Genomic DNA, 120,105 nt, shown 5'->3' on the forward strand with positions numbered 1-120,105 from the left:
TCAATGCAAATAAACCATTGACTATTTCTGCAGTGGTATTATTTATGGCATAATAAAGTGAGATGGCTATAAATACAGAGCTGTAATACTGACTGCCTCATCTGGTGCACTCTTTCATGTATTTAAAAAAAATAATAATAAAAAAAGCCTTGTGCACACAAGCTAGCAAAACATTTGTTTCCAGACCTTACTAATTTTGTAATTCACACTGAAGCCAACACCCTTCCCTGACAGTAATTGGGCTTCTAATTAAGGATTTAAGTCTGAACACATGCTCTGAACTCCTGGTTTAAGACTACACCGTGTGCTGCAGCTAGGTTATATGTTTTCCCGGCCCCCCCCCCCCCCCCCCCCCCAAGTAGGGTTAGCAGTAAGAGTTGGTTGCATTTGTTTCCCTGTGTTAGAAAGGGAACTGAGAGCTCTGGAAGAATCATGTTTTCAGGTATGATAGTGTGGCATACAAATACTTTTGTCATAGGTGCTTGAAGTTTTTAAGATTTCTGTTTTGCAGAAATAGTTTTCTAGCATCTTCCTTATGAGGAAAGGCTGAGGGAGCTGGGTCTCTTTAACTTGAAGAGGAGACTGAGGGGTGCCCTCATGTTTATAAATATGTAAGGGGTGAGTGTCAGGAAGATGAAGCCAGGCTCTTCTCAGTGACATACAGTGACAGGACAAGGGGCAGTGGGTGCAAGCTGGAACATAGGAGGTTTTGCTTAAATATGAAACTTTTTTGTTGTGAGAGTGACAGAGCACTAGAGGGACTGCCCAGGGCCTTGTGGAGTTTCCTTTAGAGACATTCAAACTCCCCAGGATATGTTCCCGTGTGACCTGATCTAGGTGTTCCTTCTCTGGCAGGGGGATTGGACTAGATGATCTTTCAAGGTCCCTTCTAATCCCTAATGTTCTGTGGTTCTGTGAAATAAGTTTACTGATTAAAACTAAAGGGGAAGGAATGTCCTAAGAAGGTCAAAAATGGATTAGCTGATCTGGCAGATGGCTTTCATGCTGGTGTTCCTTAGACCTCTTTTAATGGTATATGCAAATATTTATCTTATTTTGGCTTTGCTTTGTACAGAAAAGTAAAAAGCATCAAGAGGTTAAACAGAAGTTACTGTTCAGGTTAACTTAATGCTATTCAATGAGAAAATTTAGACTGCAGTTCAGTTTTAATCTGAAGGAACTATATCAGAACACTTACGTAGTTAGAAAACATAAAGTAGCAAATTCCTAATGAAAATACTGCTTCTCATCATGGAAAACTATCTAATTTGGTTTTCATCTGAAGTGAAATTGTCATTAAGATACGGTATGTGTATACCTATATATATATATCACTTTGTATCTAAGCCCAATATACCAAATAACTAATATTATAAAATTATATTGGGCAGTAATCATGTTTAGTATGACTTTTTTTTCTTTTTCATTAGTGAGTAATGAATTTGTGGTCACGTGTAGAAGTCATCTGTTAGCCTTCCTTAACTATGATATGAATTCAATCATAAAGTCCAAGCCAAAACCTTTTGTTATCTTGAATTATTCTTAAATTTTATTTTACTTTTAGCCATCCTGTAAATTAATTACTCTTTAATACTTTGAAATAATTGAAATTTTGGTGTTCTTCCTTGCCCCATTCTCATATTCTTATGAATGCGATACCTTCGAATAATCCTATGTAGAAAAGCTTCCACTGTATTATTTTGCGTATTTTTAGAGTGCATTGTTTAAACAAGTAATATAGGTCAGTGCTACAAGTGTTCCCAGTAATTTCTCAGTTTTGCAAAGAGAAAACAAATTATCCAACCTGTAAAATGAATTTGTTGATTCTGGGTCCTACCTATGTTATCACTGAGCAAAAGTGAAAGGAGTTTAAAAGGGATTGAGTAGATGGAAGTATTATTTCCTTTTCAATTTAAATGTATAAACTACAAAGCTAGCTTACTATCCAGGCTTTTTGTTTCTCTGGAGAGTAGTTGGATTAAAATAATAAATACCATGTCTGGCATGCTCTGCATTCTGCATCAGCATCTAATTTGATAATGCTTAAAAATTAACTTTGCTTTGGGACCTATTTCAGGGGCACTGATGTCAAAATCACTTTTTTTGCTACATTTTAGGACTGCAAACTGAATTCTTACAGCATTATCTGTGAATTGCTAATTGGCTAAAAATATATCCTGTCTCCCCTGTGATAATTTTCATCAACAGTGATGTAGAGATGTAAAATATGTGGCTGAAATCCCACAATTTCTTGTGGGAACTTTCCACTGTATTTCTTGAGCCCTCTTGATAAGGCCAAACTTGCATAAAAAAAAAAAAAAAGTTCATGCAAGACAAACTGAATTACTTCAAAGCAGGAAGGAGAAAACACTTTAAAGTAGCGTGCAAGGACACACAGCATTTCCAGACTGCAGATCAAGGGAATATAGTAACGTGCTGGGGGAAGAGTTTCTCTTTCATCTGAATAACTGTGAATGTACCAGATGCCAGCTTTTTCTTAACGTGGTGAGTGAGATTTTGCAGCCTTTGGAAAGGTGAGCATTCAGGTTGACAGGCTGCCCAGTGCATGGAAGAGATGTGTCAGTAAACAAACTTCAGTGGTCGCATGAAGTGCTGATACATGAGTGAAGTCAGGTTATCATGGTTTCAAGGTGTTATACAGGATAACAAGGACCTACGTATTCTTTTTGAAGAGGAAGTAGGGATAGAAACTGTTGAATACTGAATGTCATAGCTATGAATATTACTGTGCTATTTGAGGTCACTTTTCAGAAGAAAGTTGGAGGAAAAGCCCTCTAAAGTCTGCTTAACAGCTTTCTGAAAAATAGGGAAGGGAGGGGGGAAAAAGGGTGTAAACTCATTCGAGCAAGTATTTCTTTGGGTTGTTAAACTTGGTCATATTTCCCTCTGAGGTTTTCCTCTTTCCCTCGGGGACTGCAGTGCATGTTAGTATATCTGCTTTATGGCATAAGGACAAAAAGAAATGTTGTGCCTCAAATATGAGGCAAAAAACAAACCCTGTAATATAAATGAAATGGAACATACTGATTTTTTGAATGTGTTTATTCTATATTGTACTTTATTCTATCCTGAATTTAATTTTAAAGAAATATTAGTGATGCTACCGTCATCTAATATATATCCAAATGTCATAATGGTGTATATATAGCATGTGCGGGGACATGAATAGAGTAACATTTTCAGTATATTTTTTCAGAGTATAACTTTATATATATCTTATATATATATATATATATAAAAGATATATATAAATATATAAAGATATATTTATATATATCTTATATATATATATATTTATATATAACTTTTATATATATCTTGCATAAACAGATGAGATTAAAATTGTGCTTTTCATCAGGCGGCGTGTTTTTCTTTTTATGGAATACTTCATAAATATTTTTACTCCAAGTTACATTTCAAAGCAACAGTGATTTTCTTATTTTTATTATAACTTTGTTTTTGTGCTAAATTGAATATTTACTTTCCCTGTGTGTACGTATATTAAGTTAGAAGTCTTGAATTTAAGTCTTGAGCTTCATGAAGGAAACAAATGGTAATGTGATGTTTTATGCCAATACTAATCAAATACTACCTACTAGTCATCTTTCTTGCTTGTATCACTTCTGGCATGTACACAAAGCCTCCAACATTAATTCAGGCACACTGGATATGTATATTTCAGTGCCTGAGAGTATTTCCTACTACTACTGTTGCATACAAACACAGAAATGTGCCTTTTTTTTAAAAGCTCTTCCTGATAGAATGCTACCATTCAGCAATCCTTTATGTGAATGCAGAGCTGGTTAATGGGATCCGGCTGAAAGTGTTGTTTGTAATGACTTTAATGGAGATCTCTGATTTACAGTGCTTGAAGAAGGAAGCGAAAACATCTTATGAAGAAAGCTAGAGGATTGCTAAGTCATCTGTTTCAGAGAAGCATCGCATGCTGAAGTGAATTCAGCAGTCTGTGTAAAGGAGTGTGGTACTGAGAGTCCTGGAAAACCTGTGTACTCCTAGCTTATGAGTTTAGCCTGCAGCTCTAAGCTGCTCCTTACTGAAGCAGCTCAGTTACTGTTTAGTGAAGTGACTGAGCTGTGTTCAAACACAGTTTAGGAAAGGGTTGTCATTTCTGCTCAGCATCCTTGACATGCATTGTCAGTAATTTCTGCCAGGGTTGGGGTGACAGGTGGGTTCTGTAACTGCAGTCTGGGGCCTTTTTTGGTTTCATCTTATGACAGGCAAGCATCAGGGAGTGATTTAGTGAATAATCATGTAGCCAGTTGTATATAAGAAAATGAGTGTGAGTTTTTTTTGTAGCTCATCGCCTTTATGCTGCTTAAATACTATACACATCTATAGTCCATTTCTATATGCATGTACTACCACAAGTCATTAGAGGACATCTTCCTCAGAGATCAGTCCACCAGCCTTGCACACATCGAAACCATCACAGAGTCCCGTATCACTCTGTTGCATGATTCCTAGAAAGTGTTGCTCTCTGCCTGGCACAGAGGTGAAACAATCCCCAAGAGCAATAAATTACTAATTAGCCACATATTTTCATGAAATATTAACACATTAATCCTCCTGCATTGTGCTTAATGCTGCTAAATGAGTTGGTAACTGAATGAGTGAGTTAAAGCCAATACGGTCTATGTAGTACAGCAAAGTGCTGTTCGACAACATGATTACAAATTAGAGCAAAGGATAATTTATATCTTCTTATGGCCTCTTCTTGGCACATACCCTGATCAATCAATGTGTAATTTACCATACAGACTAGTTGTGTGCATGAATGTGAAGTGGAGATGTCGCTATTTGAGCTTGTGTAAAGCTGCTGCATGAGCTTAGGCAACTTTGCATGAGTCATGTGCTGTGGCAAATAATATCAAGGGAATAAAAACCACATTATGTCCATGAGCTTTCTAACATGATCTACAACTCCTAACACCACTCAATGATCTTTTGTATTCATTGATGCATAGTAAACAAGGGACTTGATTGAAAAAAGACTTCTTCTAATCTATAGCTGGTGCTTTTTTCTTTCTTGGAAGAAAGATGTCCAGACTGTTTTATTTTTCAGGTTTGTTGTCAAAGCATACCTTAAAATGGCAGTTAACTTCTCAGCCAGAATCATTAAATATTTTTTTTGTTTGATTGATTAGCAGTTGTACTGCAGGATTTACCCTGTATCTGGAATTTAGGCCATTCTTTTTCTTTTCTCCTTCCTCTCTGTTGCTTTACTCTTCCTGCAGACACTAGGAGGGATACAGGAGACAACCTGCATTTTATCTGGAGGCTTTATAAAGTGAATAGTGACAAGTCAAATTATTGCTAATGCTAGTACAGGGCTTATTTGGGACTAAACTCTGGGCTAAATGTGGGGTGGCAAAAATCTCTCAAAGTATGGGCCATTTAATGCTTTTTATCGAGAAAATGGTCAGTCAGTTTAGGAATAGGGAGGATAAGGAGTTGGTATTGTGTGCCAGCTGACACTACTGACTGATAGAAAGGATCTTGAAGTTTGCAGGTAGTGTGACACATTCTGAGACTGTGAAACTTTATTTGTAAATTTCTGTGTTCACACATTAAATCCTCAGAGATGCGAAGTCTTTCCCTCCCTTCACGGGGAAAAAAGTTTGTAGCAGAAGAAAGGCTTTTTAAATATATTTTTTTCTTTACTGGAGTGTGAGACAGGATGGGAGTGGCCGGTAAGATGCCTGGTGGCACTTATGTGAATCAATACTTTCACACATGATTAGAGTTCTGTTCCTTTGCAGGGAATCAGTTTCAGTTTAAATATACTAGTGGGAAGAGCCTGAAATGTATGTTTGTGGGGGCAGTGTACTGGGTCTGAGACAAGACAGTAGCTAAGAGACAAGTCATAACTCTGAGGGCAAAACATGGCAAAACTCTCTGCAGTAGCTCAAAGTTTTGTGACCTGCATCCCTAGAAAAACAGCTGCAAGCCAAAATAACAAATCAGATGTGAAGCTTGAGGAGCAGTTAGGGACAGGGAGATCAGTGGTTATTCAGACAACAATGTCTGGTGGAGAAGCTTCGAGTCATATTCTTAGCACTATGAGAACATGCATTAACGCGGCTTTATGAATTTAGCTGCCAAACAAATGCAGCACCACGCCTCTGTTCCTGAAGGGTAGAAATAAATATGGAAAAGGACTGATCTGAAAAGCTCTCTCCTTATATATTTCTTTTATTAGGTGAAAGGTACAATACGTCAAAGGTACAATACATATGAATCCTTTATGATACAGTTTTCACTCCAATCATATGGGATCAGCTGAGAGGATGAACTGAGCTCAGAGCTGATGCTCTACTGGGAAAATGAGTCTCACTGTCACTTCACTCCTTTGTTGTTCTAACAACCGTTTCTATTCATTGTTTCTCCATTTGAGTTTGACTCCCATATTCATGGCTATTATTTTAACATGCAGAAGTCACAGGAGTTTCAGGTGCATGTTAGAGATGGAGCACAATAACTTGAAAACTTGTCAGTCATGTCTGAAAAAATGTCATGACAAAGACAAGAACTGAAATAACTTCTTTGCAGAACAGTGTGGCTTTTTGAGTATAGCATTGAGTATGACCTGTGTCCTTGAGCAAGACATTCTTTTTCAGTGTTAGTTACTCATCTGAATGACACTGACACTAGTTTCTTTGTAAAATGCTTTGAGTTGTGCTGGTAAGAAGTGCAATTTCAAAGCAAGGATTCATTATTATTCTCTTTTATGTTGCACGATTTTCACAGAGCTGCTGCAAACAAAGGAATTATTAAGGCTTCTCGAGAGATGATGCAAGTATCTATTCTTATTCTAGTCCCCCATAGTGAGCTAGGCTTCAGCACAATTAAGAAAGGGAATTGGTTACCTCATTTTAAAATGCGACTCACTTCATTCTGGGGATTTTTATTTCCTTTACTCAACCTTTTTTGTGTTAGTCAGTATTGTGATTGAAAAGATTTTGGAGAACAAGCCCACAATTTTCCATGTTGTTTGGTTTATTATTAGAGGGAAAACATGAGAGGGATATTTTCAAAGCTTTTTTTTCTTCCCCTTTTGGAAGGCTAGAAGTTGTCAAACCAAGCAATTTTCTCATAGAAGTGGTGAAACAGGCCCTCTAACATCTTCTATTCTAGGATGATTCTCTAAAGTAGGAGAAAACAGTCTCCTTAGCAGAGAGACTTCATGAGGTGCACAGTTCTCTGAACTTGTGGCACTGAAGATGATCAGTGGCATTTCTATTTTGTTCATGAAAAAAAATGTCAGTAGTTATGAGAAATGGCTATCTCCATTTAGACTTTGAAGATCATTTTGCGTTAACTATGGACTTACAGCCTAGGATCCAAGAAAAAGCTAGGCTGACTCAGAAGGAGTCACATACTTACAGTGAAAACAGGTGATGTGTTTGCCTAGGCAAAACCCTCAACTGAATTGATATGTATGAGGACAGGTTCCATTTTAACTGAAGGTTTAGAGCAATTTCCTGAAACTATTATTCTTGGTTTAAATATAGAAAAGTGGAAGAGTTTGAATCTTGGTGTTCTACATAGTTTATGGAAAAATTCTGTACATTGATGTACAGCATAAAAGTACCATAGGATAGGAGATGTCCCAGTATTTCAAACTTTTTAGAGAAACACTGTTTACTTGATGTACATAAAGAGCAGAGTTCCTGGGTGTGAATCCCAAGAGATCTACTTGGAAAGGAAAGAATTATCCTGTGAGTGATTTGCTTTATTTTTGAGAACTATGCATCTCATCAGCGCTGATGGTCACTTAAGTAGGAAATCACTCGTTTTTATGGCTTGTACTCATACTGCTGAAAATTTTCTATGCATTTTTAGATGTGTTCTTTGCTTAAATTCTGCATTATTCCTTGAGTTTCACAAGCTTAAGTTAGACCTCTTATTGGCCTGAGCCTATGAATATATTGACCTCTACGTGCCTTTGATCTTGGAGCCAGTAACTGGATCATTCGGGGAGCAGAACTTGAAGATATTGAATGGGAAAGTAAAATGGTTAAGTGGAAAGTCCTGAACAGTGACTTTATTTATCAGGTAAATCAAAGATACTGCAACTAAGGTTGCAGTGAAAGCAAGATAAACCATGGAGAGTACTAAATGACGCATGATAGTGTGTCAAATTTAAACTTACAGCTAATAGGGGTGCTGTTAAGCACATATTGCAGTATTTCTATGCTCCTTGGTAGTCTTTAAAAAAAAAAAAAAAAAAAAAAAAAGAGACTAAATTCTGGGTGTTGGACTATACCATGTTGTCTTACAAGTTAAGCATGCACTTCTTGTTAAGTATGTGACTTTTGAACAGTTCAATCTTGCAAAACTTTGTTTCTTGTACGTGGCTTGAATGCATGTATCTATTTGAATTTGTATTAATTTTGTTAAATTGCCAGCGGGTGGGAGGGGAGGAGGGTATTAAAGTCGAGCAATAATCACTAAACATTATTCATTAGGTGAAAGTTCAGAATTACAAACACTGTAGGTAGAAATAGAAGGAAGAAAATCATAAATGGAAGATGTTTCACACAGTCAGTGGTGTGTTAAACTTTGCGGTGCAAGTAGAAGTGTTCTCAAAACAGTAACTCTGCTCATGTCATTGTGCAGTATGTCATCTACATGTACCAGCTTTAGATTGATTTGATATTTGCCCAACAAGTCTTCCAATTTCTCTTCAATGATATCTGAATTATTTAAAGGTTCTTTTCTTTTTTTTTTTTTGCTTTCTTTTCTTTTAGAGAGCAGAAATTTAGGAATCACTTGGCAGTGTGACCCTGACCATTAACATATAAATAATGTAAGCTGATCTGTACTTTGAGGGAGATGATTGGCTCTGTAAAGATATTTGAACAAATGTGTTCACTACTTAATCCTCATCCATACAAAAAGTAATCATACTAGAAGCAGCCTATGGAAGATAAACTAATAAATCTTTGCAAGAACTATGGGTGCCTGAGATATTTATTTTGAAAAAGCAGTGAATAAAGGGTATGTATTAGGGAGCAAAATATTGTTTGATAAACCTGTCATTTCTATGTGCTGAAAAAAATATGACTCTTGGGGACTTATTGATCTTACTGATGCAGAGATGATGGTCATTTTTATTTTAATAACAAATCATACTATGACAGATTCAAAGGTAGTATGTGATAAATAATGAGATAGGAAGTCTTAAGTGGCAAATCTGAGAAAACAGTCCGTTTATAGAATACTTATTGAATAACATTTACATTTAAGTTGTTTTAAATCAGAGAGGTATACTTGAAACTGGATGCTTGTGTGCTTGGGGAGAGAATATCAGGGTCTTAAGCCAAAGCATATTTCAGTGACCGAAGTGTGACGGAAGTGCAGGGCACTACTTATGTGACACTTTTACTTACTGGAAATGGATTTTACGTTCTAGTTCCTTAAATTAATTATTCAAAATGCTGAAACAACTAAATTTGGTTCATTTGTTCATTGACTTAGAAATGGCATGACCTACAGTGTGTAAAGCCAGGCCTTTTACTTCCATTTGCAGCTCTCCAATGATCTGGTCTGAGACCTAGTCTTGACTTGGTTTCCTTCCTTCTTTGACCTTCTTTTTGCCTTACATAGAGATTATGTCCTCTCTTATTAACAATTAACATGCAGATGATGTCCTCTCTTATTAACAATTTCTATCTATGGTGCTTTTTGAAGGCTGCTAAGTCCACCATCCAGGTAAAATGCTTTTATTTTGTAAATAAAAACCCATGAAAGCTGTTTCAGGTTTGGCTGGAAGCTGTGTTCTCACACGTTATTTGTGTTAGTAGATTGCCAAATGTTCCAGATTGGGTGCCTTGGCCTCCGGATTGTTTGTGACAACCAAATTGTAAGGGCTCATGCAGAAGGTAAGGAACTATACAAATTAGTGAAAGGAGGAGGATTGGTCATGTTGGAAGTCATTGCTATGTAGGCACACCTAATTGAACTGCCTGGTATGGTACATTCATACCACAAGATATTTCTTGTGCTATGAATGTATTGTGAATAGTGAGTAACAGCAGTGAGGCAGTGTTATTATGAAGGTATTGTCTCAAGTGCTGCTTGCTTTTAAGAGCTTCTGTTGAAACCTGAAGAAAGAAGGTGCACAGAAGGAAGAGTCAGGAGCAAGATGTCACTAGTTACCACCCAGTAGTGAAGCTTGGTAGCTTGCTATTGCAGATATTAAAAAAAAATAAAATAAAAAAATATTCTCAATACAAAAAGTTGCTTCCAATCAGGCCAGAAACTAAAGTAGTGAATATGCAATATTTTTAAATAAGTGTCTTATGTGATTAGTTATTGGAGTAATTCCCAGTATATTAAAGGACTAATGCAGTAGTTAATTTATATAGCAACCTGTTAGTACACTCAGTCTTTGGAGAGCTCAAAACATATTAGCAAAGGGAGTATAGAAGAACAGCACCTGACAGTAATAACTTGAGGTGTTTGGTCTTTAGAGTACTTTCAAATAAAATGTTAAGCTGCTGAATCTTGCCTTGTGTATCACAGTTTCTGGAGTTTTTAAAATTCTGGTACTACAGGTCTTGCCTTAAAGTTATGTCAAATAAGCATCTAAAAGCATGGCAATTCTGCAAAACATATATATTTTGTGCTCATGGGAATGCTTAAATTCATTAAATCATATCCTTTTTCTGCATAGAGAGAGAAACACACATACTTCCGTCTTTCCTTTGTCTGGACAGATAGGTAAATCAAGATAGGAGCTATCAAGAATCTGAGTTTGATTATTTTCAGATAAAAATCAGCCTTACATTGAATTTTACATTTTTCTTGTGTCTGGGGTCACAGTTTTCCTTAACAGAAAACTCTGCTGTTAATAATAGCAATAGCTGTCCCAATCCCCATACTTTATTTTCCCAAGCCAATTGATATTTTAAGTCTGATTTAGGTATTAGATGCTAGTAAGCATTCTAACTGAATTTATCAAGATAAAAAACTAAGCATGTATTCACTTTGTAATTTTCTGACTGTCTGGGATTTGGGTACAATCATAGCTTTCCAATCATAGGCTAATTTATTTTGATTCTTCTTTTTTAACATAGAATTTTTATTCTGTTTTTTTTTGTTTGTTTGTTTGTTTGTTTTGTTTATAATCCCATTAAGTGATGGTTAGTAAAAACACTGAAGACTTCCAATTGACAATGCAGCATGAGGCTTCCAAAACGAGTGACCCAATTTACATGCAGGACAAAAGCTAATTTCATTGTGATACTGGCTTTGAATCCAGTATGCTGAGAGAGACCTGATTTTGGGTTTGCATTAAAAACAACAATGAAGCATTAAGCCATCACTAAAAATATAATATTCTCTGGATTTTTAGTTAACCTTCAAACTGACTTAGTGTCTCTAAAAATGTTTCGCCTTAATTTGCACAGAATGAACAGTACATTTCTTAATAAAAACACAGAACCCTTGTAATGATTAGCAAAGCCTGTTTTTAATTTCAGTCACTTGCTAGTAATATATATATATGTGATTTTGTTTCTGATGTGTGTTGTGCTTCTGAAAAAGAAGAGGCCATCATTAGGTGAAATTCTGAAGACTGCATTTCTTATTGTCGCATTATGATGATTTCCTTGGGACTGCTTACAGAAAAAAATGGACTGATGCTGGCAGCTGTATTAGTGAGATTATCAACATTTTATTTGGTTTGGAAAAACAGAATTTATTTCAGCTTCCAAAAACTATAAATTCCCTGAACTGCAGAGTTTTTTTCTGTCATAGTACTGTGTATATAACTACATAATTTATGTAGAAAGAACAGGTTCATGTAATTACAAATAAGACTTGCTGAATATAGTGTTTCATTTATTTGAAAAAAAAATGCATTGCTTCTGATATGTGTATTTAACTAACACTTCATACAAGGAACTCAGTTTTCACAAGAGAATAAAGAAATTTTCAGAAGATATATTTCGTAGGATTGCAGCATATTAAGACCGACTTGTAGCTGAATAACACTGATTTAGTATTCAAAATATTTGAAAATGATTTGTATTATAATAGCAAATGCTGTGTGTCACCTCCCTAGTTTCAGCAAAAATTCAAGTTTAAAAGAAATTGAAATACAAGCAGCAAAGACGTGGAACTACAATGCTAAAAAAAAATAAATAAAAATCAAGTACTAAAAATATTATTATGAAAATGTATTGCAAAAGTTTTAAAATGAATTGTAGCAGATAATGTTTAAATGTAGGTCAGCATTGCTATTTTTATTATCTTTTAAATATTTCTACTTAAGCAGGAATATTAAATCTCTATCAGAAAGCTCCACAGAGAACTGCTGTACTCCAAACTGTACCTTTGTTTGAGGGCAGTAGGATGGCACTAGCAAAACTGCCTTTTTCCCCTTAATTTCCTGGTAGGTAAATGTTAGTACACCTTAGGAAAATTGTTGACCTTCTCAGCTGTGAGGAGTCTGAGGAGGAAGGAGGAGAGGTTGATATTCTGTTGAAATGAGTGCAATGAACCTATACGTATGGGTGCTATGAAGATGCACCCATAGCTGGTGTAGGATCACTGTGCATTTAGCATCCTTTGGAGATCAGGGAGGTTGAAGTAACTTAAGAGAGATGCCATTTTCTCGAAGCTCGTAACTGAGAACGTTTCTCTCTTGCCTCTATTTTAAAGAGGATTTTTTGAAGTGTTAAGTAGGATCTTAATGAAGTTATTTACACACACCATATTGCAAATGGTGTACAAAACTGAATCACAGAATGGCTGAAGTTGGCAGCGACCTCTGGAAATGACCTGCTCCAACCCCTTGCTGAGCAGGATCACCTAGAGCACACTGAGAACCCACATGGATGCCATCCTGCAGAGTATCTCCAGAGAAGGAGACTCCACAACCTCTCTGGGCAGCCTGTCTCAGTGCTCAGTCACCCTCACAGTAAAGAAGTGCCTTCTCATGTTGAGCTGGAACCTTCTGTGCTTCAGTTTGTGTCCATTGCTTCTAGTCCTGTTGGTGGGCACAACTGAAGAGACCGGCTCCATCCTCTCAACACCCTCCCTTCAGATAATTATATATATTGATGAAGTCTGCCCTCAGTCTTCTCTTTTCCAGGCTAAACAGGCCCAGCTCTTTTGGCCTGTCCTTGTACAACAGGTGCTCCAGTCTTCTAATCATCTTAGTAGCCCTCCTCTGAACTCGATCCAGTAGTTCTATGTCTCTTGTACTGGGGAGCCCAGATCTGAACACAACACTCAACTTAGCGATTGCTTCTCTGCTCAATTTTATGTAAGCAGAAGATACTAGATATAAAAGAAAACAGTAAATTTTCAGATTTGTTACACTTTAAATTGACAGATTTTTTTGTCAGGTCATAAGCTTTTCTGTAATATAAAAGGGAACAATAGTGCACTCTTTAGACATGAGGACATACTGTTTCCTATAAATGTAGGTTCCCAAGTTTATTCTAAAATAGGGAGTCAGGATAGGTATGAATGAATGAAATGAAAACAGCATAAACATTTTTCACCACCACTGGGAGCAAGATTCCTGTGGTAAAGTTTCATGATGCCAGTATGATCATAGAATAATCAGTACATTTAATAAGATAAATGTACTTATGTATTGCTTATTGTATTGCGTAATGTTTTATGTATTTTGTATATTTTGCTTATGTATTTTTTTAATTTTGGTGTCACTTAAGATAATTGTTTAAGTGTAGCTGAAGATTAAAGAGAAGATAATTTTAAAGTGACACAGCCAACCATTTCTTCCTCTTGCGCGCACACACACACACACACACACACACACACACACAAAGTCTTTCAGAAGCTGGAATAAAATCCAGAGATCCTTGCAAACTTTTGAATTTTCCTTTATTAAATTAGACATCCTTTGAATTCAATGGCTTTTGTAATGGTCTGTGTAAATGTAGATTTTGTACTCCTCAATGTTTTAAGTCCATAGCAATGCATGTTAGCTCCTCTTTATCAGCCTCAAAGGCCAATCCCATTTTACCCTTGATATAGAGCATTTGTAACACAGATGATTGCATTTGGCCAGATTTTATTTTTAAACATATGCAAATACCATTATGCAATTTTACTTCATTGGATTGTGGACAAGCTGATCCCTTGATGGTCGCTTCAGTTATCTGGTCAGATGACACTTTAAATGCAGAGGGGGAAAGCACTGGAGTGGCTTTCAGCAGCCTGCATCAATTTATGCTGATGTCTAGCACAGAGGCGGGCAGGTGGCTGGGGGTCTGTGAGCAGCCTTGAAGAGCCATGTAACTGTCCCACAGCATTTGCTTCTCAACAGCTGTTTACTTCTTTTCTATGCTCCTTGGAAGGATCAAAATATCAAGATTTAAAAATTTCTTTTCATACAAGTATCTTTGCCTTCAGTAGACAGACTGTATTTGTGTGTGAATGTCTATGTTCCTTCATGCCATGCTTAGGACAAGTCAGGTTAACACAATTTCTTTCAGTAATTCTAAAGATTTATTTTGGGAGCAGTGTGTTGAAGAAATGCATTGGCAGATGGTTGATAAACATCACTAAAGTTATTGCAGTCACTGCTCTTCCCCAGTACTACTTTTTGTCTGAGGAGTGGATTTCAGTATCACATATGACAAGTTAGCATGCAGAGTGCTGTCTCTAATCACATGTTTTAGGTGTCTACATTAGCAATATGTGTGTGAATAGTAAATTATTCTATTCAGTTATTATTCCTGATGACTAGTAAATTATTTTAATGACATTGACTATTCTATTCATGCATTACTTGAAAGTGATTGGAAGCAAATAGCTGTCAAAAGGCTTTGCAGCTGCAAAAAATTACACTTCTACTTTTTATTGTATTCCCTTTACCGCCAAATAGAATATTACTATTTCTATCTTTCCACTTGATTCAGCCAGCTGCCAGTCATGCATCCACAGACAATTACAATGCACTCCCATCATATCCCAGCTGCCTGTGATATACTATTGTTTTGCAGTGCAGTGTGTACAGGATAATATCTGAATATCCATCTCCTGCTGGTAACTATTCCTTCATAGGCCACACTTTTTTTTCTTCCAACCGAATTGAATGTGATGTACTGGGTACCTGACCGGAACATCTTTAATGTAAGATGATCTTTGTATGATCCCTAATACAGAGTTATCTAAAATGAGTATCTTACTAAAATTCCAAAAAAAAAAAGTTTCAAAAGTGAATTAAATAAGGTTTTACTTTGTAGAACTTCTAACAAATCACCATGATTTTTGTAATGAACATATTACATCACTTACATGATTACATACAGAAAACAAATTTGTTGCTTATTATAGCAAGTGATCTCTGACAAATGCCAATAAAGAACAATGCCAATAAAGAACTCTTCCTAAAACATGTTTTCTAAGAATGCATTACTTTCATTTAATTGTGTTTCCTTTAATTTCATGTTCTGTTTTAATCATGAAGTGTGAATAAGTTTAGTATTGCTCTGAGTATGAAGAACAAATCATTAAATGAATATGTAGGAAAAGGGAAAAAAAGTTGAATCTTACCAAATTGTGTTGTCTCCCCTTTCTTCTCTGAATGATCAGATTGGCAATAGTGCAACCCTAAATTTATCATACATTCGTTGTACTCTATAAAGCAACAAGAACGATGACGTTGGTGTGTGTATAGAGGGGCTTTTCTATTTATTTTTTACAGAAATTCAGGTAGCCAGATGTTAAGTGGCAATATTCTCGTTTATTGTAGACATAGAAAATACTATGTGCTACAGATTAAATCTGAACTCTTAAGTAAATGTGAAAGAAAAGTGACTATATCTTTAAATAATCAAAGAACAGGTTGAAGTTGGTAGAGGGGTCCAGAGGTCATCTGGTCCAACCTGTGCCCACAGGCAGAGACACCTAGGGCAGATTGTCCAGCCTCTGGACAATCTCTGGGTATTTCTCTGAGTATTAATGACTCTTTGGTTCAGGAGAGAACAACCTATCATGTAAGTACATGTAGTACATGGCTCGTTATGTGCATGCAAGCAAATTCTGGGGAACTGCTAGCTTAACAGGGCACACAGCTGCAAAGTGGATCTTAATCAACTGCACTACTAATCTACGAAGAAGTTAGTGCAGCTTTAAATTGCAAGTCATTTTTTTGTGGTATGATTGTTATTTTTAATTGATAGCTTTGTTCCAGAGAGAGAGTGTCAGAATTTTAAGACAGCTTCAGCAAAACCTGAGACTTCTTTCTTTAACAGTATGACAGACCTCTCCATTTGCCTGTTATTATCCTTCTTATGTGTTTTAAGCTTGCTTTAAATAAAAGCACCATCAGATATGGAAGTGATTTTTAAGTAATTTCAAATCATTATCACTTACAGTTAGACTTATTTTGAGAACTAATATACTTTATTAGTAATACTTCGCATTATCCATTGCTCTGAAGATAACTTCTAATTATTAAATGAACTTTTTTTTTTGAGGGTAATGTGCATATGCATCTTCTTCATATTACATAATTATGGTAGGGCATTTTTTAAAGTACTTTTCAACAGTCCTTTGCTTTCAGCATGGTTTCCAAACATCAGCTAATTACTTCCCTCGTGGTTGGCTGAGTTAAAATGTGCTGCTTCAGGTAGGCATGAGTTAGCACATAATTTAGCAGCATAAGATAGTTCCGCATAGCTTCCACTTTTTTTGTTTGTTTTGTTTTGTTGACATTGAATTATGGCTTCAAAAATACTAGAAGTATTAATGGGTTTTTCAACTCCCATTTTTTCTCCAATTCTTGATTTAAAATGGCTTCTTTCGTCCTTTTCCTCTTTTTTCCTCTTAACAGTTTTGTTTCAGGTTCAGATTATGAAGTTCAGCGAAGTCAGTAAATAATGTCTTTAGAATCAGTTGCGTTTAAATCATATGGCTTTTATTGTATTTCACTCGTGTTTGCTGACAAAGGGCGACATCCAATTAAACCTACAAAGGGCTGTGTTAAAAAGCAATGATAAATTTCAGTCCTTTCTTTGGCACTTTTAATGTAAGTAAAATCACAAGTAAGAATGAACTAGAGAGACTTCCATTGATTCATAATACATTATTTGTAATTTATTTTTACAAGGATAGGAGGCATCTTCTTTGAAAAGAAACCCGTAGGTGATTTGAATAAACATCTGTTTATAATCAAATCCAATAAAACATTATTTTCCACAGTGACTGGAATAACACAGTAAGATGAGCTGTTCTGTTTTTTTGTTTTGCTTTTAGATATTTGATATACCGTCTGCCACAAAAATGTGTGCCATTTCTTGATTTCCATTGGCATTGCCTTTGTAATAGCTCTGAGAAAGTGTTACTGGATTTTTACATAATGTTATAGATTTCTCAAAACCTTATTTTTATCTGGCAAGCAATACCCTTGCACAACCAATTAATTGCCACTGTTATTGGGGGTAATTAAGAAGATCTGTTTTATCTAAGTCAAAACAACTTTATAGTGATTCAGAGATAATTGTAGTTGTGGACTGCAGTGCATTTGACTTATTTTTGTTCCAATTTGTGTAGACAACCCAATTAGTGGGTTTTGACAGAATGCTTTTTTGATTTTCCTGAGCTTGCTCTGTAATTCATCTTCCAAGTGTTGCTCAGTGTTGCTCATCTTGCTCAGTGTTACTCATATATTCCTTGGGGTACTTCTACAAAAGCAATCATTTAGATTCTCATCACTTTATGGTCCACCAAGTGTTAGAGTGTTAGTAGTAAGTAGGCTTATCTCACTACTGTAAATTAGAGGAAAAATTTGAAGGATGGATGTTAATTTAAAATTTTGAAACAATAAGAGCTGGAGACCCAAGTAAAAATCCTAAATTAATGTGCTTTTTGTGGGTGTAGTTCATCTAATTGTATGTGCTAGGAAATGAACAATTTGTAGACTAATTAAAACTTAAATGAGGTATTTGGAGTAAATTCAGTACAGTAGTTGAGATGCTAAGGTATAGTCAATATAATGAAAGGCATAATAATTACTCATCGTAAAACTGAAGACAGGATTGAGAGCCTAGATTTTAGAGATGTGTGCCTTCTCAGATAATTAAATAAAGACTTTTTTTTTTTTTTCCAAAGGTGTTCATTCATCTTCCTTACTAATTTCAATTCAGGTAGAAATGTATAGTAACCTATAGTAACCTAAGGCATTATTTTCCTTTAGGAGTACAAGCTTGCACAATTTAATCAAAATCATGAAAATTTTGCTAAATAACTATTTAGAATTAATTGAACATGTAACTCAACATGCCTCCATGCCCAAGTTCCCTTTGTTTTATCCCATGTACTTGCCAACATAGACTGCCTGACATAGTTCTCCAATTCACTTTGTTGTCTTTTGAAACAAAAGTTCATGTAACATGTTTATATTGATTATACTTTTGGGTTTGATCATATTTGCTTTATAATGAAGTTCTAATATGCTTCATAATTCCTCATGCATCTCAAGGGAATGGTATGAAATCCAATGAGAATGTAATAAAGATTCAGATAGTCATATCCATACTTGAATACTAATAGCTTTAACCAAATATATTCAAAAAATAACTGTAGTCTGTTGCTTTGTCTTGGAGAATAAGAATGAAAAGGAATGGTGGTTTTAACCATTATAAAAACCCCCTCATGAAGGATGCATTTTCCTTGCCTAAGAGAAGCTTGTGACAACTTAATGGAATACTGAAGCTTATCAAAGGTCTGCATGTTGAATATAAGCTCACAAACAATGGCCTTTTGTTTCAAGATGAATGCTTATAAAGCAGTTATGAAAGTATGCACCGGAAAAAATAGCTGTTCTTCCACTGTATTACTATGTGATCATTATACCCTGGCTAGCTATTTTCTACCCTAGTCCGTAATGCTCATGTTTCTAGAGGCACACATCAGTACTCTAGAAAATGCAGAAAAGGATCCTTTCCTTCAGGCAAAACTATGTGGCTTCATTTAGATGGCTGCTTGTAGATGGAAATATTCTTGACGTTAATAGATCCTCAAACATTCTTCTAGGTAGCCGTGATTTTACATATTAAATAATTTTTTTAAAAAATAAGCTATTTTGTGAAACTTTAATGTAATTTGAGAACCATCTTCAAAACACTTATCATGGTTCCTTACATAGTTCCTTATATTTTAAGGATCAGGTTTTGAAATGTTTTCCACGTTATTTTCATGAGAACTGGATATTTAAACATTCATTGCACACACTAGCAACTCTTACTTACATTACGTTATCTCATGTACACAGCTCAAGTAGACACAAAAGAAAGTTGGTGAGAATTAATTAGTCCATTTTTTTCACAATCATATCTGAGAATTTAATATCTTTTTCCTGAACTAATTTCACTCTTCCAAGTAGTGTTTCAACAAATAACTGATAGACTTTGCTATTAAACACACTGAAGATAAAATTGAAGAAGGAAGCATTATTTGGTTTCCTTATATATCTTTGGTTCACTGACACCTTGATTGACTATGGAAAATACTTGTGCTTGCTTACTAAAATATTTTGTTAAGATTGTGGTCTTTCTGAAAAACTTATATCAAAGCCTTTTGTTCTATTCTAAAATGAGAGTAATAATATTTTCTTTTCAAAACAGTTTGGAACTTTTTTGTTCTCTTCCTCTCTTAACTGCATTCCTCCAAAATGTTGGTTTGTTTACCTTTTTGCTGGGAATTTTGGCATTCTCGTAATGTCTTCCTGTGCTAATGCATAATTTACAGTTCATACATCTCTTTGTTTTTATAGCTCTGTGTTTGCCAAAATTATTTCTCCTACAATTTGATTTACAGTTAATTTCCTTAAGAAGAGCTATAATACTTCATGTCCCCTTCAGGGAGTAGACCACTTTGTTGTTGCTTTTTTATTATTATTGTGCCTAGTCCTAAGTTTCTAACTAAGTCATATTGCCTCATCAATTGCAAAGGTAAAAGCTTCATTTCAATGGACTGTCACTGGGTAGGTAAAACCTGACCTATAGATCAACCTGAGAATTAAGGATTTGAATTGAGAATTGGTGGAAAGACTGGCACTTGAGGGAATACACTCATGGTTGCTTGGCCTCAATGAGATAATGAGCCGCTGGATGAGATGCAGACGAATGGCTCTGTCTACTATTTTCAGTCTGTCCTAAATAAAGTGAGCTGTGGTAATACGGTCTGAGTATGATGATGATGTGGTTCATTGTGGTTATTTGTTTAGTTCGACAGAATACATGCAGACAGTGGGGAGCTGCCATGGCAGATTTATTTTCTCAATACTTGAAAGAATTGGGCTGCTTCATCTTAAAAGTGAATTTGAGCAGAGCCCTGTGCCTTCAATTGCCTGCGAAAAACACGAAGAGACTCTCCCTTATTAAGATCTTATTAATCTTATTAATTAAATTAAAATAAGATCTTATTATCTTATTAAGATCATACTTACTTATTTGGTTTCTTCTTCCTTCCCATTGCACACAGAATAACTTAGCTTAGTGTACTTGCTTGGGAAATAGGGACCTAGTAACACATAACTTGGAAATCCAGCCACAGATAGCTGTGACTTCACTGTATTTTTATTTTTTTTTTCCTGATATTTTTTCCTAAGTTAGAGTAGACAGACTGAGAAGAGGAAGTATATTCAGGAATGATTTATACTATGAGCAATTTAAAAATTCATTTGTAAAGTATGCTTTACTTTATAAAGTTAAGAAATACAGTTTTCAGTTTTACTTAAAATAGCATTTAGAGCTTAAAATTTTCAGTGTCATTTGTTTTTATGTAAGCTTTTTGACTGTTTTGGCAGAAGCCTGACAGCATTCAGACACATGACAATGATATTTAATAGGGTTGTGTCATCAGGTGATGCCAGAGGGTTTATAAAATGATTGAAAACTTCAAAAATTTCCCTATTTTCCCTGCCAGTTGCAAAATTGGATAGCCTGGTTTATCCACCTTGTCTGTTCATAGATGGAAGATGCTGGGCAGTCCTTTGTTCCTTACCCAAGCAAAATTTTCTCATAGGAAGATGAAAATGGCTGTTACAGAACTGAATGTGAAATAGCTGAAGACCTCAGTACTCTTAAGCTTCATGAAAGATCATGCTTCAGACCATATTCTTTTCATGGGATGAGCTGTTAAGAGGTTACTAGGCTTTCTGTTTTATGAGGGCCTATTAGATAAATAATAAACCCTGGCCTGTAACTAACCGTTGCAATTACAGACTGGTAATATCCTACCAACTCTGGCCAGGCATGTTTGAGACATTTATTAAGTGAAGATTAAAGACTAAAAGCAACCCAAGAGGCCACATTAGGGGAAAGGTTTGTAATAGCTGTTGATAGCTGAGTGCCAACTATGTATGCTACACCTGATGGACTTTTTTTATTTCTGATGTCTTTTTTTTTCTTTTTCCTTTGTCACTTCTTTCCCCCCTCCCCACTCCCCTCAGACTGTAGCCATGTAGCCATCTGCTCAGGGCTGGACTGAATGTCTAAGTAACAATCTCGAACTGCTCAGTTGATCTGCATTTATTATAGGATGCCAAAATATGTGGTGTGCAGTTGGCTGTTATACCTCTAATATAAATTCGAACCAAGCGTTCTCCTTTCCAGGCAGACTCCTTATACTGCTAGGCTTCTTGATGTTCAGGGTACAGACAGTTCTCACATTTTGGTACAAGCTATACGCTACCCATGTAGCTCATCTTCTTAGAGCCATTCTTGCAGGAAAGCAGATGATTTTGGTAAAAAATGCAGATCTTTCCTTCCTTGTTTCTATTTGGTCCTTGTTAGCTGAAGCATATTTTACAAATCCCTTCACTATGGTCTTTTTTAATGCTATCTGTATCAGAATTAGTAAATCAGTAAGCTTGGAACTTGTGTGCACAGCTGCTAGCTCTCAAAAATCATGTGCACTCAAAAGGAAGCTGAGTGTAAGTCATTTCTCTGCAACTGGAGGAATGTATGTATTGACAAGGGGTCATTTGAAATATTTTAAAAAGTAATGACTGGAATATAAAGCAACAGCTGTTAAACTTATTTTATACCATACATCCCAATCTTGGTTTAAAAACAAAAATAAACAACAACAAAAATAAAGTTGAGCAGCTCTTCTGTGCCCCTTCTCCTAAAACCTTACACAGCTTGAGAGCTTTTAGCACATATATTCCAGGAGGGAGGGGGTTGGTGTGTAATTCTCCAAGCATATTGTGTATTCTTTTGAAGTATTATGACTTACATGTAATAAATGCATGTTCTTAGAGATGGTGTATGAATACTCACCTTGCCAGGCTATTTGCTTTTTCTTTTACCTAACAGTTAAACTAGAAGGTACAAATTTGTATGTGTATTTAAGCTAGAGTTATACATACATATATATATATAAATATATGTGTGTGTGTGTGTATATATAAGCACAGGAGTGTTCTAGGAGTGGCTGATGTATATTGAGTATCCTTAGTACTTCTAATAAATATGACAGCTTAAAATCCTGAAAGAATTACAAAATTGGGCTCTGGTTTCTTATGTTGTAAATTATAAGCACCAGATTGTTTGAATTTAACCTTTCTTGTTGACTTTTATCTTATTTTGAATGCTGGGAAATTTAACTAAAGCTAAATGCCCGGAGATCATAATATTTTAGATCCTCATCATCTTGCCAAGTAAAAGAGTTCGAATGACCTTCTGAAGAACATATGAGAAAATTGCCTGCTGTAGATAACACAGTAACTGTGATCAAGGACAGAAAGGACATGTAATTCTTTATGGTGAACTTTTTACTGGCTAGTGGCAATCTATTACTGATGGTTTGAGGCTAAAATGAATATCAGACAGTTTCAGTGAAAACTTGATCTTTCACATCTAAGGAAAGCCATGCACCTTTTGATTAGTACTGCATCAGGCTGTTCACCAGAGATTCAAACTCTTGCAAACAAGTGCCTTTAGATAAGGATGAGTGAACTGGCATTTCTGACAGTTCAGTTCAGCATGTAGTTCAACTCATTTTCTTTGGGGGGTGAAGAGGGTGGACAGGGAGAAGGAACCAGTCTTCTGGAGTCTTTCAGTACAAGAGAGAATGTCATCTGTGCCCCTTTAATTAGCTTATATATTCTTTAATCTCAGTCAGCTTAATCTAATTAGACTAAAAAGCTTATTTACTTGAGTGCAAAGACTTTTTTTTTGTTTACTGGGCATCTTGTTCATATGCTTCTATGAACACTTAGTAAACATTATGCCACCTGCATTCTGTTTTTTATGCTGCATAATGTATGTGAACCTGAATAAAAAATTCTACACCAATAGGGCTGGCTAATATGGCCAACTCCTGATCTTTCTCACAGAGACTTCATACATCTTTCAGGTACTTAAGCTTCTCTGCAGGCTGACCCTTCAAGCAAGTAGCTCTATGAAGGAAATTTCCATTTCATCTCTTCTGTCGTCTTTTGGTTGGCATTTCTGCCTGCCAGTAACTTTCAGACTTGGAGGGCAACAAAGCACTTTGGAAGAAATCCCAAGAAATCCACTAAATAGCTCAAGTCTCCTTGAAAAAAACTTATATCAGAGATGAGACTTGAAGCCTGTCCAACCTGAGTATTCTAAACAATATGTTTTGGAATATTTAATTGCTGCACATCTAGTCTTATCTGTCCATATATAGTGTTGTCCAGAATACACTTATTAATCCAGAAATGCATTTATTAGGCATGACAATACAGTTGCATATTAACATGATTGATATATGTGGTAGATAGATTGTCGAACTTCTCATTTAAATTTTATCTTGGCAAGGTCCAGAGTATTGATCATGCTAGAAAACAAAGCTATGCTTCCTTGAAAGTACCATTTTTGTATGGATAGATTGGCTGATGGGGTTCTCTGTAATTGATAGAAATTGATAGAATTGATAGAAATAGATTGAATTGATAGATCTTTTGCCCACTGTTCCTACTGGGGAGGTGGGGGGACACATATCAGTATAAAGGTCTCCCTCTGATTTTAGTCTGTTTCTGGAATGAATTATCTGAGCATGATCAGTTATAGCATGACATTCTAGCACTTCAATTTTCACTGCAAGTCATTTTCACTAATGAAATAAACAGTATTTTCCTGTTTCCAGTCTAAAGACAATACTGACAAAGAAGTATAGAGCTTTCCTCTTCCACTCTTTGTCAGCAAAACTTTTCAAGGTGGTAATTTTTTTACAAGTAATTACCATTAGAAAGAGCTTAAGCAAGTGTAAGCTCTTACGTTCGTCATGAGTCATTCTGTGTCAATATGATCTTCAAAGAATACCTTGTAGTTGCTTATAGATGACAGAAGCCTATACCTGGACTGGTGTGCCCAGTAGTTTTTGAGTCTTATTCTTGCTATAGCATTGCACACTGTTGGCTTAAAAAATAAAAAAATCAAGAACGTCTATGATGTAGGTCCCATCTTAGTAGAAAGATTGTCTTAGGTATCAGCTGAGATCACTCCCTATGCAATTTTGAGTACAAAGAAATACATAAAATATGTAGCTTTTTTAGAACCAGTCTCCTGGCTGCTAATGGAGATTAAAACACTTTTCTACTCATATTTTACCAGTACAAAGAGATCAATTTGCTACAAAGATTACTCTGTGGACAACAAATCTGTGTGGAACATTCTAGTGTTTCATTCTTGTTCTAATGTACATGGATGAATGTACATCACCTGCAGTTTATATATTCTTTTAATAATGCATACTTCTTACAATCTATGATGTAAATCATCACAGTCTGTTCTTTAAGGTCCACTTATATCTGATAAAGTATTTTTAGAATGTATTTGTGTCTTGGGTGATCAGTCAGGGAGGTCCAATAGTGGTTTTCAGCATCATCAGCTTTGGAAAATAGTATCATCCTATTTTCATCCTTCTGACAAATACTAAAATTAACTTAACATGCTGTTGTTGTCATGGATGGATAACTAACTCTTGTTTCTTCTCTGTGAATATTTCTACCCAATATGGAACCAAAGGAGGGACTTTATGTTTGGAAAAGATAAATCTGTTTTCTACTGAACTTCAAAAGTCCAAAATAAACAGTACCAATTTATTAGTCACAGTATTCGATTTTTCACATAGAAGCTTTATTTTTTTTTTTTTACATTATTTAATTCATGAATAAAGTTTGTAGCTGTTTAAGAAATCTTATTTGAAATTTTAATTCCTTTGTAGAATATCAAATTAATGAAATGAACTAGTGTTCTGCTATCAGCACAGATATTAAAATAAGCTACAGCAGGGTGAGCTTGTAAGGGGTGTCACTTGTTTTTGTTAATGTAGTAGGACAAGGCCCTGCGCAACCTGATCTAGTGGGTGGCATCCCCATAGATGTCCATGGCAGTTGGGTTGGAATTAGATGATCTTTAATTCCCTTCTAACCCCAGGCAGTCTGTGATTCTAGCAAAATATGAACTACGAAGTTCTCATCCAGAATGTGTTTCCTGACTTGTCCAAATCAATACTGGTAATGTTATCTGTAGTAATACAACTTGATGAAGTATTTGCAGTGTATTAACTCCAAAGTTTTATTTGTTCTTTTCGTTTTGTGATGTTCTTCCTACCCGTTTTTGTCTTCATTGGCAGATTTAACCATTTAACATTCTTTCCTCCACCCTGCCCCCATTTTAAGTGCATATTTCTTCACTTTTTCCTCACTGCAGAGGTGCTGTCCACCTTCCATGCCTCCACCAGTCTGCTTTTCTGATTGTTCTCTCTGTTACAAGAGCTATCAATTGTGGCACACCTTTGTGAACCCTGTCACACCCTAGCACAGCTCTTGCATCTAGCTGGACTGGATAGCACTTTGCTTTGTTGATAGCCAGACATCTTTTCTCTGTCTCTCATGCTGAAGCACTGCCAGAGTGTGGCTAGAGAAGGGAATGAATGGTTTTAAATGTATTTGTGTTTCAAATGCTCATGGAAAGGTGGAATAATCTCTAAAAAGCATGCTGTGAAGGCAACTAGCCAGGTATATGTAAGAAATACTAATGGCTATCTTTGGTGAATCAAAATTAAAGCACAGTCTCCTTGTATCTCACACAGAAAAAGGTAGGCTATTGTTACAACTGACTCATAAAGGTCTCACCATTTCCTAAAAGAGGAAAAAAGAAACCAAAACAATAACAGCAAAGCAAACCTATCTAGAATCTTTTGTGCTTGGGAACACAATGACATGCTCCAAAATAAATAAATACATCAGCCCATCCTTGAAAACATAATAGAAAATGATGGTATTGAGAAACATAGGGCTCTTGTGATTCTCCACATTTCTACTACTATTTTATTGTAGCAAGCTGTAGCTTTGTCAAAAACTTGTTGCAGAATTTTTGTGCAGGTGACAGAGGAATGGTCTGTGGTCTTTTGGGGACAGTATTTGATGTGTGGGCTTGATGATCTATCATTTGTTTTTAGCTCGCAAATTGTGTAATTTGTAAGAGGTTATGTTCTGGAACTCTATAACAAGGAGGTTATTGCTTCTTACAGATTTCAGAGGAAAAATCTGTAATTCCATAGGACTTGTCTCTTATCCATTTTTAGGCTTCCTTATGCACATCACCCATCTCTAACCTTGTTCATGTACTATTCACACATTTTTGTGTGTGCATGTGAGAGAAGGAGAGAGAATTTTACCAAGGGAATAAAGTGCAAGCTCCTTTTCAGATAAGAAGGTATAGATAATTGCATATGACTATGTGGGATAAAAGAATGAAATCTAGATGAGGGAAGGATGATAACAAGATGACTTCTAATAAAGTCAGAAAGGTTAATAAAATGTTCTCCAAGAGAAATAAGATAGGAAAAGAGACTTGTTTAATTTTTACCAAAGAGTGACATTTATTAGGTAAGGAAAAACTTATATGAAAGGTTAACAGGGATTCAGCGTGAATTAAATCCAATTAAAAAAGGATGTGGCTTGGCAGTGTCAAGGTGACTGTCCACACCTGCTGGTGTGGAGTTACTATGGTTCTCTGCTTATTGCAAAGTAACATTGGTGGCCTGAGCTAGAATCAATGCCTGCATTTCTAGCCAGTGAGATTTTTATGACATGGAGGTATTAGCTACTTTAAACTGACACGGTAATGTTGATTTGTAGTTGAGGCTATTTATGAGCATGAGAGGCAAAGAAGATGTGATAGCTTCTGATTTGGAAAGTATGCAAAATAAACGCATTCATTACAAATTTAAATCTGAAATAGAATGAGAAAGTGGATAAGGGAAGGAAGATGACAAAATTATGGATTTTTATGATGAAAATCTATCTTTAATTTTATTCCTCTTGATCTAAATAAAAATAAAAAATAATTTGAAGACAGTTTAAAGCTTAAGGGCTCAAAGAGATTTTATAATCAGAAAAAAAAATGTTTACACTTTAGTTTTCAGTCTTGAATTTTAAAATCTCAGACTCTTGAGAAACACATTTGTCTTATCTTCAAAATGCCTCAGGTGCTGATAGTGATGCAAGTATTAATCGAATTAAAACACCTAAGGCCGCTTTGGTGCCTATATGCTTCATTCATACTACCTTGTCCTATTCATCCTATCTAATCTATTCTTAGTTATTCTTGTTTTGAAGAATCTGTATCCGTGAAAGAAAGTACACAATACAAAAGTTGACAATCTAATAGACACATCAGATACATTCATTGAAAGGACTGAAAGCTTGAATTCAGGTTCTGAGTCAGGAGCGGATTAAGCCCACTGTGAATTGCATTTTGCCCCTCACGTCTGTTTGTTTGTCAGTGTCCTTACGAGCCTCTCTAATCCTTTGATTCATAAAGACAGAAGTTTCCTGTAGGGTTAAAGTGACATATGATTGACTAGTATATTCTGCATTCTGCCCAGCAGGGTATGATGTAGCACAAGATAGCCCAGTAGACTATAATTGCTGCTTTACAAGAGAAAAAACTCTGCTCTTCCTTTAAAAGAGCAACAGTATAATCAGAGAAAAAATTGTATTGGAATTCTGACATTTAATATCACATGGAGCTCTTGCAACATTCAAAATGATACTTGTAATGTTCTCAAGGCAGTTGTTTCTTTTGTTTTAGTTTTTTGTTTTGAAGTTTTTATAGTGATATTACAGTATTTAATGGAAATTAGGAAAAGCATCTACATGGATTGCAATCCCCTCTGTCAGAAATTAAGCTCTGTTGCTGCTGTTTCTGGGATGCCACATATTCAAACACTATGTTTTGCTTTTATTTTCCGTAGTGTTCATGATTACGCATTATTCTCTTCAGTCTGCTCTATGTATTTCTCATCCCAACTACCTTCTGTCTCTTGTCAAGAGATAAGTTCATTTTTTTATTCATTTCATTAAGAAGAGTTAAATCAAATATATTGTTCATTACCTTGGAATGTGAGGTTTTATCTCCAGGACCCTAAAGTACATAAATAAAAGTCACTTTTTTGAGGGTACATTTTCCAGTACCCTCACTTCCAGCAAGGCTTTGGATGTGTAAATATATAACTCCAGCTACAGGAGAATAAGTCATTAATCTGCAAATCAAAAGATGCCACCACATAGTTATAATAATTAAAGGCATTTTTATTGTAACCTGTGTCAAAGGTTTAATTCTGTAAGCGAGATTGTCTGACTCTTATCTTTTTATTTCTTTATTATTTATTTTGGACAAATCTTTTGGCTTTTCTTTAAGGCTTCTGTGAAATATCTTTAAAATTCTTCTCTTGCTCAAAACTTGTTATGGCTACAATAAGGTCAAGGGTAGTAACTGTGTGCTTTAAAGCCAAGTGCATCAGAGAGGAGGAGACAAGCCAGACAGCCTTGGCCTGAGCTCTCCTAGCTGGCTGGGAACAAGTGGAATTGGAGCCATGGACTAAGACCATCCAGGAATGAATTGGGTCAATCTTCCCAAAGCATTGCCCGTGGTGTCTTGTTCTCAGAAACTACCTAGCTTCGTTATTTATTCAGTCGAGCTTCGCTGTTTCTGTTAGATGGTATGACAGATACGACAGCAGCATGAAGGGTACTGACCTCAGGACATTCTTCTCTTGTTTTTAGAGATCATAGACAACCAGCCATATAAAGGAAAATATACCCTGATTTTAGGGATCTCTTTGATTTATAAAGATAACTTAAAATATTGAATACTCGTTACAACATTTAAAATTATTGATCCATAAACTGTAAATATATATGCTACTATTTATTTGCTTATTACTTTTCAAATATGGTCAAAACATTTTCATTTTTTTTGTGAAGAGTCACATGAGTTCAATTATGCATGAATTTAAGCAGGTGGATATTCATGCTTAAGGTGCCAGCTAAAAAATTTTTCTTCACTTTTATCAATTAACTCTTTCCTGTTGTCCTATGGTTACTGTTTAATAAACTTACAGATCTACTGTCAGTACCATGCTGACAGAAACTAAGTTCAAAGTATTATATGATTTTTTTTTTCTGTGTATTTTCAGTACCGTAGCTGCTTTGACAAGTGTTCTGTTCTCCCTTTGCAGGTTTTTTTTTATTATTATTATTTTTTTTTTTGCTGGGCTTGCTTTTCTTCTTCAGTTTCATTTACTTCTGCTGATAGTTTGCAAGTCTCAGTCATCCCTAGGCTGTGTTTGCTGTTCAGGTATGTTCTGCTATTTACTACTGCTCTGTATTTCAATAATACAAATACATGTTGTGCACACAAATGAGAAATGTTAATGCAAACGAATCAACAGCACTCGTTGTTATGGGAAGTATGAGAGTATCACAAACAATGCCTAAAGATGTACTATAAGGCATGATTATATGGTATTTCAGGTGGAATAGGAATAATATGAAGACACAGAAGAATACTGGAAGCTCATCCTGTCCGAGAATCTGTCTCTGGAAGTGCTTAATAATCAGGCCAGATTAAAACAGATGCTTACACTGATAATTGCAAATGCAAAGTGAGAAAATACTGCCAGTCTGACTTTATTATCTGTTTTGTTCTTTGCTTTGTGCTATCTTTGCACTCATTTAATAAATAGTCATACAGTCTGCACCATCATGCTTATTCTGACCATATGAGTGACGAGCATAGGTCTTATTTTTTGATGCAACTGCCAGGTTAGATATTGGAAGTGACATTCAATGATTTTCCATCTCTGCCATATCATCTGGTCATCTTCTTGACAAGGCTTCTCTATAGTAACTTATGCTGCGTATTTGTCATGAAAAAGGGTAACGATTATGAGCACCTTCCTAGAATCTCAGCAGGAGAAATCTTGAGCCTGCAGCTAATTTTTCCATGAAGACATAGATGTAATGGTAACTTGCTATACTGTGCCATCGATAAAGTGACTAGTCACACTTTTTTATCTTCAGCATATTATATGGTGGTTGTGAAAAGAGTCAGAAAGCTTTTGTAAGTATATTAGCAACTAAACCTACAAAATCACAAGAGAGCTTAGATAGCTCCACCCAGGCATTTTATGGTGTATTGAGTACATGCTTGGAAGTTGGTGAAATTGTGCTGAGGGTTGATTTTTGGTTTGGCATTTCTGTATTGAAAGAAATGATTAATGTGCTCACTGCTTTATGCTCCCAGTGAATTCTGAGCTTCATAATGTTAACGCTAGTCAGTTAAACTTTGAAATTCTTTTTAAGATATGAGATTATTTCAGACCAAATAGTGTTTTGCAAGTGTGCGTGCTACAGATTGTTACTGTGCTTTAAACTTTATGAAGGTAGGATACTGTCAGGAGAGAGCTGTATATCTGTTCAGTTCACTCCATCAAATATAGTACTTAAAAATTTCAAGATTAGCAATCTTCATCTACAAACTGTTGAAGGACAGCAGTTTATACAGATTTCGTTTCTAATGTGTGTGACAGCATCAATGGATTTGTCTCTCAGCAGTAGTTTCTTCCTGAAATGTTTTGACAGAACTCTGAAACATTGAACTATTTCAATGTTAGCATTAAAAAGTCTACTCACAACTTGGTACTTTTCAGTGTATTCTGAGTATGGATGAAAACATCTATAGTAAGTTTCAAGGGTACTTGTGCACTGTGAGTCCAAAAGACAACAGTGAGGTTCTGAGGACCTGCTGGAGATTGTGGTACAGAACGGAGCATTGTAGGTCAAACTCTGCATTCAGATGTACGTGTATTGTTGCCACTGAAGTTATTGGAGATTCTTGATACAATGGTCTTTTACTCCAGAATTTGCTGAGGTAAACTGGAGAGGCAATTCAACCCGGTCCATTTCTCTTCTTTGACGTTATGTATATGCATCCTTTTCAAGTAAAACCTGACTGACAATTGTATGTCATCATTGTTACAGGAGGGCTATTCACTTATATACATACAATTACCTAGAAATCTTAAAATAAGTCAAAATATGGATGAATTATCTTCGTATGCCCATTTCCTTCTTCTTTTTTTTTTTTTTAACCCCTTATGGTTTACTGAAGTTAAAATGGTGAATTGGGTAGCCCCAATGATTTTGCCCAGCAGACTGCTGTGTTGCTTGAGCTGCAATAACAAGCTATATAGAACTAGATTGTGTAGCTATACAAATTTTAATACACAGGCTGATTAAAAATAAATAATAGAAATGTCATTGAAAGAGACATTTCCTCACTGAAGAACAACAAGTAATGCTCAAAGGATAAGACAAAAAATTTATTTTATACTATGTTGAATAACTGTGAGAGAGATGGTTCCCTGGTATAAGTAACATTTACATGGCTGTAGAAATGAAGGGGAGTAGGGTGGGGGGCGGAAATCATCTCCAAATGCACCTTTCATTATCAGCAGGGGGGTGGCTGTGTTCTCTTCCATGCAGCACGAGAACAGAAAATGTCTAAGATGAAAGATATTGTCTAAACTGTCAGGTGATGCCCTGAGTACAGAAAAGGGTGGATTTTTCTGACTTAGGTTCTCTTGTAAATCCTGGCATGTTAAAATGGAAGAGAAGATGCATATTGAATTGGTTGCTCCTGGAATCAGCAGGGCACAGATAAATTACTAGGCTCTGATCAGTGCTTGTTTAGAGAGCTCTGTGGCAATCTAACATCCACTGCCCCTTTCGAATGCTTAACACACTGTAACCTTGTCCAAAGATGATTTAGAGTCTTGGGTTCATCTGTAAGAGAAAGGAATTGAAATTACATTTCTTGGACTGTTTTACTGTATGCTTAATATTTTAATGATAAATTGCAGCAGTGCCAACAAAGGGAACAATTTAAAGTGAGTTAACATGTTCCTGGTTTTGACACAGAAATGTGTACCTCTTGGGTATACAGAGAACAGATTTAGGGTGTCCACTTTACCTTTCAGATCCATTCATCAGATTTAAAATGGCAGAACATACTTTTTCCTCAAGTATATTGCAGACCTAGCACCCTGGGAATATTTTAATTTTTAATAAACCAAGAAGTGCAAGATTGAAAAGTTTGATAACTTGGTAAATAAGCACAGAAAATATTAAAGGAATGTATCGTTCTGTGTTTCCTCTGGCTCATATTTTTCTTTTTAAGATTTCAGGGAATATTTCTGCAGTTGCAGTTTGCACTTGAAAAAAAGTGCTGTACAATAAAATTTACACAAATAAATAAATAATGAAGGTTTAGCATCATAAAATTGAATTTGAAGGACAGTAATTTTGTTTAGGCCTATTGCATGTTATTTTCATAGTAGAAGGAAGTGTGATGAATAAGGTAGGATGTGAACATGATTTTGCATCAATGTGAGTAAAATTCAAGATGAAGTGCTGGTTTTAGTGTTCTGTGGGGAAAGAAGCTCCAGAAACACAACTCATTGGAGAGTTATGCCATTTTTTGGTTTTGTTTTCATTGCTGTAAACAGTATTCTAAAACTTAAAAAGCCCTAGTGCCTTATGCGTAATCTGTTGGTTGTTTGTTCTTTTTCATTCAAGCCTGGTCATTAAGTTTTAGTGCTATATTCTAATATTTGTTTGTAAAATCTTGGTTTCCAAAAATATTAAGAAGTGGCAAATCTGGAAAACAAATCTGGAAAGATGGTAGATGTTTGCAGTTTTCTGTTAGTCAGTATGTATTGCAAATTAGCATCTGTTCGTTCCATGATGTGGCCCTGTAAGTAGGTGAAACTTAATATGCACTACCTTATTATAGAACAAAACTTGATGAAATTGGCAAGCAATGTGTTTTATTTCCTTTTTTTTCTTTTTTCCTCTCTAGATGTTCTGGTTTTATTTAGTTTGCACTGTGACCCTTCTTTGGGGTAAAGCATTTAAGGAACTGAAGTGTTGTACTTAACTAGCAGAAAAGGAAGCCATGCTGCGCAGCAGGCTGGGTACCAGAAGCAGTGTGGCTTCACTCACACATTTACTAGTTTAAGTAAAAACATAGACTCGCAGAATGGGTTGGGTTGGAAGGGATCTTATGGAGTCCATCCAGTTCCACCCCTCCCTGCCATGGGTTCCACACCTCCTGCTGGACCAGGTTGCCCAAGGCCCCATCCAGCCTGGCCTTGTGCACTTCCAGGGATGGGAATCCTGCACCATGTCTAGTGTCTCCTGGCTTCCACATCTGTCTTGTTTCAGATCAACAGTACACTCTAGCAGGAAGCACTTTGGTGACTACACATGCCACTGACTTGCAGCGTCAAGACTTCAGTTACAGTTATCATAAAACCCATCCAGAGGCTTGAGAAACAGACTTATGGCTCATTGAGAGTGTAGTATGCTTTCCAACTCTCCAGCAACAAGTTGACAAGAAGAAATTGAATGATTTGAACTCCTGTATTGTATAAAATATCTGAATATTTTAGTTTAGTTTGATTTTGGAATTTACTAAATTCCTCAACAAACTCCCTAGAAGATTAAAGAACAGGTGGGAACCTTTGTCCTTCCTCATTACACTGCAAAGTACTTTAGGAATTGGCCTGGCCATCCTGTTCCTCAGGCATTCAGAACTTGTTGGTCTTCTCCCTTTTCAAGCATTAAGCCATCAGGATTTAAAGTCTAGAGGCCAACAAAGCATAGCAGCATCGTGGTCTCATGGTATGGTATCATCCTTTTTCTTTGGATTTGCTGCCCTTAGTAAATAGCAAGCTTTGGGTGTAGTGCCTCAAACGTGCATGAATTATTACAGACAGGATAGTATTCTAGAGAAAACTTTGTGGTAAAATTACTTCCTCGGGGATATTTTTGAAACTGTCTTTACCTGTGGGATGAACAAAACTGAAGGTATCTGAGCACAGCCATTCCTTTTTACATAGAGGACAAACAGACTGTGTGTGTTTTAATAAGCAATATGTTTTAGGACATGTACTCTGAAGGAATAATTTTGCTTTATAGAATTACAGACACTTAATGGATTGACTTTATATATCATTGCCCCATCCCCTAAATAGAATAGATTTTCTTAATAAGAGGAATTCATTATCATTAAGGTAAATGTAGCATATAAAATTACCTCCCACCATTCAAGGTGGGTGGCAGACAGCAGGGGGTGAAGCTTGTTACCTGAAAACCTGAAATTCTCCTGTGGCATCTAGGAGGAGAGTAACATAACAATATTGAAAAGAGCAATAACAAACATACCTATTATGTGTATTCTACATAAATACACTTGGATAGAAGGGAAGTAATTGAAATGCTGAAGTTTATTGTAGCAAGATTCAAACATTTTCTTTTTTTTTTTTTTATATGAATCAGCATAACATTAATGACTGCAACATAAAGCAGAATTCTTTGTGTATAGATCTCAGTAGCAGTTTTCCCTGGGGTGTAATTAGGAGTGCTGTGAGATGTTGTTTGCATCATTTCAAATACATGAGGCCTGTTTCTACTTGTAGTTAAGTCAGTGGCAAGATTTTCCTTGTCTCTCTCTTGTGATAGCCCAGTCAAGCTCTGAATGCAGGGAGTATACCGGGTCAATTCGTCAGAGCAACAGCACTGAAAACTGAGATTAGATATCAAACAATTAAAGATTAGCATGCATAGGCTACTCAGTTGCGTCCATGCTCCAGATCTCCTACCACATCAGTGCAAGGAGCACAGAGTTATCAGTGTAACAACTGGAGAACTTAGATAGCTAGTACTGTTAGTAATGTGATTGATGATGAGAAGAAGAAAAAATGAAGGTACCCCATAGAAGTAATTAAATGAAATTTACAAAAACTTGTACAGATATACATAGATATCTGAGTATATGTAAACAGCTGTGTTTGAAAAGGGGAACTTTCCTCCTGAAATAACTGGAATATTTTAATAATTCTTGAGTATCACAGAAGACATAAGTACAGCACACAGCAGAAGAAAAAATACTATAAGTAAATTTATTATCAACAGGAATTACTTTCAAGAAAATCTTTGGACTTATTTGGATGAATTAGCACAGTACACCACTTTGGTGTATGTAAATATAGCTATTGGAGCAAAAGAAGCATTTTATTTGAGTAAGTATTGTCAGCAGAACTCTAGGCCTCAGACAGGTGTATCTGTAATTAATTCTGATCTGGACATGAATTTTACACTGTGTTCTAGAGAGAAAGGATACTCTTTCTATTAGAATTTAAGGCTCATTCAAAGTATCTTTAATAGATATTTTCATTCTATCAAAACAGATTAAGTGACAATTTTCCAGACTCCTCTAAATACTGTCTATTTAATCTCTTAAAATCTTATTTCTCCTCCAGCTCCTTTTTTTTGAAGTAGTCTTAAATATTTTTGTTATGACCAAGTAGTCAGATGTTGAAAGACACTCAGCTTCCAGTGGAAAGTTTAATGTCAGGAGAAGTGAGTACTCTGAACAAGCCTCAGTTATCTGATAATGTGACAGAAGCTTCAAGATGTTTATAAAACAAATAAAAAACCATAAAGCAGCACTGGCCTATTAACTGCTGTGCAAACAATGGAAAGTCTTTAGAGATACCAACCACCTGTTGGTATCTCAGGGTTGGCTAACTGTTTTCAGAAGTGGCTATAGTGTTATTAGAGCTAAATATATAGACAGTAAACATTTAAAATAAATGACCAACAAAATAAACAGAGACAAAAAAAAAAAAAAAAAAAAAAAAAAACCTAAAAACTAAAACTTCAAAAAAAAATCTCTCTGCAAATCCAGTCCATCGGAGTTTGATGTTGGCCCACAATAGCCTCCTGGACTCAACATGTTTATAGTAACTCGGAGTGACTGTGTATGTACGTTGTATGTCCTAGTTTTTATTCTTTTAGAGTTAATTGTCTTATGACATGCTTTTAATAAATAAATAAATAAATACTGGGGTTTAGGATTTAGCTTGGAGGTATTTGGGCAGCCAATTCATACGTGTAAATTGCAAGTTTAACAAGCTAATTAAAAGTAGATGTATGCATTACATAAAAATAAGAGATGCTTCAAACTCATTTTCTCATAACACATCTTTAATTGTTTAATTAAGAATGGCCTGATCTCTCTGTTGATTTCTCTGTTAGGTTTGGCAAGTGATCAGCACTTCTTTTACAGAGGCTACCTGTAGGCATGGTCTTACTCAGAAATGTTGGCTGTGGTATAAAGCAGTTTTCTTTGTGTGCTTATTGCACCAGACCCTTAAGTGCATTAAATAAATGTCTTTAAAATTCACTGCTGTGACTTATGCTGTAAATTAAGTATGTAGCAGTGCATTATATTTTCTCTATTTTTCTTCTGATATACAATATCTTATTGCAAAGATCAATTGCACAGGTCTTGCATAATTTTCAGAATTCTTGAAAAACTTGTTTTGGAGAGGGAAATGATGTCAGAATTACCAAATCATGTAAAGTACTTTTCCCAAATAACCAGCATCCTTACCCCTTGTCTCCCTCTGAAGCAGGTTTTAAAAATATATGTTAATATTATATACTAATACAGTCCAAAAACTGATGTGAAACATTTTGACATGTAAAGTCAAATTCCATTAAGTTCACAGTCTTTAAAGTCAATAGACATGAGTTTGGATGTTGATACCAAACCTATGACAGACAAGTAACTGTTGACAAGTTGCAAGAATGCAAGTGAATTAGCATAATTTCACTAAATAATACATTTCAGTATGGCAGATGTTTGTTTATTTGTTTTTGTAGGAAGAAAATCACATTTAGGTTTCTTGGATGAGATTGCAATTATCTTTCTCTATTGGGATTGCCCATTTGAGTATAGACTGAACTACATAGTAGATAAAGGTTTTGATTTGCTATTATGTCATCACTAAACATTCTGTCACTGAAGCTGCTTTCTGTCAAAAGTAATTAAAGGTGTGTTTTATGAAAAAAAAATGAAGTTTTAATATAATCATGTTAGTACAAGTTATAATGCTAGTTTCTAATTAGCAGTAATAATTGCCTTCGAATGAATAGGTGATAATCACTTAGTGAAAGCTGCATCTTAAATGGCTTCCTCTTAGTTGTAGTTGACCCACTAAGTGTCCTGTTCCTGAATAGACTGGATTATGAAGTTCAATGGGTGGGGTAGAGTTATTTTTAAAACAGGATCTGCTGTTACTTGCTAAAGGAAAGTGCCCTACATCTCTCTCTGCCAGAAAAAATCAGGCTCAGCAGTTTGATATGACATTAATTTACTTGCTGAGAGATTTAGAAAGCTTCATAAATAGCAGAACAATATGATTAGATAGTACTTCTGTTGATTCAATTACAACTGAAGTTTAAAGATACTTAAAAAAAAAAAAAAATCAAACATCTTGAGCTAGAATTAAGCTTTCTTAATGGAATGGGAACAACTCAGCAGTGATGAAAATTAAACAAATTCTTTCCACTGTGATCAAGGAGGGAAAACATTTCTTAAGCTGTGATGGGTGTATTGCATCAAGATATGGAGTGTTGGCTGCATGTCATTCTTGTTTGGAGTCTGGATTTCATTTACATTTTTTGTGAAAACTGTTTAAATGGTTTGTTCTAGTTTTGAATATATGTTGTTTTGTATGGAATGGGCTATGAAATGGATCACCTCATAAATGTACCCAGAATATTGTACCCAGAATTGTACCCAGAATACTGTGCAGACTCCTTTGTTAGCAGTGTATTATGCTTTTATTCCCTCTAATGTTGAATGTAAGCAGTTCTGATGTCTGTTTTTAAGCCAAGCAAGTCAGGAGTTTCAAGCTAAAGACTAGCATTCAAATCTATCTAAAATATCATAATATTGATAATTCAGCTGTATGTTACAGATGACATACCTCTGGCTACTTTCTGCATTGGACAGTTCCACTCCCCACCCCTCTTAAAACAGAAGAAGGAGGAGGAAAAAAAGTGCCTGTATGGCCAGAGGATATGTTGTGTTTTGTCTGAAAGCTCTGGAGGCTCGGTATACCAAGTATCACATTCAGTATTCAGTCAGTCCAGAGTCTGCTCATTTCTGAACCGTATTTTAAATTCAGATCTCAAGATTGTCACCTTGCAAGTGATTTATGGCATATAAGCTATTAGGTTCTGTCTCTTTCTTCCATTGTTGCTTCTCCACTCTGTAAAACTACTGAAATACTCACCAGGTGGCAGAGGTTTTGGGGAATAGTACTGAGTGCCTATTAATGGGTAGAAAAGTTTACTTAGAAAGTAATGTACACCTGTGTTCCAGCCCTAGCAGTAACAAATACTCAAGTACTAAATGATGATTGTTCCTGTCATTTGGAGAAGTGTAAGCTTTGTCAACAGAAGAAATGTTGAGCTTTTACTCAACCAAGTCTGGTTGCTTTTTTCTGTTCCTAACCAATAAAAATTCACAGTTTGACCAGTGATGGTACTGAAAAGGGTCATGTTTGATACACAGGTTTAAGCTGATGGCTTCCCAGTGAACATGAAGCTGGATGAAAAATAGTCTGGTGAATTGCTAAGATTTGTGTCCTACTTATTTTTGTTTGTTTTGTTTTTGTTTTTTACTTGTCCTTTCTTCTTATTTCTGGAGAGGGAGAACTGAAAGGAAAGTAGGATGGGTTATTTACTTGTTTTTACACCTTTTTTCTTCTATTCCTGTATTCTTTATAATTTGAGTCATTATGGAATTTCTTGGCTAGGAATAATTGAGCTAAATGACTAGCAACAGACCTGTGATAGTTTGTGCTGGAAAAGCTCTCTGGAAATCTCCAGCATACAGAGCCCTTCGAGCCTGCACAATGAGCTATGATTGCCGTATAACTGTCATTAGAGAGTAAGTGTCCAATTACCTTGACAGCTGCTCAGAGTGGTCGGAGAATGACCAGGCCTCGTCTGTTATGGAAACCCTCTGAGAGGTAATTCACAGTATCATTACTGTTGATCATGCTGATTTCCAAAACTGATGTTCTACTGAGCTTTCCTTTTTGTGTCTGAAGTAGAGTCAGTATTTAAATGTGATCAGACTTAGCATTTGGAAATGTGGAACTATTGAAATGTGGAACTTTTTGTCCGGGGGGGGGGAGAGGAGGGGGGAGAAACTAGATGGCGTAATTTAGTCCTCTGTTTTCCAGTCAGATCCCAGTGGTCAGGAGCATCTAACATTGAACTTCTGTATAGGCTCTGCTGGAGGTTAGTGCGTAGGGATTAATGCAGTTGGAATTGAGTGCATGGAAATTTGGAAATTTTTGTTTGTTTGAAAAAAACCACAGGAGGTGGTCTTTTGCTATTTGCTTGTGTAGAAGTGTTTAAGTTTCAGCAGGGTTGCCGAGAGCATGGAACCAGGATCTGTGGTGTGAATTGGAGCGAGGTGATACTCCTTAGTAAGAGAATAACAAACCTGATTATTTTATCATAACTGGTCTAACACAATTCAGTCCAACTGCTTGCAGAGCAAATGCTATTTGTCTGCTCTAGTTGTGTGTTAACATATTTCTTGCAGACAGCTTGTACAGCAAGTAAGTTTACTGCTTGGTAGGACAACTCTGTTCTCTAAAACTCCTCTTGTTGAAATGGGTGGTTCAATGTCTTTACTACTTTATCCTCTTGAAAGGGCAATGATCTTTCCATGAAGATTAAATCCATAATGTATTTGGGAATATTTGTCCAGTTCATTTGCACGTTCTCTTCAGTCTTAAGAGTTCACTTGTTTTGAAATTAGAAAATGAAAATACAGACATAACTCAGAAATATTAAGAGATTTCCTTAGGTTCAATCTGTCCTTCAGAGGTGAAGGGGGGAAAAAAAAAAAAAAAAAAAAGAATGCCTGGTGGGATTTATGTGTGACTTTTTCTTTGTTATTCTATACTGTAAGTCCAAGTGCTTACAAACAAAGCATACTGAGAGGTAACAACATCCGGAGGGAATAATACTGAAAAAATGGCTATGGGTTTCCAGAAGAAAAATTGCTGCTTCCAGCAAGGTCAAAATTATGTTACTGGGTGATGAAAATATTTGTATGCTGAAGATTTGAATAGTAATAATAAAGTGCCATTACTGTTGGAAGGTTTTTTTGAATACAAATAATAGAAAATGTAGAGTTATGGGTAATAAAGTATAAAACTATGCATTAATTAATTCCAAAGAATAATTATTCAAAATGTCAGAAGTGTATAGAAAGTAATCAGTAACTGCCTTTTTAAATAAAAACATTTTCATGTCAAGTAAGAGACTAACTTTACAAATTTGTGTCTTCTTAATGTTTAATAGAAAACAAATCAAATTATAATTCATTTAGTCATTTAAATATCAAAGTGTGTTTTTCAGAAAACGACTGAGTTACATATTGCTTGTTTGAATGTATTGTTGCCTGTCACAGAACAGAGTAGGAGAAAAATCCTGAAATGTGAAATTTCCCCTCACCCTTACAAAAACAAGATAAACTGAGAACAGTATCTTCTAGTGGACTCTAACACAAAACACTCAGAAAATGCTTATTTTAAGCTAGCCAGTTGTGGATCCTGGTCTGGTCATCTTATGAGATCTTGCTTACTTGCATCATTTCCTCAATCTCGGGTTGCTTTCCTCAGGGAGCACTTAAAAGTAATTCTGTCCAATCCACTCAGATCGTATTTTCTTATGTTCCTCTCCTCTTCCTCCTCTTCATTTTGCATCTAATTGACTCAGGCAAAAGAGTGGTGCCAAGACTGACTAGATCAAGACTGATTCACCTTTTTGAATATGTAGGTATCCTGCTGGCAGATGTCTCTTTGGCCTGTTGGTGATTTCTCCAAGGCAACCCCCTAGATCTCCACTATTGAAATGATGCTGCATATACCTATTGGGGTGAAATACTCTAATCACACAACTCTTGTTTTGCATGAACTTTCTCACTGACAAATAATACTGCTAAAAACACTGCAGGGAATTTAGGGCATTTAGCACCATTAACAATACTTGCTCTGAGATGTGATCGGTTTGCAGTCGATTGCTTCAGAGTGCTATTAGATTTTAGACTAACATTCAAAACATCTATTTGAGGAATATCTTAGTAGCAGCCAGTGTGCGTTAACTCAAAGTATTTAAATATTGAAGCTTTGCTGCTTAGGATTGGCATCACCATACATCTGTGTACACCTGAAGAGTATTGTGTACAGTGTATTAAACATGGAGCCTAATTGCTGAGCTCCCATTATTACTGTTTTCACAACGAATCTCATTAAAACAAATACATCTTGAATTTCTGTCTGTGTTTACAAATTGTAGAATGTAGCTAATTAAGCTAAAAATCTATGCTAAGTGACTTGCCTCCAATTCACTGCAAAATCTACAATATGTTCATTGGGCTCCAGGGCATTTCACTTGCAGCACTTCAGTTTAACAAGAGTGCCTCTGAGTTTCTATGCAGATTTGAAAAACAGACTGTAAACAATGTGTTGTTGTCTCTTTTTGTATGCCTGTGTGTATTTCATTTACCTGTCCCTTTACTTTTTCTTTTTGCATTACCAGCAAGCTACAGGTGCACACATCATAAACTGATATTATAAAAAGGCACTTCAGAAACAGTTATGAATTCATTAGGTGATTGAATTTTTTAATACAGATGCTTTGAAGTGCCTGAACTATGTATGGCTATGTAGCAAGGTGTTAACACAATTTCTAAAGCATTAGTTGTCCAGTTTTCCCTTTAGCTTTGGCAGAAGACACATATGAGTTGCTAGGCTTGAAGTCACAATGTGCTTTTGCAGTGTGCCACAGTTCATGTGAGAAAAAGCAGAGAGGAACCTTATGGGACTACCACCAAAAACTCCTATTCATATTCTATTACCAAAAATAAGATTTTGATTTTTATTTTAAGGACTTTCTAAAACTTTGCCTTTCACATGACCCAGAACTGTCCTGTTATTCTTCTTTCTGCATTTCTGTGTGACTTACTATGATTCACTTAGAATTTGGTTAGTGGCTTTTGTCATTTGATTGGGTCTGCTGGACTGCAGAAAAGATTGCTGGCACCAAAACTGCAGCAGCACTCAGGAAGTTATATCCACAGCTATGGTCCTGGAAAGCCTGCTGAGCTATTGCCTTATCCCTAAGGGAACTAAACTGTGAATGGACCCTAATTTCAACCTCTAGGAAAAACTCCTTGCGTTTTGACATTGATGTATGGCTTTGTCTCCAACTCATGTTCAGGACCAGCTGGTCTTTAGAAAATTGTCTACTGAATTCTCCTGACAACTCAATTAGGACATGCATCTGTATGTGCTCATCAGACCCAGGCAGAACTGAGTACCTTGTAACATGCCGTAGTGGTCAACGCTTGGCTTTGAAGTCTCCTCTTCTCCCTCCGCTATGCTAGTATAAAACGTACCCAGGAGAAAATAGATTCTTCTGTTTTATGTATTCTAACAGGCTGATGCATTAAACTCATGGGAGATATTTGGAAAAATGGCCAAAATTGAGCTTTCACTGCCAGCTTCTCACTGACCTAGGGAGGAGGCTTTTTCTATGCTTAACACATACTTTTGCAGCTTTATTTTATGAATTTAGTTGGTTTTGAATAATGCTGTGTCAAGTTAGAAGAGGTTTACCTAAAACAGTCAGAACTCTAAATATTGGATGTCACTTTACTTGCAGGTAGTTTTTTGCCCTGTACTTGAAAATGTGAAAAGACACTTGCAAAAGTTCTTTCATATCTTGCTTGCATAAACTATTACGTGTTGTGACAAGAATTATTCTGTCTTGCTCCATGTCATTTAAACAAAAAAAAAAGTTGGATTTTTGTATGAAAACCAGTTGGCAGAGTGATTATCTTCATATTGTCTAAATATCAAATTTCTTTACATCAATGATTGTATAGGTAATGGCTGAAATTTGAACAGAAAAATATATACATGTATTAGCACACTAAAAGTGAATTAACTTGCAAGTGAAGCTTTATTCAGCATCCTAGAGACTACACAACTATTTCTGATTCACTCAAATGGCTTTCTGATTTTTGATGATGACTTCTTGGGGCTTCATGGATGAGTCTTAAGTACAAGGAAGGGAAGTAAAGTCAATAGTGCCATAAATTTCCGATTTTTACTGTAATCTTTCTCACTAATTTTAGTTTACTTTGATATTACCCTAAAGTATTAAAACCAACCAACCAAAAAAAACTTTCAATGTGTACAGGAAGAAGAAAAGTTAGCAAAGCACCCCCAAAACTAGCTCATATCATAACTGCCACAGCTTTATTGTGTTAAGTGCAATGTACCTTTTATAGCTAGTTATATTATCACATACTATTTTTTTTTCTTCCACAATCTTTGCTTTCCTCAGGGTATCGGTTGAACAGGACTCTCTAAATGAAAAAGGGAGAGCCAGACACAATTGTAATTAGATTTCATCTTGAAATGTGTGGTTTGAGGTTTGACTTATAAATCATCCATATCTTGCTCTAAATACAAAATATTAATTTCTTCATAACCTTTTCTGGGTTTCTCAGCAGCATAGCACCTGAGTGTTTCACAAGCAAAATTTGATCAATTTGTTGTTAAACTCCTCTGAGTGAGGTATGTTATTTACACCTTGCAAAGGGAGAAGGAAACTACAGCTCCCACAGGTTTCAGCTGCAACTGTGAACTCAGTGTTAAGAGCCCAGACCTTCAGATTTCAAGTAAGGTTCCCATAAATCCTGGCTTCCTGTCAAGAATGTGCTTCGAAATTGCTGGAGAGGAGAAACCAGGTGAGAATCCAGTTTTCCAGCACAACACCCAACCATCCTCATGTTTAAAAGTTGCTACCTGGCTGTTATTACTACAGGGGTGTTACAGACAAGTGCATCTCTATAGACTTGGACATCATTCATCTTGTCCTATTTATTGCCGGGGGGGGGGGGCGGGCGGGATTCTCATAGCGTGGTATGCAATCACATGAATAATTCTTCTGCATAGCTGATGTAAGGTGCTAAGAAACAGAGATAACTGTGAGTCTGACTTCTCTCAACTGTTAAACACAACTTCAAAATGCTTTTGTTGTTGTTACCTGTGTATCATTTGTAACAAAGAAAATTAAGTTTTGCAGAAATTGTATCTAACCTGCCCAAATTGTTTAACAGCAGAACTGGAAACTGTATTTACTTCACAGACACGTTGGTGCTTGTACCAATGGAGCTGTTAATGTGGTCATCTTTATATAAAATAATTGTTCTGAGCAAGAAGTAGGCATGCACCTTGTCCTTGGGATTCACAGCTTCTTGATGACAGGAGATATTTCTGTTAACTTCAGAGTTCTATTTCATAACCATTTTTTTTTCTAGTGCTAGCATAATGTTTTTAGTAAAGTAATTAATCTACTAGAAATACGATTCAGGACTGAGCCAAACTTTCCATAGAATTTGCTTGAATTCAGAATGTCTTGGTCCCATAAATATGGGATGAAACACTTTGGAAAGTTTGTTTTTTCCTGTTTCTTTTTTTTACTAAAGTAAAATAGATAATTTTATTTTTAAGTGGAAAAAAAATATAATATTAAAAAATATATATATTGCTTAATATCACAGAATCACAGAATCACAGAATTTCTAGGTTGGAAGAGACCTCAAGATCATCGAGTCCAACCTCTGACCTAACGCTAGCAGTCCCCACTAAACCATATCCCTAAGCTCTACATCTAAACGTCTTTTGAAGACTTCCAGGGATGGTGACTCCACCACTTCCCTGGGCAGCCTGTTCCAATGCCTCACAACCCTTTCAGTGAAGAAGTTCTTCCTAACATCTAACCGAAAACTCCCCTGGCTCAACTTAAGCCCATTCCCCCTCGTCCTGTCACCAGGCACGTGGGAGAACAGGCCAACCCCCACCTCGCTACAGCCTCCTTTGAGGTACCCATAGAGAGCGATAAGGTCGCCCCTGAGCCTCCTCTTCCCCAGGCTGAACAAGCCCAGCTACTTCAGCCGCTCCTCGTAGGACTTGTTCTCCAGGCCCCTCACCAGCTTCGTCGCCCTTCTCTGCACCCGCTCAAGCACCTCGATGTCCTTCTTGTAGCGAGGGGCCCGAAACTGAACACAGTACTCGAGGTGCGGCCTCACCAGAGCTGAGTACAGGGGGACGATCACCTCCCTAGCCCTGCTGGTCACACTGTTTCTGATACAAGCCAGGATGCCGTATATAATATGGAGGCTTTAGTCTAACCTGACCCCAAGTACCTTATATTTAGTCAAATGTAAGCCTTATTTTGACAAAATGACATGTTGACAATTTTTTTTCTCAGTTCAGTAGGAAAAAAAAATCCTCCCCTGGTCATTTCCTCAGTTCTTGCTCTGAATGTTCTATACGCCTTTTTTTTTTTTTTTTTTTTTTTTTTTTTTTTTTTTTTTTTCTCCCCAGGCTGTCCTCTACTGCTTGATTCTGCACTTGCTTCTGTCCCTGTCCAACCATCTGCTCTTCTCTTCACTCTTTGTGGTCTGACTCCTGGCTATGTTCTTTCTCCGTAGGCACATTACCATTGTAGGTACTCATCAAATTATCTTCTATGCCTGCATAGAAGAATTTCTAATTCCAACCCCCTGCCATGGGCAGGGACACCTCCCATCAGACCAGATGGCCCAAAACCCCGTCCAGCCTGGCCTTAAACACTTCCATGGATGGGACATCCACAGCTTCTCTGGGCAGAAACAGCAGCCTAGCTGTGGAGATAACAGCAATGTAAATTACATTTCCATGCTTCTTGTGGCAGTTTTGCCTTTGGATAGTCACTACACTATTTTTTCTTTAAGCAGCTGCTGAATTTAAGCAACCTACTATATTCACTGAAGGTTTCAGTAGTGTGGCTGTAAGCAGAATTTGACCCATAAAATGGTCTTTTCTATGCACTATAGCTCAAGTCTTCTGGTGACAGGGTTGCTTGTTTTATCTCAGTGCTTTTATCTGTTTTACTTTCTAGTAAGACCCTTCTTCCAAATGGCTCCATGCTTCCAGGCATATTTCAATAATTCATCACAAAAAAGCTCAAGTAAGCAAGATAAATAACACAGTATGATATATGGCTGCACCTCAAAGGCAGGAAGTGTAAATTGTATTTAACCACATGAATATCAAGCTCTCATCTCACTTCATAAACAGGGAGTGGTACACTTGGCCAAAAAAGAAAACCAAAACCGACAAAAAACAAACCACCACCACCAGCAAAGCAACAGGTTTATAAACACCTGACTTTTCTATTAAAAATGAAAAGGTGGGCAGGAAAGTTCACAAGACAGATGATGATTATTTAAAAGGACCATTGTTCAAAAAATATAAAGGTGCATTCATGTGCATAATAATGGTTCAAAAAACGTATTAGTATAAAAGTAGGTAAATAATTCAGTGACACATGTAATCTCTATTTCCCTAACATATATATTTGCTTTCTGTGAAGGAAAATCTTAATAGTTTTTCAAGGTTGTTGTTAAAACTGGCATTTTTGCATGTAAGGGTTGCTTTAACTAGTTTTGTAGAACTGGTTGATTTAAGAATATGTGTATATATATCTGACCATACAACTATCTGATAGCTGACTTCTTTCCTCCTTCTGCTCCCCTCCTCCTTTTGCTCCCAAGTCCAAATTCTCACACCTCCCTGAATCTTTAGCTCCTTCCTACTATACCTTTTCCCACATCTCCTAGCTCTTTCTCTAAACACTCCTTGTCAATAGGGAGTCTATCATTTATTTCTAAATACCACTCTAAGTAGTTGAAAAACCTTTCACAGTGTTTGCTGAATGCTTCCTGGATTTTGTGATCCAGGGTACAGCAAAAGAAGAGCTCAACATCCCCAAATGCTGGGCAGCTGGGCAGTGAAGCTATAAAATGCCAATGCATGGAGGGAAAGAGGGCAAATTTTTCAGGAAACTCAATGGGGGGAAAAGAGTGGCAGCTTATAATGTTCATAATAGCATTTGCTTCTGCTCTGTGCCTTCTGTTCCAGCTTTTGGATAACAGAAGAGGATTAGGCAAACATGGAGAGAGCAGGAAGATAAGGTTCACTGTGCAGATGCCAGGGAACAAGCTCTGGCTATGATAGGGATACTCCAGATGTGCCAGCATTTTCTGATAGCCTCACAGATCTTTGCACTCACAAGCTTTTCTACCACTTTACTCCCCCCCCCCATTTTTTTTTTTTTGAGTTTTTGCAGAAACTATTTTGTTCTTTACAATTTGTCACAAACCTAGTGCTATGACTTAAACAATCACTGTAATTTAGATACTTGTGTTCAGCAAATATGGGTTCTGATAAACTTTTTGTTTTCTAAACTATGCTTTTCCTTTGGCCTGAAGTATGTTATTTGTTTAGATGATGGCACTTCTCTCTTCACACCCTGTTCCTTCTCCATTTTTTTTTTTAGTGTTGTCTCAGTTATCTGAGTTGCATCTCACAGTCTAAATCATTGGCTCAACATGCAGAGATGATCATATGGTTGGCTTTATGTGCTTTAAAATGAGAATGATAGAGCTCTTTCATTCACTGGGATTCTTGATCTAATTCATCAACTGCAAGTTCTGCAGAAAGATCTGTGATGCGTATAGGCTCTTACGGTGAAAATAAAGATGGTTTAATGTAATCAAAATAATCCTTGTCTTATTAGTTAAACAGAATGAATATGGAGAGCACCCAGAGGGGTTAATGAAGGGTGAATGTTTTAACCCCCCCCTTTAGAGTTCTAACTTGAGAAAGCCAGTTGCCATATAATGCACAATATTAATAATGTAACTAGCAAATAAAATCACAAAAATCTGCTGTATTTGACAGTGGTTTATGTGTCTGTCTCTGCTGTATTTTTGGTGCTCTTTTTAGGATAAAGTTAATTATTGCTGAATTAGAGTTCTCATCCTCCTGTCTCCTTCCTGATCAAAGAAACAGAAGGACATTGCATTTCTGGCAAACTGTGCTTGAAGTGGGAAGAAATCTTTATTTTTTATTTTTTTTATCAGTACCTAAATTATTTCTCAGATCTGTTTCAGGTACTTAAATGCCACCTACAAGGTATGCTACTGGGTTTAGTCAGCAGGTGTTTGCTTCAGGTAGTCATAAAGTCTCTTCAAAGGCTTCAAAATGGCAGTATCAATTAAAAACTCTTTGTGGGAAGTTAGCTGCTATGGAGCTTTTATGGAAATTTTCAATACAATGCTTTTTTTTTTTTTTTTTTTTTGAGGAATTATATCAAATTTTAGTCTATGACAAAAGATATTCAACTGCATAATTCCAAGAATAAGACTCTTCTGAAGCCCATGTATACAGAGGTTATACTGTTGTTCCCTGTACCTTCTTGAGGCTGTCATTAGTTTTTTTCAAATTTACCATTCTTGCATGGGTTATGTACCTACCAAGGACTCTGCTTGAAGCAAAACCAACTTGTATTTTTTTTTTTTTCTGTTTTTTCTTCTGAGAAGCCTTTTCTAAATTTCCTGTTGTGATTTCCACTGTCCCTACTTTGGTTGTGTTACTGTATTCTCTTCTCTCTCGCTCCTAAGATCTAAGCTTTTCAATCATTTGAGTAATCATAGAGCAAATGAATGTGTTATTGTGTGTACAAATATCTAGATAAAGCAATAGTTCTGAACAGACATTGTCTCAATGGAAAATCTCTGAACTGATCTAACTTAGAAGTAATCAAATATAAAATATGACAAGTAATCAGCTAACGCAAACTGAATGCAGCAAATATACTAAATCCGCAATATGATATACCTAAGTCATGAAAATCATTTTAAATCAAGAATTATATTAAAAATTGCTGTTTTCTAGCTGTATAATATATATATATATATATATGATTTTATTCTAACAGCTAGGAAATATTTAGAACATTTTACATGAAAAATTATTACCTTTTTATTTGTAATGTTCTCAGAAAAAGTTATCTTTCACTCTGGTCTAATCTTCCTGCTGACTTAACTGCAAAAATATCATGGTAGAATAACTGATCAATACTAATGCACATTTTAGCTACAACAGCATCAGCGGAAAGAAACTAGGGGTAGTCCCTGGTGTTATAAAATGGCATATTGGATACAGTTAGCTGATACTCCAAGTTAATGATAGAGCTTCTGAGGTTTCTTATGTTTTAGTAGCGTATTGCTTTTTACAGCACTCTTGGTTTTCACCTCAAAGGGACATAAGAATGAAGATGCTTTAGACTGTTCTGTAAGGTAGGTAAAGATACATGCTGGAACTTGTGCAAATTCAGGAAGGGGTTTTCTTTGTGTGAGAAATGAGCAAGCACTGTGGAAAATATTTCCTGACAGAAAGTAGTGCTATCCCATGCATTTCTGTAAAGATACTTCAGTCTGCTGCCTCTAATTTTTATCATCTCGTACCATGTAAGGACTGAAGGACTACATCTATGTATCTTAAAATATTTACACGATATATTTAGAAGTATAGTAAGGAAGATAACGACAAGAAAAAGTAGATGTCTATCCTCATGTTTACAGTTCCTTTTTTTGTGTGAATATTTACAGAGGTAGCAGAATGCAGCTCTGATGTTTTACATGTAAACTGCTACGCAGTGCATTTTGGAAGAAATAGCAATAAAAAAAAAACACTCAATGACTTAGCATGCTAGTACAACAACATGCAAGGTTATAAACAAAGACAAATTAGTTTATCTCCAAGCCAGACCCTCTATAGTTCTACAAATTAAATTCAGAGAAACAGTACATAGGTGTAACTGTTAGCTAATTGTATTGAATCGATATGAGGTGATATCTGTTTTGCTCAACTGTTTTACTGTATCAAACATTTTGTTCAGGTTTTGCATTGTATCTTTTATTCATTTTAAAGGACAAGTATTTTATTAAAAAACAACAACAACAAAGCCACCCACAAGACACTGTCATAATAATTGCAGCAATCCATGTACTTTATAAACTCTCTTTTCAACAACTTAATTTTCATTTTGTCTCTAAGATTTCACAGTTTCAGAATAGCTTGTTCCTTGTTAATAGATTGATTAAAGTGAGTACTGCATGTGATACAGTATTGTGGCTGTATTGAACTCTGAATTATTTAATTTAGTTATCACTTGGGGCCAAGGAGAATATAAATGTCAGCAATAAGACCTCATGCTACTTCTGTGAATAAACAATAATTTTTGTTGGCTTACCACCTACAATCATTACTGACTGCCCTTTCACATTCATTCTTGTTAGGATAGGACTTGATGCAAAAGTCTGCAGAGACTCTTACGAAGTGGTAAATCACCTTTTTTAGGTGCTTGTATCTTTCAGCTGCTGTAGAAGAGCCAAGGGGGCCAACCTGAACTGGTTGCTTTTGACTTTCACCTCAAAATCAGTGAAATGGCTTCCAGACACTTCCAGACACTATAACTTGTGTTCTCATGGCTTTTTACTGATTTCAAAGTTATGTGATGCTCAAGAATTTGGGCTAAAGGAAGGAGACTTGTTAAAAGTTGGAGTTCCCCTGCTTGCAAGAGTTCAGTCTAGTGGAGATGAACAGGATCAAGGCATGTAGGTGAAGCATAAAGGTGCACAGCCTGCACAGCTGATTTCCTGACCAGGTTAATTTACAATCTGTCTGAGATGTTGGAGCAATGCGTGTGTGACTTAATTGAAATGCAAACTCTTGGAGTTTTTTTCCTTCTTTCCCCTTTTTTCCCCTCATTTAGCCTTTTCTAAGCATTTTTTTGGTCTCTAAGTATTTGCTTTTTACATAGTGATATCAATGAGATTATTTTACCTGTTTCAGATATTGTGGTGGCATGAATTTTTCAAGGAGTCTGACTTATGTGCAGTATTTTACAAATCTGATTTTTCTCCAAGGTCCTTAGAGAGAGAATTGATATTTTAAAGCAGGCAAATCAAGCAGAAATTATGCTATTAGCTGTAAAATGAGAATTTTTAAGAACTATGAAATCAGTGCAACAGCTAAGCATTGACTTGTAGGACAAGCTAAGCAAAAATATTTATGTCCGTGTCTTTTCTCTTTCTTTCTGGCCAATTCTTTTCACGTTACAACTTTTATTTTATGTAGACTGTGCCAAAGACGAAAGGCTATTAACTAATGTGGACAAGATAGTCCTCAATTTAGTTCTTTCCAAGGGATTTATAAAAGATTTGGTTGTGTGTATGCATTTAAATTTTGTTAAAATGAATGGCAACAATGTTTATGATAGCAAAATTAGTTTTGGAACAATACTCAAGCATTTTTTTAAATGTCTCATCTGTTTAATTGTGCTTCTCCATTGTTTAGATGAAATGCCAAGTAAGGTTTCTTTATATGCACTTGTTCGTACATATACTGCTTTAAATCTCTGTTTAGTTTGTGTGTTTATTTGATGGTCCAGCCATTGAAAAAAAGACTTGGATTCTATTCTATTTCACTTTATATATAGTTTATATATATGTGTATACACATATATATAAATATATGTGTATATATACATATGTATATATGTATACAGTTTATATACATATATATAAACTTATATAACTTTATCATACCAGTTGCAAAGGAATAAATCCGATTTATTGTTTTCAGAAGTCGTAACCATTAATCTCTCTTGCATTTATGCTACACAGCATTTGCTTTATTGTGTGTTCATTTTGGAACAAGAAGTTTGCAAACTTGACCAAAACCAAACCACTTTTTTCCTCCCATCCTCCCCAGAACCCTTCTCTCCTTGGAATTTTTAGTGTAATTTCTATTTTGTTATAATATCTAGTGTGTTTAGCTAACTACTTAGCAGGCACAGTATGGGTATCTCATGATGAAAGAATAAATAGAAATGCCTGTTTATCAGCTATAGTGTAGTTTAGGGCAGATGAAATTATTTTAGTAAAGTGAATGTAGTAGGTGGCATGGTTTAGATATTCTCATGGAAAATTCCTCAATGTGTGCTTAAGATTTGGTAAGAGACAATGTCATAAGAAGCAAACTGTTTCCCAATGGAGCATCAAAGAAACGGTACTGAATTTAGAAGGGAAGGTGCTTGCCAAAGAAGCAGGTAATTGGTGCAAGGGTCTGCAAGGTGTACGTGCATTCACTACAGTGCTGTGCTGTGCCTCAAAGAAGTGACAGCACTGGGGCAGAGCACGGTTTAAACATGCCTGCCCCAAGTAGCCCCAAGTTTATGAACTCTGCTGGGAGGACTTTACTAGCATGTCTGCTGTTCTGTTTGTGTACAGCTGTAATCCTCTGGACCCCAGCTGGCTCATTGTCAAACCAGAACAGAAGCTTTCTTATCTTTCTTTCCAGCAGTAACATTGTGCTTAAATTGTCTACTCTGTAGACATGTCTTGCAATATCGACAGAAAAAAAAACTTACCTAGTCTTGCTTTGGTAACTACTGGGAATGGCAAGACAGGTATGTATGTTGCTTGTTTTTAAAGCCCTTTCTTCCCCCTAAGCATTCTGTTTTTATCAAAGCATAAATAATACTTTGTTTTACCTTGTGACTGGCTACAAGCTTTTGGAAAGAAGAATCATAAATCCTTAAATCTGGTCAAAATATTAAAGGAATGGCAGAATTGCAAAATTTGCAAGAAGACATAGCCTACAAAGGACCCAGCAGCATAACTAGATCTATTATTGACAGATGGTATCAGCCAAAAATATTGTTGAGATTTTGCTATTAGAAAGCTGGCATAGCAAACTGAAGACAAGGTTAAATACAGTGTCTGCCACTCATTTTCAGAAGGCACATCAGTGCTTGCTCTGGGTTGTTGAACTTGGTTGTCTGTTTATAAAATAACAGGCTAGTATGGTATTGAAGTTTTAGCTTGCTTAAAGATATTGAAGATGTTCAGACATTCAAAGTTATCTTCTTACTGAGAGCCACTTGTATGACATTGAGTAAAAGATTCAAAACTGCAGGCTCCTTCTAAGCTTTTTGTATTTTTTCCTTTCTAAGTTAAAAATTACAGGTCTCATTCCTGTGCTTCTATGCATTTTACTTCCTTTTCAAGCATGGTAAGCATAATATGTCTGCTTATCCACAAACACAAAAGGGAGGGCATGCTGTCAGCATTTTCAGCCTTATTTATTCCCAAGGATGTCACAGGGATTAGAGAACTAAGTAAATGTATGTAGTTATGAGTAAATGTTTCACAGCCTGCAAGGAAATACTCATTTTTCTCTAACTGCTTTCTCTTCTTGCTAGTCCTTCATAATGGACTCAGTTATGATTAATTCTTCATCTCAACTCCTATTCATTGTCCTCTCTATTTCATTCAAAGTCCCAGGGTTTGCTTGGAAAGGCTAGAGCCAGAGTTGCTCAATATTCACCCTGGAAAATTAAAGAAGAAACAGGAAATATATCTACTATCCACTGCATTTTATTCTCTCAAGGGGTCACTTTCTGATCCATGGGTTGTTCTTTTTTCTCTTTCAAATACAGAAAGCCCTTAAATCCAAAAAGGATCTTTAGTTTCATAGTGCAGTGAAACAGTCCAGACAATTGAATGTCTCTGCAAGTCTATGCCCCAAGCTGCAAGACAAATTATAAAAAGAAACCACTGGGAAACTGTGATCAACTTCAGACAGGGTAGTTAACCTTCCAATAACTTCTCATTTTTATACAGAAGAGAGAAAAAGATATTTTATGGCAATATGAGATCCTAATTTGAAAGAATCCAAAGATTTTTCACCCCCCTTACTAATTATATATTGTGTGTGTGTATATATACATACATAAATAGGGAATGGGGAACATTTAAGGAGATTTTACCTCTGGAAGGAATGTAATCCAAGATTTAATGTGGTGATGCTTGAGTCCAGCTTTCCTGGACTCTCAAAAGCTTGTTCAGAGAAGGATGAATAGACAAGTAAATTGCAGAGTCTTATGGTTAATTCAAATCACTTGAAAATAAACAGCAAAAAGACAAACATTCTGAAGATCACCTCTGAAATGTTAAGCATCAGGAAAGTTGAACCAAAAAATCCTCCTGTTCTTAACTATTAGTCTTTTGGGGAATTTCCTTTACTTTTAACTTCCTTAGTACATAAAGAGCTTTGAAGAAGAATGAAAAGACAAACTTCAAGATATTTTGCCTGACAGTTCAGTAATAAAATGATATCTTTAATAAAGTGACAGCTAAATGAATGCACTGAAGATCTGTCAACCACATGGCAAAAATACTCAGCAGATGTATTGTGCTGCACTGAAAAGAAAATGGTCAGGGACTAGCTGAATAAGCTGTTGTAGAAGGAAGGTGAACAATCCTGATCAACTTGGTAGCCAAACCAAAACTAGTGTTTTTCTTTTTCACATGAATCATTAGGGGAAATAAATGTGTGTTGTTGTTGTTTGCTTGTTTTTTAACACCAGTCATTCTGATAACACCTCTTTTACTTTTTTTTTTCTTAACCTATACTGTGGATATTATGATGACTTCTAAAATTTGAAACTGATTTTATGGTTCAGTAAGGGAGAACACTTTTTTTAATTAAACCAAAGTACAGGAAAAATATTTCCAGCCCTGCACTACTCACAGTGCTTTTGGATTGCTTCTGGAGATGTTATTTGGATGAAAGCTCCTGTCAGACTCAATAAAGTGACTGACAAGGCCAAATTGGCATGCATTAAGGGAAATGACAGGAGAAAAGCTTAATCATGCCTGTACCAATAGATTCAAGCTACTTCGGTGATCACACTGCCATCCTGTGTGTGTCAGTAAGGCTTCACTTTCATCTCTCTTTGTAGAAAAGGCATCAGAGCAAAAAGGCAATTGGACTTGATTGTATGCCTAAAAGAGGCCAGAGAGAAGTAGAGATTTCTTGGCACTGATAGGATAACAGGTCACACAAATACACTCTGCTTTGTTGCGCAAAATAAACAGGAATATAGTAGTAAAATGGATTTTTTTTTCAGACAGAAAGCTTGGAAGTACACACCTTGGTACCATCAGTTCCTACCCTTGACACATTTCGGTGGTGTGAAAAGCATGAGTGCAAAGTGTGGAATAGTGTTAGATGAACGAAAGCCATTAGAGTAACCACCCAATTAATATAACTATGACATATTAAATGTAAGTTGCTAACTAAAAGAAATTAATTCCGCTCTTTTTCATAGTCCCTAGTGGTCCCCATGAACATCCATCTAGGAGAATTTTGTTTTCTACATAGCCACAGGTTTTGCAGGAGGCTTCAGAACCTTACTCCTAAGGATTTTGGAATAACATGGCTTGCAAGCCCTTAGCTTCTTATAAAATCTTGTGTGCCTCCATTCGTAATACTGAATTTGTAGTCAGTATTGCAGGATAGCCATGGTAGCAGCATTGTCCTGAGAAGCTGAAGGCTGCCAGCCACGTTGCAACACAGCTTTGGAAAGAGATTTCATTCTACTGCCTGTAACCAGACACCCTTTGAGAGTAAGTGGGTGTTATATCCCTGAATATATCCTGGGGTGCATCAAGAACGGCATCGCTAGTAGGTCAAGGGAGGTGATTGTCCCGCTCTACTCTGCGCTGGTGCGGCCTCACCTCGAGTACTGTGTGCAGTTCTGGGCACCACAGTATAAAAAGGACATGAAACTGTTGGAAAGTGTCCAGAGGAGGGCTACGAAGATGGTGAAAGGCCTGGAGGGGAAGACGTACGAGGAACGGCTGAGGTCACTGGGCCTGTTCAGCCTGGAGAAGAGGAGGCTGAGGGGAGACCTCATCGCAGTCTACAACTTCCTCGTAAGGGGTTGTCAAGAGGCAGGAGACCTTTTCTCCATTAACACTAGTGACAGGACCCGCGGGAACGGGGTTAAGCTGAGGCAGGGGAAATTTAGGCTGGACGTCAGGAGGGGGTTCTTCACAGAGAGGGTGGTTGCACACTGGAACAGGCTCCCCAGGGAAGTGGTCACTGCACCGAGCCTGTCTGAATTTAAGAAGAGATTGGACTGTGAACTTAGGCACATGGTCTGAACTTTTGGGTAGACCTGTGCGGTGTCGAGAGTTGGACTTGATGATCCTTAAGGGTCCCTTCCAACTCAGGATATTCTATGATTCTATGATTCTATGAATATTGTTTACCAGTTTCCCTTAAATACCTTAAATAATTCTTCATATTATTATTAAAAAGATAAAAAATCATCTCCATGGGATCTCTACTTTCTCCCAAGTCTTCACTAAACTCATGAAAGAGGTGAACGTATTAATGCTTGAAAGAGAAAAGGATGCTGTTGTGTCACACAGTAGTTTATGTGAAATTCCGAAGTTTCAGCCCTCCAGATGGGTTGTGCTCAGGCATGCTAGTGAGAGACTGAATGATAGACATAACAAGCATTTCTTGCCTTGTTTTAAAAGAGTGGTTGATTTTGGTGGGATGTTCTTGAAGGAGGGGAGCAGCTGAGCATGTCTGTGGAAGGAAGTTAAGCTGCTGGAGCTGGTAGACAGCAGGAGAGCGAACAACCATAAGGATGGAGCTGGGAGCTAGTGAGGCTTGGGAGGTTGCTGGTGTAGTATGTATGAATGTCCCTTTGGGTTCCTCACTGACATAGGTGCTTGCCAGAGACCCGAATCGGTTTTGACATTGTGAATAGCCTGACACTGAGGTAAGGCCTCATCTTCAAGAAGAGAGCAAAAAGAGGTGTATTTTTATATTTATGTACACATGCACATGTATAACATATATTATTATGCTATATCTTTGGAAAAATGAAACAACACAACCACCACCAACAAAAAAACAACAACCCATGCTTTCTACCAGGAAGATCCCTAGACAGATCTGCTTCAAAGCTCCTGGGGTCCTTTTGCAAACAGAAGCGTAAAAGACTGGGAGTGCAAGCCAGGCATTATGCTCTCACAGATTTATCAGCACAGCTTTTTCTTTCACCTATGCATTTGTGTTTATAAAGCTATAAATCTAACAAGAACAGCATTTCTGCCAAGGTGTTGTGAAGACATTTTCAAAATAGTGTTTAGCTGGAGTGGCACTGAAAACTCCAGTAGATACAGATTTATTTTCCTCGGTGAGAAATGCAAGAGTTAAGATTCTGGCCAGCAGATAAGAATATTTTATGTCTAACACGGTAATTCTCAGTTTGTGATATCCTAATGCACAACATAGCTATGATAGTGGGCAATTACAGAGGTTAAATTTATTTTACGATGCAAGTCAGGATATTACCCCATAGTACTGCAATCACACTGGCCATAAAAGGACTTTTTTATTTCCCTAAATCATGGGGGAATGGTGATGGATTCTGTCTCTTGCTCTTTTCGTATATTTCCTATTAGATTTGCTTGGTTTTAGTACATGTGTTCCCTTCCAATCCTGATTAAAATCGTTTATGATGAGGATTTTCAGCAGAAGTTTGGAATTTCAGATGATGTGTCCCACCAAAATTCAAGTCTAGAGGGATTTGTCTGCGTTACATTCTGCCACTTCTATTGACATCTACTGAAATTGCAGTTCCCAGAGTCAGTGTTAGTGTTAACAATGACTTAAGTGAAGTTCAGGTTTCACTCATGGGTCCTTTGCTTCCATTAACCTTAATGGGCTGTGAATCAGAGCTATTGAACAATGGCAATGGGGAAATCAATTACTTTTATAATAAGGTATTGTGTGTGACAGGGATAGAGGCAGAACCTGCCCTTTAATTTTATGCTTTCCTACATCTCTGAGGTTTGTTTCTTATTTATAAAACTGCAGAAAAACTGACTTCTGTGGATTCACAAAAATGCAAACCAGACTCAGATAAGAGTCCCTTTGAAGTGGTAGCCAAACCTACCTAACACATATCATGTTCAATGAATTAGCTAATAATATAACTTAGTAGGTGGTAAATGAGCTAATAAAATATGTAATATAGTTCGATGTTGGAGTCCAAAACAAGCGTTAAAGTAACATTTACCGTTATGTTTGTAGTAATTTGTATAAGCTGCCTGGTGGGAGGTGAGTGTGCTGCTCTATTACAAAAATTACAACAGGAATAATCTCATTATTTATAGCTAGGGTGAAAGGAAGTCTGTGATTTTATCAAACAAAAATGTGTTTTATGAAAGAACAGGCTAAGCACAGAGGTCGGTGTTAGATGCTACATTTTAAAGACGACATTACCCAGTGAGTCAACAGGGACAAGAGTAACTTGTTGTGTTAGCCAAAAAAATAAAATAAAAATAAAACTCATGCTGTAGAAAAGTTAAAAAAAAAAAAAAAAAAAAAAAAAAAAAAAACAACACATAATGTAGATTTGGTTAATTTATGCAGATTCCATGGAAATGTAAAACAAATGAGAAATGAAAGCAAATACTAACAGAGAAACCTACCACATAGGGCTATATTCTGTATCTGTAAATTCTATAGGAATTGTTTTGAAATATACCTATAAGAAAATTGTGTAGTGAAATGATTGTGCTGGGCTTCATTCTGCACCAAATTTAATGGGATTTTCCAGAGCAGCAAATGAGGGAGTCAGCTCTGGTTAGTGGTGGTACCACTTGACTCCAATCACACAGCTCGTCAGACAGCCACAGAATAGAAACCATGTATTGAATTGTACCACCTACCTAAAACGGGAGGAAAAATATTCTTTTTTTTTTTTTTTTTTTTTTTTTTTTTTTTTTTTTTCTTCCCCAGTATTATGTCTGGAAATTTGCTCAATTCCTTTGAAAAAAAAAATCAGTTATTTAATTGAACCTGCTTTGACTGTTAGTGTCTGGGGACCGTTGCTCAGGAAGACATGTAGACCAATGTTTAAATCCAGTCCTATTCAAAAATGGCATTTGAGTATGCACTAACCTTTGAATGTACTAACTCTGCGTGTGTATGTGCCCTCTTCTGGTCCTCCTATCCTAGAGACTACTTCAGCCAAGTGTTGTTTTGTGTTTTTTGTTTTTTTTTTTGAATGAAGTTGTAAAGTGTAGAGTAACATCTTGCAAATGAATCAGCAGTACTCTCCCCTGGGGTGGAGGAATGCTAATGCTCATCTGCACTGTGTTAGCCAGATTGTAGCCAGCCACAGGCTTCTAGACAGGGCTTTGTTGAGGAGGCTAAGAGGACAGCTAATCTCTCTCTTCCACTAAAGAGCTCAGAAAGAGCTGTGACCAGGTTTGATGTAAGAAAAATGTTTTTCATGTTGAAAGTGGTGAAGTATTGGAGAAGGCTATCCAGAAAGGCAATAGAATTTCTATTTTTGAAGATAATCAGAATTTCATAGGACAGAGCTATTTCAGACTATTAGAATATATATATATATATTTTAATAAAATGACTAAAATAAAATGTATTGTGAAAATGGGTCATTACAATTCTTTCCATGTCTATTTAACATTTTAAAGAGATGTAAAATTGTATACTGTTGCTACCTGGAAGTTAGATATGTTATTGTACATTTTTGTGTTTCAGTTGTTTATTTTTTTTGATACCTTGCTAATTTAGAGAATGCCAGTAGGCTTCTGGAGCCTCAGTATTTGGCTAAGGCAGTGTCAGGAAAGATAAAATTCAAGCTCGTCAAAAGGCCAGAATTTGTGCAGGCTCTGAAATGTAGATTTTCAGAATTTACATGCCATTTTAATTCTCAGTTTATTTTATATACTGTTGAAGAATAAATATTGATTACTGTGTTTTCTCTAATTACCGATCATAAATAAAAATAAAAGCCAGAAACCATCTAACAGAGTGTCACCTCAGAAACTGGACCATTTGGCAGAATTGGATTATTGGAATTATTTGTAACTGAAGAAAGGAGGTTGAGATTTCATTTTAAAAATATCCTTAGTGCAGAACAATGTAAAGATACTCTACTGAGGAACAAAGAGAAGTGTAATGCTATTGAGATTCTAATTAGAATTGTGAATGCTGATACAAAAATAACTTCCTTCTATTCCTTTCATGAGTAAAAGCCTTGAATTTGCACAAGAATGTTTTCATTAAAAGAACACAGTAAAACCATCAGTTAGCTATTTGACTTATATTTCCTCAGTATAATAAATCCTGGTGGTTCTTCATGTTTAAAATGACAACAGCTTTTAAAGATATGTTGTAAATGTTGCGCACCATTATATAACCTTCATGTAATAATTTCTTAATACTCTTCCAGGTGAATAATTATAAGATTTATGAAAACTATATTGAGGTCATTTGATAATACAAGGGGTTATTAGCTTAAGAACATTGATACCAACTGGAGAAAGTAATTACCTGGCAATGCTTAAACAAATTACTTCCAAGCACAGCAAACCCAGAGCACTCTTTCCAGTGGCTGCTAACACTGTTTCAGAAGTTGAGAGCCTTTGTAGAAGGATCCAATAATTTAGGTGGGTTTTTTGTTGTTGTTGTTGTTGTTTTTGTTTTGTTTTGTTTTGAAATAAGAGAAAAATAAGCACTTATCAAAACCAAGTAGAATATAAATGTTTGTCCAGAATTTGAAATGAGTGAATGAAAAAAATACAGCTACTGTTTAAAAGGTACGTGAGGAATTTTGAGGCTGGGGGGGGGAGGAGGGGAAGTTTAAATCTGTCCAAAGGACTAATTTAAAAATATCTAGATAAAGCTGACATGGATCTGAGGTTGCAGTATAATGCAGAAACCAATTCCTATGAAACACCAGACTGCTCAATGTTTGTGCGTGTTCAGAGGGGAGGCATGAGCTAACATTTGATGAAAAGGAAGGAACAGTGCAGTTTAATCCAGATTGAGGACTGTTTCTGTTCAATATTTGCTTCTTTCAAGGTAAATTCTCTTATGTCTTTTCTAGGTAAATGACAACTCTTGCTTTTTTTTTTTTTTTTATGATTTATTTATAGGTTACAGGCCCTAGCTCTGTTTCAATATATTCAGAGTATTCAGTCTGCCTAAGGCAGTTAACTAACAAAAAGAATGTTTACTTATTTATTTCTTGCTTTAGTAATCTTAAGTGGCCATTAATGTGGGAGGCAAGCTAGGCAAGTTTTCCCCTAGGGCAGGCAGTCTCATGTTTTTAAAAGTCTCTTAAAGCAAAGTGTTAAAGAGACATGAAGTTTTGCTTTCTACTGTCTGTTCTGCTTATGCTCTCTCTTTCTCTCTTTCTCTTTTAATACTAATATAGTACTAATATAGTGATAATGTTGATCATTATGATAGTTTTACTCATTTCAACCATGGTATCTCTAGGTCCAGGCAAAGGTAATAAAAATGGTGGAGTTACCATTTGGTAATTGCTTCCACAGAGACAGTAAGTAAGAGTTAACTTTCTTTTCTCAAAACTGTGAGTAGCTGTTTTTAAGATAAAATTATTTAGCAACAGACTTATAGCAAGCACAGTTGCTATAATTAGCTGCAGGGAAGCCCATGGAAGAGAGAAAACAAAAAAAAAAAAAAAACAAAAAAAAAAAAACACCTTATTAGGGACTTACTCATTTAAAAACAAACAAACAACAACAACAAAAAAAAAACATTGGCCTTAGTTGGATGGACAGCATAGCTATTAAGTGAGGAGGAAGTCTATGCCAATAAAACTGGAATGATGGAAGGTCATTTTTGACAATGACAAGAAAGGGAATTGTTCGTCGTTTGTCTATTAAAACACACTGGAAAAAGCCATTTGGAATATCGTGTAGGAAATATTTCTGCAGCAGCAGGGCATGAATGACAGGAAATACACAAAAGGACATAAAAGGTCTTACAAGTTTCTAAGTAAATGAAACTAAAGTTGAAAGGTTGTTTTTTTTGTGTGTGTGTGTGTTTTTTTTGTTGTTGTTGTTGTGTTTTTTTTTTCCTAGCTACAGTAAAGATTTAGACTTGTAGTGAATGAACTAAAATGTAACCTTTAATGACAAAGAAAGATTGTGGTATAAAAAATTTGCCTTCTACTTACTGACAGAGCTAGATCAATGTTTGATTAGTTCACAGATAGTAATTGAATTAAAGCTTGGAAGTGCAATGTATAGAGTATTGATTTTTCCTGTTGACTAATCAAGAAGCAACAATTTAGATGCTGAGAGAGGAAAAAAGGTTGCCAGAATATATAACTGCTATTAAAATACGCATCGTAAGGCAATGACAAAATCAATAGAAGACTGATACCATGCAGGTCTGGGTACTTCTAATTACTCAAAATTATACAGTCTAAATTCTGTTTTGGCTTTCTTTTGCGTATAACCTCATTGATTTCAGCATAAAATTTGGTCCAGTACCTACAGAGAACTCTACTCCTTTGTTTCTTTTTCTCACCGTGGGTCTGCTCCTGCTGAAATCAATAGCAGAACTCACATTAAATCTCAATAATGCCTGATCATGCAATATGACTACTCAAGTAGCTGTTTGTATGAAAAAGGGGAGAATTCATTTCTCCATTGATAATAATGGCAGTTAAATGGATGAGGCTGTTGCTTTGCTACATTAGTTGCCTGGTTTTAATCCAATTAAAAAAATTGGCAGTTATCTACAGAGGTTTATGATAAGGAAGAGGACTGGAATAAAGAATCCAGCAAAGCAAATGTGTGTATTCTTAACGTCAACTGTGTAAGTGAAGTCAATAGAAATCAATTGAAGGTTTATTCAGCTGGAAAGCTAAGTATGTGTTTAAAGAATTTTGCTTGGTCACAGAGCATACAAAAAAAAAAAAAAAAAAGTAGTTTCCACAAATGTCTTTCTAAAGCTTTATCTTTTTCTCCAAGTGTCAGTGGGTTTCGAAAGCTCTGCATCTTTTTGGAGGAACAGCCTACCATTCCCCCTTTTCTGCTCTCATCATTGATTGAATAGATGCATCCTGTTTTAAATTGTGTTGCTCTCCAGTTACGATGTGGTGAGAGTCAGACAATGGTTGCAGTGTGGTTTTGTGGTCTCCAGCTGCCTTTCAAAGTAAGTCCAATACGAGGACTTTTTATTGCTCCCCATGTTGCTGTTTGGGTGAGTCTGTGTAATTGTCGAGCTTTGTAGTTGAGTGACATTTAGAGATGAATACTTTAATATTTCCACATAGTGTACTTCATGTCCATATTGGAACTATAATAACACTCCTTTATTATGTTTTAACATATAATCATTACCAAAGAGGGCTGCATTTAAACAAAAGTACTTTCAAAATCCAAAGCTTCAGATGTAATTTGCTGAGGCCTCAGTGACTGGATGTAAGTGTGCCTGCCTGTCTGTTGTGCCAGATGTCCCATCAGGGATATGACAACTGTTTGCAGTCTCGGTGATTAATATGCTGTGACATTTATAGATGGATGGGAACTGCAGCTGATTATATGTTAGAGGATATTATCTGGTAATTTAGGATATGCACCCATCTATATACAACTTTTACAGTGACTATATGCAGATGTAAATGGAATTTTATTAATTTGGCAAACTTTTATGATAGAATATATTTGTTTTTAGTGTAGTAATTTTGCTCTAGACAGTATCCTGGTTGCTGCTCCCTCTTACTAGCCTTCCAAATGACATCAATCTTCCTCATACAACTCCGGCTTTATTAATAATACTAATATCCTTAAATAAACCCCTTATTGAACTCCAGCTTTAATAATAACAACTTTAAATGGCACCATTCCAAGCTGGAAGCCTCCAACTCCTGACTTGTAGCTTGGAAGGCAAATAATTTTTTTTCCTGTGTAAGAAGAAATTAACATTTCTATAATGGTTATACAAAATGATAGCTATGGAATCTGGCTGCTGTAAGAAGATGAATTATCTTGGGGAATAAAATTTAACGTTAGTCAAATAATTATATTAATCAATACAGAAGTTCAGTGAGCTCAGAAGCACTTGGTTGAAAAAGCTGCAGATCTTCTCCAACCAAATGATTTCACGTCCCCAGCCTGGTGGCAAGGTGATTAATTGAAGACCATATTTTCTCAGATAAGAGATTCAAAGAGGGTGAGATGATTGGTGGTAGCAGAAGATAGATTTCAAAAGTGAGAGCTGCAGGCAGCTCAGTGAATGTTATCTCTCAGAAGAGAATCCTGAAGAGGGGAGAAAGTAAGCAACTCACTCTGAAATTCTCAAGATAAAATCGGACTTGGGAATTTTCAAGTGAGCTACATTGGGAAAGAGCAATTCAGAGAGCAAGGGTTGGTTTAACTGGGGAAACTCCTCTTCGGACTGGTCTTGGATCAAGTTTTATTTGTGAGACTCACAGTTGCTCTTACATGCTAATATCTTTGGAAAGTTCTGACAGGTCTCTAATGTAAGACCTTACTGACTGATATCTGAAAGAAATAACATTCCCTTTTTTAGTTTTTCATAATATGTCCTTGTATTTTCCTCACTTGTTACTAATTTTGTTCAGAAATGTTAAGGTATTAAAACATTAGAGTAAAAATCTATCAAAGGCCAGTTACCTCTGAAAAGTATTTAAATTACAGCTAACAAACAATTCTCTTAAGAAAGCAGCTCGACAGTATTTGGTGACTATACATCCAAAAAGGAACAGTTTTCAGGAAAACCATCATTCTAAATTCACCACTTTTTGAGGTGTAGTATGCACATATAATTTTTGTGTAGCATAGTACATACAGTGTGTACGCATATGTGTGTGTTTATATTTTAGATCAATACATAAAATGACTGGTGTAGAATACTGATTGCCAGTTGTGTTGAAGACCAGTTTGAAGTGACATGCAAAAACAAAAACAAACAAACAAAACAAAACAAAAAAAAAAAACCACAAACCACAAAGCAACATTACATAATAACAATAATATCACAATAGTTTTCTTTGCACAGTCACCACTAGAAATCTGCTGTGAGTTCATTCAAAATTGACACTGTGTTAATTACTCCAAATTTGCACTGAACTGCTTCACCATAAAATCTGTATATCTGCTTTAAATATACTGGGGAATATAGTTTTTTGTGTGCTTTGTCCTTACTGATTATAGAGGTAGGAATCTGAGTTTACTTGAATGGAAGCTGCCATGTGCTTGTCACTCTAGAAATTAAGTTTCTTGCCCTTTGGTCTAAATATAGATTCAGAAATCTAATTGTTGTCACCCATCTTTAAAGATCGTCATACCTAGGGTTTGATTTGGGATCCTGTCTCTGAGTGATAACTAATATATTTAGTGGTCTGAATGAAGCTTCATTAACAAAATTAGGCTTACACTTTGATTTATATTGTGCACTTCTAGCTTCATTTGAGCATCTCATTTGTATTTCTCAGTTTAACCACCTAATGGGCTACAAAGTTCAAGAATTTGTCTATAATAGTTCCCAAATCTATTTTTAGGTCAATGCCCTGATGTTTGTTTTCCATTCAGTAGATATAAAGTGTCTCTTTTTTTTTTTGATCCAAACTCATCAGTCTACATTTATCTGCATTTGTCATCTACCAGCCAGGTACATTCATTATTTACATCTCTGTGTATTGCTTTGCTTTTCTGTTTGCTGTTCTTCCTAAACACAGCTCATATGGTAGTTGGGAATAATCCACAAACTCCCCAGATCACTGTTCTTTTCTGCTTTCAAGAAAAGAAACATTGAGTCCTGTACAATTTATGAGGTTATTTATGTCAATATGGATGAATATTGGTAAATCACAAAATATTCATTAATTACTATATGTTCATGAATTGTCAACCAGAATTTATTGCTCACCAGAAATCTGTGGAGAACACATTAACCTCTCCAACATTTGCTATTCTTCAGTTGTTTGTTGTTTTTTGTTTTGTTTCATTTTAGTTCCTAAAATGATTGTCATCCTGTCACAGAAAAGAACTCAGCATGATACATGTATGTCTGAGACAAGTAAGCAGACATCTCAAATCTCAATAATCCCACTTGAAATGACTGCTTCAGTGCAGTTGCTTATCTGATGAGGAATGGGATTCTCTCATTAGTGAGACTGTATCCCTATGCATTTAAGTACATACACTATTCAGGTGAATGAACAGAAACATGAATACTTTCTGAATGGCTACATGTGTGAACATTTATTTTACCATATGCCTGCTCACACATCACTTCATCATTCATTTTGTAATCAGTTTTCGACTACATAATTCAACTGAATCATATTTTACTGTTTGTAGAGGCATAGAACTCTGATTATAAATCAGTCTCACCTTGTAGATATCAGCCCTGTATAAACCTTTTTTTGTGTTTGGGCTTCTATCCTTGTTTATCTTTATCACTGCACTCCCTCAGTCTGATCCAAAAAAAAAAAAAAAAAAAAAAAAAACCACTGGTGATCTAAAACTGTGGTTTTGTACTGCTTTCCTACAGTATTATATTGCTTAAATAGTGTTCTGGGTATGGGGTGTTTGTTTTTAACTTCTGCTTTCTCCTTTTTTACAAGGAGGAAAGGCCTGACTCCTCAGCTGACTGTGCCGCCAATTTGGAGATTTGGAAAAACTTACAGTTCAGAATGTTTTTTCTGATACTGAAGTTATTCCATTCTTAGCATTCTTAGCAGTCTCACCTGTATGATTTATGTGGTGTTATCTAGGAATTCACAAGCCAGCATTATGTTAAGTAAGTCCTGGAGATAGCAAAGTCCACCTCTCACTAAACAAAGATAGACTGATACAAGCAATAGTAAAATGAATGTATGGAAGTTATCTAAAATTTGAAACTTTTTTCTTTACATGTTTAAGTCACATATTTTCTAAAGCAGTTTTAAAAATACTGCAAATACACTTTGTGCACACTAAGTTATTCATGGAAAAAAAAAAGGACTGTGTAAATGAATGAACCCAAAAAGAGTGCCAGTTCTGAGCCATTTCAGGGAATTTTTTTTGTGCTGAATGATGAAGGGAATATATAATTCCAAAAGATTTGGCAGACAGACCAGGTCTGCACAGACTGAAGGTTCAAGAATAAATGAGACACGATTGTTACCAAAAAATGCAAACCACACAAGTAAGATCAACTGTAAGTTGTTCTGACTCTAGTCATTGTATTACCCTTGTGCAAAGCCTCTGCTATAAGCTGAAAAGCTGAATGGGTTCTCTTTCTCATATATTGGAAACACATTGATTGTGCCTTTAAAAATAAAAATAAAAATAAAAATAAAAACCAACCCTCAGTCAACCTAGGATATTACGAGCCATTTTCTATTTCTTTGTTCACATGAAATATCTTCTTATTCTGAAATATGCATTTTCCTTGCATACTGTAATTGCATAAATAATTTCTTAGGGAAAAAGCTGAAGTATAATTTTAACTTTATTTAAGCATGCGTTTTAATATTTATAACACATTTAATCTAGAAGGCAGTTAGATCCAAGCAACTTTGATAGAGTGATATTGATTTGTTCAACTGCCCTAAGCAAAATGGATAGTATAATTTCTCTTGTTGATTAGTAAATGCTCTGGCTCTGCTGGCTTTATTTTTTAAATAGTTGACAGAATGTTTGGGGGAAACAGAAAATGAATTATTTTTTGAGAATAGCAGCATTAATTTAAACTTGTTTAAATTTATTTTGGTTACATTTAGAACTATGATTACTGCAAAGCTTAGTACATTGACAGAATATAGGGATGAGGTTTCCTAAAAATGTGGTAGTTCCTTTTTACAGAATATGAAAGTTATTTTAGAAAGAACTAATAACTGTGAATTAGATACAGTGGTGTCTATAATATTCATACACAAAAAAAAAAAAAAAGTGAAATTTATGAAAAAACAGTCATTCATTGTTCCTCAAAACTGAATTGAATCATTAAATTGCTGCTGGAACATTCTCAGCAGGCTTCAAACGTACTTTTCAATTATATGAGCGTCATTCACCATCTGTCAGGCCCCATATCTGGTCATTTATCTATATGATGACTCACTGCAGGGTGCTATCAGTATCACCATTACTTTATTTAATGAGCACCCTGTCTATTTGCACCCCCCTTGACAGCTTGTGTCCATATCATTCATTCATTGTCAGCCTACCATCAGCATAGCAGGAAAGGCATCTCTGGCTGCTGCCTCATGACAGCCTTGTGCCATGGGTAACATCTGTTCTGCATTGTCCCATCACTGCTGCGTCTGTTCTCATTGCAGCACCAGCGACTGCAAAACTACTGCAGCTGATGCTGTCACACTATTTCTCCCACAGAAAGTGATGTTTCTTTTGATCTTGAGTAAAGACAACCGTTTGGCACAGGGGAGGAAGAAAATGAGATACTGATTCACATAGACCCTCTCTGTGGAAAGTGTCAGAGAAGTTCTGGTGCAAGGTAAAAATGAATGGCACTCCCTCATTCCTCAAGTAGTTCAAATTGTTTCACAAGGGAGAGGATTCCTCTTCTTGCTCCTCCCATGTAGGGGGTCTGGGGTTTGCTTACACTGTGGAGCAGAATTCATACCTGAGAATATTATGGATCATGTAGTGCTGAAACAGAGAAAGTAAATTGCAACAACTAACACAGGCAGGATGTCTGTAGAAAGCTTAGAAACTGAACTTCGTGGGCAGAAGTGCGAGGGTTGTAGATAGTTTTTGAAAAGTAACTTTTGCTATTAATCATTGTAATTTCATGTAACTCATGTAATCAAAATTCTCACAATGAATCAGCACAAATCAGTACGAAGTCATTAGACAGGCACCTACTATATCTTTCCAGGTAATCTTGCAGTGGTATGCCATCTCTTTTCCCTAGCCACCCAAACCTAGGAAAATTCAGAAATAATTTCCTTTGAAGTCAGTTCTACTCTCTTTCTAAACCATATATGAGTAATCATTCTGGATGCAGTTACACAAAGGCTCTTTATTCTGTGTGATGGGAACCTCCTGGCAATATATATATATATATATAAATTTTATATATATATGTATTATTCCCAAATGGAATTGTTAATCAAGGAACAAGGTCTTCTAGCTCCAATAGTCTCTAACTATTCATTTTCTGCATAAACTTTCAACTTTCCAGTGGGGCTGGTAGAAGAAAGGCAGTTTGGTGTTTTTCCTTTTTTTTTTTTAAAAAAAAAAAAAAAAAAAAAAAAAACTCATTTGAAATGAACTTTTATTTGGTTGCTTACATTTTACAGTGGCATAAAATAATGTTTCTAGCTGTGTACATTGAATGTATTGTTTAAAAATGCAAAAAGATGGGGGGTCAGCTATTTAAATGTTAATTTAACTGGTAGAATGAAACAGAATGTAAAACTTAATGAGAAAGACCTATCTGAAGTGGGAATAAGAGAAGAATGATTACAACTTGCAGTGTAGGTGGTAAGATTTAACCCTGCTGATGGGAGAGGTTAATATCATTCTCATTAATAAGGAAGAATAATAAGGATAATAGCATGACATATGTGTAGACCCCCCTCTGTTTGCTCTCAGATTGTCATAAATTATGACTCTCTGTCATTGGGTTAATCAAAGTCCACAGACCCCAGGAGAAGACTTTCAGGACTTTTCCTGTCCTGGCTTGTTTCCTGCCTCCATGGCAGGAAGAGTCACCTTGGAGTGTGAATGATCTCACTGCATTGCCTCAGCATCCTCCTGTAAATGAAGGAGCAAGCAAATAAAAATCTTTTTCTTCTCAGTTATTTTAAGCTAGATACTCAAAAACCTAAGTGCCTAAAATATAGGAAGCAATTAGTATTCCAGGAGGGGATGTCATGAACACAATACTTTACCTTATATAAATGAAGTAGTTAATAAATATAGATGAGGAGATACAGTTAAGCTATGCAGAAGAAATGTAAGAGATTAATGTATGATAATAAATTTCCCTTGATGTAAGGAACTATAGCCAAGGAAGGAAGAGTTGTCCCAACACTATTAGATAGACAAATATGGATGACAATTACTGGCAAAGAGTCTAAAAGTGGAAAATTCCATCCATCATTAAGTGATTATATCTGCGGTATTTGGCTCGTATTAATAACTGACACATGTAGCTGGTCAAAATGGAAACTGCCCCACCAAACTGCAAATATCAATGTCAGTATAAGAGTACATTCAGTGAGAAAATCCACAGAGAAGACATGGAAAAAAGAAAATCCAAACTTCTCTTCTTTTTCAGCCCAAAATTGCTTTTCAGAAATCTTCTCCCTACTGTAACAAAAGTAGAAATTAAAAGGAAGAAAAAAAGTCATCCTGGGAGCCCAGATGTAACCTAGGCAACTTGAGAAATGTATGAGAAAACATGCACAGAATACACCTGTGTATGTGCATTCTGGTAGGTACATGAAATAAAAATTAGTTATTTCCTTCAAATAAACAGAACAACCAGTTTTGAAGCATCTGTTACATGTTGTTTTACAAAACTGGCAAACAAAGCAGCATTTTTAATGCTCCCATAATTTAAGCAAATATAAATGTAATTGCCTTGAATGAGCTGAGATTTCCTTGGAGTACTCTAAGCAAATACATTCTTTTTTCTAGCTAAGATTCAAATGAAAGTAACTCTTGCTCAATAATAAATAAAACAGACTAGTTAATCAATTGCTTTCTAATTTCTTAGGTTTTGTGTTTCTTTTACATTCCTAACAGAGTGAACCAAACCAAAACCAAAGGCATATTAAAACATCTAATCTTTACTAGCTTTGTGTATTCATTATTCTTTATTATGTAAGGAACAGTAATTTATTTTTTATTTTTTTTATAAAAGGATTATGCAATTGTGTCTTGATTTTGAAAAATTAACTCCATTAAATTCTTAAAAACGTTTATAACTAATGTCATAGCCACATGAATTGATGAACCGTAAATCTTATTGTTTGGTGTGGTGGCACAGTAGCTGCATAGCTGCAAGCCAAATTACCCATTTTGCAAGCTATTGCTGGTACAAATCCCTAGCCTAGAGCATCAGAAAGATGTTCTTCAAAATCATAAATACTAATAACCTTTCTGTTAGTAATCTAGCCAGCCTCTGATAATTTAGTATTCATCTAGGCAAGACAAAAGCTCAAAGTTAATTAATGAAATGAAAATCAAATTATGCTCACTAAAATAGGGTATTCCCATAAAATCACCTATGACGCTCAGTTTGTGTGTATTTAAGACAGGTACGGCCTGCCATGCTTCACAGTACAAAGCTGTGCCTTTTAACAAAACAATTTATATCAAAAATCAAATGGAAGTGTGGGAACCATAAGAGAGAACAGAAATTATATAAGTTCCTTTTAGCTAATAAAAGGGCATACCTGAGATCTCCTATTGCCTTTTTGTTGACACACTGACTACTAACGGACAAAGATTAGTTTTTTCAGTCCTATGCTTCAACACAGTTTTGCTGCAGAAATTTTAGTTAAAGTTGCACATGACTGAGAAGTTAAATGCCAACATTGTGTAGGAGCTCCATCCCAGCTTAGTTTGTTTTTAAGCAGCCAGCTGACTTAGTCAAGAATTCAAGCTTTCTCAATCAGGATGCTATTTTTCAGTAAAGTAGTACATGTAACCTATTGTTTAGTACCAGTGAGATGTAGACATGTCACTCAATTCTGACGTTTTACAACTATTCTCTTAATTTATCAAAAATAGATGACATTGATTAGACAAGCATAGAGCTACCACCGAGTAAGGGTTATGTGTTAAAGAGCCAGTGCAGTCAGCCAGCAGCACGCTTGACATCTGGTGAGATTTCTTGGCATTTATTAAATATCAAATCATGACATTTAGGAAGGCAAAAGCACTTAACCCACTTCTAATAAGCTCTCAAGATACTATTGCCTATATGAGCAAAACTAAGATAGCTGCAAATGTGTGTGTATACACACATATAAACACACTTATGCCAGAAGCTAGAAAATCACTAAGATGTACACTAGCTCCTGTATTATTTAGCATATTATTACTCATTTATAATCTTCTTTCTTCAAAAGCTCATAACATGTACAACAATGCATCAAATTTGCCCGTCCACACCACTTGGTTCTGGGCTGTCTGCTGACACGTGATGTCCATACTGGACTTTGATTTTTTTATGTGTAAATGTAGTCATACTCCCTTTTAAAAATTGCTAACAGACACTCTGAAAATAATCGGAAATGCTTCAGAATATTAAAAACATAAACAAAAACCAAAGCATCAACAATTACTCTTTCATGTCTTTTTATGCGCAAGCTTGCTTTTTCAGGATTTAGGTTGTCAGTCTTTCTAAAATGGTATTATTGCTCTGAAATGAGAGCATAACATTAATGTCAGAATATCAGCAATTGGCACACAAGATTTTGACCTGATACATACTGAAAGTTCATTGAGATATGGAGTGTTGGAATGATATGCAATATCATATAGGTAATGCACCTTGAGAAAGACCAATTTGCTTGTTTTGTTGTTGTTGTTTTTTTTTCTATTTTTTTTATAAGTTTAATACAACTTGACTTTTGAAATTATTTCTAGCTTAGGAGTGTGCTATATCAACCAAGAGGCATTGTTATACCTGAACAAAACATGTAATGCAAAGAAAACGTATCGCAAATAATTTGTTCTGGATATGTAATGTATTATTCTTACCATGGACTATTTTTCAACTCTAGTGTTGCTTGTGAATATTTGCTTGTAATTCCCAATGATGTGTATTCTTTACTGATATGTAGCTACTGCGTGGAATTATTAAGATGCCATGTGAAAATATATGAGTAGAAAAAGAGAAAAAAAAAGATACGCAATAAGGAAATGGGCATAGGCTGGTTTTTTATTCTTAGATGAAGAAAGCTGTCTTGAGAGCTCTGTCAGAAGTTGACTTGCCAGAGAAAGCTTTTGCAAGTCTGGAGATCTTTTGCATATATTAGACCAGTGGGCAAAACAAAACCAGGCTTGCCTTCATTGTAGTTTTTTTTTTTTTTTCTCTTTTCTTTTCAATATCCTTTAAACAAATAAGGAATGGAGATTTCCACCAAAACGATGGTAAAAAGCAGATTTGAAAAAGACAGCATCTAATTATTGTATTTGTCAATACTAGTGGGAGCTGGTAAACATATCATGGCTGGTAAGCTAATAATGTCTTTCCATAGTTGATCAAAGGATAATCCAAGTGTAAACAGGTGAGTAGACTTTTGTGAAATTCTGGAACAGTCTCTGAGAGTGTCAGTGATGCTTTTAAAGGTGGACACAGATCAGATTGTAGTATGCGTATGCTGGACAGGAGAGCCAATAGAGACTAAAAACTAAGAAAATGCACTTTTCAATATATAATGCACCAGTTACCAGGTTTGTATTGTATTGTATATACCATTGGTACTGGTTAGGAAGCCTCACTGTTGATTTGGACTCTAGGAGGGGATAAGACTGCATGAAACTAGTCCCTGAAAGGGATTAGAAACATCTTCAGGAGTAACAGATCAGATTCTCTGATTCAGTGGCTGCTGGTTAGTATTCATTAGATGATTGTGATTCCTAGAGGGCAGTGCCCTGGAGTTTCAGGAGTCTCTGGTATGGCTACAGGTAGCTTTTGTGATGAGTCTGGCTCTGTCAGGAGCCAGTAACAGAAACCAGACATAGTAAACTCACACATTGCAAGTGACATTAATGGCAATATAGAAGATTTTTGGCTGTGCTGAGACATTACCTATTCAGTGCCATCACCCCAGATTTAAAAGCTGATCATCAAAAGCAACTGAGATAGAACAGACGAAAAATAAATTCACAGGATTCTTTATCCCAATCTTAATTGCAAGATTTATCATAGTCCACAGGGCATTGCAAAAATATTAGCAAATCTCATAGAAAGATTAATAGATACCCAGTAATAAACTTAGTCTCCACATTATACATAAAATTAAACATGAAGTTTCCTCATGAGTTTCAGATTATTATTTAAGTACTTGAATCATTATTGCTTTAGTGTTTCAATTTTGCAAATTTTCTGTTTCTGCTTTGGCTTTAAATGAGATCAAAATTGTTCAGCATGTTCTTGACATCCTCAAGGTTCATAAAATGCTCAGAGCTGTTTTTCCATGCCACGATGGATATGAGCGCTCATTCACCAGCATCTGCATGCCTCGCTCCTCACAGCAGAGGAGCCAGAAGCCCCTTGAAGTCCTTTGCTTCATTTCACACAGCTGTTTTCTGAGCGAATCACCATCCCAACAATTCTGAGTGCAGTCCTGCTGCTGTTATGGCAACCACTAAATGGTCCCAGAGTCAAATGAAACCAGTGCTTAGAGCAAAAATAATAGAATAGGAAGTGTTCAGGGTTATGCTTCCAAGAGTGCAACCCACAGACAACTCAGGCATCCTACACAGTGTGCAAGCAGAGTAAAGCACCTCATGAGTCCCAGTGTGGTAATACAATTATTTATACATTATCCAAAACTTACTCTTGAACATATGCATGGCTCAGAACTTTGGATCTGTCTCTGTTTTTTATATGCAGACCTGAAGCCATGTTTGGAAATAACCTGAGTTGTTCTTTTCTTCTGAAATGTGGTAGTAACAAAACCAGCGTTTTATATTTTGTCCTCTGTTTGAAGAGCTCAGGGTAAGGCAAGTGGCATGTATTAATATATATATTGGTCAGAGGACTAAGTCATCCTTCAGGCTCTTGACATGGTTTGGTAGACGTGCAGCATGTGGCTATAGCACCCTGTCACCAAGAAAGGCTCTTCATCCAGTTTTTCATCCAGAGGTAGCAAGGAATTCTGAGAGATTTCCTAGGAGGGCTGGAGGTGAGCAAAGAGGATAATCTATGTGCTTTAGAGAGATGTGAAACTGTCTAATTTAAAGAGGCTTCTGATCTCATGTCACCAGAGGTGTAGCAGCTTTATGACTACAAAGAGGGAAAAATATTTCTCTTTCCCATAGACTGAACTGGCAAATAACGAATGTTAGTATGACACGATGGATTCAATGGCTATGTTTAATCCCATTGCTAAAACACATTTCATAACTTCTGACAAGAAACATCCATTAACTGCTCTTCCTACCCTTAGGTCATTTCTTTCTGATGGCTTTAATTAGACTTTGAAAAATGCACCGATCTTATTGCATGACATTTTCTGTGAAATTCCTATGTGAACAGAATTTTAGCAAATGCTTAAAGATAATTCATCTTGTTTGAAACTATGAATAAAACAAACAAGTAGAGATATCAGAGAAATGGGAAGAAAAAAAAAAGAAAAAAAAAAAAAACAGACAAAATTATGTAAGCAACCCTATTTCATAATTGACAGATTTCCTACAAGCAAAGTGATCAGTAGAAGTGATTTCCAGAGGATCTTAAGTTTATGTATAGAAAGGGCCTTGCAAAATGTGTCAAGCAGCGAGAGTGGTCATCAGTTTCAGCATGTTTACTGAGATTTGCCGATTGACTAAGATTCTCCTTATTTGTCCTCTAGGTGCTACTTTTTGGGAATGTACTTTGCAAGTATTACCTGGAGTAGAAATTCCCCCAAAGTTATGGTGTGTAGCTATTAGTAATGAAGTAACTGATAACTTCTTATGAGATAATAGAGTTGATGGTATCTGCCCGTCAACACTCATCCCCTTTTCCTATGGATGCGAATTTTCCAAATCATGGAATATTTGTTTGAAGAGTTAAAATAAAAATAAAATGATACATAAATAAGCAAAAATTACAAGAATAAGCAATACAAACCTACAAAACAGCACACGACAACAAACTGATAAGCTACAATACTTGCTTTAAATTTAAGGTTTCATGAATATGCTCAGATTTTATCGTGCTTACTGTTGTTTATGGCTCTTATGCTGATTAGCAGATGCTTAAAATCTCTGAAGGCTTGGACTGCATGACTAATTACTTACTATATGTCCCAGACTGAAGAGAAGCTGGAAATAAAAGATTTGTGCTAGGCACCAGTCAGGCCTTATAACAGAAAGCACATGAGGTTTTCCAAAATATCAGTCTTTGTATAATTTTTTTTTTGTTTGTTTGTAAGAAAGAGTTCAAGACCTGGTCACATTTCATTCTTTACTCCCTCATATTTCAACATCTGCTGAAACTGATAATGTTTTGATACAAGCTTTTAACTGAATAAAATCTTCAGGAGAAGCGCTGGAGAGAAATCAAAGTAGCAGCCATACTTGTAAACAGCAAAGCTGTTCGCTGTGTTAAATAGTGTTTATATAATGTTTATGTGCAGTTTGACACTGATGCATAATGACTATCTTACCTAAAAACACAACCAACCAAACAACTCATTTAAGATGGAAACTTCAGTAAGTACCTCTGTCAGATGTTTGAGAAATGCTGTATTTAGTAATGACTGTATTCTTTCATGGACACCTTCTGTTGTTTAAAATAAATACATCACAAATCACTATCAATTGGTTAATCTCAGGGAGGAAATCTTTCTTAACTTTCTTAACCTTATAATTTAGAGGTGTTTCAGTGTATCTATAAGTGCCAGCTTCTGTGCAAATGTATATACAGCACAGGAGAAGCACTATCGTGGTCTGAATTTCCTATTTTATATATTTTTTTACCTATTTAAACTAACATTTTCCTTGAGTAATGAACAGAAGCACCTATCTTAAGCTAGTGTTTCTAATGCTGTTATTGAATAATCATGGTTCATGTAATGCTCTGTTCTATCTTATTTACCATTGCTTTTTACAGAGTAGGTTATTCCTGTCAGTTCAACTTGGCATGACCACTGTCAAAACTAGGCCCATGCTCTTTAGAGCTCCTTTGCTCATCTTGATTAAATCACTTCTATCTATCTTCAGTTCTATGTTGTCTAACATCTTAAGTCTTAAATAAAAATAAAATACAAAAATCCTTAAGTGTGTAAGGTGGATCTGCATGCTGGAGGTTATTGCTCCAAAGGTTCTTTGAAGGCAAGGATCATACCAGATGTGCTAGAGGCAGATTGATTAAATCATGCTGGAAGCAGTTGGAAGTTCAACTAGTTAGATTTTCCTCTCAAAATATCTCCCCACCCATTAGGGCTTTGGGTAGCAGTAATATCAAGATTGTGGCTGATGAGCTCTTTTAATGACACAGAGATAGAACCTTTGCATGGACTATTTTGTGCAGCGTGTTCCTAACACTTAATGGTAAGATTTGGAGTACTGTCAAAAACAAGGAGTGTCAGACTTTTTCTGCTGTGTATGTTCATGCAAGCATGAGAGAAATGGAAGGGAAATACATTTTACTAGCCAATAGCTGACTATTAAAATCTTCCTCAGACTGTAGAGATATGGACTAATGTTGGACTTTTGTCTTTAAAGGGTTGACTTTATATTTTTAATATCTAATCGTCCTAATGAATCTTGAAGATGCTACATGCAGCTATCCCAATTTATTTCTTAATGAATTTTTACGGTTGTCTTACTAGTAAGCTGGAACCATTCTTGATTGAGTTAGTCTGTATTTAAAAACATACTAGAAATAACAAGTAAGCAGTATAGAAAATCACAAACCATAACTTAACAAGACTTAGGTGGCATTCTGTATTATATTATATGTCTGATTTTTATGGTGGCTCAAGTTTTTTACTACACTCCATCTTGATGAAAAAGGGCATTGTTCATACCTAGTGACACTGCTGCCTGCTTAGCTTTACTTCTGCACTGAAATCAAATGCTTTCCTGCCTAGATTTTTTTTTCAGAGAAAGAAACAGGCCATTTAAATGCACAGGAATGGATTCAAAAACTACAATGCTTAAAGGGATCTTTCACTTAGAGGACAAATCTGTTTTTATGTGTTTTTATGTTCATTATTTGTTATTTTTTAATATTTATTTATTTATTTATTTCACAGAAAAGAGGAATGGAAGCTCTTATGGCTTTTGATGTCAAGTTTAATGCACAATTGCATGCTTAGTGACAAATCGGCAGTTTGATAAGAGAAAGAAATGTTCAAATAATATATATAACTCATTCATTTATTGATTCTCTGTATTGACACGTCCTATATTATATATGGTATAAGGTCTGTGTATAAAACTATTTTTAAGAATTTGTACTTAATAGGTTACTTCAATATTGAGTTCAATAGTAGTAGTAGTAGCAGTAAATGTGAACATCTGTTTAACTCAAGGGAAGTGTTGGTTTAATATCTAAGAAATGTTAACCTGCTTGTCATTTAGAAAGAAAAACTGAACAAATTTCTGGCTCGGTAGCAGCTGTTGCTTGTCTCTGGAGTTGCTTCCTTCTTAGGCAGGCCTATTAATGGTATTTTGCGTGTGCTTAAATTTTCAATATTTTCAAAATTTAAAGGTATTTTGATTTATTTTTTTTTTTTTTTTTGGCTTAGATGTATAAGAAATTAAATGGTCAAAAAGTTGAAAATGGTCATTAATATAGGTGTTTGAAATGAGCGGTATAAATCTGTTAGTATTTAGGCCTCTGCCTGCTCAGAATTTGCCTATATGCAAATTTCAAAATTGAGCTAGCTGAATCATGGCAAAATTCACTGTCCTTCTGCTGCCTTAGTGTATTGTTGCTTCCACAGGGCCACTCATCAATGTGAAGTCTGTGAAAATGCATGTGAATCACAAAAGTGTTAGTTTTTTTAGCTACCAGAGAGATTTCTTTCCATTTTGTTAAAGAAGTTTGCATGTGAACTGTTGAACAATTCAGCGCATCAGTCAATACATAGTAAAGATACTACTAGAAACGTGGAATGGGTCACAAGCAGTAGGAAAGACTGAAATTACAATTAGTAATTCAGCAAATACTTATATATGTGTTCCAAGCTTATGAATTTTTGATGCAGGAGTAAAATTTCTTTACTACTTATACAAGTATAAACATAGAATTTGAGAAATGACAAACTTGAAACAGACTCAAATGTTAGAAATGAAAGTAATGATGGAAATAATGACCTCCTTTTATAAAAAGGCCACTGCCATTTTCAGACCTGCATGCTTTCCTGGAAACTCTCTTCATTAGCCTTTTATATATATATTTTTCTGCCTTTTGTCTTATCGTGCTTTATTATTTAACACATTTCTTATTCTAACAAGTAGATGGCATCAAAATTCACCTTAATGTTTCTCCAGAAATAAATACAAGACAAGACAAGATCTTTATGTGGATTTAAAATCTAAGAGAAGCGAGAGTGAAGTGCACAAGTAGTAAGGCTAATCTACAATCAAAGAGAAAATAAAGGAAATGTAGAGAGCAGAGATGTAGAAGAACATGTAGAAATGTAGAGAACCATTGTTCAAATACATTTTAGGAAAATATTTTAATCCTCTTTTCAAATTTTCACGTTGTTAAAGAAGTGACACTTCTCTAGTTCTGATGTAGCTAAACTTTAATAATGAAATTAATGACAGAAAACATAGTGCATTGGGTTTCTTGTCAAGCTGGCACACAGCTTCTCTCTACTTTTTCTTCTTAGAAGAACCAGCTATAAGCCTGATTACTTATGAGTTCCTCTCTCATCCCAATATAGTAAGAATAAAAAGTGAGTAAACAGCTGTTATGGTCATAAGAATCTAGCAATATTCCACCCTAACAGGTGATGAAGAGGTCTGGGGATGTTTATGAAAGCTGGAGCATATCAGGGTATCAGTAGCAGCTTACAAAACAGTAGCAAAGGCAGACAAGGCATGATAATCAGCATGTCTCTACTGCATATAGTGGTAAGTCATTGCTGCTTCATGATGTCTTGACTGGCATCTTAATTTTCTTCATGTAGTGGATTTAACTTAGATTGTTTAGAAAAATACCTGGCACCAAAAGAAATCCAAAGCTCACTGTGCTATTAGTGCATCAGATCAAGTCAGGAGTTGCGAAGTGTTTTACTTGCTGTTAAATGGAGATTTTTAGGCATGCCGCATGATGCACATGACATCTGCAACTTGACAGTGCTAGACAGCAAAAAAACAAAAACAACAACAACAAAAAACTCATTCCAGTCCTGAAACAGATTTTTCTGATAAGTTAATTCAGCATTAAGTATTTTTTAATGCTATATAAAATAGACACTATTAGAGAAAAGGGAATTATTATTATTATATCTTACTTTTTAGACACCAATCACTAATATACTGGAGCATGTACCGGAGTATCTATGTGTGTATGGTCTCCAGCAAAGATTGCTACTTCAAAGACAGCCTTGCACCTCAGGGTATGCTGAGCTTCTTCTGTTATCATAAGGAAACCAGAAACATATCAAAATGATAGTCATTAAAGCTAGAAGGTGTCAGGGGATAGCTAAAAGAAACTTCCTACTGCTTGGAAGCCACATCACATTGAAAATGTTTGAGTTTCAATTTATGTGCAGGAAGGTAAGGCAATGACAAATGGCCATTATTACTATCTTATTTCAGATAAATTTGATTAAAAAAAAAAAAGTGCTCCAAACAATTATATACTATAGTATTAATTTGTTAAATGGGTATCTATTTGTCAATAATTGTTGCAGAAAGGATATTGAGGCAATGTCACACGAGAAAAAACGTCATAGTTGGATCTGTATGAGATGGCATGCATTGGAACGAGTTTCATGGTTTTCACTGGGACTTGCTCAGTCTCCCAAGGTGGTTGTTGCTTATGAGGCTGTTAGGACTGATTGGAATATGCTAACCAGGTGCAGGCATAACATCCTGTTTATCTGTTAAGTTCCTGTGTTCATGTATCCTTGCATAATATTTATGAAGTATTTCAGTGGTTTTCTACCATGTTTTGCACTGTGTTTATCTTTCTGTCACATAAACCAATATGGAAAACAGTAGGTAAGGAAGGCAAAGGAAAGAAGGGCTATGTCCTACCAGTGGTAGTCACTTCCCATGAGAACCACCACAAGAACATCAGGGTTTGTGCATCATCTGAACAACAGCTCAGGAACAACCACATGGGATTATAAGGGTTGTTTGTTGTTACTTTTGCTTTATCTGAAGAGTTGATTTGGTTATCATATGTAATCAGTTGGTTATACTGATTTCTTCTACTTGAGAAAGCTCTAAATGATAAGTGCAGAAATTTCTCTATCCAGTCTAACTCACAGCACTTTAGTGCTCAGTGCTGTTTGATGGTTACTGCTGTCCACTTGCACAGAAAAGCAAAGACAAGCTCTAAATCTAGAAATTTCATGTTTTTCTGTTAACTAGCTCTTTTAAATTATTTATTTATTTTTACTGGCAAATACTCCTACCTATAGACTCTGTAGCATGTGGGAATGAAAAACTTCTGGATAATCAGTAGTTTAAGTAAGAGCAGGTAAGTAATAAATGAAACGTGAACAGAGGCACCTACTCTGAGATGCTTCCAGGCTAAAAGACAGACAAAATTGCTCAGAAAGATGCAGGAGATATCGGTGGCTTTCTGTATGTACAGATGAATGTCAGCATCAAGTTACAGAGAAAACGTATTACTCTCCAGGAGAGTGGCTATTTAGAACAATTTTTCAAGAAGGAAGTCTGGGAGTCTTCTTAATGGGGAGCAGGAGCCTGAGCCACCCTAAGAGCAGGGCAGAGAAAGAGAATGAAGATGGAAAGTAAAAAATGAAACAGCAGACTGACAAAGCCAAATGGACAAAGCAGAAAGTGACAGAAGACAACAGGACAAGAAATAGAGATGAACTTTTGATATTCTTGCAGGCTGAGGTGGGGAGTTCCAGCTTGATTTAGTAGGGGCTGATTGAATACCATTCCTTTTTCCCTCACAATGATTTCTCAAGGAATCACAGAGTACAAATGATTTGCAAGCAACCTGCAGTTAGTAGAGAAAAGTTTATAGGGAGATGGTGGGGGATGGGAGAAGAACAGAAAAGGAGAATAAGTGGGTCCTTCTCTCCCCATACATAATTGTAAACATGTCACTTGATATCAAATCAGAAGCAGCCTTCATGCTTTTCATGTGGCTACGACAACAAGAAAACAATATTTACCCAGGAAAATATGTTTTTCTCTTATTTTTCTGTGTTGTTCTTAAGTGGTAGCTTGCTGGTTAACTAAAAGAAAGCTTGGTTAAAATTACTTTGATAAATTTAAGGACCTGTACATGAAACAAGTTTGGTTATAACTACCTCTTTTGGACTCTTATAGGTGACATTTATGTTTGCACTTTGATTTTTAGGTTGTGCTTTCCTTCATAATGTGCCTTCCTACCTAATGCCTTTTCAATAGGAGAGTCTCCTGAGGTGGTCTTCTCCAGACCCTTAAGATCAGGTCTGGAAGGTGGAGTGATCTTTAATATCTTCAAATTTATGTTATTTCTGAATTGATAAGGACATTTTTGAAGAGGTAGATTCTAAATCTTTTGTTAATGGTAAGTAATACATTACTATGCAAATGGTGCCATTGAATTTCCTGTGCTGTATCTTTTCTATCACCTTACTTTGGGTCTCAGTGAAATGTGAACTTGGATTGCTTCCATATGAGTCTGAACTATTAATTATATTTATGTGATGGCTTATGCTCTTGCTCATCTTTCATATGTAACATTGCTGCTTTTGCCAGGAACACATGGGCTTGGAGTAGAGCCTGGTTTGTATTTGAACTCTGCCCCAAAACTCTGTTCCAATTGTATGTGAATGGTCTTCCATAGTTGCCCCAGCAGAATTAATGCCTTACCTGACTTTTTCTGCCATATTCAGATACCATTGTTATTCTTCTTTTCTTAGAGTCCCACCTTTATTAAAATAAAGTAAAAGTAGCTGCAAGATAGTAATTTCATTTTTAGGGCATCTCTTTCACCATAACGACCGGAAAAAATAGCTCTGATAGAATCACAGAATCACACAGAATTGTCTAGGTTGGAAGAGACCTCAAGATCATCGCGTCCAACCTCTGACCTAACACTAACAAGTCCACTAAACCATATCGCTAAGTTCAACATCTAAAGGTCTTTTAAAGACCTCCAGGGATGGTGACTCCACCACTTCCCTGGGCAGCCCATTCCTTGTGAAGCAGCCAATGCCTCACAACTCTCCCAGTAAAGAAATTCTTCCTAATATCCAACCCAAAACACCCCTGGAACAACTTTAGCCCATTCCCCCTCGTCCTGTAACCAGGCACGTGGGAGAACAGACCAACCCCCACCTCACTACAGCCTCCTTTAATGTACTCATAAAGAGCGATAAGGTCGCCCCTGAGCCTCCTCTTCTCCAGGCTGAACAAGCCCAGCTCCCTCAGCCGCTCCTCATAGGACTTGTTCTTCAGACCCCTCACCAGCTTCATTGCACTTCTCTGGACTCTTTCAAGCACCTCGATGTCCATCTTGTAGCAAGAGGCCCAAAACTGAACACAGTACTCGAGGTGTGGCCTCACCAGAGCCGAGTACAGGGGGACTATCACTTCCCTAGACCTGCTGGTCACACTGCTTCTGATACAAGCCAGGATGCTGCTGGCCTTCTTGGCCACCTGAGCACACTGCTGGCTCATACTCAGCTGACTATCCACCAATACTCCCAGGTCCTCCTCTGCCTGGCAGCTTTCCAACCACTCATCTTCCAGCCTTCCTGGACTCCTCTGCCCTTCAGAACTGCCTCCCAAGGGACTCTACCAACCAGTGTCCCGAACAGTTCAAAGTCAGCCCTATGGAAGTCCAATACAGCGGTTTTACTGGTCCCCTTCCTGGCTTCTCCAAGAATGGAGAACTCCACCATTTCATGGTCACTCTGCCCAAGACAGTTTCCAACCACCACATCTCCCACCAGTCCTTCTCTGTTTGTGAAGAGAAGGTCTAGCGGGGCACCTCCCCCGGTAGGGAGATGCCAGATGTGTCAGGAAGCTATCTTCCATGCTCTCCAGAAACCTCCTAGACTGCTTTCTCTGGGCTGTGTTGTGCTTCCAGGATATATCAGGGAAGTTGAAGTCCCCCACAAGAACTAGCACTGATGATTTTGCAACTTTTGTCAGCTTCCTGTAGAACTCCTCATCAGTCTCCTCATCCTGGTTTGGCGGTCTATAACAGACCCCCACCAGGCCTTGTTGGCCTTCCCGCTGATCCTAACCCATAGGGACTCAACCTTATCATTCCCAGCCTCAAGTTCTGCGACATCAAAACTCTCTCTGATATAGAGAGACACACCACCACCCCTTCCATGCTGCCTGTCCCTTCTGAAGAGCCAGACATTGCAGCACTCCAGTCATGAGAGTGGTCCCACCACGTCTCCGTGTTGGCAACCAAGTTGTAGCCTGCCTGCCTCACGATGGCTTCCAGCTCCTCCTGTTTGTTACCCATGCTACGTGCATTAGTGTAGATGCACTTCAGTTGGGTCATTGCCTTCTCTCCCAGCCTTGCCATTGTTCCCCCTGGCACAGCTCTAACAAGCCTTGTTTCAGCCCCATCCCCCTTCTCACCTATTTAAAGCCCTCTCAATGAGCCCTGCCAGCTCCTGGCCCAGGATCCGTTTTCCCCTTAGAGATAGGGACCTGTCTGCAGCCGTCAGGTCGGGCGCTGAGTAAAGCACCCCATGGTAAAAAAACAATAAAAAATTTAAAAAAAAATCTGTGTTGGCACCAGCCTCTGAGCCATGTGTTTATCAGGTGGGCTTTCCGTGTCCTCTCTGTACCCCTCCCTGCCACCGGAGGGATGGACAAAAACACCACCTGTACTCCCGCTCCATCCACTAACTATCCCAGTCCCCTGATGATCTTCAGGCTTCTCTCTTCAATGTCATTACTGCCAGCCTGGACTATTAAAAGAGGGTAATAGTCAGAGGGGCGAACCAGGCTGGGAAGCTTTCTGGCAATGTCCCTGACCCTGGCCCCAGGGAGGCAGCAGACTTCCCTACAGGTAGGGCCAGGCCGACAAATAGGTCCCTCTGTTCCCCTGAGAAGGGAGTCGCCCACAACAATCACCCTTCTTTCTGTCCTGGTGGAGGAGGCGTGGAGTTGACTTCCTCGCCCTAGGCATCCTCCTGGGAAGACTTTCTATCTCTTCCTCAGCTACTGGTCTTCTCAAGCTCCAGGGCCTCAAACCTGTTGCGTAAGGGCACCTGGGAAGGTGGGGCTGGTGGGGGAGGACATTGCCTGTGATGTCGAGCAGGGACCTGTCTCCATTCCTCCTCAACTCCTAGGCCCCCTGCCTCTGCCCGACAGCAACAGGGCAGGGGGTCCACCCCCATTTGGGGTGTCTCACCCTGGCACCTGTCCTTCAGGCCGTGCAGGGAGTCGCTCCACAGGTCTATCTCGCGTTCACACTCCCTGATATCCCTCAACCTCTCGACCTCCTCCTTGAGTTCTGCCACAAGGTGGACCAGGTCGTCCACCTGCTCACACCTCACGCACACAGTCTCTTTGCCCCCTGCAGGTGGTAGCAACAGGCTCAGGCACTCCCTGCACCCAGAGACCTGAACTGCCGCGGTTTTGAGGGGGCAGTCGGTCTGGGTGTGTACAGACTTCCTGGAGAGCACACTGTGCCTGGTGTACACCACTGCAGCTGAGCTAGCGGTAGACCGCTGTTAGAGGAGGTGTTTGTATGCGCTGGAGGGAGCACTCTGCCCTTCCTGCTCACCCTGCCTGCACGAACTGCTGCGCTAACTGCCACACCTCTCCCTTTTGACGTGCCACGCCCTGTTTGCCCGTCCTGTTTGCCGCACTCCTGGTCGCTTGCGCTCCCTAGGGGCAGCTTATAAACAGCTGGGGAGGGGGCGCTGCTGGCTCCGCCTGCACCTTCTTCTCGCCTCGTTCACCTCCCTCACGAGGGTTGCCGGGTCCTGGTGGCTCCCTCGAGTGGGCTCAGTGCCGGAAAATTTAGCTCTGCCTGTTGGATCCCCTGCTCCACTGCAGAATGCATCTGCCCCAGAGCCGATCGCCTCGGCAAGTGGCCAAGCATGTAGGAACAAGACCCCTCAAAAGTCCATTGCAGGATGAATAAGTTGACTGTCAAAAACATTGCCAAGGAGCAACGTGAAAACATTTTCTGGGATCTTGTTCTTGCAGAACAGTCTGATGCAGAGGTAAAGTCAAAATAGAAAAATAAATAAAATGCACTATCTTTGCAACAGAATGAAACCATATGTACAGGACAAGGTCCTATATTTATTTATACTTGAGAAGTCTTAATAACTTTTATAGTGCCAAAGATGTCAAGGATTAAATTTTAAGAAGAATAGAAATATTATTTATTATGAAATCGTATAATATATATACATATATATATAGGCATTATAATTTGCCAATGCTTTGACTTCCTATGTCTCTTTCTTCCTTGTAGCCTCCAGCCAAAATTGGAGAATTCTGAAAATTCCTTTTATTTGTCTGGATTGCACAAGAACAGTCTACTTCAATCCCTGTATCCAAAATCCCCTCTATTCCAGGCCTGAACACCTGGAAGCATTTTTGGAAAAGGGTGCTGATGGAACTATCTTTGTATGAAAGTTTTCACTCACTTCCTGCACATCCCTGGAGAAGTTTCTGTCCATGGGGGGTGATGTGGGATACTTCCTTTCTCTGAATTATCTCTGCAGGAGGTGGTGGTATCTTATTTCTGGCACTATCCACTAATATGCAGGCAAATGGAAAGGCAACCTTTGGCCCAAGAGTGCAACAAAGCAGAGCCTGCAGCTTCCACAGGGAATGCTTCTGAAGAAAGTCTTCTGTTTGTGGTCAGCAGTTCACCATCATGCTGCCTGCTTCCACCACATGTATGGGGTGGATGCTATGGAGGAGAGTGGAACTGGCTGTGTAAGGCAGGGTAACACTGATGGTGTTTCTGACCTGGAAACAGCCCATGTATCAAAATTCATCTTTCCCCTGCAGCAAGTGGAGAAGACCATGGTGGAGCTGGCTGCCCCCCTGAGGTCCATGGAAGACCATGATGGAGTGGATACCCACAATGCGACCTGTGGACAGCCTTGAAGGAAGCTGAAGCTTGTGGAAAGCCCACACAGGAGTGGTGGGAGCTGTGGCTGTGTGGAGAGGAGCCCATGTAGGAGCAGATTTTCTCATGGGAACTGCGGCCTGTAGGGGACCCATGCTGGGGCAGTCTGTTTCTGAAGAACTGCACCCATGGAAAAGACTCATGCTAGACCAGCGAACTGTGGCTTATGGGAGGGCTCCCACACTGGAGCAGCGCATGAGTGTGAGGAAGGAGCCAGACACGAAGCATTTTGAACTGACAACACCCACCCATTCCCCATCCACCTGCACCACTTGGGGCTGGAGAGGAGGTAGAAGAATCAAGAGTAAAGTTGGGCCTGGTAAGAAGGGAATCAAAGGTGTGTATGTTTAATAAATTGATGGTACATTACATTAATTTTCCCAAGTTGAGTCTGTTCTGCCCATGATGGTAATTGCTAAGTCATCTCCCTGTCTTTATCTCAACCCATGAACTTTTCAATCTTACTTTCTCCCCCGTGTCCTGTTGAGGCAGGGGAGTGGGAGAGTGGCTGGCTGGGCATGTGGCAGCCAGCCAAGGTCATCTCGCCACAGCGTCTAGACATTTAGGCATGTATATTATGGTATTTTTCTCACAGGAATACAACTAGCAAATTTTTAAGACTTGGTAACCATATTGACTATATAAACACGACTGTTAGCAAAAGCAGGCTAGGGTTTGCTGAATGCTTTTATACATATCTGTGTGTAAAAACATGCACACTTACACACACATCTCAACTGCTTCAAATAAAGCAACTGAAAAAGTCTTTATTTTTTTTAGTAATAGCTTCACTGTGGTATCTGAACCAGACTGGTTTGACAGAAGTTTTATGAGTATCTGAATGCTAGGAATATTAATAAAGCCTATTAAGACATAGCAATTACTAGACATTTATATATACTGCTGTGGCTTATTTCATCTTTTTAATACAACTGATGTTTGTTATCTTTAGCTAAAAATAATAGTCATCTTTTACTCTGACAGTCCAAGAGAGTAATCATCAGGTTAAATACACAATATGTTAATATTATGCTAATGGTAAATGGAAGAGATTTTAAGTTTGACATTGCTTTTCACCAAATGTCCTGTGAATGCGATATACTAAAGTTGATTTGTTTTGTTTTGTTTTGTTTCTTTTTTTTCTCCCTGTGTTAGCTATAGGACAAAAGTTCAGCTGATACAAATTAATAACGCATACATTTTATTTTTAGCTCCTGCTATAGATCTTCTGTATCAAGATGTCAGTGAACTGAAAGGACAAAAGGTAAAAGCACAATGACAAGGGTAAAGTACCATTATTTTTTTTGAGGAAAAAATCCACAACTCTGACTCAGAATCCTTAGTGGACTGTGTCATTTTACTGTCACTATGTGGTTTCATTCTGTCTTCCATATTAATAGCGCTAAGAACAGACTCTCAGAGCACCTGGAACTGTTAATTTTCATTAGTGTTTCTAAAAGAACAGATGAGCAAAATGTTTTCCTATTTGCTGCAAATAAGAAGAAACATTTCACTACCCATCTTTGGTCAAGATAGGTTCTGGTCCCACTCTTCCAGGTGAAGAGTCACAAGAGGGACCTCTAGATTTAATAGACTAGCTGAAATCCATACAGTTTTTAATACTCTGAAGAGTGAGTTTAGAAAATATTACAGAATTTATTTATTTCTGTTTTGATTGGATTCTTATGGTGGTGCTACATAGCAAAAAAAACGTTTGTCAGATTGAGAGGGACTTCATTCACTGATGCACCGTTTAGACTACTGCCTCATGTAAAGTGAGATGAAAAGCACAGACAACATGGATTTAATTCTTCTCTTCTGTGAGGTCTGGGCATCTTATTCAAGGTGTTATAGATATGCTTCACTTTGGATTCACAAAGTGAAGCATGTGAAATCACTCTTTGAGTGATTTCTTTCAAAACTCTTTCTTTTAGCTTGTCCCTTCCCAGAGGTGGTCTTAGTCTTCAAAGACTAAGACTGGGATATGGGGGAGACAAATTTAAGACTTGCTTTTTCAGAGGGGGTTCAAGTCTACATCCTCTGTCTTCTGGGAGAATACCTGAATTATTGGGCTTTTGTGGAAAATTCTAATTTGGGCCAAAAAGTTCAAGAACCTCTGACCTGTAAGAGAGCCTTGAGGGAATATCCTTTCTCTTCCAGCACTGGAAAGGGAATGAGGAATCCCAGTTCCAGTGTGGGACGATGAAGTTTGCATTAACTCTATTAATGAGTTACATGATTGTGCAATCTACATGTTGTTAGTAAACTGCCATGCAGTATCAGGGATCTGATGTACAATATGCTGTGTCGTGTCAAGTTGATCGTAAGAGAGGGAAGTGCTATGCAAAGATGGGTGTTTGTTGTTGTTGTTTTTTTCTTTATTTGTTTTGTTTTTCCACTAATAAATAGTAATTTATTTTCAGCAACTGGAAAAGCTATAGTACCTTTTATATATAAATTCAAATTTTCCTTTAAACAGACTTTGCTTTTCCCCCAGAGAAACTGTGTCAGTATAGATGAAAACGGTACAATGCTGGGAATATTTCTGTGGCCTCATAACCTTAGATTTTTCTGAAATCCTATACTCTTGTCAGTCCTTTTTTTTTTTTTTTTTTTTTTTTTTCCTAGACTGATACTGTATACCCTGCTAGCTTCCTTTCTATTCCTGGAACCAACGTAGCTCTTTTTAGCTTCTGTCTACTTTCAGTTTCCATTAGAGCTGTGAGACTCATTCTCCTTCCTTTGTGTCCTATGGACTGTCCTCAGGCCACCTCATCTGGTCCCATTTACAGACGGAATTGCTAAATACCACCTCTGAACTGACACCTTCCAGATCTACCCATCACATTTGACCTTTCTCTGTCAGCCTTGTTTCTGTTGCTGCTGTGCTGCTGCCAACTCAAATTCAAACTAGCACACCTGTGTGCTAGTCTAAGCATAAGCTAGCATAAGCTCCAGAGTCCTGCACAGCTCCAATGAAAGGTGATTTGAGTGGCACGTTACCTCTCTTGCATCAACCCCTTTTAGTGTTAAACATGCAGCCAGAACTGCCCTGAGCAATGGTAATTTTTCTCTTTGCCATGGATGGACCTGCCAATTACATAGCCAAAGCTCAGCTGTACTATGCATGACACCAGTTTAGCAAGTGGGAGTAGAACAGAGCTGAGAAAGAAAGACCCTTTGCTCATGTGGCTGTGGAAAAAAATTCTGATTGCAGGGTCCTTGTGTGGAAATCAAAGTCCTGTGCTAATGAGGAAATTATTTCAGTGCAGGCACATATTTTCTGAAGTCCATTTACACTTTCAAACAACTTATGGCTTTAATTCTTGGTCATTATATTTGGCTAGTCCTTGCAAGGGAATGATGGCAAGGCCTGCTGTTATCACTAGGTACATAGCTCCAGTGTTAATACCACAGATTAAACTGTATTGCAAGTCGTGGTAATGAAGATTGCTGTGTGCTGCATTTTTATTACAGATATTGTACCGTTGTAATGTATACATCAGTGCTTCCTGTGCCCTTCCATTGATCAAGCTATGACATATGGAACTGTTGAAATAATTATGAATTGAGGATACAAGTACAAAGATCCTTCAAAATTGACTACATTTCTGTAATGCATAATTAAAACGTTCATGTCAGCAAATAACGTTGATTGCACTTGACAGTGTATTATGCTAGTGTTTCATTGAACTGGCAGAGATACTTGCAAAAAATGGTTATGTTTTTAATAGGAAGGGACTGGAAATCTATTTCCTTTTCTCACTTTGTCTCCTTACCTATAACGTGTCTTTGTACATATGGTAAGTATTGACACCTGGGACAATTCTGAAGAATATGTAAAATACATACAAAGAAAACAACTATTTGTAAACTCCCCTGGCTTTTTAAATGCAACCAGTCGAAAGAAAAGTGAGTCAGTTCACTGTACTTTGAATAGTGAATACCATTCTTTGCAATAGAACTTAAAATTGGACTGGCAACCCCAGGCTACAAGATAAACCAAAACACAGATTGTTTATTCCATGGAAGATGTATTCTAGATGTATCCTAGAAGATACAGTGCTTAGGACACTGTCTTTATTAAAGCCATTCTTGATTAATGTCAGTCTGTGGTCATAACCAGATTTAAGTTCTTTAACAATATGATTGAATAAAGTTTTCTAGTATATCCTGTCCAGTCTCCTCTCCTCCTTTATCCTTCCCATTATAGGTTCACTGTTTGTTTCTCTGATTTTCTCAGTCTGAAATTTTTAGTATGATTATCTGCTTTGTTCTACAGCTGGTCCTGCTGAAATCAGCAGTGACCTACTAGTCATACATTCAATATCTATTAATTCTTTTCTTCTTGGTTGGTAATGGTATTACCGCGCTTTATATCCAGTAGGCAGATTTTCATCTTGGGGTAGTGTAATTAAAGTCTAAGTTTAATTCCACATCTCTTCTGTAGAAATGGATTTATTAGCTGTGGAAGATAAAGAGGAGTAAAACAACACTTAAAATAACTGAAGGTTTTCCGCATTTGGTTGTTCAAATTAGGAATAGAAACTGATGCTGAGTTTGATTAAAACTTAAAAAAACAAACAAACAAAAAACACAAACAAACAAACAAAAACTTTTTACCTAAGCATTAAGGAATGCAGCAAGACCATTACACTTTCAATGTTTCATGCTGTTTTCAGTAGAGTTAAGTGAAAAGGTCTGCCTTCAAGTTTTGGTGAAGAGAGGGAAGGCAAGGGAAGAATAAGAGCAGGAATGAGTATTCCCAGTGGTTGCACCAAAATCACCTCGTTCCCCATTTTCTGTGTTACTAAAATAAACATTTACTAATCCCAATACTTAGCCTTTTGCCTTTGCTATTTAGCTCTGGGAAACCTCTTAGTTGCTGATTCAATTGCTCCTGAATGGCAAACTGGGAGTGGCATATGCCTATTTCAAGACCATTTAACTTGATGTTCAATGTTATTTAGCCCAAACCATGACTTTTCAAAATATGCAAGACATGCTTGGAAATCTTTTTTTATTAATTAACTCTTCTTAAGAATGTACCTTTCTCTAACCCATGACCTTCTCAATTCGCTTTGGGACTGTGTGACTTGTATATAGCACATGAATAGTGACTTGCAAAATATGAGATTTTGAAAGTCTTCTGTTGGGATTGACAAATTTATGCATGCAAAGTATGTACAATAATTTTCATGGGGATCTTTCTACACCATCCTTCATTAGACTCCACAATCCAGACACAGCCCAGCTTCTAAGGGTACATAAGCCAAACTTCAAAGTCGCTAAATATATAGGTAGATGCTTAGTGTAATTTTCAGAAGCAGCTATGATTCAGGTCAAGCTTCTTTTACTTTAATGTCATTTATGCATGAGATTTGTATTTCCCAGATCCTTACAATTCCAAAAGGAAAAAGTTGGTGCAAGGACATGAAACTCCACTCAAGGATGTATTCATGACACCTATGACTAGGCAGTGCTCTCAGACTTTCCCTGGAAGAAACAATACTATCTATTAAAGATGTTGCAATACTTTAAACACTTTCTAGCAGAATGGATCAAAAATATCTAGGGGACCATTACATACTAATTTGGTATAAACCAATGAAAAAAAGAAAATGTGTGTTTAGAACAAAACATTTAATGAGCTACTTAAAAATAACTTAGATAAAGGCAGTGTTTTGCACAAAAAATATATATATATATTGAAGCAAGCCATATAAAAACAATAAAATAATGGTTCAGAATAAAGTTGGTATGCTTTTGAACTCAGCATTTTAACTTTGAAGTTTTTTTTGTTTTTGTTTTTTCATTCCCAGGACAATATTTCAGACTACCTCTTCAGAGATAGTGTAAGAATTTGAATATAAATTTAGAATGTAGTTTTCTATTTAACAACTGGAGTTTAGATTAGCAATGGACAGAAACCATCATGAGTACAGGTCTATAGGCAATGTTTCGTAGAATATTTTGGGAAAATCTATCAACATAGTTCTTGTAGTTCTATCCAGATACTGAAATTGAATAGAAAAGATGTTAATAAAACCTTTTTCACACACACATGCACACACACACACACAAATATCCACCATCAGCAAATTTTATGGGATTTAGTAAAACATCCAGGAGAATTTCCATTCCTGGATGAAAAATTACTGATTAAACAGTTACTCCAAGTATCATAAGTGGATTAAGCAAGTATGAAAGGTAGAAGTCTCATTAGTACAGAATGAAAATATAACTGGTCCGGTTACAAAAAATATGATATTGATGTTTCACATTCCTGTTGTAATAAAAGTAGACCATTAGTAGTACAGATATAATACACTTAATTTCCATCCCTACTATAGATTATATATAAGAAAAATATACCGATGTCAATCAGAAATCCTGACAACAGCAGCCACCAGTGCCAGGCTGGGGCTGAGGAAACATGGGAAAAATTTTAGTACGTCATGGGTACGAAACTACCATGCTTTGGGGATTAGTTTGGGATAGGAAAAACAATAATCAGTGTGGTCCCAAAGGATTCTCCACTGTGAACAGATATATCTTAATGGGAGACAAGAAGAAGGGACCCATCACACTGTCTTAAACCTGTGGGAATACAAGCAAAACTTCCAGGGAATTAATTCTTGATTAGTTTGATAGATGCTCATAATCAGAGCATCCCAGAAAGTGTATATAATGTGTTAACATTATTTTTCTATCTAAGCATTTGAAAAATACTGTGAATCTGACAGTGCAGATCTCAACAATGTCTCTGGGTGTGCTTATTCTGTTGCGATGAGAACAGGGTTAATAAAGTGGCTTTTTTTTTTTTTTAAACTCTCCTCCAAATTGCAAATGAATGCAAGATCAATGGTACTATTACTGGTCTTTTTTCTGCATCAGTGTATTTCTGACAATGTGCACTATAAGCATAAGAGGATGATTTGACCTCCTTATTGTAGTGGGATGTGGCAATTATTTTTTTTATTGAAATTTCAATTAGCTTTTCTGTTCTTATAATGTTTTACCTAAATCCTCTTTTTAAGCTCCTACTGAGGTTACCAGAAAAGATCATCTAAGCATGACTGTGTTAAAAGGTAGAGGTAAAGAAAACAAATTATTTCTATTGTGTACAAAATTGAGGTCACTTTAGGTTAACTGAACTGGATTCCTTGAAGAGATGAAGACTTTCCACATCATGAAGAATCATTCAGAGAATTCTAATTGAAAAAAGAAAGACACCGCACCGGCCTCTTATAGAAAAGAAAAAGATACTGAGATTAGTACAACTGAGCAGGAAAACCTGAAATAGATTTTACAGACTGTTGCCTTTATGACCCTTATAAAAGAAGAAGAATTGTCAAATGAAAAACAATGGAGAAAACCCTGCAGATTACAAATTTATATTAAACTGTCTAGCAATCTGAGTTCACAGTTTGGACCAAATAAAGAACAAAGGAGTTTACAATTAGAATTCTTCCACATCTGAAATACTTAAATGCTATTAGAAAATTTAACATTTTTTAGCATTTAGCATTTGACGCCAAATTAAAAAAAATAAATGTTTTTCACAGAGAGAATTAAAGATTTAATTTGGCATTGACTATTACTGCTAAGGTTAAACTGCTTCTCCCCCCCCCCCCGCCGCCGGAAAACTTATTTTTGTTTGTAAATGGGTATTTTTAAAACACTTTTTTCCAGTCTTTAGCTTGCATGATACAGAAGAATTTTAATGAGTAGTGAAGCTATTTTGAGTATATATGTTAAACACAGGGAATCTGAAGTTCATTAGCCGTTGTATAAGTGCTAAACCAACTATGTTCAAAAATATAACTATATTGCAGGGTCCTCTGTTTTCTGTGAAAATGCATGCCATTTGCCAAGCTTGTTCTCTTGGATGTGAATGCATTCAATTAAGAGAAGTTCATAAATTACATACTACTCAGTTCTAATATAAAGTAAGTCATTTTTGCTGATCCAGCTAAGAAGCCAATAAGCCCATTTTCACAATGATAATGCCAATATAACTCATAGGGCATTTAACTCAGTCCAAGAAAAGAAGAATAGATGGGTTCCTGTGCATGTGTATGTTGCAGGAAAGTGTTTAGCAGCTATTGCAGTAGTATTGGGTCCCTTTCATGAAGTGTATGGGAAAGAAGAAAAGAGTAATGGCGTATTTCATACTGAAAGGAAGCTTTTAAAAGACATGAGAGGATGAAATTAAAGTAAACTTAGGGATTTGTTATATCCTATGATTTGCAATGACACCAGAGATTGGTTGAAATTCACATTGGGTTTAAATTAATGCAAGTCTTCTGAATTCAGGGGCATTATGCCCGCTGTACACATTGTCATTTGGTACCTCTTGTATTTTCAGTCCAGTATAACAATGCTGCACGATCGGTAAGACTTGGCAACACGTTTTGAAACAAAAATCTGTACCTTCAGAAAAGGAATGTTTTCGTGAGTTTTTCTGTAGCCTATAGGGAGAGAGGAAAAAATGAGAATAATGTTAACTACCTCCACCTGTAATCAAAGAGGGTTGCCATAGAGATGGTGCCTCATTTTTTGTGTTAATGGGGGTCAGACTACTGCCTATTTCCCAGTTTTGTTTTGTTTTTTTTTTTTTTTTTCTGCATCACAGATCTACTCCTTTAAACTTTACTTATGCGCCGTTGGCAATTTCAGTCCATTTTTACTCTTTTTGTCTTTAATCTTCTGAAAGAAAACATCTTAAAGCACATCAGTGTTACAGCTGTACATTCATACACAAACAGTTCAGGAAAATGAATGATAAGTCTTTCAAAATAACATTGTATGCATTCTTTTTTTCACCTATCCTCACGTAAATGAAAGTAGTTAAACTCCGTGATTACCCAATGAAAACAGACTGATACAAAGACAGAAAGTTTCCTCTGTTCCTGTTCTCCTTGAAGCATGTGTCTTAAATTCACTGTTTAAAACTTATCTTTAAAGGAAAGGGAAGATAAAGGATGTTTCCTTCTGGGACTGTGGTGGAATAGCATGCAGAAGGAGGGCCTAGATTGCTAACTGCTCACCATAAAATTATGCTTATGTTCAGTGTACCCAATAATTTTGCTCTCAAAATTTTAACCATTTAATTTTCTGAGATATGATTGTTGCTATTCTTAGTATTTTAAGAAAGTAAATATTAAATTCCTTATTTTATAGTGGCATTTTTTTTCCCTTTTTTTGGGGAACAAAAGTGAACGCAATTTTTCTTAAGAACTGAAAAAATGCTCTCACACATTCACAGAATCACAGAATCACAGAATTTCTAGGTTGGAAGAGACCTCAAGGTCATCGAGTCCAACCTCCAACCTAACGCTAACAGCCCTCCACTAAACCATATCCCTAAGCTCTACATCTAAGCGTCTTTTGAAGACTTCCAGGGATGGTGACTCCACCACTTCCCTGGGCAGCCTGTTCCAATGCCTCACAACCCTTTCTGTAAAGAAGTTCTTCCTAACATCTAACCGAAAACTCCCCTGGCTCAACTTAAGCCCATTCCCCCTCGTCCTGTCACCAGGCACGTGGGAGAACAGGCCAACCCCCACCTCGCTACAGCCTCCCTTGAGGTACCTAAAAAGAGCGGTAAGGTCACCCCTGAGCCTCCTCTTCTCCAGGCTGAACAAGCCCAGCTCCCTCAGCCGCTCCTCGTAGGACTTGTTCTCCAGGCCCCTCACCAGCTTCGTCGCCCTTCTCTGCACCCGCTCAAGCACCTCGATGTCCTTCTTGTAGCGAGGGGCCCAAAACTGAACACAGTACTCGAGGTGCGGCCTCACCAGAGCTGAGTACAGGGGGACGATCACCTCCCTAGCCCTGCTGGTCACGCTGTTCCTAATACAAGCCAGGATGCTGTTGGCCTTCTTGGCCACCTGAGCACACTGCTGGCTCATATTCAGCCGACTGTCCACCATCACTCCCAGGTCCTTCTCTGCCTGGCAGCTTTCCAACCATTCCTCTCCCAGCCTGTAGCTCTGCTTGGGGTTATTGCGCCCCAGGTGCAGGACCCGGCACTTGGCCTTGTTGAACTTCATGCAGTTGACCTCAGCCCATCGGTCCAGCCTATCCAGATCCTCCTGCAGAGCTTTCCTACCCTCAAGCAGATCGACACACGCACCTAACTTGGTGTCATCTGCGAACTTACTGAGGGTGCACTCGATGCCCTCGTCCAGATCATCGATGAAGATATTAAAGAGGACCGGCCCCAGCACCGAGCCCTGGGGGATGCCACTAGTGATGGCACATTGCTCTCATAGTATTTCAACACAGTAAAACAGGCCATCACCCAAGGATTAGATAACACACAAAGCAGTATATTGCTCATGGTGTTGCCAGGTCTACAGATAAAGTGGTGATATAAAAAAAAAAAAAAAGCACTAGGTAACAAAAATTTTTGTAACTTGAAATATTTTCCCCATGTTTTCAAAATACAAATTACAGTAAGTAAAACAATGGTACTAAGGTGTTAATTAAGTATATTCTTCATAATTTTCTTTTGATTGGATTCTCCCTCAGAGGTGCAGGGAAGTTACCTAGAATGCATACGGAAAAATAAGATGCCTTTTTAACTAAATCTTAGTTAAAGCAACTGGGGAAGCCATAGGTCCTGCCTATGTCTATCAAGTAAAGTCTATCAGATACATACCTGGCTGCTTTGAGATTCATTTACCAAAATGTTTCCTGTTTATTTTTGTGTGAAACACCTAGTTAAATCTGAAAGTCATTCCCGTTTACAGGGATCAATAAACTCTATAACTGAATGCACCCAATTTTCAGTTGAATCTGTTTCTAGATAGCAATACTGCATCTTTTATCATTTGTTGGCTTGATAAATTAAGAGAATTAGGGCTGGTGAACAGCCTGAAACAGAACTCACTGGAATGAACAGGAATCTCCCCATTGACTTAAATGATCTTTGAATATATCTAAGATTACATTCAAATGGAAACGCTGTGTTTCAGCAAAGAAAATCATCTAGCATGGAGTGAAAGTTATGGACCACAAATAAGACTATGACACTTTCAATGTGTTAAGAGAGACTGCATAATAATGTAAGAGTACTGAAAGGTCAAAATCAACATCCACAAAGAAATGCCTAGAATCGAAGCCTGGGAAATCTGTGAGCATTTAGAGGAATGCTGTGGGTTCATGGAGAAGTTTTCAGTTGCAGTCAGGGTGTACGTATCTTGGCAAAATACACCACTTGTTTGAAGAAATATAGGAGAAATGGACAATGTTACAGTGGAAAAAATGAATAAACAATTATCATAAAAGTAAATAGAACTTATATTCATTCTAAATAAATAAACAGACAAATAAATAAATAAATAAAAGAGCTGTACAAACCATTGAGACACCAGAAACCAAAAGCAGGAGGGAAAGAAAACCTATAAGTAATAAAGGACAGGAAGCTTAAACTCAGGCCTTACTGAGATTAAACTAGTAGTATTTCTGTTATGACCTTCTTTTTAAGCTTAAATATATGATATTCTCTGAATATTTTCTGTTGGTAGAACATCAGAGTGAACACAAACTTTATTTTGAATCTTTCTCCAAAATGCTTCCCCCCACCTGACCCCTCCTCAGGTTTTACATTTCCTGAGGAGAGTAGCTATACTGGATTTAGCATTCAGTTCTTTAAAAGACAGTGAAACTATGGTTTCCTGTGGTGTCCATCAATTGTTTTCTGAGGCAAACATGTATTGCAGATGTTTTTTTAAACAAAATCCTATGGTTCTTTTGCTAGGATAGGCTTAGCCATCTTCTTCAGCCAGTCCATTGGATTTGGGGAAATATCTTACAGATTGCACCCATGTGCAGGTCAAGTAGGACAAATTCCAGGCCTTTGCAAATAACTGAAATTATTCAGATGTATGTTGTTTTTCATTCTTTGAAGTTAGCTCATTTTACAGATGCTCCCCAATGCTCCTACATTATGTGTCCTGTTTTCCAAGTCTCCTCTCATGCCCCCACAAAAGCATGCATGAAGATCTGGAGCAAAACTGTTTTCTGTCTGCTTTTTACCTCAGGTTGTATTTTTATTGCTTTAAAATCCTGAAACGAGGCTTCTGCAGAAGAACTCTCTCAAAAGATGGGGTTTTGTCAAAAATGTTCAACCAGCTTTGTAATCTGATTAGATTTATATGTATACATAGAGAGAAGGAGAGTGAGAGAAAGGCAGATGAAGTTTCTGACATCTATTGAGAAAGACAATTCTTTTTCACCAGAATAAAACTCACCCCAAGAGGACAGGACTGCAAAAATTATATGTTAGCGACACTCTGTATTAAAGACGCTGTTGGTTGTTGAAGTCACTGAACTCTTCAGATGTCTAAAATACTTAGTCTGAGACAAAATACGAGCCATCATCTTTATACTGCCCACAATGCAAATAAGAACCAGGACTTCCATAGGTCATAGGCTTTGAGATTGTTGCTGCCAAGGCAAAGAGACATCATGAAGAAAGAATATGAGCCTTCTCACCCATCATTACCTGATTCCTCCAGATTTTGATTATTATGCATTTTATATTACCAAAGGTTAAAGTAAATATTACAGCAACATTAGAAGATTCAATTTTCTCTTTTAACAGTAGCAGTTTTTCCTGTCCTTGATTATTAGTTACATTTAAAATGTTTCAAAGAGCATTGTGCTATTACTGCTGAAGAACTGCTGTTGTGTTGATCTCCATTCCCCAAGAAAGCAGAAAACAGAAGAATAAGTCATTAGCATGTGCCTACTTTTAAGAAGAGGCATGCTGTCCTTTCTAATTAATGTATCCATTTCAGAAGAAAAAAAAAAAAAAAAAAAAAAGAGATTTTAAAGCAACCTAAATAGCTTTAACCCCAAAACATGAAAGAAAACCTCAGCTAGACCTTTTTAACTCTTTTTATCAAGCAGTGTGGTAAAAAGATTTCAAATACAAGCAGCTGTATATCAGGATTAAAAAAAATCCTCTTCAGTTTGCATCCCTCTTTCTCAAAATCATATGGAAAAAAATATCATTGTTCTCTTTGCTGCTCTAGCAGTGTGAGAGCTTTTGTGTCTATATGTTAGCTTCTAAGTACACTGCAATGAATCTCCTCTTCATAAAATATCCTGGGATTTAGCTGCTTAAAAAAATAATAATAAAATAAAATAAAATGATAGCAAATGACACTATCTGTTTAGCTAATTTTTATGTAGTGGTTAATAGCCAATAAACTGTGTGGTTGACATATTTTCAAATACCTCATTGGACTTACAAGTACTGCTAAGAGTCTGAAATAACATTAATATGAAAAAGTGAGTGGGTGCTAAAGAGGAACCATCTCTCCTAACATGCATGTTTTATTATTCTCAGGGTACATAGATCTTATTGTTGATTATCCATAGGCCATTTTAGTTGGCTGTGGTACTTGCTTTTGCACACAAAGACGAGGACAGTCTTTATAAGTACCAGAATCATAACATGTATGCCTTTTTTTATTATGGCAAATATCCTAAATACACTAATACAAAAAGTTATCCATTTAATAATCTTTCTATTTCCTGCCCTGGTCAGATGAAGTTTATTTTTTTTACAAAGCAAATAGATATAATGCTCCTATGTTTCCAGCCATGTTGGAAGAGACCAACTATTAAAGTAACCAACAAGAACTGAACTCCACCTGTCATACTATTTAGTTTGTATAAATGCATTTTTTTTCAGAGAGATATTTTGAACTAATCCACTTTCCCAGTAAGTTACCCCAAGCATGAATTTGGTCTCTGCTCAAAGAAAAGTTTGGCCATTAAAAAGAATCATTTGGGAAACTCTTCCAGGAAAAAACTGTGTAATGCTGGTGTTGGATCCTGCTCTTTTTACATGCAGCACTATTATTACATCATAACCTTCACCGTAACCTTCACTGTCTTTACAGTTATGTAGTTTGTGTCAGCTGTGCTTTTTACCCTATGTAAACATTAGGTTTGACTATTTCATATGCTATCACTTGTCACATGTCCAGGAACACATGGCTCCACTATACCATTGTCTTAGAGATAGACCTTTACTGTATTCATGACCCAGTTCTTGAGTAAGCATGAATATTCGTGAATAAGCTATCAGCTTGCTGAGTCTGCATAGGTGACACATTTAAAATCAACAACCTTTGTTAAAGTAAACCTGCTGATTAAAATTAATTTTTACTTTTTACAAAATGCATTTTGTTCTAGCTGCTCACTCTCCTTTTCAAAATTTATTTGTTGTTGTTGTTGTTGTTTGTTTTTGTTTGTGTGTTTTTTTGTTTGTTTTTGTTTTAGATAGATGGGTTTCTATATTTTCTTTTGCATCACTCATACTCTGCTAGGTACTTGAGAGGGGAAAGTAAGAACGTGTTTTTTTCTCTAAGAAGCTGAACTTCATTAGTATCATCATATGCATTTGTGTCCTTGTGATGGTGATTCAGATGGAAATGTTCATACAAGAAAGGTTAGTGTCACAGCTTATCATAGAAAGTCTTTTTCTGATAATGTCTGTTCTAGCAACAGCCTGTTGCTAGACAGGCTGGGTAAAAGTGTGACTAGACTATAGAGATACAGGGCCTTAAAAACAACCACCAAGCTACATGGGAAACTCAGAACAATGTTAGTACATAATCAGTACTTCTTTTAGTTTTCTGGTGTTCAAATACCATTCTGCAAACTGGAGTCAAAAAGCCCTGAACAGATAATGCAGCCAATTTTCTTCCTGTTCAACTGAAACACTTGGAGAAAAGCACCTGAAGCTGTTTAGCAATCTAATCTGTAGAGGTAAATTTTATTTGTTGCCCATCCTGTTTTACTGAATTTTGCTTCACAGTCTCTGTTCCTGTTCCTTTTGGTGTTATTAGAAAGATGGGGATGAAGAGAAATAGGTGTAACTATGAACAAATTCAATTTTTACTCAGCTATCCTAAGATACTTCAGAAAAGTCAGTATAGGGCTGTTGGTAGGTCCTTGTTAAAAATAAATAAACTTTCAGGACCATAATCTGCCAGATTGGGGGTGATATGAAGCAATTCCTTAGGTTTTAAAAGACTAATCTGTTGATCTCTGGACTATTAGCACAAGCCTTGTATCCTCTCTGTTGACCAGCTGCCCTGGTAACATCTGATGACCTCACATCAATTTGAGCTGTCAGGAGTCAAGCAATCTTTAGTACTGTTACAGCAACCATAATTTGCCTGAGGATTTGCACAGTATTTTTTGCTTGCTTGCTGCTTAAAGTGTTTTTTTGTTTGTTTGTGTGTTTTTTTTTGTTTGTTTTGTTTTGTTTTTTGTTTTTTAAATAAAACTGTTTTTGCATTCTTTCAAGTAATTGTATTTGAGCCAAATTAGGTTCAGGTGCCTGTGTAAGTATGCAGAACCTCCTGTTTCTTTCTGTCTCTTTGTTGGTAGGAAGTTAGCAGGCTCCTTAGAATTTGTATGTCCCATCTAAGAAGATACTGTATGTTCTTACCATTATCTGTAAAGTTTGTTTTTTTTCCCCTTTTCAATATAAAGTTGTTAATTTGAAGTTTTTATTTTATTTATTTATTTATTTATTTATTATGAATCATTAAATAGCAATACGAGTTTTTGATTGTTATTTTAAGGATAGAAAAATGGGTCAGGAACAAAGGAGTGGTTCAAAAATAGTGAGAGTGTATTTGCAATATACAGAAGAAACCACAGAAAGAAAAGCTCAGGAGAATACCCCCAAATTATTTAAAAATGGTAAGAACTGGAGAGGAGGTACCTAGTATTTTCTTTAGTATAAGTTTGTGTGTTTGATGACTTGTACAAAAATAGCATTTTATTTATTTTGCAACTCTGCTTTTATCCTTTCTTACATTGATTTCATAAATGTTTGCATATTTATTTTCATATTTACTATGTGAAAACTGTCTGGTTTTTGGAATGCTTTCGTATTTTTTGTCAGCCATTTTCTCTTCCATCATTTCTTCAATGTACCTGGGATGAAGCTGGTTTTAGGGATTATTCTTGTATATAGTGCTTTAGCATAATTTCCAGTTTCAAGTTTAGTGTTTTTTCTCCATTGATGGGAGCATGAGGACTGGAAAAAGGTCTGGGAGGATGATGGACTTCATGAGTATTTCAACATAGAAGCTTCTTATGTGACTTGGTTGAGTGATGCTTGAAGCTTTTAAGAGTGTTGCTGTGGCTACAGAATTTCTTTCACTTTTGATGACTATATGTTGTTCCTTGGAATGTTTTTCTTCCCCCAGCTATGTGTTCTTCTCTTTATGTTGATCTGTTCTCCATTTGTTGGCCTTGGATCGCTTTATTTTTTTTTGCTAAAAGTGTAACTTTAGGTAATGTGCCTTTCAGATAGTTTTCATAGCATAGTTGCATTGCTTTCAGATTAGGTTCACATGACAGCACAAGTGATTCAGTTTAGATTGAGCATGGAAATTTTTTGCTTGATTGTATATTTAAGTTCTGTATCTGAATCTGTGGGGAAAAGTAACCTGAAATAGCATAGGATAAAAACACTATTCAAGTGAAAATCTTTTAAAATCAAAAAATGTTGAATTTGGTTTTGCTGTGTAATACGCATGCTGTGTAATGAATGGTTTGGAGAAGAACAATATCCAGATAAATTCACCATAATAATTGAATGGGTTTTCATTTTCTGAATGATGCTAATTCACAGAATTAACCTAGAAGATATAATCTTCGATTGAGAAATGGAAATAGCTTTTTCTTTTAACTTCTTTCTGAAAAAAAAGTCACATACCTTTACTTTGAGGTTATCGGTGAGCGAAGTGAACATCATTTGATGTTAAACAGAATCTTCTTTAGTGTTTATGTCTCTAATTTGAATACGATTAAAACAGTTCCACACTTGGACAAGTCTGTCCTCTAGCAGGTGGAAGTTCCTGGATTTCACTGAAATACTAAAGGAAAACGTAATAGCAGAAGTTGAATAAGCCTAATTTCAAAGGAAAATTAAAATAACGGTTAATTTTTTCTCTATTTTAGAAAGTGTTCATGTTTGTTATTGAAATTCTACATAAATCTGGAAGTGGTCAAGTGATCTGTTTTTTGTTTTTTTTTCCATGTTTCAAAAATAAAGTACAGGAAGCAGCATGAGATGAGACTAGAGAAGTGAGTTTTGTTTGTTTGTTTTTCTTCCAAACAAGTTAGTGATACTAGGAATACTGACAAATAGACTCTTGGGGGAGAGGAGGGGGGCGGGGTGTGACTTTCTATTTTCTTTTGTGTGGTTATAGCTAATCCAGTGGCATACATCAAACAAGACCAGACGCCCTCTTGCCCCAGACAGTCACAAGCTAAGTTTATAGTTTAGTAGTGGACTTGTGTCCCACCAATGTGCTCTCAAAGTTTGTTTATGGCAAACAATGTTTCCCATGAATGGAAGTAGAGAAACTAGTAAACAGGAAATTAACTTGCAACAGAAGATTTGAATGAAATGACACTGTGGTATGATGTTGTGCTAAGGTTCTTGGGTCAGAGCTTTACTAGGGGTATGGGAAGGAGAACAGATGTAGCTAGACATAAAGGTGCTAAATGTACGACCAGTATTTAAATATAAAACTCATTGGATTTAATCATCACTTATCAGGTTTGCTGGTCTGTGCATGAAAATACAGCAGGACTCATAGAACCACCTACCCATCAGGAAACTGTACGAGTAGCAAAGAACATGGCTTTAATTTTCATGTCTGGATTTCTAGATGTGTAAAAGGCGGCAGTACATTTCTTAGACTTCTACTGAATTTGTTTTATTTTATTTTGGGGGTGGCACAAGAGAAGAAAACAAGAAAAAACTTGTATTACATACATCTTATTTTGACATTTCTCTTATGGAGTGTGCTTTCCCTGTCCTGTGCCCTTATTATCTGGTACTTCCATCTGGCAGTTGTATACTATAAACTCATGTGATTTATATGGTGGGTTCTTCAGATTGCATAATGAAGTCTGAGTGATAAAGCAGTGGAATGAGAACTCCATGTAAAAACAAACAAAAACCTTGGCGATGCTACCTGGTCAACAATTTAAGTATGAATAGTGTTAAAAGAGCAGCAGTAGTTCAAGATTTTTATCTAGTTACTAAACAATCCAGCAATGTCTATTGAAGGGTAGAAGGGGAAAAAAAAAAAAGTTACTCTTGGCCAGGAGTCAGGGATAAGGTATGTTTTTCTCTGAATTAATACTAACTCCTATTTCAGATAGTATAGAGTGATTAAATTCAGGCTGGTTATATTTTTGTGAAGCAATTTTTTAGTCTCTGAAAGCAATAGTCTTATTTAGCCAAGAAATTGCAATGTGTATCGTTTGCCAAAAATACCAATAAAAGAAATTCAGCATGCAAGTGCAAACCACTATGTAATGTTAGTGTAATTAGTTTATAATGTTCATGACTCACTCTGGGATCATTCACAAGTGCTCCATAAACATTAAAGATGACCTATGACTAGACCAATTTATCTTGTGCTGCCTGAAAACTTCCCTGCAGTGTAGGAAATGGGAATTGGATCTCATTTAGCTCTTGCTTATCCACCTCTTGCAATTTGCAGTAGAGTAAGAAACATGAAGGTGATGTTTTCAGGTGATGTTTTTCTCTTATTAAACTCCCTGGTCCGTTTTCCCCTCATATACAGATATAGCCCTGTATAAAGATAAGGTATCATTCATTTTCCTTTTAACAAGAATGCAAGAGGAGAAAACAAAGTCCATATAGATGGTACAGGGACTGTTATCACTCATGGAAAAAAGGGTGGTTATAGCTCTCCTATATTGGAGAAAGGGCTCAGAGGTATCTGATGCTTTTTTTTTTTTTTTTTTTTGGTTGGTTGGTTGGTTGTCTTTTTGTTTCTTGAGATGAATTTACTACAGAAGTAAGACATTACATTCTTAAATACACTGGGTTTTGGGAACAAGAGAGGTTGATTTCCTTTATTTATTTATTTATTTATTTATTTTTTTTCACAAGAATGTTGGGGGGAGGGGGGGAGAAGCATGATTTTAGAAAACTCCAAAAGATCAATACTTTTTTTCAGAAGAAATGAGATATTCCAAAAACTAATTCTGCTAAAACTGCATTTACTCTGCATGTTTTCAGACAGATGTAGGAATAATCTCATTTGAATCTTCCAGTGTCCTGTGGATATAATGTTGTTCTAGGGTTATTACTGTGCCAAGGTAACTTCTTAAAGCAAACCAGTTGACTCTGAAATAATCTTAGTTCCAAATTTTTGCCATGCTTACCAAATTATTCTGCTTAATAACATCAGGATGTCTTTATAAGTCTAGTCTTGTGCTGGTTGTGTACTTGGTCTTTAGATGCTCATAAATGAAAACTTTTATATCCTTGTGGTGCTACTCTTCTGGAACAAAAGTTCAGTTTTTAGTTCAAATTTCAGTGATTCTATAATGCTGACTTAAAACCTGAAATTTGCCTTCTTCTGTTGACCTAGAGAAAAATCTCACTAGGGAAAGGTGGTAAGGCATGGTTATTTTGGCCTCAATTATTCTAAAACTACATCATTTTAATCTTCTTGTTGTAATAGTTTTATAAGATTCTCTCTTCTTCATCTGCTAGTTCTTATTCTAGCCCTATTAAATATAGCTATTGCGATTGTTCTCTGCTGGTTTTGGAGAGTTTGAAAGAAATAATCCTGAAGCTGCCTGATCCTAATGGCCCTTTTATAAATATGGACATATGAATGAACAACAACAAAAAAATTAAATGCAATGGAATTTCAGAAATCCAACAATTATTTTACCTGTCCCCTGTGTGATTTTCTCTTATTACTGCTTTTCATAAATATTGCAGTTTAAACTAAGTTTTTGGCCTAAATTACATAGCAGCAATGGGTATGTTGCCCTTGGTTCACTACTCAGTTGGCCTGATTAATCATGAAGAAATCATCAATAGCTATTGCAGGATGTTCTATCTTTATAGAAGGGTGTTGAAAGGTACTTGAAGCAGCATGGTTAAAAGGGACTTGATGTGCTTCATTGCCTGAGAAGTAGGTTAGAATTACGGAGGCTGTACAGTGGAAAGTGTGTGTGTATATGTAGCAAGGCAAAGACACTTGTAATATTTCAGAGAGAACAAAATACTCTTGAGAAGGGAGAGGATAGAGTCCATAATTTTAACCAGGTCAACATCTAATGGAGTAGCGTGTTATTTTGTGATTAATATTAGGTTGCAATTTAATGTTGGCTCCCGGACAGTTGTTAAGATAGACCAAAACTGAAGGTGGCTTTTTGGTGCACCAGATAAACGGGAAGGAAAACTTTATGTGGGAATTGCCCATTAAACACAGAGAGAGAAGGAAAATGCTTTAATTGAAAGGAGAGGATTTTGGATGTCTTTCCGAGCTGTTGCTTATTTTGAAATCTGCTAGCACATGAGAAGCTCCATTCTGAACTAATCATTGGGATACCTGCAGTCCCTCATTATTAAAAGAACCCCTTAAGCATCAACAGCTTCTAAACAGAATATCCTCTTTTGATTTGCCTCTGTGACATCAGACATTTTTCAGCTGAAATATTATGGCTCCAGGTAAAGAACAGGCTTCTGAGGAAAAGAGCTGGTTTCCATGCAAATATCTGACATAATAAAAATAATAAAAGAACTACAAAAACTTCTCATAGGAAATTTTGAGAATGTCAGAACTTTTACTGAGGATCTTTAGACAGATTTCAAAAAAGATTCACATCCTTGATCAATATATAGGCATGTACTTTCAGCCAATGCTACAGAGATGTTTATGTTTGCACTTGCAATGCTTCATTATTTACTGTGCATATTTAGCATTTTAAAGAACTCTTCAAACACTATTGTCCTACAAATCTTACAGCTCATACCTTAAAGTTCAGCATTTGTCAATAAAAATGACACTCAGGGTTATAACAAGGCCTGTAAACTTGTTCTATTTGTTTAGGCTCTTTTAATTAGTGAATTACTAATACAGCCAAGCTGTAAGTCCTGGTCTTCGTTATTACCTTCTGTAACATCTTTCTCTTTACCCTACTTTCTTCCTATCCTCATCCTTTAGGGGGAAATGAAAATGGAATAAGTGGTGCATATCCTTTTATGAAATTGGACCTGTAAGTAACCAGCATTAATTTATTACAGGGGACAGAAGCATAACTAATGCTAAAGCAAATGTGCTTCTGGAAGACATTTACCTACTTAGCAGTTATCCAAGTTGTGTTTTGGTGATCAACGTGGCTCTATCTTCTCTGTAAACATCCTGTGAGCACAGAAAGATTGAAAGCAGTCACAAATAACACCAGTGAGGATTTAAAAATATCTGCCAACTTTTTTTTTTTTTTTTTCTTTAAGGAAGTACAGGTATCACAGCACTGAATACTTAATCTTTTAAGTTTATATTTGGAGAGGTATGTCTAAACCAGAAAATAGCATTGTTGTCTGTCATGTCTACCCTTCCCTCAATCTTTCTGGTTATGGGAAAAATAACTTTAAGACAATAAAAATTAAGATTGGGGGAAAACAAATATTTCATTCAGCAGAAACAGCATAGAATTTTTCTTGGGCAGAAGAGCTGATAAAGTTTAACTGCTTCAGACTTTTCCCAAATCTAAGTGGGGGACTGTTTTCTCTGCACATCATCCTGCTCTGTAACCCAGCTTTAAGGAATGTAGTGCCTTCCTTTGGGCCCTATATTTTAAGCTGCATCCAGAAATCCATATGCCTTCCTCAGGCATCTTCTTGCCTTTATGTACTTGACTACTCTGAAGTCTATACATTTAGGGGAGTGAGATATTTCAATGTAAGAGCAGACAGGGTAGCACAGGAACACAGATCAGATCTTTTTTTTTTTTTTCCACTCACTTAACCTTCGGTGTTTAAAGAAATTGCAGTCTCCAGAAAAAAAAAAAAAAATGAAATCCCTTCTTTCTGCTCCTCAGAGTAATTATATGTATGCCCTTTCTTTATTTTTTTGGTGTTGTTTCTTCCTGACTTTTAACCCCAATTATTTTGGAAGAAAAGCACAGGTCCTTTGCTGTGACTTTCATCTTAAGGCATAGGCTCCTAATAACTGCTCTCCACATCTGGTCATCAAATCTGCCACATCAGCAGGAGGTTACAAGTGTCTTAAGATATTATTAGCTTGCATCTTTCCACTACTGTGCTACAGATAAACTGTTGTGACACTGTATAATGAATATTTGCTCAAGATGTCAGTATTCAGTTAATGCTTCCATTTAGTATACCATATATCTGAGGACTGTTTGGTCACTTACTTTCTTATTTTACTGTATTTCAATTCATGTTTTCTTAACTAAAGATGGGCAGAGAGGGGGCACAAAAACAAACAAACAACAACTACTAATAGGTGCAGTTGCTATTAGCTGTACAGATCTTGCTCTTATACTTACATCACTGGAATCCAACCTATTCTAGAAGAAAAAGGTACATTTATATCCATGTGTTATACATGTGAAACTGAAAGGACCATGGTGTGCAGGTACAGTAAAATACCCCAAAGCAGACCCATCTAACACTGGGATAGCTGCTTTCCAATGCTGCGTTTTAATCCATTTGTCTGTACATCCAGCTTCCTGTCGCATTCACTGTTCTTTCGGTCAAGGCTTAGTGCAACACATCTCAGCTGAGGTAAATGGACATGGATAGCATTTTACATGAGGAATTGACCACACTTTCTTTCCTTTATTTCTGAACAAGGAAGGGCTTGGAGGCTAAGTCCTACCAGCTGTTTGCAGGCTAGTTTTGAATCTGGTCCTCCTCCTACCTCTTGCCAGTATAACAGAACTAAATAAATAGTATCTGATATAAATAAAGAATGAAATAAAGAGTATCTGATGGGTTAAAACACTCTACTGTGATGGGTGCTGTCAGCTGAAGCTCACTGAAAATGCCATAGGCTTTTTTTTTGTAATCTGAAGAGAGACTGGGACTTTTAAGAGTGATTATTCCTGGAACCCAGCAGATGTCCATTCCTGTTAATGCTGTCTGAGGTAAAAACAGCCACTGTAATGTGCCCACTGGGTCTCCTGCTTGAAAGTGCTGTATTACCACCAAGAAGGGAGACTTGTATAGCGTCAGCCACCTAAATGGAGCACGGGAAGGGGGAGACATTAATCTAATTTAGGTTAGTTAACTAAGTGGAGTAAAAACCTTGGGCAAACTTGCCTCTTCTGCCCTGTGCATTTGTGAGGGTGCAAAAAATATCATCTTGTTAATCATTTTAGCAGTGACCTGTATGCATGCTGGGTCTGTCATACAACCCCCAGCCCTGCTAACCAGCAGGAAGGATGCAGAGAAACGCTTGGATGGGCTCTCCTTGCTCCTCATGTGTCAAAGCACAGCTTGGTTCTTTCCCAAGTTCCCATTGCTATGTACAGGGACACTGATGTTTGAATAACAGAGGTTGCAAAAAATATATAGAGGTCAGTTGTCATTAAACACTGCTCCTAGAAGCTTCCACATTAGAAAATGAAACTGGAGGAGGTGTCCTGTGCAGGACTGGACAAAGAGGATATCTTCAACTGCTTTATCAGTGAGCTCTCACAATTTTGCTTAGAGAGATCTTGACCCAGGTCAGTATTTGTGTCACAATAGGAGTCATTTTTAGAGGCTCAGATTTCTTAGGCCAGTTTAATAAGTTCATCTTAAGGAAAATAAGGTACAACTCTACCTCTGAGTTTTGGGTGTAGATACCCTTGAGGAGGGAAGATCAAGAGTTACTGTAAATAGGAAGCGTATGATTAGAGATCAAGAGAGTGATGAGGTGCTAAGTTGGCAAAAGTTATTACTACTCACTACATAAAAATCTTCAAAATTTGATATACCCAGGCTTTATAGTTACCAGTAATACTTAACCTTCCTGAGCTTTAAGACAAAATAAAATAAGAGAATCTCTTGAATTGGTTAGATTAAAATCTAAGCAGTGTTTTTCATAGGTTCAGCAGTGTTCCTTGGTTTCATGCTCTCTTTCTTTCAGTATTAAAACTTACCTTCAGAACATCTCTTCCATGTCCCGTGTATGAACGCAAAAAAATTCTAGTTCATCCTACTTCTCCACAGAAGTTTTCAAACATAAATTTCAAAACCTTCATTTTGTAGCTTAAAGTCAGCCTAATAATATAAACAATTTAATTCAAATGCCAACTAAATAGTAACTTTGCCTTGTCTTTTCATTGTATATTTCCAACACTTAAAATTTGTTTACTATGATGTTTCCAAACAAGTCTTCTTATTCTTTTCTGATGACATCTGAATTATTGAAAGATTGCATCTTGACTGCAGAACTCACAGAATGCCTGAAAGAACCTAAATCTATTCCAGATTGTATAAATAATTCATGCTCGATTCTTCTCTCAGCTGTGGGGATGCTGCTGCGTATTTACAGCACAGCACACTTCAAGAAAAAAGTCTTATCTTATTAACATCTCTGCTATTAAATAAAGTTGGTCATAGACTACTATTGTAGCTACTCAAATACATGTACTCTGATGAGTTGTAATTATATTAATTTGCTCCTTTCATAGTTCTTCACTTATGAACGTAATTTAACAAATTTGTGGGTTTTATCATGTTATTTTCTAAATAAAGCATATTCCAAACAAGAGATGATGATATTTTCCAGTGTTCTGTGTGGGACCTGCCCTTTACCCTTTTCAGGACCAGAGACTAGAGAACAATATGAGAGAGAAGAGATTAAACTTCTCCAGTTGTTTTTTTTTCTGTCTGTTTTCTTCAGAACTGACCAGCAAGTCCAGCCTGTCATAGCCAGTGCACTGTAAAAACTGTTCTCACTGATTACCTTGCATGAAGAGTTCTGATACTGCTGATAATAAGTAGCTTATTGCATTCATTTTAATAAAATGTGTTCAGATGGTCTCCAATTATTGTGGTTGATGCAATTGAAGAAATAAATATTTCTTAGATTCTCCTTTAATATTCACTTACCTGTGCTTTATTTTCTACCCTATTGGAAGAGGTGGACTTGTGAGAAAAAGTTATATGCAAGCACCTAAGTTCTGGATCTGGATTTAATGTTCAGATCAAGCAAGACTAAGTTCAAGTGTAAACCCACTACTGTTAATTGTTGCATTCAACAAAAACTTCAGATTTTTTTTCACACTAACTGTGATATATTTGATATATCAGAGGACTGGTACTGGAAAGCAAACTGCTTGTGCTGCTTATTAATAGTGATAAAAGTTTTCACCTACATAACTTCTTAATTTCATTTTACTAAGACTTCTCTCCTCTGCATTGGACAAAACAAAAATTGGTTCCTCTTGTAGCTCTAAACCCAGATGAATCATACCAATTAAGAGAATAAACCACTACGAGTGTAGGAATGTCTTGCTCAGAACAAATGTAGTAACTGGTAACAGTGTTCCAGAGAAAATGAATCAATTTGATACTGGAAATTATAGAATAACCTGCTTAAGGATGTACTTGCTCTTTGTCCCTTGCAGGTAATGTTCCCTTTCAAGAAGGTTTCTATTATGATTAGTGTTTATATCGTAACTCTCAGCTGTAGATGTTCTCACTATACATAAAAAAAAAAAAAAAAAAAATCTCTAACCCTTTTCTGAGTGTCACTGCTTTTCGGGAACTTATCTTAGTTTGTATCCGGTAATAGTGTCTTACAGGTTAACCAAGGTCTGCAGAGAAGTTCTTTGAACATTTTGTATTCACTCTTCAGTAGCACTGAGTGGATGTTTCCGATAGTTACCTCAGGCCAATTCATGTTTCTGTTTTTGCTGTTTACAGATAACTTAGGCTGAAGATGCATGTTGTTAGAACCTTTGGTCTTCAATCCCCCCCTTTTTCCCCTTCTTCCTCCAGTTTATACCTTAAGGTATAAACCTTAAGGAACCTCATTGATGTTTTTTTCCTGCTGAGAAAATAAAATAAAATTATTGATTATAAAAGATTAACTTAATTAGTTAATTAACTTAAAAAAGATTAACAAAACAAAGACATGAGCCAGCTCCCTCAGCACTCATTTGCTGTTTATGTGCTTGTAGAATCCTTTCATAGAATGGTTTGGGTTGGAAAGAACCTTAAAGATCACGTAACTCTAGCCCCCCTGCCATGGGCAGGGATGCCACCCACTAGATGAGGTTGCCCAGGGTCTTGAACGCTTCCAGGGATGAGGCATCCACAGCTTCTCTGGGCAACCTGCTCTCAGAGCCTGACCATCCTCTGAGAGAAGAATTTCCTCCTATCCTCTAATCTAAATCTCCCCTCTTTTAGTTTAAAGCCATTCCCCCTTGTCCTGTCTTTATTTGACTGAGGAAAACATTGTTCTCCATCTTTTTTTATAAGTCCCCTTTAAGCATTGAAAAGCTGCAACAAGGTCACCCTGGAGCCTTCTCTGCTCCAGGCTGAACATCCACAGCTGTCTCAGCCTTTCTTTATAGGAGAGAATTTTTGTTGTCCTTTGAATCCCTTGCCAGGTTCAGTACTGGCTTTCCTAACTCTGTCCCTACGCTATATTTCTCCTGGAGTGTAATTGCCATTTAACAGTGTGAAATTAAATGGTGATATGTAAACTACGCGGGGGAACTAAAAGTTGTATTTAAGAATAATTCTTGAATGTTGACACTCTTTATTTTTTTATTTACTTTCACAAGTAGAAGACATTTCCCACCTTTGGGGTGGAATTTTATTTGACTAAAATTTACAATTAGCTATATGAAATCAGAGTTTACTGTATGTTTTACAGTGGAGCTCTTCCTGATTTACCATGGTATAACTGCAAGGTTCCTTCCTAATCCATGCTGTTAATACTCATTATTATTCTCAAAGTTTAATGACAACACAGGTACTCTCTCTTAACAATGATGGAAAGAACATTGAACAAAGTTCATAAGACAGCAACATTTACCTTGGAAGTATTGAAAGGTGATGGGGCGGTGGGGATGGTGGTGGGTGGGGAAACAGTAAAACCCATTATGCAACAGTGTAAGGTTTTTTTAAGGTACTTTGAAGACAAAGTACAAGTTCAGAGCAGTGCAGATGCTATTTTCATACCTACAGTTTGTTAGGTGCAAAAGATATGTGTTCAAAAGTGAATCCCGGATTTGATCTTAAGGCCGTTTTCAAGCAGAACTCTCAACACCTTTTCAAAATAGCTTTGAAATTCATGCCATCTCAGTGACACTGTGAAAGTAGCAGAGTTCTGATGTATCTCAATGATTGAGTGCTTTTTCTTCAGCAGTGATATTCTTTTGAAAGGAATAGCAAAGAGAAGCTGTAGTAATTCAATTCAGATGCAAATATGTCTGGATTTCTACCGAACTAGATTTACCACTGCTCTTTGTCTGCTTTATAATCTGTACCTCTGCACAATATGGAGAGGAGAGGTGAGGTGGGGGTGAAAGCCTTTGCTCTATTTTAGTGAAAATCCCTGATTACAAAAGATGCAAGTCAGTGTAGAACTGATCTCAGTTTTGGTTGTTTTTGTTAAAGCTGTCTCTGCTTTCTTTACAGGTCTACCTTTTTTGTTTCGCTAATGCAAAGCAGTGAAGTCTTGGTTTTGTTCGTTTGAATATTACATTTTAAGAGGTACTTATTACTTTGTTCTCTTCTTGCATGAATATTTCATGAATTTCTAAAAAAAAAAATAAAAAAATAGTCTGGCTTGATAAGAATTGCATCATCTAAATTTGAACTATCTGAGGAGATACCAAAACAGTCAGTCTTAATACTTTGTTCTTGATGTTTTTTAGTTTGTTCTCTAATTAAGGGAGAAAAATAATTGTTTTCTCAGTTCATCTGGATTAAAGAAAAGGGGTATCTTTCTAGTAGATTTGTTTTTATTCTTCCCCTTGAAACTTAGTTTGTTTTTGTATACATATTTGAATCCTTACCAATTAAAATTGCTATCACTGTTCAGTGTTACAATAAATTTAGTACCATTGTATATGTTTTATTATATTGTTATTCCAAAAATAGTCTCCATGCACTTCCCTCTTTCTAACTGCAGGAAAGGGGGGAAAAAAAAGGTATTCCCTGTCCTCAAATTCATGTTTCAGCAGTTTTTCTTTCAGTGATCCCATTCCATTTGTGATGTGAATCTCCTTTTCTTCTGGAAGTGTTCTGACCATCATGGCATCTGTTATACAGATACATTTTTCATTTTTTGAAAAGGAAGGAAACTTCCCCCTCTATTCACCTGGATGTAGTTCGGATCTATTTTCTGTTTTGGAAGCCCATGGAGGGGAGTCTTGAGGATATTTCTATTAATTTTGTTCAGCTTTCTTCCCTGGTCAAGGCAGAAGGGACAACAAAATTTTTCTTCTTCTGAAGCCCTTATTCCTTGGCTTGTCCTTATAAATTCACTTCAAACACTGACTGAAATATCAACAAGGGTTTCTCTATGTAACTTTTGCTAATAATTCTTAATATTTTTCCCTATAAATATATCTCATACTGTCACCTTTCTCCCCACCCAGGTTATATTTTACTAACTTCTTATGCATTTGGGGAATATAGGATTTCTGCTTGATCACATCTCAAGCTTTCAAAAGTAATAGGAAAAAGAATTATAGCATTTAATTTTTGTTGGCTGAAATTAACACTTCAAGTTTGGAAACTGTAAATCATAGTGAAGATATTTTACCACAGAATGAGAAATAGTTCTTATCAAGTTAATAACTTTATTACACTTCAAGAGCACTTAAGTGTCTTATTTTTATGCTTGTCACATTAGATTTCACTTACTCCACACTGGGTACAATGCAAATAATGGTGTTTCAATACCATTTAAATGCTGTATATGAGCAGCAGGCTTAATTAGAAGTTAGAGAGGGGATGCACCCTACTCTAACCTACTCTAGGCAACCCTGGTTTGAGAAGATGGTTCGACTAGCTGATCTCCAGAGACCACCATCATTCTGTGCTTAGGTCTGGGGAAGGGTAAGAAGACATAGTGACCTGATTCCACAGGCTTGCTCTTCAACAGAAGCCATATAGATCTTATGTCCAAGCCTCTCTGAAGGCCTTTTCTTACATCTAAGAACTAATGAAGAATGAATGAGATGTTGGCACTGCCTCTTGTCCTACTTACTAGCCAGATTGGCTTGAGGTAGAATAGAGTTAAGAGTAAATTACTGAGGGTCCTTTTGAGAACAAATATGCTCTCAGTAAAAGAAATCAAGAGGGAAGATGTGTAACTAAAATGTCTTGCTGGGCTATAGTGACTCCTACTATTAACAGCTCTTGGGTAATAGTAGAACTAGCTAACATACTATCTGTATCCCAAAACTGCCTAGAGTGATACCGTAGCCTACAGCATGCCTGGTAGTGTCCCAACTTGCATTTTTGTGTCAGCAAGAAAGATCCCACTGATACGGAAATGCGTCCATAGCCCTTTAGGGACTAAAAGGAACAGGCTGTCCAACCAATTCCATTTCAGAGGTTGATATGTCTTCATACGCAGATAAACTGTATAGCATCTTTTACATGTCTTCAAATGGCACAACTCTTATTTTGTACTGTTATTTCAAAGGTTCTGTTAAAATTAAAAATCTGAATCTCTTTTGATCACCTTCACAAAGTGCTATGGGAGAAATAAATGCCTATGTGATCAAGCTGATATACTGTACATATAGTTTATATGTTTTTAAAACTTTGAGGATTTATCTTAATCTTCAAGTTGTGTTGTGTTGTTTGTTTTTTTTTTTCTTGTTTGTTTGTTTTGTTTTAAGAATCTTGTATATGGTAAGGAAGAGGTGTGCAGATCCTGCTTTTCATTTAATTGTCACTGCTACAGAATTGCTTCCTGAGGGGGAAAGGTGTGTTCATTTTGTACAGAAAAAAAAAAAAAAAAAAAAAAAGGAATTACAGGATTATTTTTTGTTGGCTTTTGGGAAACCAAAATTCCTGGAAGAGTCATACTTCTCTTTGACCTTACAGAACCCTTTTTGGAGGTAAGGTGTATGTATCCGATATTTATTTGTCCAAACCCAGTCTGATACTTCCCTTACGTTGCCTTATTATGTTCAAATGAATTAATTTTCCATTTGTGCTCTCCCTGTTCATCTTCCTCTCTCCTATTTTCCCTATATGAATCTAGAAATGAATGGGAATTATCACAGAGAAAGACGTTTGGGATTCGGTATCATATTACTAATCCTAAATACTATTATGGTTTGAGATAGAAGTGATTGCCTGTGTGAATTGCTCTTTAGTCAGATAACATGTAATAATTTGACTATATCAGAACTGAAGTTTCTATTTTGTTGAGAGAATTGAAAATCCCTGAAAATATTTATACATAATTTTGTACTTGTAGAGTAAATCTGATCTTACTTCACTTCTGGAAACATTCAGCTTTGTATTAAGATGTGTTACCAATTTATATAGAATGATTTACAACATAAAGAACAGCTGCTCTTATGGTCTCTTTCTATTTTCACTTTAAGGTATCACACCAAATGTATGTAGAAGTAGAGGTATTTTTATTTATCCTGTTATTTGTTCTAAACTGTTCTTAAGGGGCTTGACTGATCAGGGCTCTTCCTTGCTTTAGTGTGGATTTGTACTTGTTTAATCAGAAATGAACTTGAAATCTTTTGTAATATGTCAGAATACCAATTAAGTTTGGTCAGGTAAGTCTTTGTTTTTGTTCATCTTCAGTAGTTATCTTTTCAGGCTAGACTCAGCCTGATAGCAATGAGAGCTCAGTAGTAAAGGAAGGTGTCTGTTGCACAGATTCTCAGTGTTTTTACCTGATCAGATATGGTGATGCCTATTAAGCATATAGCCATCTCCCTATTTAATTTAATTTCTTCTGAGACCACTTTGCCCAAAACTTATGGGCGTTCCAAGTTAATAAAAGTCTTGTAGAAAAATAAGTTGTTGCAGGGGAGAGAGGTACTTTCTTGGTTAAATCTTATCTGCCACAGATCTCATGTGCAATGCTGGACGAACCCCTTAAGTCAGTGTACAGGGCAAAAAAAAAAAGTATCTACTTTCCTTTCTTGTGTTGGGCCATATGATAGAGATCTTTTAAAGCTTTTGCACATAAGTGTGCTAAAATAGACATGCTTTTCCTCCTGAATTTCTGACATCCTATTACCCTGTTTTTTGTTTGTTTGTTTTTCCAAATACAAAGTATAGATAATACAGCTTCAATTCTTTTGAATATTATCATTCTGACAGTAATAAGGAGTAAATACTACCCAAATAATAAGAAAGTGAATCATATTGGATGATTAGAAGACCTAGATAGTGTTCTTCTGACAGCCAGGAGGGCCAACCGTGTCCCGGGGTGCATCAAGCACAGCATCGCTAGTAGGTCAAGGGAGGTGATTGTCCCGCTCTACTCTGCGCTGGTGCGGCCTCACCTCGAGTACTGTGTGCAGTTCTGGGCACCACAGTATAAAAAGGACATGAAACTGTTGGAGAGTGTCCAGAGGAGGGCTATGGAGATGGTGAAAGGCCTGGAGGGGAAGGCGTACGAAGAACGGCTGAGGTCACTGGGCCTGTTCAGCCTGGAGAAGAGGAGGCTGAGGGGAGACCTCATCACAGTCTACAACTTCCTCATAAGGGGGTGTCGAGAGGCAGGAGACCTTTTCTCCGTTAACACCAGTGACAGGACCCGTGGGAATGGGGTTAAGCTGAGGCAGGGGAAATTTAGGCTTGACATCAGGAGGGGGTTCTTCACAGAGAGGGTGGTTGCACACTGGAACAGGCTCCCCAGGGAAGCGGTCACTGCACCGAGCCTGTCTGAATTTAAGAAGAGATTGGACTGTGCACTTAGTCACATGGTCTGAACTTTTGGGTAGACCTGTGCGGTGTCAAGAGTTGGACTTGATGATCCTTAAGGGTCCCTTCCAACTCAGGATATTCTATGATTCTATGATTCTATGATTCTTAAAATAAGGTATAAAGTCAGTACTGGAGATTAAAAAAAAAAAAAAAAAAACACAGAACTACTGACCCAAGGAGATTTCTTCTGGAGAAAAATAATTAGTGAACATACAGGATCAATACAGAAATATGTTGTGTGCATGCTTTGGGATGTCAGCATGTCTTGATGCCCAAGAGCTTCACTTTTTAGAATTATTTAATTTGATGTCTGTAATTTACCCTCCATGTTACATTATTTTGACAAGTTTCCACTTCTCTTGCTATGATAAGAAAAAAGATTAACAATAAAAAAGTCAATATCAGATTGTTCTTGTCAATTGTCACAGTGTGTACAAGATGTTCCAGAGAAAGAAATGCGTCTTATTCACACCAATTTGGAGGGGCAATACTGTAAGAATGCATTGGGGAATAGACAATCCCTTTAATCTCTGAGATCTCACATACTACTGCCTCAAACAGTTTCTAGTTGCTATCTTCATAAAGTTGAACTTGTTTGACTCTCTCAAAATTGAAAGACTGAAAGTCACAAAAAGGAACAAAGTAGATATTGGTACTAATCAGTATTCAGAGGAGGGAAATGGACTCTGAAAAGGAGAAAGAAAATCAACCTAAAGCCATATTGTTGATGAGGGGCCACCTTGATTCTCTGACAAGTACAAAGGAATCTTTGTGTCATGTGAAATCTCTTCAGAGTAATTCTTCTGAAGTAGTGAATTTAAGAAGAACCAGGGGACGCCAGTCTAGAGATCACACTGAAAATGAATTATTCATTTCCCTGCTTGTTAAAATCTTATTATCAATCATAGGTACATGATTTTCAGCACTACTTGATTGGTTTGGTGAACTGCAGGAGAGCAACCCCTCTAATTCCTGTTTTTAACTGGGGTGATGTGGTGTGTGTGTTAGTAGTTTTGTTGGTTTTTTTTTTTTTCTGAATCCAGTCCTTGAGAGGAAGAGATGAAAACAAAAGCATATTACAGCATTTCTAAATTTTATTTGAAGACGAGTAGTAAATTTTATAAAAGCACTACTTTGCCCCTGTCCAGCTGATGTGCCGCAAACCTGTACCTTTATCTGTTGAAGTTGGCAGTGAGTCACGGGATGAGCTGGGAGGAAAAAAGAACAACTTGAAACACATGAGCTGGCACCCTCTTAGATTGTCATGTTATAAAAGACTTTCAGGATCAAGTTTAGGCTTTATTAGATCTAAAATTGGTCTCCCTGTCCTGAATGTCTCATTCCCTTGAGGTTACAAATACTGTTTCTGAATCTTGCAACAACGAAGGAATGAACTAGGAGGTGCTCTCTCTAAAAACTGAAAAGTCTTCATTTTACTAAGAAATGGTGGAGCTCTTGTCTATTCTTGGGAA

The 120,105-nt window shown here is 36.7% G+C and overlaps 1 long non-coding RNA gene across 1 annotated transcript; it reads left to right on the plus strand.

The window, feature by feature from the left end:
* Positions 1–356: 356 nt before the first annotated feature.
* On the plus strand, positions 357–91,016 carry LOC311436590. The gene is made up of 4 exons (XR_014692957.1): positions 357–442; positions 86,730–87,187; positions 88,062–88,114; positions 90,328–91,016. It is a non-coding gene; the product is annotated as an uncharacterized lncRNA (long non-coding RNA).
* The last annotated feature ends 29,089 nt before the right edge of the window (positions 91,017–120,105 follow it).

The sequence above is a fragment of the Aythya ferina genome (genome assembly GCF_964211825.1).
Source record: "Aythya ferina genome assembly, chromosome: 4".
Classification (NCBI taxonomy): Eukaryota; Metazoa; Chordata; class Aves; order Anseriformes; family Anatidae; genus Aythya; species Aythya ferina.